Source organism: Haliotis asinina, chromosome 14, assembly GCF_037392515.1.
Source record: "Haliotis asinina isolate JCU_RB_2024 chromosome 14, JCU_Hal_asi_v2, whole genome shotgun sequence".
Lineage (NCBI taxonomy): Eukaryota > Metazoa > Mollusca > Gastropoda > Lepetellida > Haliotidae > Haliotis > Haliotis asinina.
Genome location: NC_090293.1, coordinates 46,506,599 through 46,627,220, shown reverse-complemented (window position 1 = coordinate 46,627,220; position 120,622 = coordinate 46,506,599). Strand labels below are relative to the sequence as shown.

At 40.7% G+C, this 120,622-nt stretch overlaps 5 protein-coding genes across 5 annotated transcripts in view; 4 read left to right on the top strand and 1 right to left on the bottom strand.

Moving 5' to 3' along the window:
- Nucleotides 1-6,732: 6,732 nt before the first annotated feature.
- LOC137261272 (phosphatidylinositol 4-phosphate 3-kinase C2 domain-containing subunit alpha-like) lies at nt 6,733-65,406 on the bottom strand. Its single transcript, XM_067798993.1, has 35 exons — nt 65,322-65,406; nt 48,459-49,754; nt 45,989-46,065; nt 43,610-43,758; nt 42,278-42,401; nt 41,740-41,851; nt 39,441-39,511; nt 38,956-39,025; nt 38,401-38,535; nt 36,589-36,665; nt 34,873-35,100; nt 33,997-34,122; nt 32,916-33,080; nt 32,212-32,317; nt 31,272-31,333; nt 30,509-30,589; nt 29,918-30,106; nt 29,167-29,260; nt 28,263-28,357; nt 27,750-27,927; nt 27,326-27,433; nt 24,669-24,761; nt 24,139-24,268; nt 23,299-23,435; nt 22,432-22,601; nt 21,578-21,734; nt 20,576-20,682; nt 20,329-20,454; nt 19,506-19,581; nt 18,997-19,133; nt 18,349-18,454; nt 16,301-16,388; nt 15,192-15,304; nt 14,464-14,586; nt 6,733-12,173 (listed from the first exon to the last, which is right to left on the bottom strand). Exons 2-35 carry the CDS (start codon nt 49,701-49,703, stop codon nt 11,982-11,984), a joined length of 5,247 nt encoding a protein of 1,748 aa, XP_067655094.1. The 5' UTR covers nt 49,704-49,754; nt 65,322-65,406; the 3' UTR covers nt 6,733-11,981.
- LOC137260837 (zinc finger protein 862-like) lies at nt 52,407-54,953 on the top strand. The gene is made up of 3 exons (XM_067798397.1): nt 52,407-52,504; nt 52,883-54,269; nt 54,419-54,953. Exons 1-3 carry the CDS (start codon nt 52,407-52,409, stop codon nt 54,806-54,808), a joined length of 1,875 nt encoding a protein of 624 aa, XP_067654498.1. The 3' UTR covers nt 54,809-54,953.
- An 11,059-nt stretch (nt 65,407-76,465) lies between the features above and the next one.
- LOC137260836 (tubulin alpha-1A chain-like) lies at nt 76,466-87,092 on the top strand. The gene is made up of 6 exons (XM_067798396.1): nt 76,466-76,610; nt 76,684-76,763; nt 78,699-78,921; nt 81,727-82,811; nt 84,822-84,878; nt 86,964-87,092. Exons 1-6 carry the CDS (start codon nt 76,466-76,468, stop codon nt 87,090-87,092), a joined length of 1,719 nt encoding a protein of 572 aa, XP_067654497.1.
- Nucleotides 87,093-88,796: 1,704 nt separating this feature from the next.
- Nucleotides 88,797-111,460, top strand: LOC137261293 (WD repeat-containing protein 76-like). Its single transcript, XM_067799016.1, has 15 exons — nt 88,797-88,933; nt 89,639-89,725; nt 90,834-91,022; nt 92,243-92,329; nt 93,056-93,114; nt 98,071-98,185; nt 98,767-98,912; nt 99,640-99,793; nt 101,315-101,473; nt 103,119-103,240; nt 105,972-106,073; nt 106,915-107,064; nt 107,817-107,870; nt 108,436-108,538; nt 109,993-111,460. The coding sequence occupies exons 1-15, from the start codon at nt 88,892-88,894 to the stop codon at nt 110,140-110,142; spliced, it is 1,719 nt and encodes a 572-aa protein (XP_067655117.1). The 5' UTR covers nt 88,797-88,891; the 3' UTR covers nt 110,143-111,460.
- Nucleotides 111,461-117,458: 5,998 nt separating this feature from the next.
- Nucleotides 117,459-120,622, top strand: part of LOC137260835 (cadherin EGF LAG seven-pass G-type receptor fmi-1-like) — a 10,776-nt gene continuing 7,612 nt past the window's right edge. The window contains exons 1-4 of the mRNA XM_067798395.1: nt 117,459-117,534; nt 118,284-118,739; nt 119,238-119,475; nt 120,291-120,481. Coding sequence (XP_067654496.1) covers nt 117,459-117,534; nt 118,284-118,739; nt 119,238-119,475; nt 120,291-120,481 — 961 coding nt within the window. The remainder of the gene's footprint in view (nt 117,535-118,283; nt 118,740-119,237; nt 119,476-120,290; nt 120,482-120,622) is intronic.

Here is a 120,622-nt window from a genome sequence, read left to right as displayed (position 1 = left end):
TAAGTGAGCTCTCTGAACAGAAAATCAAGATGTGGTCATGTAACACTATGCATAACAGTACAATACTTGCAACTCAGATTTACAGACTTGTAAATGACTTGTCATGGTCCCAGATAATTTCAGAAGTTGATTCATTCGCTTTAATTGCTGCAGCCTTCCGCTTCAAGTGCAGTACCTCCATTTTTAATTCATGTTCTTCTTTCATATATCGAAGTTTCATGTCATGCTCTTCCCTAGCAAGCTGAATTATAACATTTTCAGATTCGAGTTCCTGAGATTTATGAGGAGCCTGTACCTTTTTCTTCTTTAATGTGGGTTGGTCATTGGGAGTAACGCAGGTTATAGTTGGAATGCTGCTTGATGTTGATGGAGTTGGTGAGGTAGTATCGTCGTGATGAGAGATTGCCCCTGGTGAGGTAGAGTGGTATGGTGCATACGCATCAAAAGGTACCGATGTTGGCTCAAAGTGTGTTTCTGGAGGGGACTGGTCTGGTTCGTCACAGGAAGCCCTGAAAATTGTAATGCCAATGACAATTAATGCCTGACAAATTGTTCTGTGCCATTAACATTTGCTTGTATCATACAGTGAACTTTTACGCTGGCTGTGGGATATACATAATGTTGGAATTGTATACACCATGTGGCGTGAAGTTAAATGGGGTTGGTATTCAACTAGCAATGTCAGGTAACATGTTTAATGCTGGTCGATAACATGTTAAAGGTAGGGGGATGGGCATTTACTACACATAGGGAGATGACAGCATAAATTTGCTTAACGCCTGGCAACATTTTCAAGGTATTACATTGTATGGGGAAAAAAAACAAGATCCACTAACATGCTTAGTCGGCTCTGCGATGCGACATCCTCAGCATCGTCATCATAAGGGTTACTTAGTTGCTGAAATTCCCTCGGGATCATGCTCGTGATCCGGGTGGTGAGAGTGCTGACATCCTTCGGAGGGGAACCTCCACCAGTTTTCTTTAATTTTTTTTCATATTCCCGCATTTCTTTTTTAGCTGATAACTTCAGTCTTTTCCACAGAGCTTTTAGCTTGTCCGTGTTGTGCATTACTCCGTATCGAGCATGGTAGGTCAGTCTAATCCTACCCCATGCCTCTTGTTTTGATTTAACAGAGCCCGCATCACATCGTTTATCATCAATCACACGGATATTGTCCCCTATACAGTCTAAGAGGAAGGCCTTTTGTTCGATTGTCCAGTTATTCAGTCTACTTTGATCACCCATCTCACCTTCTGAAATCGATTTCACCTTCTGAATATGTAAACACCTGAACCGGAACGCGTGTGCGAATGAAAAGAGCATGCGTTGCCTGAAATTCCGAAATTATTTTCTGAACGAAACGAACAAGGCAATATCTTCAAATTCCAGACCTGGTCTAAACTTCCGTTTAGCAAGACCAGCTTTCTGTAATACAGTTTAACTTAGACCAAAGGTCCTGGTTTACGTAGACCTGGTCTCCCCTTAAACCTGGTTCAAATTAGACTTCCTTAATAAATATCGCCCTAAGAGGTTTGCTTTAAGTTAAGTTCTGTCGGTATAGATCGCAAGAGTCGATTTAGTACAACTTTGCATTAATTCCTTCGAACATTTTAATTCGATGTTGTAATCTAAGTGTATATTTTCTGTGGACTAAATTATGCGGTAACTTACTATCTATCAACCCTTAGGGAAGTCTTTTAGAGATAGAAGCATTATTCTTCCCACAGACGTTACTCCGGTCGTATCTTCCTATTTGTTCTAATACGGCCCTTTCATTGTGCGAGTGTTCAAGACTCGCGATTGGAGGTATTCAGATTTAGTTGTGCAATCAGAGACGTTATTTTAAGAGCGATCATTCGCAAGATCTCGGTATTTCCGAATGCATCGGGAAAACTTGCCAGTACCAATTTTTGTTTCTACAAACACATCCTGGCGATTGATCCCTGTACCCTCCATTGCCAGTTTCTGATTTTCAGTTAAACATGAAATACCGAATCTTTCCTTCGCATGTTGATGAACCAACTCCATGGGGGCCGGCATATTGGAGCTAAGACTATTTAACGCGTGTTTTGATTGGAGAGTAACAAGGGAGATAATTCCTGTTGCGATTTTTTACCGCAAGGGGATTTCTCGATGATCGGGAAATATGGCCGTATTAGAACGAAGGTTACGTGGGAAGATATGACAGGAGTAACCTCTGTGAGAAGAGAATGGCGGATCATGCGTACGTCGAAAACATTGAACAATCTGTAGCTTATTTTTTAAGAGAACGTTTCGACATTGCTGATGATTTCTCGACACTGAGATGTCAGGTGGCAACCTTGTCTCCGCTATTCGATATTTTACAATCAGCTGACGAGGTTGCACAATAACAGACCCAACCAGTCGTGACATGGTCACGCAGACGTTAGTATTCACTTGATCAGGTCAAACTTCAACAAACTATCCACAAATGTTGAAATATGTAAACAACAGTAACAAATAGAGCAGTGGCAAATCTATCGTTACTATCAAAGATTTATTATTATATATGTAGTAATATGCCAGATCTTTTCTTGCTGTAATGAAACCTAGGTTCAAGGGATGAATTTCTAAATGATGCAGTCCTAATAGGCCAACTGTCTATCGAACTACATGTTTTAGGTACAGACAATATGGCGTGACTACTCACGGTAGGGAATGTTTTAGGCTGTTACTCGGCACCCTAAGAGTTACACAACTGTAAATAACGTGTCGCTGTAACCCACTTCGGAGTAATTGACCATTCAGTGGCCTACATATGATAATATCTAGAAGAGCATGCATACTCGTAAGATCGGGCAAAACTTACAAATAGCTGCTGAAAATAGGCGGCATTAAGGTAGCTCAGGTATGAAATGCATCTGTTGCCTACATGCAGAAGGGGGTATCTCAAAGATATTTTTTTATGAAGTGTGGAGAATATGCCTCATCTATTTATTAACACCTAACTTGTCTTTCTTTCATAACGTTTACGTTGACTTGTGTAACAGTATGAGACTTATCGAAAAGCAGCGTATTAAGACACATAGCCGAACGATGTGTATCTCATAGTGACGACGAAACTCCACGGTAGCTGCATCTTTAAATGTTTCAGCAGGAAAGATGTTTTTTATTAACACCAGTCATAGTTTATAATGAAGCGAAGTATAATTTTATAATAGGCTTTTGAAAAGTGTCCTTTGCAGTATAATTTCATCGCACACTCTTTTGCATAAAGTCATTGCCTGTCCAAAATAAGCCCATTGGACTTTTAAAAAAAGCACTAATCTTTCCACAGTAAAATATTTTTTTGACGTTTCCCATCCCTCCTTCCACTGAGACTGTAGCTGGGCAGCACGTAGCTTAGTATGTATTTATTTCACACTTTCACATAAACACGAAACAAAACCCCATTTCATCTATTTACAATACTTTAGTCACCTTATTCACTCTTAACAATTTTCAGTTAACTTGGCTATGAATGACCCGCTGCCATCTTCCATCAGTTGCATCTATCATAAAATAACTGCGGTAGATGTAGCCTAGAATACAAAGCATTCGCTCGTCACTCTGAAGATCTAGGTAGGGTTCCTCTTATGGACGCAGTGTGTGAAACCATTGTTTGTTTCATGATATTGCTGTAATGTAGCCAAAACCAAAACTCACGTACGATTATACGTGTACAGAACGTGGAAAGAGTCTGCCCGTAAGCCCCACCCCTCCTTTTCTACATAGAATATTTCCACCTCCTGCCTTGTAATATTCCAACACTGAAATATGTTCATTGATTGTATTTTTTATACCCATTCTAGTTTATTGAATGTACTTTTAGGGTGAGGTATGCATGTCAGTTTGTACTTTTTGGCTTTTGATTGGGGTGGGGGTACGGGCGGAACTCTTAACGCTTTGATCATTATTCGAGACTGGAAGCAATGCTTCTATCACACAACACCATTAATATTCAAATACGTCCCATGTAAGAGCTCCTCCCGTTCCCACATCCCAAATAACATTTAGAAATTGATATATACTCGAATTATTAACAAAACGTAACACGAAATTACTAGAGGTTTCACAAACATACGAGGGGAAGTCAATATGTTCATAGAACTCGATATAAAACAGAACACAATGGTTGTGATATTGGTTTTATTTTTCAATATAGTCTCCCTGAACCTCGATGCATTTTGCCCATTTGTCTTTGAGACTGTCTATGCCCTTGAAATAGAAGTCTTCAGATTGGTCCCTCAGCCACGCCTCTGTTGTTGCCTTGAGGTCATCATCATTGGCAAATCTTGTTCCACGCAAGTGAGATTTCAAATTGCGAAACAGATAGTAGTTGCTGGGGGCCAGATCTGGACTGTATGGGGGATGGTTTAGTTGTTCGAAGCCACATTGTTGAAGAGAAGCTTGTGCAACACGGCTCTTGTGGACTGGTGCATTGTCGTGGAGAAGCATGACTCCAGCTGTCAACTTCCCACGCCTCTTCTCTTTGATGGCCGCTCTCAATCTTTTCAACAAGTCAGCATAGTAAGCCCCTGTGATCGTAGTTTTAGGTGGTTTATAGTCTATGAGAATCACACCCTTTGAATCCCAGAAAACGGTTGCCATGATCTTGCCAGCAGAAGGTTGTGTTTTGAACTTCTTGGGTGCAGGAGAATGCTTGTGCTTCCACTGCATGGATTCTTGTTTGGTTTCGGGATCCCAGTGATGAATCCAGGTTTCATCCCCAGTAACCAGACGAGCATGAAAGTTATCAGGATCAGCGTTGTAGATGTCCAACAGCTCACGACTGGATTCAACTCTCTGGTGACGATCATGTGCATTTAGGTTACGAGGGACCCATCTTGCGGATACCTTGGACATGTGCAGGTGTTCATGGATCTCTGTGCAAACACTTCCATGTGAAATGCCACACTCTGAAGCTATCTCGTCCACCTTTATTCTCCGATCGGACATAATTAAGCGTTGGATCCGGGCAATTGTATCTTCTGTAATGGCTTCAGAAGGTCTTCCTGACCGTGGGTCATCTTCCAAGGAGCTGCGACCTCGCTTAAACTCAGCTGACCATTTTGCCACAGTGGAATATTGAGGGGCTTCCTCGCCATACACATTGATCATGCGTTTGTGGATTTCGGTTGCATTCACACCTTCTTTAGTGAGAAACTTGATAACTGCACGAAACTCAGTTTTGGAGGTTTCCATGATTTGTGCAGGGTAATCGTCTTTTAAAGGCTCTAACTCTCAAGTAAATGCTCGAGGAAGGTTGGGTATCGGTATACAGAGTCACAGATGAATCAACTCAATAATGACACCAATGACAACATCACCAAGGATATATCAGCACCCACTTCTATGAACTTATTGACTTCCCCTCGTAGCTAAAAACCTTCCAAATTATATAGGGTTGAACCACTTAGTGTTACCGCTGTTGATCTGCGGAAGAAAGGATATGAGGACGGGAGGAACTCTTTACAATATACTATTTCATCAATGATGGCATTACGAAATGTTCCATGTACCAGCTCTATAACTAAAACGGGAAAAAAACACGCCAGATGCTAACCACATGTGCTAAATATAAACACGACTTGAATAGGACTTTTTATTTGCCCTTTGTCCAACCAGTGACAATACCTGTAAACGCTTTGTTACATAATGGTGGGCCACCAATGATGCTTGTTTGTTGCGTTGACACTGCACTCCGCAATATTCCAGCCATTTGTAAATAATCAAGTCTGCACTAGACAACCCAGTGATCAACAACATGAGCATTGATCGATGCAAATGTGATACGATTTGAGCCAAACTCGGCCCGCCTGACCACCCGATCCGGCTAGTCGCCTCTTACTAAGAAGCACGGGATGTGAAGATGCGGGTTAGAATTGGTCTTCATCAAACCAGGTTTGCAAGGGGCGACTAACGTGCTGACTTACTTGACACTGTCATCGTATCCGAATTGTGGAGATCGATTGATCACTGGGTTGTCTAGTCCGGACTTCATTACACACCCTTGTATATTTGCAAGGTGCAACTAACCGTCACGCCTCTTACAAGCATGGGTTGCTGAAGACAAATTGCATACCAGAATCCAGCAATTACTCCTTTGCATGCAAAATGTCACAACATAAGGGCATCCTCTTCTTGGCAATCTAACGTGACTCCATAGTTCGATCAACTGCTTTTTTCGGAAGTAGAAACCGGTCGTATGGACAACACGGGGCGCGGTGGGCGAGGTGGCTAAAGATCCAGACTAGTGATCAGCGAGTTTGAGGTGTCGGGATCTCGCCCATCTGTGACCGGCCGTAAAATCCCGGAGTAAACTTTGTGTTCAGACTGTTTCCGTACTGTCACTGGCGTACTGTTCACAACCCTGTGCACTCTAAAGAACCCACCAATCCGTAGGTATATGACCAGATGGATGCCACATGAATACGTGCAAACATCTTGTTGCGGGTGCAGCAACGTGCAGTTAACTTTGACATAGTACCGTGACTTATGTGTCCCAATAGACACAGCTGTGAATTGGGTACCGCTTTAGGAGAACCACAATAAACTTTCTACGCCTAGTGGCATCAAGAGTTGTATACTTGAGATTATATTAATAATACAGTGTGACGTTAAGACTGGCATTCTATGATGGAGGGAAACAAATACCAAGCCCTTAAGGAAGCACTGGTTGCATGGATACATACAGGATATATCTATCCTATATTAACACACACAGCACATACACGGCAATAGTTTATTTATAAATATATCTGTACATATAATATGTTACATTTTGTACAGGGCTTATATAGGGTCCCAGCTGTTCAGAGATCTGACAAAACTTGCTGGCACACTCAGTGTCGGTTTTTCAGACAACCTTAGTCCTCATTATAGTACATGAGAAAAAATAGACATTTCGTTACACTCTGACACAATTGGGCTTCAGACTTTCTCAAAACAACGTATTTTGCGTCACGGAATATAAATTACCTAAAATTATCAAAGTGAACACGATTGATACTTTTGAGCCTGCTGATAAAGCTTGGTAAAACTTTGTAGGGTACAAAGCGAAACTTGCTCCCAAAAAGGATGCCAATACTCAGCAGATTGAACCAAAGTATTTTGTCACAAGCATCTTCAAAACCCAGCATGTGAAGCAATTGAACATTTTAATTTCCCTGTGTATTTTAGGTAAATAGTTGGGAAATCCAAAACAGCTTTATCTTCATTCTTCAAAACCACATCTCTTGTCACAGATGATAGAAACTTGTTGAGTTTCACATGACAAAGGGGACCACTGAAATTATTTCTCCACTTCTTCAATGCCACGAGATGTAAAAACCAAAATGTACGGCCAAGCATTGTCATCCTTGCCAATTCACACAAAGTGCAACAGCACACACTATTAGAATACAGTAAGACAATCGTAAGTTACAAGTTTATGACACTTTCATCTTGAAGGCTGAGCCTGTTACATAACATATCGTCCCCTTTTTCTCTGACTCCACATCTTCACAAGATTGACACTGGCATGTTTTGAACACAAATAACCGACATCAACTATGACGCATCTGTTTACATCTCATCATATGAGTAAATGCTGGCATACGATACTTGTCTAACAATACCTACAAGAAGACGCTCAGAAAGCATTTCCGTCAGTCGTATTATCAAGTCGTTGTGTGTTAAAGAAAAATTGATTTACACTGTATGAAACGGCAAGTGATTAAAAACCATGGCTTATTGGTGAGAACAGGACTTGGTTTTCCTTCATCATTACATCTTCTAAAAATACCTCAAACAATTAGCTAAAGGTTCCAGCATTAGTGAACACCTTTTTAGTGATTACATATCTGATAGAATGCAGCCCACAGTTTCCACAATAAATATATCTACAGTCAATCTTGTTCAGCCATTTTACAATGTAAATCTCATCATAGTTTTGTTGAATGAACTCTGCACCATGTTATCATGATTATTCGGTCATGAGAGATCTCAGGAAGTCTTTTGATAATGTAAGTTTAAGGTATCTTTGAACATATTTCATTCGCAAAAAATATATTTTTTTCAAAATGAAGGCATGAGACTTGGTACAAAAGTCCATATGAAGTTTATGGGCGACACAAATCTTACAAAATAAATACTACAGTCTGTTTATATAAATGTGAAGGCTCCTATCCATTTCATAAAAGAACTGGACTGTTACATGTCAAATATTGTAATTCTCCATAGCCCTTTACAAGGCCTGTAAATTTCTAATTGTGACGGCAGAACAATAGCTACTGTGTTTTATCAACTTCCAAAGTATACATTCACACTAAAATGTCTGCAGTGATACAAGGTGCAAACTATAAGTCATCTTCATGGGTCCTATTTCAACAGCTGTTAATCTACTTCTTCACATGTGATTTAAACACACTTTACAGGAGTCGTCAGCTGAATAATATGTAAGGAGGAAGAAATTTATGGTGAGTGAGTGACTTGGACTTAATGCCACTTTTCACAGTGTTCCAGTTATGCCAGTCAGCTTGATGTGGAGTGAGTGAGTTTAGTTTTCCCGTAGCACTCAGCAATATTCCAGCTATATGGCAGTGGTCTGTGAATAATCAAGTCTGGACCAGACAAACCAGTGATCAACAGCATGAACACTGATCTATGCAACTGGGTTACCATGACATTTGTCAGCCAAGCCGAGCCTGGTTAGTCCACAAGCATGGGTTACTGAAGATCAATTCTAACAAAGATCTTCAAAGGTCTGAAAACATCTTAAGTGAATCAGGTCACTGATGTCACTTTGGTGAAACCCACTGCATGTGTTAGCTGCTAACAAACCTAGAATCAGAAAACTGTGATTCCTAACCATGGTTATAGTGTCCTGGTAAGCTCAAGGGACATAATTCTCCACATCAAATTGCACCATCTAGAAACTGACAAATCCATGCTCAGAAATTTAGAAACATGTTCCTATTAATGCAAACAGCAACTTGTTTTTCTCCATGGAGCCACATAGCTCTCTTCTAAAAAAGGATATTACAACACTATAAAACAGCTATTAATGGTTATTCATAAAGTTGGATAAAAAAAATACCTAAAAGTGAACTAGCATAGATAAGGCTTAGTTTAAATACATACATATAGATATGAACAATAACTGCCTGTTGCTGTACACAATGCTGAATCTCTGATAAGATGCTGGAAAAAATAAAAGCATAAAATGAATTTTATACATGTCTATGTGTGTAAGATAAAAAGTTAAACTCCCATCATTAACAAAGCTGAGACAAGCTCCACACAGCAACATGTGGCACTGAAGCTGAGTACAACATACCTTCAACAACAAATATTGAAAAATCACTACCTACACAACAACTATCAAGTCTATTATATAACAAACTATTTAAAAAGCAATTTACATTTGTTGTATAATGTAAGTGCAGCTTGTACATGTAACACTGGATCTTACTATACACTGGTGACATTTATACTGTACACTTCTCTGTACAAATCTACTATGTATCACCGCATATAATGTGATTTTTCATACCTGAAATAAGAGGGCTCAGGGCTATAGACCAGCTGGACCTATCACAAATCAGTAGGGTGATTGTCAGTCACCAAGGTAACCTTAACGCAATTTTAACGAATGGGAGTTAAGATTAACCTTAGTAAAGGTTGCTTCATGTAAGGACCCTGGTGTATATAGATTAGCATTGATTTTGAAGGTTTGTAGATAAGGGTCGTCTTAGGTCGCATTATATGCAGTGATATACAGTATCTGGTCCATGGTATTTAAACATACCCCATGGTAGTTGATTGGTCCATTTCACTGGGATACAAGGTAGAGATAACCATTCTTGGCAATTTCAGACTTTGATTATAGGGGTGTGTTTATCAATAATATCATCTGTTGGTCTTACCCCTAAAGCTACCTGTTAAGTTAGGACAACAAGCAAGCTTTATTCATTTTCAAACATTTACTCTGATGGCAAGATATTCATACTAATCTACTAAAAAACGAAGCTTTTAGGAAATCATTCTCACAATTTTTACCTTCTTATTCTTCTGCACTATTTCTACCTAGAGATTCCCTCTTCCCTGCATTTCTACTGGGAATTATGCATTTTGTGATCTCATTACATAGATATTTTACTCCTTTATCTTAAGACTGCAGAGGAATAAAATACAGTTAAATCCTAGTCCAGAGTCTTGGATACACGAAATACAGAGAAATCCTATTTCTGGCCATAAAAGGAATGCAACACTGTTAAATCCTTGTGAGTCCTAGATGAAGCTCAGTGGAATCCTACTTCTGATCTTCAGGTGAACAAAGCATAGTGGAATCCTACTTCTGATCTTCAGGTGAACAAAGTATAGTGGAATCCTACTTCTGATCTTCAGGTGAACAAAGTATAGTGGAATCCTACTTCTGATCTTCAGGTGAACAAAGTATAGTGGAATCCTACTTCTGATCTTCAGGTGAACAAAGCATAGTGGAATCCTACTTCTGATCTTCAGGTGAACAAAGTATAGTGGAATCCTACTTCTGATCCTTGGAGGAATAAAGAACAGTTAAATCCTACTTTTGATTCTTAGTTGAACCAAGTACACTTAAATCCTATATCTGACCAGAAAAGTGTATTCCAAGATAACAGTTAAGCCTAAGATGAACAAAGTACACATGAATCCTTGTCCTGACTTTTTCTTCAAATGAGTCATTATGATTCAGATATGTCTAAGTGTAATGAAGCACAGCAGCTGCAACTATGTGGAAAACACCACTGCCATTGCCATTGTACTCAGGCCAAGCAGTTACCATAGTTACCATTCCAGTCTTTGGTGAATGAGGATACTGGGATTATGGTATCACCATTTTGAAATATCACAGGAAATTAGTGTGAGCGAGTGAATGAAGTCTTCATCGGATATTTTTCAGTCTTTCACAGCAGTTTTGATTTTCAGTCTATTTATAGCTTAACAATGCACTCAGAATCCCAGCTATATCGTCATGGTCTGTAAATAATTGCCTCTGGCCCATACAAACCAGTGATCAACAGCATGAGCATCAATCTGCAGTAAACATTGCTGGATAGGAGTTGAAGATTCATCAAGTGATAGTGTGCAGTGTTCCAATGTGAGCACCCGATAATTGATACAAAATAATACGTATACAAACTATGTGTACATGAGTGTGTACATGAGTGTGTACACGAGAATACATATCTGATAAACATGGTCCTGTTGGGTATCTAGTATTACGTCTAGTCCGCTGAATCTTATTGCAAATCTACCTGACAAAAGGCAGGGTTGTTATGTTCTACACCAAAATGAGAAATTCAACTGCATCAACAAGGCACCTTGTAAATATGACAAACCACCGATGCCAGTGTTGGCATAAATGTGATCTATTAATATTCCTTCATATTACACATGATCTGTGCATTCATCACACCATGTAATTCCAACAGGATCCATTATGTGATCCACTGTATGATCCACAGAGCCAACAAGTTATTCAGGTAACCTTGATATGATCCTTAAACAGGTTACGTGACTTTCAGATGCAAAATATCCAACATATGACGCATACATTGGAAAGATGATTGATGATCCTATACATCTAAAAACAGCCCCTCTACCTAGCATGTCAAAACAAAATATCAGCAAGGTAAAAGTCAGGTCAAAACAAAATAACAAAGTTTTCTCCTGAACACTAGTAGTATCTTCTACAGGCTCTCCAGGGTGACAAGCCAAAATGTCTGCCATTCTTCTTCTGTGCCATGAGGCTATCTTGTGGCCTTCTGTTTATGTCAGGAGGCTGAGTGTCTGTGCCATGAGACTGACTGAGTGAAGATCCTGTTTAAGGCTAACTGTCTATGCCATGAGGCAATGTCTTGAGGCTACCTGTCTCTGCCACGAGGCTATTAATCTATGCCATGAGGTTATCAGTCTATGCCACGAAGCTACCTGTCTCTGCCACGAGGCTATCTGTCTATGCCATGAGGCTATCTGTAAGCTGGATGCTACCGAGCTGATGCCACCGACAGATCTCCTTGGAGAGGTCGAGATCTCGGAGCTTGAGGTACACAGAGCCCATGAGGTTGTTCTGCCCCAGCGCCTGGTCCCACACTGACACCTGGAGGACTCGCTGCTGAATTTTCTCTAGTGGCATCTTGTACTCAATCTGGAAACAGATGGTGAATGCAAGAAATGTTGAATGTTGGAATGTTGGAAGAAGTGAATATTGGAAACAGTATAACTACACAACAGTGAATATTAGAAACAGTAGAATGGGAACAGTCAATGACTGAAACAGACTATTGAACAATCAATGACTGAAACAGATTATTGGACAGTCAATGATTAGAGATTATTGAACAGTCACTAACTGAAACAAATTATTGAACAGTCATGATTGAAAATGAGATTACTGAACAGTCAATGACTGAGACCGAGACTGTTAAAAACAGTCAGTGACTGAAACACAGATTATTAAACAGAGATTGTTAGGAAAAGTCAGTGATTGAAACAGAGATTATTAAACAGAAATTGTTAGGAAAAGTCAGTGATTGAAACAGAGATTATTGAATAGAAATTGTTAGGAACAGTCAGTGAGTAAAACAGAGATTATTGAACAGAGATTGTTAGGAACAGTCAGTGATTGAAACAGAGATTACAGGAACAGTGATTGTTAGAACAGTCAGTGAATGAAACAGAGATTATTGAACAGAGTTTGTTAGGAACAGTCAGTGATTGAAACACAGATAATTGAACAGAGATTGTTAGGAAAAGTCAGTGATTAAAACAGAGATTATTGAACAGTGATCGCTAGGAACAGTCAGTGATTGAAACAGAGATTATTGAACAGTGATTGTTAGGAACAGTCAGTGAATGAAACAGATTATTGAACAGTGATTGTTAGGAAAAGTCAGTGATTGAAACAGAGATTATTAAACAGAGATTGTTAGGAAAAGTCAGTGATTGAAACAGAGATTATTGAACAGAAATTGTTAGGAACAGTCAGTGATTAAAACAGAGATTATTGAACAGTGATTGTTAGGAACGGTCAGTGATTGAAACACAGATAATTGAACAGAGATTGTTAGGAACAGTCAGTGATTGAAACTGAGATTATTAAAGAGAAATTGTTAGGAAAAGTCAGTGATTGAAACAGAGATTATTGAATAGAAATTGTTAGGAACAGTCAGTGATTAAAACAGAGATTATTGAACAGTGATTGTTAGGAACAGTCAGTGATTGAAACAGAGATTACAGGAACAGTGATTGTTAGAACAGTCAGTGAATGAAACAGAGATTATTGAACAGAGATTGTTAGGAACAGTCAGTGATTGAAACAGGTTATTGAACAGAGGTTGTTCGGAACAGTCAGTGATTAAAACAGAGATTACTGAAAAGTGATTGTTAGGAACAGACAGTGAATGAAACAGAGATTATTGAACAGTGATCACTAGGAACAGTCAGTGATTGAAACAGAGATTATTGAACAGTGATTGTTAGGAACAGTCAGTGAATGAAACAGAGATTATTGAACAGAGAGTGTTAGGAACAGTCAGTGAATGAAACAGATTATTGAACAGAGATTGTTAGGAAAAGTCAGTGATTGAAACAGAGATTATTAAACAGAGATTGTTAGCAAAAGTCAGTGATTGAAACAGAGATTTTTGAACAGAAATTGTTAGGAACAGTCAGTGATTAAAACAGAGATTATTAAACAGTGATTGTTAGGAACGGTCAGTGATTGAAACACAGATAATTGAACAGAGATTGTTAGGAACAGTCAGTGATTGAAACAGGTTATTGAACAGAGGTTGTTAGGAACAGTCAGTGATTGAAACAGAGATTACAGGAACAGTGATTGTTAGAACAGTCAGTGAATGAAACAGAGATTATTGAACAGAGATTGTTAGGAACAGTCAGCGATTGAAACAGGTCATTGAACAGAGGTTGTTAGGAACAGTCAGTGATTGAAACACAGATAATTGAACAGAGATTGTTAGGAACAGTCAGTGATTAAAACAGAGATTACTGAAAAGTGATCGTTAGGAACAGTCAGTGAATGAAACAGAGATTATTGAACAGTGATCGTTAGGAACAGTCAGTGATTGAAACAGAGATTATTGAACAGTGATTGTTAGGAACAGTCAGTGAATGAAACAGAGATTATTGAACAGAGAGTGTTAGGAACAGTCAGTGAATGAAACAGAGATTATTGAACAGAAATTGTTAGGAACAGTCAGTTAATGAAACAGAGATAATTGAACAGTGATTGTTAAGAACAGTCAGTGATTGAAACAGAATGGTTAAACAGAGATTGTTAGGAACAGACAGTCTTTGAAACAGAGATTATTGAACAGATATCAATAGGAACAGCCAGTGATTCAAACAGAGATTGTTGGTAACAATGAAAGAGAAGATTGTTGATTAAAGTTGGTGGACGTAACAGTAACACTGACCACTTCGTTATATGTAGGATGTGCACTGTTCTTCATCACTTTAGTCTTCTGCTTGGTCTGCTTCTCAGGGTCAGGCAGGAGATACGTCTTCACATACGGGCTGGGGAAGTCAGGCCCGGGGGACTAGGGGAAATAGAGCATGTTCTGGTTAAATATAATCCACTAATCCACCCGATGAGGAATCTTATGGGCTATCTGAACATGACCAATTAACCCCTGGTTGGAAGGAGCCACAAAATGTATGAAGTGGGTGCTCACTGAGTATTGACCTTGATGGCATGAATCATCCTCACAATTTGGTTCTCAAGATTAGTATTATTACTGCATCATTATGTGGTCCATTTAGCTTCACAGCGTCTCTGAGAGGCATTTAGAAGTTGGAGCAGTTGGAAAGATAGCACAATATAATATACATGAACAGCTTCTTTATCACACTGAGATAGATGTTCCACTGTACATTCACTTGCTTCATGATAGTGTTAGAAACTACACTGAAATGTTGCTCTCACTGCAGTAATAAAGTTCTTCAAACAGATATTGAATCCAAACCTGACTATTTACAAGGTTCCTCTTTAAATACTTAGAAGTTGGGTAGATAAAGAATGAGGACTACTTTTATGTATATATTTCTTCACTGTGTACAGTTCGACAGAGTTTCTAATGTCTCTGTCAAGCAAGTGATGACATTCTTTATTTACAGATAAGACTATGGCTAATGTTCCACTCACCAGATCCTTGGCATGCATGATGAGCACCTGTAGAGAGTCCTTCTTGTACTGTAGAGATAGCTGCACCTCCCCACACACACCTGTAGCATTGCTCGTCGTCTGCATCACCGGCCCTGGAACAGATGGCATCATCACGATAGTAAAAGATAGCTTCCTCTCACAAAGGTCATGTTACAACAGAGGCACTATGAATGATGGATGGAGAACTACCTCCACCGTTATTGATTGAAATAGTAAATATCAGTTTTGTCTTGGCGTGTTCAGTAATTGCATTAATTTTTTAGTAATTTTAGTAAAACTTGTAGCATTTTATCAGCATTATCAGACTTAGCACTCTCCTACTGAAACAAGCAGTTTCTATTTGCTGGCTACTTTAGAAAGTGTTAATAAGCATTACTCCTTGTGAGTGTGGATCTGTTCACTTGCTGTTTCCTGGCTTTGAGTCATTGCAGAAAGTTCTATCTAATTTCAGTAATTACAAAATCGATTCATATCAAGGTAGGACAGGATGTAACAAGTCAGTACATGGTTCAAAACCTACAACACCTATCCCTAAATAGCTTCCCTGCCTGGTGCTTGGCTTTAGTGGTACAAGAAGGACCGGTCAGTTCTGAGTCAGTTTAATGTCTGAGTTGGGTATTCATATTTAACAGTGGCATCATATCTCAGTGAGCTAGTACTATAAAACCAGTGTAAGTCTGGGCTAGTACAAGCAGCCACACATACACAAGCATGCATGTCAGAATATCAGCGACATGTTCTTTAGTACAATGTTAAGCCCACCTTCACCTCACCTAAATATCTTCAGGCAAATTTACCCCCCAAATGTCACCACACATATATTTGTGCTCCACCAGTGCTTGAAATACCTGCATGCTCAGACAACCTTGGCTGGGTTATTTTTAACACTGACTGCCAGATTCTAAAATTCACACGCCAAACAATCGGGTTAAATTTAGACATACTATCGCACATAAAAATATTTTCTTGGCAAGTAAGTTTTGGTCCGGGCTGGCAGGTTATACATCTAACTATCCCTGTCATCTGGTGGAAGGTTTTGGGAGTTTCATACTCTGGCTGCATGAACCCCTAGCTGAGATCCCACCTACCTCTAATCCCAGGGCTGATGTTGTTGGCACTGCTGTTCTCCTGCTCGTCTCTCAACAAGGTGTGGAAGAATGTGTAGACGAGATCACACTGAAACACACACAGTGATAAACTTGGCTTTACAGAATACTTCAGATATAGCAAGACTTATCTTTCCTCACACATAAATGTTGCTGTCTGATTGGCTGAGCACTCTTCTATTATTTTCAATGTACCCCATGTACACCCGAGGTGCATTCCAATACACCCTGCTGCCAATAGTAACTCATTCAGTACTTTGTGGTAATTACTTTGTCGTTTCGAATAGCATTAAATGATGATGCATGGAAATGACTTATGTTTTGCAAATGGAAGGGAGATAACTCTAAATCTGTTTTTCTTGTGTTGTCTGCAAAATCTAGCAATAGCTATGAAAACATTTGACTCTCTTTCCAATAAATAAAGTTTGACAAAACGTTCAAATGTAGTCCCTGTGAGTACCAAGAGGGGGAATTACACTGCTGCTACTTTACTAAGTCAATACCTGTGGGAAAAACAAGCAAGATGCATTATTAGAATCATTTGATTCACACGGGTTGGCTGAAGTGTGCGATCCGATACCCATGCTTCTAATAGTTCAAAATTAACATTGAGGTGCTCAGTAAGATAAATAAGTTGTTCAGTGGTCCCTCCGGGACCATTGGGTTGAGTTACCCCCGATGTTTGTCTATTTTCCCCTTGGGCTCAGGGAACATAAACAAACATCAAACATGAACAAACATCAAGGGTACCTCAACCCATGCCCCCTTCGTGACCAGTGAACAACTTATAATGTCCAAAATATACCCAAATACAAACATATCTACACAAGTGACAAATTATCAAATTATCAGCTTTATCAGCTATATTTGGGATTACACTTTCTCAGTAAAGTATAGATTCATATACACTTGTTGGGTAGAGTCCCATGTGGGATTTGAACCCTTGCCCTCGAAGTCCGGCACCTAGTCACCAGCAAAGTCAGCAGTCCAACCCACTCAGCCGCTGCTGCTTCTGAAAAACTGGAAGCCTGAACTCTGGTGATGCTGACCACAGACTTTGTGTACTCCTCTGAAAAGTGAGTCTAAGTAAACTTAGTCTCAATACTTACCTGAAGTGACCTCCTAGGTTTTGTTAGACTCAGTAGTGTAGCGTAACGAAAAGTACTGAGACGAAAGTTTTACTTAGACTGCTGAAAAGTCTAAACTGGCATGGCTCCTACAGTCAAAAGCAGGCTGGCGATTAGGTGTCTGACTTGTCTGCAAGTGTATGTTTGAATCCCAGATGAGACTCAACCCAACAAGAGTACTTGAATCTGTACATATCAGGCATATATCAGTTTAGAGACCGAGGAATGTTTTACAGGTCATTCCTACACATATTACATGCTACTCCAGAGAAGTACCATAATACTATAATACTTATCAATACTTCATAAACCTCTCACGAAGTGACCCAGGGTGTTGTGAACATATATAGCACTCCCTGTTTTCCGATCTGCCATTACTATTTTGTGAATGGTACCACATCCTTTACAACTGTACCAAAGCAAGGAATGAAACCCAACTCTTGAGTAACATCAAAACATGTGAGTTGACATGACCTGTGTAATAAAAGAAACTTTTGGTATCTTCATTTATACATAAGTGAAGTTGGACTAATGGCAGTTTCAAGAGTATTTCAGAACACAGTGAGTAAGTGTAGTTTTATGCTGCAATGATCCTGCAATATCACTGCAGGTCATACCAGAAATGTGCTTTGGACATTTTATCCATGTAGGGAATTGAACCCAAGTCTTTTCTGTGATGAGCAAACACCTTAACCAAGACGCTACTCCCACCTCCTATTTCAATATATAGGGTGTGTCAGTTTGATTTTGGAGGAGCTGTATGGTGTTGTCATACCAGGATTCGAACCCAGGATTACAGGCTGCTGGCAATGATGGAATAAGGGTATAAGAAAGTCAGTGTGCTTTCTTATTTCATTGTTTAGTTGGAGATGCTAAATTCAACAGCTTACAGGGAGTCCTTACCTCAGAAATTTCGGGTGCTTTTTGCCACAAAGCCTCCAGAAATTGACGTATCTCGACACCACGACTTTCTGCTACTGTTCTGATATTGCTACGTCCCAGAACCATCCTAAACAACAAGGAATATAGAAGATAATTGCATGTTGAAATATAAACAAAATAACACAACATATTTCTATATGCTGGCCAGTCGATACTTTAAGGTACAGCAAGTCTTGAAAATCCAGGTCTGAACTAGTCTGCAACAGCCTATGCTTGTCAAAAGAGGTGACTTGACAGGATCAAGTGTCGGAGGTTTGCAGACTTAGTTCAGGCATGTCCTTGCATCTCAAGTATATCTATCAATGCTCATGACATCAATCACTAGATTGTTTCATCAAGATTTGATTAGGTAATCACCACCATCATATACCTGTAATATTGTGAGTTAAAACAAATTACAAATTAATTGTCCGATGAAACAGTTTTATCAACAAACAACTGAATTGACATTTTGACATTATTTACGTTTCTTACCAAAGCAACAACTGACATTTATCATGGTAAGTCATTGCGAAACCCTCCCTCAGGGAATAAACACTTAATACATCTCCTGCAACGACAAACATGTTCGTTGATGACTCAAGCGTAAGCCGTGACTGCAGACTTTACCTTGTGGAGAAGTTTGGCCACGTGACCAGTGAGAAGATGGACGCAAGCTTATCGCGGAACTCAACAAACTCCTGGAACAGCCGGTAGATGTGTGTGTGGACACGCTCGTCCTGACGCTCAACAAGCAGCTTGTAGATCTGGCCAGAAAACAGTTGTAATTGCAGTAAATATCAAATACTTGTAAAAACTAAAGAAGAGGCCATGTCCTTTGAATATCTGCAAATACTTGTAAATAATTATACAAGTACATTAATACTAAATATACTGAACAGCAAAAGAAATGCAAATTTTGAAAAAAAATGAAATCTCATAAAAGTAAGTGTTCATGTTTATGTCTTCTATCTAAAAACCTGACAAAAAAAATCAAGCTGCGTTTCTCTTGCTGTTCAAAATATTTATGAATACTAGTCAATGTTAGGAAATAGTTGTAAATATTCAGATATCTGTAAATATCTGTGAGCTTTAAGACCTCCTGACCCAAAACTTTCACCAAGCATGCTTTCACTTACATAATGCTTTTCTGGAGTGTATCTTTTGTCGAAGGACACCAGCTCAACACGCAATATCTTCCCATCAGTCTGCATGCTGAGCAGAACAAAGAAATCAGTGTACACACACAGGACACACACAGGACACACACAGGACATACATATGATGTGGTTTTATGGTCTGATTAAGACCTTGGGTCCTAAAGGACAGATTCAGATGTGGCTGGTCTGGCAGCCTGAGACAACTATAATATACTGGGATGGGTAACTTGGGTTTGGTGGGTCCTGAGTAAAACACCTGTAACCACTGGATTAACCAGGTCTGCGGTTTATAATGTGATATTGTGCTTAAGTAACCCACTGATCCATAACACAAATGTCAGAAGCAAATGGGATGTTGCTGAGTGCGGGGTTAAGCAAAAATCAAACCTACAAACCAAAGCATTACTTGGAAACTTGGATTTGCCAAGTCAACAAGAGGTGTTAGCATTTATATACCTCAATCATGAAATAACAGCAAATGAAGCAAACAGGATCCCCAGCAAAAAACTGTTTACTTTCTTCTCCGGTAAGAGAGACTTTCTACAATTGTGTTTCTGACGTGATGTGAATGTAAACAAAACAACGTTACTAAGAGGTGGACAGAAATCTGAGTGATTTGATTGTTTGCAAGCTTCTTACTTCTTGTAGGAATTCAGAAAAGTCCTAAGTGTAATAACTTGAATGCTACTAGTTGATATAACATTGGTATGATGAAAGTGTTCTTACATTGCTACAATGTTGCATGCTACAAGTTGTTACTACAAGTCGTAACTACACCTGCATCAGTTCTTTTATTATATACCTGTATGTTTTGGGCACAAAGGACAGCAGCGCCCCCTCCTGGTGAGATGAGAACTTGAGCTGAGCAAGGTTGTGGATGAAGAAGTTAAACTGTGTGAACACCGACTTGAGGCTCTCTTCTATCATCCTACAATGAACATCAGAAATACGTGATGATGCGGAGATTCTGGTCATCACCATATTTCAGTCAGTATTTGAGTTAATAATCAGACTGAACAGAGAGAGGACACAATCAATGTCAAGGTTACCTTGTAAACAATGCAGCGGCCTGAGCGTCAGATTGTCCAGGAAGCAACGTCTGTCTCACATACGCCGCCGCCCTTTCAGACACACCTGGTATACCTGACCGTGCCATCTGGGAACAATAAACTACCCATTAAGAAACAGACTAAAAACAGCAATCAATTGGTAACTGCAGTATGACATGTGCCCAATGAAGCAATGTCATTCAAAGAGGCATTAGGTCAAAGTCGCAATAATTCAGCAATATCACAGTGTCATGTTAATAATCAAGCCTAAGCAAGTGTTTGATGGTAAGATCTCATCATATCAAAAACAGTTCGAAGGATGCATTATGGCAAGGATGGACCAGATATTAAAAGGATTAATGATTCTGAAAACAGGACAAGCCTTTGATCAGTGATCCATGTAAATCCAAGCAGTGACAGCATGCAGTGCCTGACTAGTTCCTCTGTCCTCTTCAGGACATTCGATTCTATTCAGTAACAACACAACCACAACAGAGATCTAGGAAGCATTTTGTCATTTCAAGTAAACCCACTTCAGATTATGAGTATCACATTAACTGAGGCATGATGGCTTGAAACAACAATCTCTTCCTAGGGGGTTCCAGCTATTGAAATGATTTATTTTGAATATATATTTTTGCACCTTTATTTAACAACTTAGATTTCAACCAAATAGAAACAGACAAGGAGCACAAACATTCCTATGACTACAATGTAACTATGACTGGGTGTATTAAACATCCACAATATTACAGTCCAGCCCTTACTGTTTCCATTCAGAACACCCCATCCATGAGATACAGAAATCAAAAGGACATTTTGTCCGCTCTACCAAAAACTGTGATACTGACTTGCCTGAAAGTTCACAGATGTGACTCCTATTGAGAGACAGTCAAAAGTGCATTGAGGTAAATCAAGAAATAAATCAAGAAAAAAACTGTTTTTTTAAGGATGACTAAAACTGAATTGTCCTTGATATCTTGACACAATGTTTGCACTGACCATGACAAAGAGACTGTGGAACAGATCTGCATGTTTCCGGAGAATGTTGAACGCCTTGCAACACAAGTCGACAAATCTCTGGAAGCGATCACGTCTCCGCCCACCGTCATTAATCACAAACGCCATGTCTGACGTCAACACAAATGGAACTCGATCTCTACAAGTAACATATCTGAATAAATAACTGATCATAATCATGAAAAGAGTCAAGATAATTCTTAACATACAAAATCATCCTTGACTATGAAATTATGAAATTACACAATTCTGTTCATGCTTCATTCCTTTACCAGGAGTGAATACAAAGTGCTGGTATTGCACAATGTATATTTCTTAAATATGACACTTATGATATGGTCCCATACTCTCTTTTTATCACAGTTATGTCTGAGACAAGTTTATCCTCAGGTAATATGCCTCTAGATCTGTTCATCAGTCGATGGATGTCTGGTAGGAGTTTGTAGTGTAATGCAGATCAGATGGCATGTTTCCAAGGGAGCTGAGAATAAAGTTCAAGGTCACCCTGATCTAATGACTGACAGGGCTAATAATGTATGTTTTGAGTCTGCAGTAGGGACTGGATATAGGTCATCTTGGCAGGATATGAAACTCCCTAAAATCCAGCCAGACCACAGGGCTGGTTAGAAGTAAACGTACATTTGGTTAGATTCAAATGTACCTGCCCACAAAGTATCTTCATACACATGTTAAATTTTAACCTGACCGTCAGGCAGGTGAATTTTAGAACCTGACAGTCGGTGTTCAAAATAACTTGTCCCGGGCAGCGGGTAGGTAGGTATTTCGAATGTTGATTACGGACATGCATGTTATCATAAATAATCTTCATTTCTCACCTCTTAAAGCTACCAAACATCTGCGAGTCTCCTAGAAACTTGCTGAAGTCTATATGGAACATGTGCCCTGACTGCTTCAGCATGATGTTGTCGTTGTGGCGGTCACCAATGCCAAGGACATACGTCGCCACACAGTAACCCGCACAGGAACATGTGAAGTTGTCCACAGCCTACACAAGAAATAGACATCATGCATCTCCAACAAAAATATGCTGTATACCACAGTCTGTGGGAACTTATTGGTTTGACTAGGAGAGATAAGTCTCTCTGTCAACAATTATTCAATCAAACATTGTATCACTATGGATCCATGAAGATTCGGGTTAGAACTGGACTTCAGTAACCCATGCTTATCACAAGAGGCGACTAACGGGATTGGGTGGTCAGACTCACTGACTTGGCTGACACTTGTCATCATATCTCAATTGTGTTGATCGATGCTCATGCTGTTGATCACTGAATTGTCTGATCCAGCTCCCATTGTTTACAGACAGCTGCCATATGTCTGGAGGGCTGCTTTCTTAAAACAAGCATGGAATACTGAAGACCAATTCTAACCCTGATCTTCACAGTTAAGGACATGAAAACTTGGCAACAGATATTACAGGAACTGTAAAAACTGATCCAACTATTCATTTCATGACTTGACAGAAAACCATTACAAAAACTGAATATACAAAATTTTGGGATGTCACTATGGTATACTGAACTGGAGGCAAAATACAGCGGTTCTACCATACCAAGGTATGCTGTTTCACCCTCAGTGTTTACAGTCTCTCAGTCAGGTCAAGTATTTCAGTTCTCTGGCCCAATTTCCCTGTATCTGCTGACAAAGAGTGTTCATTAGGTTTTTGGTCTGTCCTCTACCTTCTGATACTCCAGCTCTGTGGGGTTGTGTTTCTGAAGCCATTCTTTGATTGGTCGCTCTTTGAAAGACCCAGTCACACCGTAAGACACCTGGATCTTGCGTAGCGTCTCAGCCTCCGTCACCAGCTCAACAATCCCTGCACAACACAAACATATCTCCCTCACAAACCTTTCATCTCTATCATATCTAAATCCACATCACTCTGTCAGAAAGCCTCCATTTCCAAACAGAGAAGCCGCCAAAGTTCAGTGAAAAAATATCTCATTAATGACGCTTCTATAATAGAGAAAAGTTACTTCTTTGTGTGGCATTTTTAGTGAGTGAGTGAGTGAGTTTAGTTTTACGTCGCACTTAGCAATATTCCAGCTATATGGCGACGGTCTGTAAATAATCGAGTCTGGACCAGACAATCCAGTGATCAACAACATGAGCATCGATCTGCGCAATTGGGAACCGATGACATGTGTCAACCAAGTCAGCTAGTCTGACCACCCGATCCCGTTAGTCGGCTCTTACGACAAGCATAGTCACCTTTTATGGCAAGCATGGGTTGCTGAAGGCCTATTCTACCCCGGGACCTTCACGGGTCGGCATTTTTAGAAGTTGGAGAGTCAGATAAGAACAAATCTTATGGATGAACAATTTCTTCATTCAAGGGATGCAATGTTTTGATCCAAATTGTTGCATTGCTCTCATCATATTTATTTGGAGATACTTCTTTCTGGACATAATCTCGATCAGTTACAAATGTGTAACTCTCAAATCACTTCGCTGAATAGTACAGTAAGTACAGTGCCGGTTAACGATGTTTAGAAGTATGTTCTACATTTGTGATGTACCTTTCTTTGGCCCTGTCGCCAGACAGGAGAATGTGATCATCCTAAGGTCAAGGCCATCCTTGAGCCAGAGTCTGTCCATGATTTGGATCATCTGCAGAGTCAACATGTCTTGGCGAAGGTCATCTCCCACCTGTGGAGGATCCAATCAATATTTTACAGGTGAAGATGCAGTTTTCTTAGCACAGGCCCCAGATACCATGTCACAGTTTAATATGGACACAGAAGACTGATGTAATGAACTTGTGGCAGGGTTATGTTGGAAAAAGTGATGGAGGTGTCTGCCATTATCATTTTGGTGAAACCCACCAGCATCAGCAAGGGCTCAAACTCAACCAGTAGATCCTGTTCCTGCCATGTCACATCACGGCAGACCTTGGTGCCCTGGGGCCAACTCCACGAAGTGATCTCAGATGTGAGATGATCATAACACATACTTCAAACAGATTCCAGGCATTCATATTGCTAAGACTGCTTTGAGAAAATGCATTAGACACTTTGAGGTAATAGAATCTTTGGGAAGAAGGCGCTACCTTGAACATGACGTAGATGGGGTCTGATTTGGTGTTGGAGTTCTTGAACACCAGTTTGAGCGGGAATGCATTGGAGGTGAAGTAGGAGCAAGACTGGAACACAAGTTGAACACATAGTGAGTAAGTGAGTGAGTGAGTAAGTGAGTAGTGAGTGAGTGAGTGAGTGAGTGAATGAGTGAGTGAGTGAGTGAGTTTAGTTTCACACCACACTCAGCAATATTCCAGCTATATGGCAACGTCTATAAATAATCGACTCGAGAGTAGACAATCCAGTGACCAACAACATGAGCATCGATCTGCGCAATTGGGAACTGATGACATGTGTCAATCAAGTCAGTGAGCCTGACCACCCGATCCCGTTTGTCGCTTCTTACAAGCATAGTCGCCTTTTATGGCAAGCATGGGTTGCTGAAGGCCTATTCTACCCCGGGACCTGGGACCTTCACGGGTCTCCTGGCCAGAAGAAAGACCTTTGTCTGAACCAGTACATACCTGTAATGACCATGGTTTTGAACACACAGAGAAGATTAAACAATGATAGTGCATACTAAATGACTTTCCATGTAATACTGTTTTCATTAAACGAGTAAATGATTTGATAGTAAATCTTTCACAAGTTTAATAAAAATGGCATTTCACAGAAGCAAGTTTAGTATTCTGTTTATAACTCTGCAACACAATCTGATAGAAACTGCAGCAAAATGGTCTTCAGTGTAATGACTTTCAGCTTTTCGTGAGTCAAGCAATGTCTAGTGCCAATGCGACAAAGCCATGAGCATTGTGATGTCATAACTGTGAAGCGTTATGACGTCATATGTCTGGCAGTATTACACTAGTGTAATATTGACATAAAGAAATTACACTGCAGTATCTTCCACGGGAGAGAAATATGTAGAGAATACTAAACAATGTCCATGTAATACCATATGTCAAAAACTTGTGAATGGTACTGGTAGCTCAGTTGCTTTCACACGTTAGATTCCAGTGTCATACAGTCATCCCTTACTATAACGCGGGTCCTGGGGTCCACGGATGACCCCCCCGCGTTATTAGACATCCGCGTTATAGTACCTATTACATAATGTAGAAGAAAACTGCTATTTCGCATATTGTGCCTAGTCAAAATTATATTGTATTGTTGAAGATGAAAATAAACAAACTTTAAAAATAAAAACATATATATGTACGAGAAACTTGCAATAAAAAATCACTAAACATGATAATTTAATTGTTGTTCCCGTAATGCTACCTGTTATTCAACTAAGTCGGAAATAGTGATCAGCTGTGTACAGAAGTTTTGGTCCAATGTACCGTTGATTCAGTTAAAAACGATTCGATATTATTTTATCAAATAATTTCTATTCCATTGTCAGAATTAAGCAGTTATTGTAACAGATATATTATATATAGCTATATCGGATTAGTATATAATGCATATTTTCTGAAAACATATTTAGCATAACTACTTAACACAGGCCGTTACCTGTTTAGTCACATTTATGTAGGAAACAGTTTGATAAGTTACCGCTGACTTTCCGCAGTACTTGTAACTTTGCTTGTGAAAAACAAAATGTTCGCCATTTAATTGTTAAAACTGATTTCACTGAGTCAATAACGTGGGTCTTGGAGTCCATGGATTATGAGGCTGTAATCTGTTTGTGATTGCTAAGAATAAAATGAAATTGGTGCTATCGTGGTTGGCGCGAAAAATGGACCTTCACAAATGTGGTACCGGATGTTGTACGCATATGAAATGAGGTAATGAGGTGTGTTTCTGTCAACAGTTTTAATGAATAAAAATCAGATTGAATTTAATGAAAAACATGTGTTTTCTGACACCATTCGTTCTCGGATGAGTGTTGACCCGCGCTGTAGCACGGTGTGTTGCTTCACAGCAAACATTGGAAGTACTCAACCGGTGGTGTGACTTGTCATTTATAATTTAGATCTACTACAATATTTCGCTGTTAGTACAGTTTTTATTGAGAAAACCCTGCATGTTTTAAGCAATGGATACGTACGATAAACACTGTCAGTTGCCATCCGCATTGAATTTCACTAGTTTACGGTATTTTCATGACCGTAACAGTGGATTTGTTGATGAGCTACTTTCAATTTCGTGGAAGGGTGATTGTAGTTCAACTTTTTTATGGGAGCCACGGATTACTCCACGGTTTAACCGAATCTGCTGTGTCGCGAAGCGTGTTATTGCGAGTGTTGACTGTACCATATTTATAAAACTTGTTTAGCATTTTATTTACTGCTCACTCAACATTACCTAAATACTATATTGCAAAGTACTTCTTTCCTAAGCATTCAATGAGTGTGGTGACACGCAGCTTTCCAAGAGTTAAGCAAGGTCTAACACGATTGTGACAGCGGTCATAACTGTAAACCACCTTGATGACAGTGATATATATCTTCAACAGTTGAGTAATAAATCCTTTTTTATCTAGATCTATACATTGAAAATTGTAGTTCTCTTACACTGAACTGGTAGTGTATGAAAGTAAAACGTGACCCTATCTTTTATATCAAAGAATTGATATACATGTTTAAAAAATCAGCAGCAAAAGATCTTTCAGAAGATTGGCTTAGACGGTCCGAAGATTAACACCCATTCTATGATCAGCTTGTGAACTTCTATCTCCACTTACCTTTATGTCAATGCCACACACTTCTAGACTAGGGTTGTAAGGCAAGAGTAGTCTCCCTTTATCTTCAAACAGGTCATAGACTGCCTGCAGTTCACGTTTCAGTGTTGTCTGGAAATACATACATGTCTCATTTAAACTATAATTCTTGTCAGAGGTTGTCAATCTTACAGGTTTAATGGTCAGACATTTGTTAACAGACATAGTGAGTTTATTTCATTCCAATCCATCCAAGAGACATGTTTAACTTAAACGTGGAAGTCATATCACCCTGGATTCTGACATACAGTGCAGGCTTAAATTATCTATTTCATTATATGAGCAATAAAGATTCAGACCTTGCAGACAAGGTCAAGGTCACCCACATCGATTGGTATCTGCATAATTCCCCAATGAAGGCTGTCACCAAACTGGAAGTCGAACTCACATCTTTGTCCTTGGCTGTCTGCACCTTCTCAGCTGTTGCTGACAGAGTCCGGACAAGATCTTCCTGCTTCTTGAACTCCCTGTAGAGGGCATCACCAGCCACACTGGCCAGAGCAACGAACATCAGCTCATATCGGCGCTTGAACATTGGATCGAGAGCAGCGGCACCTTTCAGCAGCCTTCAGAGTGGAGGAAGACATGGAGAGACAATTATCTATTGCATCTAATCACAGTGTGCTGTGACAACAAAGAACGATGCTCATGCTGTTGATCACTGGATCCTGTTGTCAAGTGACAACAGTAAGTGATTTCTAATTTTAACTCAAGCCATGTTGGTTCAAAAACAATATTCAAACAGATGCATATAAATGTTTCTCAATAAAATTAAGGAAACAACAGGGTAGAACAATCAATTCAGTTTATGGTGTGACCAGAAAAAAATAGATATGGTAATGTTCTGTTCCATATTTCACAACAACACTGATCAGCTAGGATCGTATAATCATCCACTCACCAGAAGAATTGATGGGCAAATCGAATACTCTTGCATGACTGTTCTAGGAGCAATCGAGCAAGTGATGAATTGTGGTAGCTTTCAAACTTCAGAGCCTGAAAGCCAAACCCAAACAGGAGATCACACAACAGGAAAGTAGAGAATGAAGCTCATGAATATTCATCCCAGGAACATCTGTTACCGTGGTTACACAAGCATATGCCATGTGACATGTAGGTGTTAAAGTAACGACCAAAGAATGTCAGTTACCACACACTAGGCATGCATGTACGTGATTATTTGAGAACCTCCATCTGCACATCTAAGGAGCATATCAAGATTCCCCTGATTATTTAAACTTGTTTAGCATTCTGTGATTATTTGTTCATTTATTGTTTTATGCCACACTCAGCAATATTCCAGCAGTATTATAGAAAGCTGCAAATGTCAGCTACACGACAAAAGGTTGCAACTGTCCGGACTAGACAATCCAGTGATCATTATAGTGAGTAACGATCCATGCCACTGGGGTTTGAGGACACTTCAATGAAGTCACTAACCCTAGCACCAGCTCTCCCCGCTCCTCACCCTTCTGTCCTACTTTCTGCCACTACACCAAACCATTTCAGTGGGAAAATCTGGATGAGAATAGGTCTTCAGCAACCCATGCTTGTCACAAGAGGCAACCAATGGAATCAGACAGTCAGACTCACTGACTTGGCTGATACATGTTATTGTAACCCAATTGCATAGATCAAAGTTCATGCTGTTGATCACTGGATTGTCTGGTTCAGACTTTATTATTTACAGACCGCTGCCACAGAGCTGGGATATTGCTAAGTGTCGCATTAAACAACAACCATCCAGCAGTGTTACTTGAGACCAAGTCAAACCCTGATCTCCATGTATGTAGAATAGTCTGTACCTGAATGAGTTGTGGAAGGAAGTCAATCAGATTGTCAGTTGGAATCCTGCTTAGACTGTCAACAGAAAACTCTCTCACTCGGAGATCAGGGAACCTGTAAAAGAACAAAGTTGATCAATGCTGTGGACAAACTCAGATATCTGGGATCACAATTAATACTCTGAACTCTTTAGAATTTTCACCATAAATATACCTCAAACAACTGAGATAAGTGAGTCGTTTACTGTTAATGCTGTTTGGAATGGTCTAAAGGTCGATGTGGGAGGATGCACATTGTAGTTGTTAGCAACTGTGTGGACATTTGAAACACATGAATTGTGCAGTGCTAGAAACAAAGAATCATATGACAAAAAACAAACACAAGGAAAGAAGTTCCTTGCATGTTAAAGGAATGTGACAGAGACCACAGGATGAAGGTAAATATATTTTTACCTCTTTCAAAATCAACAAGCATGGGCCTAGTGCAGACAAACCAAGCAAAGTCCTATGAGATTAAAACCCACAATCATCAAATCCTTGCATGTGTAAGGGAGGCAACTATGCTAAACAAATTATAATACTTCACATATGAATGAAGATGAATCCTGAAACTGGTATATATTGAAACTTAACTGGTTTGTATGAGATATACTACTCAAAGGTAGTTAAGGATCAGAAGATTCCACCCTGACAGATCAACTAAAATAACATGAAAGAATCAGACTATCCTGAACTTGTTTTGTGTAGTATACATTGGGACACTTGTACTCACTGTGGCAGCAGCAACTCAAACGACTGCATGGCCTGCACTGGGGGCCATGATTGGAGGAGGGCGTACGTGTCGGCCAGACACGCCCAGTCCCAGCTGTGGGCTGCCTGCAGGATCCGGGGCAGCAGCTCAGGACGTTCGTGTAGGTAGGTGCGGTATGTCCATAGAATCTCCATCTCTTCTGCAGCGTATCTGCAACATGGCAAGAAGATGATTAACACAAATATCTACATGTTGCCAATATTCTTTGTCATAATGTCAATCTTAAAGGTCTTACTTACAAGGCCATCTTAGCACTAAGATGGTGCCTTACTCCCACAGTTATAGGCTTATGAAAGTCTTAGCCTAGTGATTGTAGTGCTGAGGTGATCACAGCTCCTGCTGCTAAGATTGCATTGTTGAACAAGGTGCTGGTAAACAAATGCCCTTGTTAACAAACATGTTAACAAACTTGGTAGCAAACTTGTTAACAAACATGTTAACAAACAGTCATCAAGGTCAACAACCCTTGGTACACTTTCTTCCATCCCTAAATAGGAAAGAGAGTTCATATTAGGGGTGGGGCAACAGAAGGGTTATAAGAAAACAGCTCACGTAGATGACGAGTCCTTGTCCAGCACATCCTCTATGCTTTTCTTGATGTCTGGGATCAGCATGTTGTACGACTTCCGGGGACTGCAATAATTAACACCACATTGGATGTGACAGTTACAGGTTGGTACAAGATTTTATTCAAAGTTGACAAAATGATTGCGTGAGTGGGTGAATTGGGTTTGAACAGTATTCCTGTTTTATCACAGCTTCACGTTGTAAGAGTGAGTGAGTGAGTGAGTGATTTCAGTATTATGCTGTTTTTAGTAATATTCCTGCTATTCCACAGCAGGGACACCAGAAATGGGCTTCACACATTGTACCCATGTGGGAAATCGAACCCAGGTCATCGGTATCATGAGCAATTGCTTTAACTACTGGACCATCCCACTTCTCATGTAGTGAGACAGGTAAAGTGTTGCATCAGTGTTTAAACAACGATGACAATGATTATGATGATGATGGCAATGATGATGAAGATGATGACGACGATGACGATGCTGACGATCATAGGAACATAATCAGGCTAAACCAGGCATTGATCACAACAAAGGTTCCTTGCCTGCCCTTTGAATGGGTTAGCATGGACTGACACATCAAGTGTTTGAAACGAGCACTTTGTCAACCCTTATAAATAACACCAAATTGTTGAACAGGTTTTCACGACCTCAAATATTTCGTCCATACAGATCAACCCTCATAATCCTGTAAAACACTAATATTCTCAACAAGTGACAGCTGATATCCAATATCCCTTTCTTCCTACCTTGTTGGTTTCTTGATAGTTTCGGGGAAAAACAGGTTCTTCTCAAAATCAGGCAAATTTACCTTAAAAAGAAACGTACATTGACAAACGCTGACTTGAGCAAGTGGATTCAGTGAGAATCACATGTGTAAGGACATGTCATCACAGACTGATGTGACCCGACTGTAACTTCAGTAACAGATTCTATAAGTTATCACATAGTGTCAAGGGATTTTATACATAGTGTCACGGGGTCTTATCAGTCCCGAGCAAGGTTGTAATCCCCGATTCCCCTCCAGCTCACCCTTACGAGGGACTGATAAAACCATGTATTTCCCTAGACATGATGTGATAACGCATATATCTAGCTGAATGTTTTTACTAAATCAAAACAAAACAACTGACTTTTATACTCTCTCGCACGGATCGTGATGGATGTACATGGTATTTTATCAGAGTCACGTGGATCAATCAAAACTCGACTTTCCAACATGAGGCTAGATAAAGGTGTTTCAGGTGGTTCAAGTCAGAATATCAGAGCTAGCATTAGAAATGTTAGAATTTCATGTCACATGGGCATATTTTTAGCCAACCTGTGACAAAACCAACTGAAAATTGGATGTCTTGGGGATACTCATGAATTTGTCTGTGATTCAGTACAACAAAGAGTGATGTTTTATGCCGCTTTTAGCAACCAGCACGGGACACCAGAATGGGAATCACTCATTGTACTGATGTGGGGAATTGACCCTGGGTTTTTGGCATGACGAATGAACACATTAACCACTAGGCTACCCCAACACCTTCACAAACTGTACAAATCAAACTTTCTTTTAAACTCAAGTCAACACCATTAATTATGAGAACTAACTCCAGTATGTGTATTTGTGAAGTAAGATATGATCAGTGGTTATTGGGGAAATCTTTGCAATTTTTAACAAATAGACAACACTCAACAAACCTGTAGCAGCACGGAGTCGGGCAGCAGTGTTTTACAAGACGGCATAATCGGATCAGCCTTGACACCCATCATGAGTGGGACCAACTGGCTTCCCTGATTCAGATGGCTGTGAAGAAATGACATTGAATTTTCACCAGGTTAAAAAAACACAGACAAACAGTTGACAGAGTGAGTGATTTTGAGTGTTAATTGATATAACCTGTAGCATCAATCATGTTATTATTTACATGGTGTTGTAGATCATAATAATCCACAGAGAAAACCTGTGACTCATTTAAAAGCTCCTGTACTATGTTGTCAAGTAATCGTATCCAAATTGTGTAGAACAATGCTCATGCTTTTGATCACTGGATCGTCGGCCAGACTTTTTATTTACAGACTGCCACAATATGGCTGGAATATTTCTGAGTGCAGCAGTAAATAACAAACCAACAAACCAAACACATCTGATTACCAGCATCACCTCCTGGGGATGCTTTCTATCCTGGGATTCAATGTCAAAAACTGAAATCAACTAGTGACTCCCCTCATTAGGACCCACAAAGGAAGTTAGGTCCTTGACTTTTACTACATTTAATACCCTGTCAAACTCAAAAGCATGCATAATATAGTGTAACAGATCAGGTGGGTTAATAAAAAAGTATTTGGGATTTTAATCCCCACAAATTCCCCAGATCTAGGATTGAGGAGTAAGAGTGACTGACCCATCTTGGCTATACAGCTGGATGGTGGCTCCTCCCAGGACGATGGTCACCTTGTGTGTGGTGTCTGCTGACCCGCCGGACTGGGGACTCTTCAACCCACACAGTGTCAAGCAGAGCCGAGACTCCCGCGGCAAGATGCACAATGATACGTTCTTGAAGTCTATCCTGCAACAGTTAATACAAAAGTGTTAGACAGGCAGGCAGAGGATTGGGACTAAATGAGTTTCATTTGTTGAATTGAGTTGAAAAGATTTCCACTTTGGAAGGGTGAAAATGTAGGAAAACTTAGAGACACCTGGGGCTTCTTTCACAAAGCAATCTTTACCAAGGTTAACCTTAACTCACATTCTTTAACACTGCACTAAGGTATCTTAGACTTAGGTAACCTTTGTGCAGTGTTAAAGAATGGGAGTTAAGGTTAACCTTGGTAAAGATTGCTTTGTGAAAGGAGCACCTGGTTCATAGGGACATCTGACTTAACCATGAAACAGGGCATGATCGGGGTGTCAGCTTCCACAAAAGACAGACACTGTATCTTCTTTATCAGGTGACTGAGTTTTAGATTTACACTGCTTTCTGCAATATTTCAGCAATATTTCAGCAATATCACAGCAGGGGACACCAGAAATGGTTTCCACATATTGTATCCATGTGGGGAATTGAACCTGGGTCTTTGACATGACGAGCAAGCACTTTAATCACTAGGCCACTCTACCGCCCAAGGCGGGATATAAAGCCTTAGTCTGGTGGTGAAAATGTACACTGATCACATCAAAGACTCCATACATGATGCCCCTCCGCAGGACCCTAGCAGAACATTTACAACTTTGTGCCATGATGGATATCAAAACACATCAGGACTTCAAATCCCCAGTCAAGAGATCCTGTCACTCCTAAGGGAGAGAAGCATGTTACACCACGGGAACCTGCTCTAGCTGTGTTAGAGATAAGTCTATTACAACTCATCCCCAAAATCCTCTCACAGATATTCCAATCCACAATGAACAGATCCTGTGACAGCTAAGGGACATAACTCTACACAGTGACCAAACTATATAGTACTAAGGCGGCAGTATCTTACCATTCATCCCAGACAATTCTCTCACAGAGCCCCAAGGTGACTGCAGGTTTCATGTTGGTGGACACATCCTCAGCCAGCTTCTTCGTCCCATGGTACAAACTGCACACAACTTTGTATCCTTCATAGCTGAAACCAAACAAATACTGTTTTATGCCATTGTCAGGAGTGGGGGTAGCAATCAAGTGCACCCTAGCTACCATTTATAAAATATGTCAGTGAATTTTCACCCAGAAGAATCCATTCTTGAAAATGCTAATTTGTTGTAAAATTATGTTATAGATGATATTGTCACATTAGCTACTGACATACCACACCCATCCTAAACAGAAACCTCATTTACCCTGCCCAACAAGACATCCCCATGTCCAAACCCACCCCTGTCCATTCAAGTACCCTAGTCACCCACTGTATCCCTGCCCAACCAGAAACCTCAAGTTACCCAAACCACACATGCATTAAGAAATACCCAGGTCACCCAAGCCAACCCTGCCCAACAAGACATCCCCATGTCACAACCCACACCTGCCCAACAAAATACCCCAGTCACCCATCCCACCTCTTTCAAACCACATACCCCAGTCACCCAGCCCACTCCTGCCAAACTTGATACCCCAGTCACCCGACCCACTCCTGCCAGACCAGATACCAGTCACCCGACCCACTCCTGCAAGACCAGATACCCCAGTCACCCAACCCACTCCTGCCAGACCAGATACCACAGTCACCCGACCCACTCCTGCCAGACCAGACACCACAGTCACCCAACCCACTCCTGCCAGACCAGATATCACAATATCACAGTCACCAACCCACTCCTGCCAGACCAGATACCTTGTCATGCCTCCACCACACCACCTGCAACAAGACTGTACTCACTGGTTAAGCCAGGCCTGTGGCATTCTATGAGAGGTGGCAACATGTACTATGAAAGTGTCTCTGATCAAGGTGATGTCCTGCATGTCCTTCTGGGGATCGAGTGGCGGCCCCAGGGTGAAGTCTGTGTGGAAGGTGTGGCAGTACATACGCACCAGCTGCTTGACCGAGATGACCATCTGGTCCATGGCCTCTTGCAGCTCCTCCACGTAGGAGCACCGAATCGCCACGCTGGAATAACAAACACACAGTCACCAACCTGGAGCTGGGAGGGGAGACGAGGGAGGGAGAAAACACTGAAGCAGAGATTTCAGTGTTTGAGTATGTCCTTATTTTTACAGGTTTGGTTTGGTGTGAGGGTACATCTTTTAACCTTGCACAGATACTTGTTTCTTTTGTTTCTATTGCAACCTCATAGGACATTTTACTATTTTGTTTTAACATCTTGTTCCAAATATGAGCTTTCACTTCTTCCGAATATGAGTATGAGGTTTTACTTTCACACAGTAAGTACACATGAGGTTTTACTTTCATACAGTAAGTACACATGAGGTTTTACTTTCACACAGTAAGTACACATGAGGTTTTACTTTCACACAGTAAGTACACATGAGGTTTTACTTTCACACAGTAAGTACACATGAGGTTTTACTTTCACACAGTAAGTACACATGAGGTTTTACTTCTACACAGTAAGTACACATGAGGTTTTACTTTCATACAGTAAGTACACATGAGGTTTTACTTTCACACAGTAAGTACACATGAGGTTTTACTTTCACACAGTAAGTACACATGAGGTTTTACTTTCACACAGTAAGTACACATGAGGTTTTACTTTCATACAGTAAGTACACATGAGGTTTTACTTTCACACAGTAAGTACACATGAGGTTTTACTTTCACACAGTAAGTACACATGAGGTTTTACTTTCACACAGTAAGTACACATGAGGTTTTACTTTCACACAGTAAGTACACATGAGGTTTTACTTTCACACAGTAAGTACACATGAGGTTTTACTTTCACACAGTAAGTACACATGAGGTTTTACTTTCACACAGTAAGTACACATGAGGTTTTACTTTCACACAGTAAGTACACATGAGGTTTTACTTCTACACAGTAAGTACACATGAGGTTTTACTTTCATACAGTAAGTACACATGAGGTTTTACTTTCACACAGTAAGTACACATGAGGTTTTACTTTCACACAGTAAGTACACATGAGGTTTTACTTTCACACAGTAAGTACACATGAGGTTTTACTTTCACACAGTAAGTACACATGAGGTTTTACTTTCACACAGTAAGTACACATGAGGTTTTACTTTCACACAGTAAGTACACATGAGGTTTTACTTTCATACAGTAAGTACACATGAGGTTTTACTTTCACACAGTAAGTACACATGAGGTTTTACTTTCACACAGTAAGTACACATGAGGTTTTACTTTCACACAGTAAGTACACATGAGGTTTTACTTTCACACAGTAAGTACACATGAGGTTTTACTTTCACACAGTAAGTACACATGAGGTTCTACTTTATCTTGGTTTCTGTAGGATAGTGGACCCTGTGCAATATGAATAGTAAACATTCTTAATGTACAAAAGTATTTCATTATCATAATACATTTGAAACAACAACAGGTGATAGCAAAGCTTTTCTATGAGCTTACGCCTAACTAATATATTTCGAACAAATCACCTACTTTATAGCGTCCATGGTGTCTCTGTCGGCCTGTGTTCCTGAGCCGGCCATCAGAGAGCTTGCTCTGTTGCTGGGGTTCTGACAAGATAATAGTTCTCACTGTTACCTTGGTGACTGTGATGTAAGAGGGTCAATAACAGGAGGAATCCGTGTGTGTGAGTCAATGTGTGAGTGAGTGAGTGAGTGAGTGAACAAGCATGTGAGTGTGTGATAACATGTAAAAAATAGTCTCATAGAAATGAGAGTAAGTGAGCTCTCTTGATCGGGTCCTGACAACATGAAGAAAATAGCCTTACTCTTACCACTGTGACTGAGTGATATCAGAGGGTCCATAACAGGACAAATTTGAGTTAGTAAGTGAATGTGTGAATGTGTGAGTGAGAGAGTCAGTGAGTGAGTGAGTCAGCAACGGCAGTAATATTTCACCACACTGTACAAAACCATGGTCACTACAGGTATGTACTGGTTCAGACAAAGGTCTTTCTTCTGGCCAGGAGACACGTGAAGGTCCCGTGGTAGAATAGGCCTTCGGCAACCCATGCTTGGAGTAAGAGGCGACAAACGGGATCGGGTGGTCAGGCTCGCTGACTTGGTTGACACATGTCATCAGTTCCCAATTGCTCAGATCGATGCTCATGTTGTTGATCACTGGATTGTCTGGTCAAGACTCAATTATTTACAGACACTGCCATATAGCCGGAATATAGCTGAGTGCGGCGTAAAACTAAACTCACTCACTCTGGCCAGGAAAATTGTTTTAGTAATTGTCGTAAGTAGTAATGTGGTTGTACAATCGAGAGGCATGAGTAAGACGCCCTAGGTGCCCTAGACAATGCAGAGAATATGACATTGTTTGCTTGAGATGGGGTGTAACCTTCAATATAACTTCAGTCTGCGAGGTATTCATTTAATGTCTCTGGGCCAGTCTTCAATTTTAGGTCCCCGAAACCCATTTTGTGTAAAGGTTTCTCAACCAGGGAGTGTCATATATATTGCAATATGCTGATTGAAAATTGTTATTTTGACTTGCATTCAGAAAACTTTGAAACACTCAGAAATATTCAGATATTTCCTTTGTGCAATATATTATATACATGTTTAGTTTGTCGTGATTAAAAGGTGTTCTTAAAGCTCAATCAAGCATAGTGATTTTAAAGGTTTATAAATCAAGCATTAACTCAGTTGTAAGTAGTTTATTGTTTAATAATACTTCTTGCAATATATTGCAATATATATCACAAGATATGCGTTTGCATTGCAATATGTATCGCAGTGTGAAAAATCTCTGCAAGACCCACCACTGTTACTGGTGCATGATCTAGGCATGCATTACTAACAATTCTGAACACAGTCTGAAGTTAGTGAGTATGGGTTTTAACTGCTTTCAGCAATATTCAAGCAATATCAAATTTAGGGCTGCTTCAAGATTACTTAAGGGCGGTAGGGTAGTCTAGTAGTTGAAGCCGTGGTTTGTCACGCCAAAAACCTCGGTGTAATTTCCCACATGGGTGCAGTGTGTCAAGCCCATTTATTATGTGAGTAAATAAAAAACACACAACTGTTCAGGTCTGATGTTATTGATGACAGATATTACACTGACAACCATTAATAAGAAAACGTTCATAATGTACAGCTGGGGGTGTGATTATGATTTTGAAGTGGGGGAAATCGTCACTGATTTTGTACATGATGTGCAGGGGTGTACGTAAATGTTAGGAGGTATCTTTTACATTGTTCATGCTTCTAAAATAAAAAACATCATTACCCCCAAGCCATAAATGATGAAGGGTCCCAATAATGTTGGTATCCTCACCTTCAAGTCCGAGAGAATCCTCTCCAGTCTTTCAAGGGCCTTGCTGATGTCCGTGGTCTCAATCTTGGCCAGGTTTGTGCAGATTGCCTTCACTGACTGGTGGATCTGCTTCGGTTGGACTAGTTCAATTTCACCCTGAAACAGGGAAACATTACTTTCATATTTTTCAGACTGCCACAGTCAATGTTTCATGCCATGATAGACCACACATGGTACAATGAGTAAATCAAGAGATTCTTATTTTCTGACAGGTGTATCACGTTGAAAATAAAACTATTTTTTTGGCAAGTGAAGGGACATAAGTCTTGAAAACTTGGTAGATCACAGTATTATGAGCAAATCAAGAGATCCTTCACTTTCATTGAGTGGTATATCACATGCAAAACACCACCGAAACTATGAGTAACTTTTCACAGCATTTATATATTTTTTCAGAATACAGATGTTACACACCTTGGACAGGGATGGGGTAAGAAATTTTATAACAATCTCTCTGTACATTTGACATCAATCCAACACATTTGTTTGTTAGTTATTATGGCAAATGACCTTTACCTTCAACACAAGGTCGCTCATACGTTCCATCTCCTGGTAGAAAGTGTCCAGTAGAATCTCCAAGGAATCCCTGTAACCATGGCAACTTGATAAATTCTAGTACATTAGTAAACAAGCTACTACTTTGAGAATGAATTTAGTTATTTAATTCAATTAAATATTGATCTTTGCAAATGAAAAACATGTACCTCTTGAAAACTTTAAAAAACTGATCACACCTCAACTGATCATGCATATGTAAATCTTTCCTTTTTTGGGAGAAACAAACATATCTTGTGTTTTTAAAAACTGATAAAAAAATAGTTACTGCAGAGAAAAGTATGAAAGTTGCAATACTGGTTGCTGATTATTCACAAGCAAATTTCATAGATGATTCTTTGGAACATAACTATCCCACAGTAAAAAGCGCTGATTTGAGGAGAAACATGGCCGAATCTGACAAATGGGAACCTGTGTTTCACTGATCACCAGGTGTCAGGTGTTACCTGGACACTGCCTCTTTGTCGGTCTTGATGTACTCTTTGGGGAAGTAGAGCATCTGTGAGTCATCGTCCACCTACAGATAACAGGCAGTTTACAACACAATGTAGACAAACTATTCTCACAATTCCAGAACTATACACCCCTCGTGCCTTCTTCTGAGGTCAAGAGTGATCTCAGTGACATCATTAATTTACACTAACGTAACAACAAGAATGATTATTACACAGAAGACAAGGATCTTGGATGGTTGGTTGTTGTTTAATGCTGCCCTCAGTGATATTCCATCAATATGGTGGCAGTCTGTAAAGAATCGACTGTGGACCAGAATATCTAGAAGTCAACAGCATGAGCATCAAATTGTGTCAACCAGGTCAATGAGCCTGACCATCTGATCCTGTTGGTCACCTGTTAGGACAACAGGGGATACTGAAGACCAGTTTTAACCCGAATGTTCATGGGTATGATTATGGATGGGATCAATCTGGAACTGGACAAGCAGATCCTGGCATGGCAAGGGAAATGACTCTGCATAACAACACTTGAGTGTTCATCATATCCTGTTTTCCCTAAAACTAACTGTAATTATGTATTTTTATGTGTATCCAAACTATGTGTAAAAAAGCTTGATCAGCAGTGGGAGAGAGTGTGCAGATTGTGTGTCTGTGCAGTGAATGAGTGAAGGAGATCTGGCATCGTATTCGGGTACACATTCAAACTGATGTCTTTAAGCAAACCTTTCCATCGCAACAAAGGAAGCTCAAGACAAGTTTTTCTTCAGCAGTTCGGCATCAGTTTGAATCACTTCATTTATGAAATTTACAATTAAGGCCATTTTCAGTTTTCAGAAATTTTCAGTTTGTGAAAATAATAATCAGTATCCTCAGAGTAAAAGTACAGCAAACCAGCTTCAGTGTTAGGAAGAATACATGGTAAGCAATGACATCACAATTATCTGTTGTGATGTCTTGACTCAATGCTGCAATGGACGGGGTAGCCTAGTGGTTTGCAGTTGCCAGTCATGGCAAGAAGACAGGTTTGATTCCAAACATGGGCATAGTGGAGGCCCATTTGTAGTTTCCTTTGCAGTGATAATGAAATATCACTGAATGCATTGTGAAACTTTATTCACCCACTCCTCTGAGAACCATTATGTTTTCTGACTGGAAGATCTGAGATAGAATAGGTCTCCAGTAACCCATGCTTGCCATAAAGGGCGACTATGCTTGTTGTAAGAGCTGACTAATAGGATTAGGTGGTCAGGTTCAATGACTTGGTTAAACCATTTCATTGGTTCATCGATGCTCACGCTACTGATCACTGGATTGTCTGGTCCAGACTTGATTATTTACAGACCGCCAACATAGAGCTGGAATATTTCTGTGTGTGACATAAAATGCACGCACGCACGCACGCACGCACGCACGCACGCACGCACGCACGCACGCACGCACGCACGCACGCACGCACGCACGCACGCACGCACGCACGCACGCACGCACGCACGCACGCACGCACGCACGCACGCACGCACGCACGCACGCACGCACGCACTCAGTTTTCCTGGCAATTTTCCCCTCAAACTAATCCATCATTATCCAAAAGTATCACATGTTCATTCAGTTATGGGCACATTTGCCACCATAAAATCATTTCATTCTGAGAAGACGTCAATACCTCCATTGCTCCTATCCCCAACATAACACAGAAATTCTCTGGTTTGTGAGAGTCATTTGATTGGCTGACTATTTTTAGCATCAAACAAATCAATTTAAGGTCAAGAGAAGCTGTGTCAGTGAATGAGTTCATGGCATTTATCACAACAAAATGAAAGACATTTGTTTGAGGTGAATAACAGGCATTAAATTCCCCACATTGGGAACTATCATCAAGCTGTGATTACACGATGCCATTTAGAAAGTGGTCAAATGCAACATATGTCATATTTGGGATTTCACTTTCTTAGTAAAGTACGAATTCTAGTACTTTTTTCGGTTGAGTCCCATCCGGGATTCGAACCCGCACCCTCAGAGTCAGGCACCTAATCGCCAGCACACAAAGCCAGCCGCCTAGCCCGCTCAGGAAGTCGCGGTGGCTGAGCGGGCTAGGCGGCTGGCTTTGTGTGCTGGCGATTAGGTGCCTGACTCTGAGGGTGCGGGTTCGAATCCCGGATGGGACTCAACCGAAAAAAGTACTAGAATTTGTACTTTACTAAGAAAGTGAAATCCCAAATATGACATATGTTGTATCATCAAGCTCCTCTGAAGATGGGAAGATTTTAAACAAGGCTCTTGTTCAACTCACCGTCCTCAAGAAAGGGTGAAGGACATCTTGCTTGTGCAGCATCTGGAAGCGAATGTCCTCATCAAGCTTCATGCAGTGATGTACATAGTCCAGGGAGGACAAGGAGAGGTGGCTGGAGGACAACAACACATACATACATAATACAGGGGCTACCATGTTTATGTTTGCGCATGCTTAAACTGATTGTTTTGTGAGTGTGTTTGCCATGCTTCTTATCCAATTCCTTGGATATTTTATTTTATAAAATATTGACCATTTTTATGAATACAGATGTTCCCTTTGAAAATAAAAATCAAAATGAATTTCTGAAGCCATGAGAACATGTTTCATGAGTAAATAATTCAATAAATGGCTGCCAGTGGTGCTGCTTTGGTAAGCTAAGTGTTATTGTCCTTGATCCCAAAATGCCTAAAATAGGAGAGAAGCAAAAGTATTTTTTACTAAAAAATATTGATCAACACTGTAACTTAAGTATACAGTTTCATATAAAGAGTTTTAAAAGACATCAGGTAATATTGAGGAATTTCTTCAATCTCACCTCTGTAAATACTCTGCCCTGTCGTACACCTTGAGCACAAAGTCGGATGAAGTGAGCTGCTGTCCGTGACTCGGAGACTCACTATACACCACCTGGCTGATCACGTGTTCCACCAGGGTGTGTGCTGAAACCACATGAAGTCACTCACAACTAGAGGAGGGAATTGGAAACTAAATCTATTAACAATTATCGGAGGACTTGTGGTAAACGATTATTGATTATAATAAAATATATGTATTTTTAAGGTAATCACCAATTTTAAGGGATTTTCCCGCACATTTTTTCTAATTAATGTTGTTAATAACTAGAGTTGTGATGATTAATCCATACGCAAGTTATCGCGATTCAAGAGCTGCACGATACGATACATCGATACGATTGTCATGTATCGATTCAACACGATACTTACATACTTAGCAGTCTACGAAAATACCGTCTCCCCTTCTATCTAGATTTTCGTGGAAAATATTACCATGGACATGCTCCGACTGAGATAATTTTCACAAATTTATTTTGTTATCTGTGCAAAAAAGCCAGTTATGCCAATGTTGATCCCTGCTGTTCCTCCATTTTTGGGGGAAAACACTACTTTACTGACACATGCTAAACATTTTTAATAAAATGTCTTTCATGATGACCTGTTTCATTTTTCTTGGGAGAAGAATACCTTCCCTGAAATGATAACATAACAGCACATTATTTCCAGTACTTTTATTTTCCTATATACAAGGACAAAATATCGTGATACATATCGTATCATATGTATCGGACTACCAGTATCGTGATACGCATCGTATCGTGGCATGGGTGTATCGTCACAACTCTATTTATAACTAATGCTGTGAGGCAATGAGATACACTCATACATGAAAGACACTGGAATTGCAATTAGACTAGAAAAGTGGTGAAAATTTTACAATATGGATAGGCTCATGCTCTTGAGCAAGTTTGTTATTCATTCAAGTGTGTTATACTACAAAAACAAAATTCTGACTAATAGTAAGAATGAATTTTACAATCGATAATCGTTTTAAACCCTTCCTTCGACTGATTTTCAATTATTTTCAATCACTGAAAGACCACAACTCAACCCAAATCAAAGACAGTGTTCACCCGATTCTCATCAATACGTTCACTTGTGAAGATCAGGCTTGCTGTAAGAGGTTACTCACGGAATTGGGTGGTCAGGCTTGCTAACTTGGTTGACACGTCATTGTATCCTAATTATGTAGATCAATGCTTATGGTGATTATCACTGGCTTGTCTGGTCCAGATTCTATTATTTATAAATTGCTGCCATAGAGCTGGAAAATGAGGATAGAAAGTACTTACTATCACAGGTAAAGCTGACTGGTTCTTGAGATGGCTTGAAATGGATGATAACCTTGACTGATGTTGGCTTATGTTTCTTGTCAGAGACAGGAGAAATGATTAGTCCAGGATTCGTCTTTTCATCTGTAGACTTGTAGTGACTCTTCAGTCTGAAGTCAACAAACTTACATAAAATTCTTGAAGTTGAAGTTGCCATTAGGTTAACTTACACTTATTTCACTCTCGACCATCTGATAACTCCACACCCTGCTAGATTTACAATGTCAATAAACATTGTGTGTTTTCAGATTTACATGTCACAATAACGTGTTGTTTATCTGAAATCAGTTACATCTATAAATTTAAAAGCAAAACAAATCTCTAAGAAAGTTTCTACATGAAAAAACACTGATGCATATTTCAAAAAAGTTTTGGATTTTACAAATATCCTGAATGTGTGTTTTTTTGCATAAATGCATTGCTTTTTCGTAGGTGATGAATGAAAATACTCTTTCCATTTTCAAATGTACATGTGAACTGTAAGTATTTTGAACACCTGAATTTAGTCAATTTAGAATCAATAAGAAGAGTATGGGTTTTCACTCAAGAAATCAGAATACATTGGAATCATTTTCTTTCAGAAATCAGAATACATCTTTAATCCCATAATCAGAAACTAATCTCTAAACATATAATCAGAGCCAGCAGCTGTACTCTAAACATATAATCACAGCCAGCAGCTGTACTCTAAACACATATTCAGAGCAAGCAGCTGTTCTCTAAACACATATTCAGAGCAAGCAGCTGTTCTCTAAACACATAATCAGAGCCAGCAGCTGTACTGTAAACACATATTCAGAGCAAGCAGCTGTTCTCTAAACACATAATCAGAGCCAGCAGCTGTACTCTAAACACATAATCAGAGCCAGCAGCTGTTCTCTAAACACATAATCAGAGCCAGCAGCTGTTCCCTAAACACATAATCAGAGCCAGCAGCTGTTCTCTAAACACATAATCAGAGCAAGCAGCTGTTCCCTAAACACATAATCAGAGACAGCAGCTGTTCTCTAAACACATAATCAGAGCAAGCAGCTGTCCTCTAACACACATATTCAGATCATACAGCTGTACCCTAAACACTTAATCAGAGCATGCAGCTGTTCTCTAAACACATAATCAGAGCCAGCAGCTGTACTCTACACACATAATCAGAGCAAGGAGCCGTACTCTAAACACATAATCAGAGCAAGCAGCTGTACTCTAAACACATAATCAGAGCCTGCAGCTGTACTCTAAACACATAATCAGAGCAATCAGCTGTCCTCTAAACACATATTCAGAGCCAGCAGTTGTTCTCTAAACCCATATTTAGAACCAGCAGCTGTTCTCTAAATACAATGTGTGCTGTTTGCTGAGCTCTGTTATATTATCAGAGGTCATCATATTTAGAACCAGCAGCTGTTCTCTAAACACATATTCAGAGCAAGCAGCTGTTCTCTAAACACATATTCAGAGCAAGCAGCTGTTCTCTAAACACATAATCAGAGCCAGCAGCTGTACTGTAAACACATATTCAGAGCAAGCAGCTGTTCTCTAAACACATAATCAGAGCCAGCAGCTGTACTCTAAACACATAATCAGAGCCAGCAGCTGTTCTCTAAACACATAATCAGAGCCAGCAGCTGTTCCCTAAACACATAATCAGAGCCAGCAGCTGTTCTCTAAACACATAATCAGAGCAAGCAGCTGTTCCCTAAACACATAATCAGAGACAGCAGCTGTTCTCTAAACACATAATCAGAGCAAGCAGCTGTCCTCTAACACACATATTCAGATCATACAGCTGTACCCTAAACACTTAATCAGAGCATGCAGCTGTTCTCTAAACACATAATCAGAGCCAGCAGCTGTACTCTACACACATAATCAGAGCAAGGAGCCGTACTCTAAACACATAATCAGAGCAAGCAGCTGTACTCTAAACACATAATCAGAGCCTGCAGCTGTACTCTAAACACATAATCAGAGCAATCAGCTGTCCTCTAAACACATATTCAGAGCCAGCAGTTGTTCTCTAAACCCATATTTAGAACCAGCAGCTGTTCTCTAAATACAATGTGTGCTGTTTGCTGAGCTCTGTTATATTATCAGAGGTCATCATATTTAGAACCAGCAGCTGTTCTCTAAATACAATGTGTGCTGTTTGCTGAGCTCTGTTATATAATCAGAGCTAGTAACTGTTCTCTAAACTTATAATGCTTACATCCCATACTGCCCATAGACCCAATTTCACTACAATCCATTTGATTACAAACTGATGTTTTCATGTGTAGGCAGAATGAAAGACACCATAATCATGATAACATGAGCTTTTAACTGAGCTATCTGTTCATGACTTACTCTGCGACCATCTGACAGAAAGCATTTGATTCTTCATCAATGAACAACCGTGTCCGTAGTTTCTCCGGCATACTGGCCTGGAAGCAGAAGGATTTACAAACTGTCAAAAACATTGGAAATGTTCTGTCAATGCAAGGTGGTTTGTACTGATCCTTACTCATACAAGTCATGTTTCCCCTTGGATCCAACAAGGGCAGGAATTAAAAATTATAGGTCTGTCACTTAACTTCAACATAAACTAAACACCAAAAATAAATACATTATTGTACATTATTATACTTTGTACAGAAATCATTTGAAGAACACAATGAAAGAGTTTAGTCTCATATTCTTCTGTTCTTCCTTGACATTAATTTTGTAATTTTATTAGAAAGACAGGGCGCCTTAAAAAAGGGCTGGGAACATAATCAAAATACCAAGGGGAAGGAGTAATTGATAGGTCACTGAGTCACCATATTTCAACTTGGACACCCAAATCAGAAAACATATACTGACTCTAATTAAAGGGCAGAGGAAATCTATGGTCTGGGATCCAGATAGAAAATCAAGACTTTTTCTGCCCTGGAATCTCCAGGATGTATAGGACAAATGGGATCTAAGCTGAACTAGAGAGAAACTTACAGTACTGACAACCTATTCTGCCCTGGAATCTCCAGGATGTATAGGACAAATGGGATCTAAGCTGAACTAGAGAGAAACTTACAGTACTGACAACCTATTCTGCCCTGGAATCTCCAGGAAGTATAGGACAAATGGGATCTAAGCTGAACTAGAGAGAAACTTACAGTACTGACAACATATTCTGCCCTGGAATCTCCAGGAAGTATAGGACAAATGGGATCTAAGCTGAACTAGAGAGAAACTTACAGTACTGACAACCTATTCTGCCCTGGAATCTCCAGGATGTATGGGACAAATGGGATCTAAGCTGAACTAGAGAGAAACTTACAGTACTGACAACCTATTCTGCCCTGGAATCTCCAGGATGTATGGGACAAATGGAATCTAAGCTGAACTAGAGAGAAACTTACAGTACTGACAACCTATTCTGCCCTGGAATCTCCAGGATGTATGGGACAAATGGGATCTAAGCTGAACTAGAGAGAAACTTACAGTACTGACAACCTATTCTGCCCTGGAATCTCCAGGATGTATGGGACAAATGGGATCTAAGCTGAACTAGAGAGAAACTTACAGTACTGACAACCTATTCTGCCCTGGAATCTCCAGGATGTATGGGACAAATGGAATCTAAGCTGAACTAGAGAGAAACTTACAGTACTGACAACCTATTCTGCCCTGGAATCTCCAGGATGTATGGGACAAATGGGATCTAAGCTGAACTAGAGAGAAACTTACAGTACTGACAACCTATTCTGCCCTGGAATCTCCAGGATGTATGGGACAAATGGGATCTAAGCTGAACTAGAGAGAAACTTACAGTACTGACAACCTATTCTGCCCTGGAATCTCCAGGATGTATAGGACAAATGGGATCTAAGCTGAACTAGAGAGAAACTTACAGTACTGACAACCTATTCTGCCCTGGAATCACAGTTAAAGTAAACCCATTTATGCCATTTATCGTCCCACTGTTGGGACGGGTACTTCAAAAATGCATTTCTTCCTACTGCTGATGATAGAAACTTGCAGCACAGACATGAATGAAGCTGAGTAAATTGTTTAGCGGTTGCACCATTCACATTATTTGTACAATTTAACTTCTTTAAGCATGGCCGCTTCCAGCAGCGTCGAAGTGTGACGTTTGATGATTTTTTATGGATTTCTATTTTAACTACGTAAGTTCATTAGAATGTGTTTATCACTTTTGTTGTTGACATAGAACAAACAAATCGGACAATATGCAGATAGGTGGCCTTAAATTAGGTAATATATTAGGCTTAAGTGGTGGGAGATCAACCTGTTAAATCTTTTAATCTAAAAGCTTTCATGGAATACAGTTTAACTGGCATTTACATGCAACTATGTGTATTAAAATATTGAAACCTGAATGTTTTGTGGGCATTCTTGATCCCATAAATGTTTTCTGATGAACTAAACATAAGTTCTATTCCATTAAAGCTTTAAAATAAAAGACCCAGTTTTAAGATTTAAGATGATGACCTCCCACCATCGAAGCCTAATATATTAATAAATTTAAGTAGACACATCTGCATATGGTCCCAATTTTGGGATGCACTTTGCAGTCTAAAAAAGTAAGGACAATTTTATTTTCTGGAAAAATGACACTTCATTCCTTTCACTGCATGTCAAAAGAAACCAGTTCACAAAATTTGATGAAAATCTAAGACCCTATGCATAAATGTGTTAAAGTGAATCTATTCTGATCCTACATCCCAAGACCACATTTGAATCCTGACTAGAATCTCTTTATAGGAATGCAACAGGCAACATTTTAAGCTTCTACTGACAAAGAAACTCCACTGAATGTCATTAAATGTATGAATACCTTGGTGTTGGTTTTCCATGATGGTGGTCTTGGCGGTGGTTTAGCAGTGGACGATTCTCTTGAAAGACTTGTCCCCTCCGACCTGTACATCACACTCTCACCAACAGGCACTGGCACATCCAAGTCCTGTACATGTATTTGAGGTTGGTCTGCCGAAGCCCATTCATTTAACTGGTTAATACACTTCTCAGTGTCAGGAGTTTGAGGTTCAGCCTGAGCTTTTGTTAAGCTTGGGAAGGCATCTCCAAATGAAAATGTAAAGGCAGTTTCATTGGGCACAACAGACACTGATTCCTTCCTTGCTCGATGATACAGAGGATCAAAATAGTCCAAGGACAGGTACTCATACTCAACAACAGGTTCTCCATGAAAGTTCATTAAATCACCTGAGCTGGAACCACTTTGGGCTGGTGATGGTTGCAGAAATTGTTCCTGTTCAAACTGTGCCCATCCGCCATCATTAACACCAACTTCCTTCCAAGCAGAATCAAACACATCGCCACAGCTTGCTGGTCGAGGTAAGGAGTTGACCCTTGTTGACCCTCCCCAAGCTCCTTGACCGCTTGGAGGAGCAAAGGGATTCCCTGGACATCCTACACCTGGCACTGGTGGAACGACATCCAAGACAAATCCTATAGGTGGCGCTGGAGCCTGGTAGGAAGGAACACTATTGGTGTTATTCTGTTCATAGCCTTTGTTAAACAAGTTCTGATTCCATCCATACGATGAGGTTGGGTTAGGGTTTGGAATCTGTGGGTACATTGTTGTCTGCTGTCCGTACACATTGGGTCTGATTTCATTGAAAGCACCACTGATATCTGGGTAGGCACTCCTGGATGTGCTGGAAGGAAGATCTTCCAGAGAAGAACTTCTCCGTTCTTTCCCAAATGTCTGTCTGCCGGGATCACTGAAATCTAAGCCATCCAGGTCAGCTAGAAATCCAGAAGTTGCATTGGACGATGGAGTGTAGTTTTCTAAAGGGGATGCATAATTTTCTACAGGTGACAGGGATATAAGGGATTTGTTGGGTAGGTGAGTATGGGCATCAGAATTTGTGCCTCTCAGAGGGACTCTGACTGACTGAGTTTCATGTAAGCTAGCATGACGGGGAGGGATGGGGGGCGCTTCATTGCCTGTTCTAAACTGTAGGCTTGCCGCTCGGTCCAGTTCTCGTCGTGGGGGTATTGGAGGAGGACCTTCCAGAATGGGGAATCCATTGCCCCGGGAACCTGACGGCAGTGCCATTGATCACAGAGAACCTCAACCTCTATTACTCTCATGTATGTTGAACCATTTCTGAAAAAGAAAAATTAACAGAAATTAGGTCAGTTTTTATCTTATTACATATTCTGTGAAATAGATACTGATATATTTCTCACCATAACTCACACAAATTCAAAGAATAATCAGAAATGTATGCATCGTTGCATGCTATTCAAAACATTAAGGATAATCGGAAAAGACTTCATGAAGATTAATCAAACTCAGCAGAGTGATGCCCTGGAAACCAATAATTACAACGGATGGATAGCCTCATGGACTGATGAGGTGTTAACAATATCCCCCTAGCATGTATTGCGGGGAATATGGTCAACACCATGTTTGTCCATACGTCTGTCCATCCATAATGATTTTTTCTTCCAAAGCACAACTCAAAAACTGTTAAACAAATACTTTGACATCTTTTCACCATATTGCCAGCGCTACACTACTATAATGATAAGTGACTACAATACTGTCCAAACATATAGTGTTTGCTAATCCTGTCTGGTAAAATAACCTTCAAATTCATGTCTAAACACTCTTCTTACAAAATTCATGAATATCCATGAATTCATGAAATGCATTCCTGCAGCATCACGGTTTGCTTCAGCACATATGCCATTAAATTGTACCATGTCAACAGCAGTAGTGTTGACTTTCATATCGAAACATTATATTGTTACAGAGTTCACAGCAGGCAAGTTACCACAGTAACCAACGTCATCACTTTCAACTGCATTGAGCAACAATAATATTTCTGAACAAGGGAGAGAGGATGGTCTTACTCCGCTAACATTAAACTAACACTAGATTTGGTTTGGTTAGTTTGTTCGTTAACACCTCACTCGGCAATATTCCAACTATACTCATGGAAACAAATAAGGAAACACATGAACGCACAAGTGTTCCTTTATTCTTTTCAAGATCTCTTCACAAGCTATGTATTGCACTGTCAGTGAAATTCTGGAAATAAATATGGGATCAGTTGTACTTTCACATGTTCCTTTATTTGTTCCCATGAGTATATATGGCAACAGTCTGTAAATAATCAAATCTAGACAAGACAATCCAGTGACTTACATATCATAAGCATGGATCTACACAACTGGGATACAATGACATCTGTCAGCCAAGTCAGTAGAGCTTCCATGAGCATCGATCTACACAACTGGGATACAATGACATCTGTCAGCCAAGTCAGTAGAGCTTCCATGAGCATCGATCTACACAACTGGGATACAATGACATCTGTCAGCCAAGTCAGTAGAGCTTCCATGATTTGGTTTGATCCACCAATAATCAAATCTGACACCTTAATTTCGATTTTCGAAAACCATTATCAATATTTCCATTTAAATTACTCCCATGCAGCTACAATGTAGTTTTGACTTCAACACGAGCATTTTCGACATATGGCAAAATGTGAACACTTGACGCCGAGCTAATTATCCAGTGAGAACTGTTGTTAGTAGATATCGCCACGCTGATGATGGATTTCATACGCTGAGAGTGAAATGAAATGATGTTTTTACACATACAAAGAATCGGATAAAAAATTATCGAAACGGGGTCCAATACTGAAAATCAAATTGAACTGAGGTCTGGGTAATTTGTTGTAGCCCTACAAGCCAGCTAGCCTGACCATCCAATTCTGCTGGTTGCCTCTTATGACAAGCATGAGTTGCTGATTAACCAATTCTAACCCAGATGCTCACATGTCTACCATGTCTACCAGAGGCCCAGAGAGGCTGTGTATTTGGGTAAAATATGCATAGAAAATTTCTAATTACACATTGAAAAATAATTCTTGGGTATGACGTAGATTGTTATCAAGTTGTACTCTAAATAAAGGACTAGTGTTGTACTGTCAGTATAGGACTAGTGTTGTACTGTCAGTATAGGACTAGAGTTGTACTGTCAATATAGGACTAGTGTTGTACTGTCAGTATAGGACGAGTGTTGTACTGTCAGTATAGGACGAGTGTTGTACTGTCAGTATAGGACTAGAGTTGTACTGTCAGTATAGGACTAGTGTTGTACTGTCAGTATAGGACTAGAGTTGTACTGTCAGTATAGGATGAGTGTTGTACTGTCAGTATAGGATGAGTGTTGTACTGTTAGTATAGGACTAGTGTTGTACTGTCAGTATAGGATGAGTGTTGTACTGTCAGTATAGGATGGGTGTTGTACTGTCAGTATAGGACTAGAGTTGTACTGTCAGTATAGGACTAGTGTTGTACTGTCAGTATAGGACTAGTGTTGTACTGTCAGTATAGGACTAGTGTTGTACTGTCAGTATAGGACTAGTGTTGTACTGTCAGTATAGGATGAGTGTTGTACTGTCAGTATAGGACTAGTGTTGTACTGTCAGTATAGGACTATTGTTGTACTGTCAGTATAGGACTAGTGTTGTACTGTAGTGTTTCCCCTAGGCATATTTGGCAGGGCGCAGCGCCCTGCCCTTTTTATTCAGCGCCCTGCCCTTTTCATTCAGCGCCCTGCCCTTTTCATTCAGCGCCCTGCCCTTTCGAAGCACCGCATTATCTGCCCTTTGCAAAATTATTGTTTTCCGGATTTTAACGAAGGCAGGAGTTACCTCCCTTCCCGGATGTTTTTGTTGTGCAATAAAACTACCTATTTAAGTCATGGCGATTTCGGCTTTGCTCATTTTCATTCTGAAACACCATGCCAACCAAAGAAAGAACAAAGAGGAAAAGAGAAGAAGCGGTGAAGGCTGAGGCAAGGAAGTGTCGTCGGCTCTTGGATTTCTTCGTGCCAAACAGGTACGACTCGACAGTGACTTCCGCCATTTTGAACCGATAGCGGCAAAATTAGAAAACATATAATACACGTTCACGTGATCTCTTTATAGCTAATTAAACATGCCCATTCTTTGTTTATGATTTTTAACAATCTTAGATGTAAATAATGTACGTTTATGATTTATTTTGGTATTTTAGTGAGAAGAAAAAAATGTGATTGAAACAAAGGGAAGCCATAATGGACATGATCACTTTAGATTGTTTCCGATCTTTTTTCATTATCTTTTCACAGCTTATTTCAAGTATTTAAATTATACCGGGGATTATTATCCTTTCTAATATTATGATTGCGAATAGGTTGTAGTATTTATTTTCACTTTTATTTCTCCTTGTGTTCAGACGACCTCACTCTCAAATGCATCAGGAAGCAGTCAAACTTGAAAAAGATGATGTTATGTCCATTCATAACATATTTCATAGTTATTCAGAGCAGGAAACTTCATCACTGGTAGATGCACAGAAAGTTTTGTTTTTCTTGATCAAGCACAATTTGCCACATACAACATTGTTTGGACCTCTCATAGAGTTGTGTGCTGAACTTGGTGCTCCTAATATAGCCAAACTGAGCCATGGAAAGAATGCCACATACACTGGACATAGTACAGTCCAGGAATTTCTTGAATGTCAGGCTGAGGTAGTGGAAGAGCAAGTCCTGCAGAAGATGAGAGAGAGCAATTCATTTGGCTTGATGCTTGATGAATATACAGATGTTTCAACCAGAAAACACATTGCATTGGTGGGCCGTTATCTGGAAAATGGAGAGTCAAAACTTGCTTTTCTCAAGGATGCTGAAATTCCTAATGGGACTGCAGACACTATTGTGAAGAATGTCAAGGACTATTTGCGTGAGACTGACCTGGACCAGAATAAAATGACCTGTTTTGCAAGTGATGGTCCAGCTGTTATGACAGGCAAAAGGAATGGTGTAGTTGCACAACTGAAGAGAGACAATCCAGCTTTGATTGATGTCCACTGTGTGAATCATAGACTGCAACTGGCTGTTAGTTCAGCTTTCAAATCAGTGACTGAAATCGAGTCTGTGGATGAAATGCTAATGGGACTATTTAAATACTATCATTACAGTACTGTAAGATCCAAGAGCCTTGAACAGATGCAGACACTCATCAGAGAAATGGAAAACACTGCAGATGACACATGTAATGTGACTATCAAAAAGGCTGTGCACACACGTTGGCTGAGTCATGAAAAGGCTGTTCATGCTGTCAGGAGAAGCTATCCTGCTATCCTTGCTGACCTAGAGAATGCAGTTGGTATGGGGAATGACAAGCGGGCTGGTGACAAACAGAGTGTGACTGCTGAAGGTCTTTACAAGCAGATGATGTCCTACCAGAACTTTTATTTCATCTTGCTTCTGTGTGACGTTTGTTCACTCCTATCAGGATTGACAAAGATGTTTGAGAGGAGAGATCTCGACCTTAGTATTGTTGAGCCTCAGATGAGAAGTAGCTTGGCATCTTTGAAAAAGATGAAGGAGAAACCTGGTCCATACCTGAGCCGTGTAGATCAACTTGGAGAGCAGTATAAACTGGAGAAAGTTGGCAGCAGGAGAACAGATGTCTCAAGGTCAAAGACTCTGTTCTTGGATAAACTGATGGAGAATCTGGAGCAAAGACTGAAGGTCACCCCTATCCTGACAAGTTTATCTGCACTTGATCTGAGGAAGGCTGGAGATTCATCATTCCTAACATTCCATGGTGATGCTGAGGTACTGGAAATTAATTCTATCAAACTGATTTTGTAAAATATAACAATTTTGTACTTGAAAATGTAAATGTAAGAGATGGAAACAAGAATTATTCAAAACAGGACTTTTGTCACATTTTCACATATTCATATTATTTTCAAATTTTGCAGATTACAGAACTGGCAGAGCACTTTGGTCTGGATGTTGAGAAGACACAGCTTGAGTGGAGCCAGGTCAAGGAATTATTTGCTGAAGAAGTTGACACCTCTTCACCATCCACCATCCTGAAGACTCTGACCAGCCTTAAGCCCCAACTAGGAGACCTCTACCCAAACATTGTGAAGCTCCTGAGCATTCATGCTACTGTGATCCTTTCAACATCGGAGGTTGAGAGAGTCTTCTCTCACGTGAAACTCATTGTGACAGAACATAGGAACAGGCTGAAAATTGATAACTGCTCCAAGCTACTTATGGTCAGCATGAATGCTAAATCTTCTGCTGACATTGACTTGAGGAAGTGTGTGGCCAAATTCCTGGCAAGAAAAAAGAGGAGACTATGAAGAGTGAACTTGCATCAGAGCATGCCAAACGACCTAAATGATGTCAACCACAAAAATAAATTGCTGTACCCTTAACTGTTGTGCCTTTTCAGTTTGCTGAATGCCCTTTTGAATTTTCAAGTGCCCTTTTGTCTATGAGACTACCCTGCCCTTTCGTAATCCTGGGGGAAACACTATACTGTCAGTATAGGACTAGAGTTGTACTGTCAATATAGGACTAGTGTTGTACTGTCAGTATAGGACGAGTGTTGTACTGTCAGTATAGGACGAGTGTTGTACTGTCAGTATAGGACTAGAGTTGTACTGTCAGTATAGGACTAGTGTTGTACTGTCAGTATAGGACTAGAGTTGTACTGTCAGTATAGGATGAGTGTTGTACTGTCAGTATAGGATGAGTGTTGTACTGTTAGTATAGGACTAGTGTTGTACTGTCAGTATAGGATGAGTGTTGTACTGTCAGTATAGGATGGGTGTTGTACTGTCAGTATAGGACTAGAGTTGTACTGTCAGTATAGGACTAGTGTTGTACTGTCAGTATAGGACTAGTGTTGTACTGTCAGTATAGGACTATTGTTGTACTGTCAGTATAGGACTAGAGTTGTACTGTCAGTATAGGACTAGTGTTGTACTGTCAGTATAGGACTAGTGTTGTACTGTCAGTATATGGCAGCTGATTTTTTATGAATAATTTCCATTATATTTAAGTGGGTTTTCATTAGGTGTGATGTAAGGCAGTACACACCTGTTTAGTAAATTTACTCACTGACATATAGTTTGGTGAGAAAACACATATTTGAAAATATTGGGTAAGGGTAAATGCAATACCCACTTAACATTCATAATACCCATAAGATACAGTGAGTACACTACTCACATGGGCTGTATCTTATCTGGAGCTCTGGCCTCCTCTTTAGGAGAATTAACGGACAAAATATCGTCAAAAGAACCTATAAGGTGGCAGGAGGCAGAGAGAGAATAATCACTTTTATCAGATTTTGTCCTCTGATTCTTCAAATACTGATCATATCAAACTACAATAATGAAATTTAAAATGTGCTATGGAGAAAACAGTTTCATTTTGAACAAACAATGACAACTATTTCCGCATATATAAGAATAAGAGTGCATATTTAACAAGGAAGTCAGATTTCAGATGGGCGAAGAATGCACTTATCACGTAGTACTTGCATATTAAGCCATCCATTTCAGAAACTGAAACTCATTGGTGCAAGTGATACATATTCATGCTTGTAAGTGTCTTAAAATAGTTATGCAATGATGGAACTATCCAATATAATAATAATAATATTTACAACAGTAAACTGTATCATACCATAACATCCATGAGTGAAAGAATTTAGTTTTACGCCACACTCAGCAATATTCCAGGTATATGGCAATAATAATCGAGTCTGGACCAGACAATCCATTGGTCAACAACATGAGCATCGATCTCCACATTAGGAAACCGATGACATGTGTCAACCAAGTCAGTGAGGATGACCACCCGATCCTGTTAGTCGCCTCTTACGACGAGCGTAACAACTATCAAACAGAGGGGCTTGTCACGCAAAAACTAGCATCAAAGTTAACACAGTCACCCCCACAGGGTGGCAGCAAGAGGTGTTCCGATTAATTGCAAATGAAAAAATCGAAGCAATTGATCACTGATCACATTTTCTCATAGTCTAACACAAATGATTTGGGAGTTATTGTCATAGTCTTTGAAACACTCAGGACCTGAAAACTAATTTTTTGTTGTTTTTTCGCAGTCTAAGTAAACTTAGTCTCAGTACTTTTCGTTACACTCCACTACTGAGTCTAACAAAACCTAGTAGGAAGTTGCGTCAGGTAACCTTTGAGACTGACCAATCAGAACACAGCTTTACAAATCGCAAAAGTGGACATTCACACATACCTTTTGAACTTTTGCATCAAAAAGGTTTGTACTCGAACGATTCTGAATGCTATTTTCCATATAATCGCTACAGGGTAATGCACTTGCAGCATGCTACAATACTGTCAACAATGAGTAAAATGTCGCTGAAAACAGCACTTTTGTCAATATTCATGGATGCCAGCTTGTGGAAATACTAGCTTGTGGTAACCATGTCATCAGAAGGCCTTAAGTACATACACTACAGGTCAAATACCTGATCAGTGTCTGTGGCTAGCAACTTTCTTGCCAAACCCTAAGCAGTAGTCGTTGTCTGATTGGTTAAATCCATTTGACCTTCTCGCGTTAGATTGGACAGTCATAGGTTGCTCAAAGGTTACCTGATGCGACCTCCTACTACTTTTGTTAGACTCAGTAGCGGAGTGTAATGAAAAGTACTGAGACCATGGTTACTTAGACTGCTTTTTTCCATGATTGGTCTTTGGTAATAAAGCAATCATCAATTGTGAGATTTCAACAAAATCCAAACACTATTCTTAGCAATATATAAAAACATATCGTGCTAAGACTACATAAGTTCATATTATATATAATATGCATATAGTCCTAAGACTCCGATACTATATGCACTGCGCATATAGTGCCAAGGTCCAAAGATACCAATAGTTGTAAGACCCTGGGGTACATGTGTAGTGCTATTTATCTGCCATTTAATTAGGCATTTATACAGTGCTAGCAGTGTTAAGCAGGTATTACTAGAAATTAACAGCATCAAAAGCCTTCTTGTGACAAAATTTTAACCCAACCAGTCCACTGTCATTATTATCTTTAATTAGAAATCACAATACACCCTCTGTCAACCAAGATGTACAGTTATCAAAGTCGAAATGTGAAGATTGTCCGAGTGTGTTTGTGACAAGAAGTACCTAGTCTATACTTAGTCAAGCTTAACCTTTGGTTGATAAGAGTCATATGATAGTTCAACAGTGGAAGTGTACTGCATTTACTGGTATTTTTAAAGTCAGCCTGTCCTGACAGCAGGTCAGTTTAAAACCAAACAAGAGTGAGTGAATGAATGAACTCAGTTTTATGCACTTTTAACAATATTGCAGCAATATCACAGAAGTGGACACCAGAAATGGGCTTCACACATTGTGCCCATATGGGGAACAGAACCTGGGTCTTTGGTGTGACGAGGGAATGCTTTAATCACCAGACTTAACAAAACAAGATCACCAAACTGAGAAATTTGTTCTGAATTTAAAATGAATGATGTGTATGCATGTTAAGACATAATTTCCGTGTGTTTCACTGTTTGACATATAATGTCAGACATACATGAGGCAAACGTCTGTGAAAGTAAAGCTGAAAAAATGATGTGAAGGCAAAATTCTTCACTTTTTCAGGACATTGATACTTCACATTTTAACAGCATGACTAACACAAAAATGTTCAGTTGTCTGGCAAACGGACACAGTCTCACCAGTTAAGATAGTTTCGTCAAGTGCAGTGTCATAAAACGAGATAAAATTCTTGAGGTGCTCAGGTACGTGGTTCAGGGGCAGCAAATAAATTCACTGAACTTTGTGACATCATCTTATCACAGTTAAGAACATGCAATTTTAGTTATATTTCATTAATTAACTGTGACAGCTCACCTCTATGCATACGTGTATCTGGAATATTCAATAAACAGAGGGACACATGGCTATCCTAACAGCAACAGTAATCTTGAAATATTCATGACTGCATTAATCCACACCACGCCACCTGTGGATGTGCAAGTGTGGTAACTGGATATGTTTGTTGTGAGGCAACACAGCCAGGGTTGTAACTGCAGTGGACCCGTGAAGGCCCCGGGGTAGAATAGCCCTTCAGCAGCCCATGCTTGCCATAAAAGATGACTATGCTTGTTGTAAGAGGCAACTAACGGGATCGGGTGGTCAGGCTCGCTGACTTGGATGACACATGTCATCGGTTCCCAGTTGTGCAGATCGATGCTCATGTTGTTGATCACTGGATTGTCTGGTCCAGACTTGATAATTTACAGACTGCCAACACATGGCTGGAATATTGCTGAGTGCGGCGTGAAACTAAACTCACTCACTGTAACTGTAGTGGTTAAACGTGTGCATCGCATCTTATGAGTAAGTGGGTGAGTAAGTGGGTGAGTAGGTGGGTGGGTGAGTGAAAGAATTAATGATTGGGAAGATGGGTGGGAGGATGGGTTGCTGAGTCAGTGAGTGAGCAAGTGAGTTTTGTTTTACATGGCTTTTTGCAATATTCCAACAATATCACGGTGAGGGACACCAGAAATGGGCTTTACACACTGTACCCATGTGGGAACTCGAACCCAGGTCTTTGACGTGATAAGCAAATATGCTATCACCCGTGAGTGAGTGATTGAATGAGTGATTGAGTGATCGAGTGAGGGAGAGAGAGAGCTAACTTTGAGCGAGTGAGTGAGATTTTGTTTCTTCACAATCAAGAAAATGTTGATAGAATGATGTTTAAAAGTGAAACAAAAGAATCAAATAGTAAATAGAGCAAGACACCTGAGAGCAAATGTCCATGTGAATGCATGGGTTCTACACACCATTCCCATGTAGGGAATCCAACGCGAATCACATTGAAACTAGCAAACGACTTAACCACTAGGCAACATCAGCATCTACCCATAGGTCAAAGCATTCATAGTACTATAACATTTAAAACCTATTTTAAATCATACTTACGATAGGTTGTAACACTATGAATGCTTAGGGAATGAGCACCCTGAACTGTCATCAGTCAACATAATTTATTATTTAAACTATACTTGTTCAACCTGTTACCAAAATGAATGGCAACAAATTGATTTATGTAGTAATGTTCATCTAACCTGAAATGACGCTAATATGCTTCAGTACCTTCATAATATTGAATACTACTTGCAGAACAACATATCCAAGTAATCAGACACATTCAGACCTCAAATGGATTCTCGGTGTTTCTGCACAAAATTCTGAGCTGGTTTTGTTTGGCAAGGTGACTGAATAATGATGATATTGTATCTATATTGCTTATTTCTCCCAAAGAATTAATGAGAACCTCAGCTGATGCTTTGCTCAAGAAAATAACATGGCATCAGCATATGTCTTGCTATGCGTTAAACTAAATATTTTTTTAACGCTGTCAGTGTAATCTGTCCCTTCCAATAACCCTGGAAGAAAAGACATGCTACCCAAACATTGATAGAGATGATCTGATGTGTCATTCTCTTCAATATATCCTTGTACTAAGGGTTTCCAGAGGCTCAAGAACATGCTGTTTTCTTAAATATCACATGAACAATTTGGTCACTGACAAATAAAAAGACAATTGTATCTCGACCCCAAAACAACTGTATCTCAAACCTAAACATTATCATCCAAGTATATACAAGTCTGTGTTACAAAACTACTGCAAGAAAACATCAAATATGACACCAATATTGATGAATCTCCATTGTCTCCCAGTACAAGCATTAGTCTAGTTCAGAGTTCTATCTCTGACATACAGCTGTTACCATGGAGATATGACAGTGCAGTGATTATTACCCATGTGCACCTCCTGTGAGAGACAACTTTATCTTAAACCCAAACAATCATCCACAACTTTATTATGTTTGTGTTATGAAGCATGTAGTGACAGCAAACACCGATGTTCAAATAAGTGTAAAAAATACAATCTGACAATACACTTCACATATTTATTGAAAATAGATCTTGTGTATCATGGAAAGAGACAGATGCCCCTGTTGAACGTTGAGAGGATAAGATGCCCAGAAAGACCACTGAATTATGTCGTGAAGATCCGGGTTAGAATTGATCTTCAGTAACCTATGCTTGTCATAATAGGTGATCGGGATCGGGTGGTCTGGATTGCCGACTTGGTTGACACGTCATTGGTTCCCAATTATGCCAATCTTTGCTCATGCTGTGTGTCATTGGATTGTCTGGTTCAGCCTCCATTATTTACAGACTGCTGCCATATAGCAGGAATATTACTGAGTGTGGTGTAAAGCTAAGCTCACTCACTGACTTGTATGCTGTCCTCGTGATGATCTAGAGTATGTGACACCAACAACAGTCAACAGCTGCCAGACCACCCAACTTGAACAATGAACAAAACCGTCACTATTAAATACTGTTCTAGCAATCTGTGTCAAGTGCCGATCCTAGATATGGTAACATGTTGAGTCGTGATATTTCACATCACCAGTAGAACTGACACTGGTATTCCTTGTCTGTCTCACAGTCCCTGAACAACATTATTTTCCATATGGCCTAGTCTGTCTCACTGTCCCCTGAACCACAGGATTTCCATACTACCTAGTCTGTTTCACAGTCTCTGAACCACATTATTTTCTATACTGCCTAGTCTGTCTCACAGTCCCTGAACCACAGTATTTTCTATACTGCCTAGTCTGTCTCACAGTCCTTAAACCACATTATTCTCCATACTACCTAGTCTGTTTCACAGTCTCTGAACCACATTATTTTCCATACTACCTAGTCTGTCTTACAATCCCCTGAACCACACTATTTTCCATACTACCTAGTCTGTTTCACAGTCTCTGAACCACATTATTTTCCATACTGCCTAGTCTGTCTCAGTCCCTGAACCACAGTATTTTCTATACTGCCTAGTCTGTCTCACACTCCTTGAACCACATTATTTTCCATATGGCCTAGTCTGTCTCACAGTCCCTGAATCACATTATTTTCCATACTGCCTGGCTCTCCCTGCATAAAAAGTCCTAAAGAAAGCAAGGTTAGATTGCTTCCAACTCACTAGGGCTCCTTTTCAAATTAAATGCGTTCATTTGTTACTATCAAAATCATACACATAGAATACAGTGGAAGCTCTCAAAACTGGCAGTACTTCAATCCGCCATGCTCTCAACATCAGCACTAAAAGTTGGTCCCAGCAGAAGCTATTTAATCTCTAATTTGGTACCAGTCGATTTGGTACAATAAAGACCATCCAACTGATTGTTTGTACAGTAATTAACACTTGGTAAACTGTCATCTGGTATCCCTTCCCCCCACCGGATCTCCTGTTGATTGGCTGATCAACGTGTATTAACAACCTTGTGAATTGCCATCATCATTAAGCAAATTGGTGACTGACATGTGTCCTTTGTATTTTAAATTAATAGTCATGTTAAAACTTGTCAGAGACTCACAATGTCAAGATGGCTAGATCAGCTGAGCAGGCAATTGCAAGATTGGAATTAACTCTTGAACAGAACATTCAGTTGATAAAAGATGTTGATGCAATTCCTTGGACTACTCAAAAAGATCTTAAATACCAAACTGGCAGGCACACTGTTTTGGACATTTTGAAAAAGCATGAAGTGTATGAAACTAAATGTCAACTCAGAAAGAAAACATCCAAAGGTGTGGCAGCAGAAGCTTTTGTTTCCTGCGACATGGATGTAGGCATGTACCTAAGCAGAATGCAGATAGTAAATACGATAGTAAATACGAGGCAGAGCTTGCAGCCAGGACAACGCCTACAACTGAAGAAGCTATCCAAACATCTGACTAAGAACATGTCGATCCCTGACCTCAGCGGTCCCACTGAGTTGTGCTTCATATGCTGATAGACATCAGATAATTTGCTTCGAGAAGCGAAGTAGAGTTACTCCCACACCATGGAGACTGTTGATAAGAAAGTCGTTCTTGAGATAAGATCAAAGAAACGGCAAGCTAAACTTACTGATTATTTCACCTCATGAATTATAACATTAATCAGATGAATTATAACATAAATCAGGGTAACTCTAACAAGGGGAATGGTCACTCCTCGAAAAGCCTGTTGGCGTACGCCACAGGTCGCCTCATGACCTGTGTAGCCAATATGGCGGAAGCTTAGTTTTTAAGATTGAGCCTGGTTTAATTTCAGTAGCTGAATACATTCACTGAGTGTTGTGATAACTGAAAACCTACATGTAGAAGATAAGTTACGTATTCTGTCACTACATTTTAAGTCGAGCAATTGTTATTAGTGTCAGTATTGGTACAGTAGACGTGTAGTAAAGTTTCAAGTCAGCACTTTCTAGCTCACTGGCTTCAATTCATGGTACACAGTGAAGAAAGACTAAATTCTATTACTAAAAACTTCTTTCACATATTTGTTTAATTTTCAGAATGGAAATATACCTTTAGTTGAATCATGTTTGCAAGCAATGGTGATACTTATAGTTTTATAACTTTTAAAAAATTGTTTGGATCTATTTGAGGTATGTGAAAAGTATGACACATTGCCAGTCTGAGCTGCCATTGAAATACAACAGTGCAATGTTGGAGTATTTCTAATTCTTGTGCCCAAAACGTCTTTCACATACACCTTTAATTTTTATGAGGAAAATATACCATCAGGTGAAAGGTGTTCACAAGTAATAGTGATAGTTTCATAATTTATAAAAAGATGTTAGGGTGTATTTGAGGTGTATGAAAAGTATGACATATTGCCAATCTGATCTGCAATTGAAATACAACAGTGCAATGTTTGAGTGTTTCTATTTCTTGTGCCAAAAACTTCTTTCACATACACCTTTAATTTTTATGAGGGGAAATATACCATCAAATGAGAGGTGTTTGCAAGAAATAGTGACAGGTTTATACTTTCAGAATAACTGTTAGGGTGCATTTGATGTGTGTGAGAAATATGACACATCGCAAATCTGATCTGATCCACCATTGACACTTGTGATGCTTGAGTGCAGTAGTTCTGAAACATCGTTCTTTCTTGTTGATCTTAGTATCTGACAAAAAGTGGTAAGGTGTTTACAAAGCTTTGTGAGAGTTAGTACTTCCTGATTTTCAAGGGGGTCTGACAGTGTCAGTTAACATTCTGGCAATGTCCATGCCATTCCCAACATGTAACAGTGTAATAAGATATCTAAATTAATTACTGTGTAAAAAACGTACCAAAGTAGATTCTGTTCTGTTCTATCAGGAATAATCTACAACCTGTTAGAGTCTCCCTGGTTCCAGAGATAGTTTTGCATTCTTTAACATGTTTGGGGAGGGATGGCCCTGGTGTATCATTCATTCTTTCATTCATTCCATATGTATTTCTGTCTTTTGCTCTTTTTGTTTATTTCTTCCATCCATCCACATATAATTCTTGCTCTTAATTCTTGCCATAATTCTTTTGTTTCTTGTAAATTTCCGACTGATACAATAAACTGGCTGAAGTTCTGTTAAACACAACTGAAGTTGTGCTGGGAACGAACCAAGTCACTGAGTGCGTTGGAGCATGACGAGGCGCATGTTAATTAGTACAAATGGTAAAGAATGCAAGCGAGTGACCTATCCCTGTTGTAGATTATCCCTGGTTGAAGAAAATAATTGGAAACCATTTCCATCTAATGGGAAAGGGAAATCCTATCCCTGTTTCTCCAGATTATGCACTTTCTGCCTTTCATAACCACGGACATACTATTATCATGATCACTATCTATATTCTGAACAAATAATCATGCTCTCTGCGTTATAATTTATAAATAGATATAGATTATTTCACAAGCCAAACTAGAGCCATTTGACATGTTAGTTCATTGTATGAAAACCAATATTATGATTCATGGCTTTCTCTCAAAATAGCACTCACATCTACTCTTGAAAATGAATCAGCTGTTGACTTCTTACCCAAGCAGATTCAAGTGGCGTAAATAAGTGAGCAAGGACCTAACAACACAGTGACGGAAGTTATGACATCTTCACGGGTTTGAATAATGTTTCACCTGTGTTTTCATACAACATGCAAAAGATTGAAAAACACAAAAAGGTTCTAAAATGATAAAACATGACATGCATATGAATTACAGAGGTTTGCAAGAACCTTTAGTTAAAATGAGACTGACACATTCAATTCAAAATGTACCTAGTTTACAAAATGGTTACTAAGTTGCTAATTGGGCTTATTTATTTACAGATCAATATAATGAAGAATGGATCTAACAAGTTTTCTTAGTTTTCAGAGGTAACCATAAAGGAAATAAAATAGATGTAAGAGCTGTACAAAGAATTGGATCTTGTTGTATATTTTGAGGAATGGTTTGTCAAACGCGCTTCAGCACATAATTCCTGCAGGTAAATACAACTATATGTTAATGAGTACCCTGCAATTTATACAGTTAAAATGATTACCCATAACATGTTGTTTGAGAACATTTACTCAGTATGCTTTGTGTTTTTCACATCTGCATTATTAACAACACATGAAAACACAACATGACAACTGTCATGTGCAGCTGTAGACTGAAGGCCCAGAAAAAGAAACTTTTCTTAGGAGGGGTTGAGTTTCCATATCCTCTAACGATAAATATGACAGTAAAATGGTTGAATCTTACAAAATTACCTAAACAATGACAACCTGACAACTCTCACGTGAACACGGATAACATCTGACCATCGAAGATCATTGACAACGCTCAGCAGATTAATGTCATTTTGCAAGCTTACCGATGTCCCGTCAGTATCTCAAGAAAAATAATCTTGATAAAGGTCAGCTGGTTATATAAATGTTGAAATACTACCTGGTGGTCTTCTGTCTGATACTAAACAATGAATGGGAACCTACTTGAGTGAAATCCAGCCTGCCAACGACCCATTTGCATTGTTTTTGTTTTGTTGGTCAACTTTCATTGACAGGGGCAGCCATTTCCACTTAAGTGAATAGCAGTGGATAATCTATTTTATTTCTTGATTCTCACAGGCAAATGATATTAAGACAATTCTGTTAATTCAAAGTTAATTCAAAATATTTGTGTTTCATAAAACACAGTTTCATAATACGGGCATAGAATGTAGCAGGGGAGAAATTACAAATGCAATATGGTGTAGTTTATCTAGTAGTATTCTTGTAAAGGAAGGTAACTCTAGAATACTTCCTGAATGGTGGGCGTTTCCACACGTAGCGAACCTCTTCTGTATGGACATGATAAATGTTGGTTCGAGTCCGACACTGTGATATGTCAAACTAACGAGGATAAACAAACAATAGTTTCTGGTTTTGGCAAAGAAAAATTACAGTTTCTATGCAAAAAGCTTAAAACTCACTCATTTCTCAGTGAACTCACCAATTGCCATTAGCTATACATTGCAACTTTGCAATTTACTGCCATTTATGTGTTTGCAGTGCTAGATAACCACCACAACCAAACATTTTTTAGGTAAGTATTTCTTTTCCTTGGCGTGTTCCATTTCTATCAGACCATGTGGGGCTAGAGACGTGCAGATGTGCGACGTGTTCACTTTCTATCATACCATTGTAAGGTCTGTACACGTGCAGGTGTGCGTGTGACATGTTCTCTTTCCATAACACCATGTAGGTCTTTGTACGTACAGGTGTGTGACATGTTCTATAACACCATGTAGGTCTTTTGACGTGCAGGTGTTTGACATGTTCCCTTTCTATAACACCATGTAGGTCTTTGGACGTCCAGGTGTGTGACATGTTCCCTTTCTATAACACAATGTAGGTCTTTGGACGTCCAGGTGTGTGACATGTTCTATAACACCATGTAGGTCTTTGGACGTGCAGGTGTGTGAAGTGCTGCCTTTCTAACAGACCTACTGGAGCTTGACACGACAGTCGCTGAACAGGGGTCATTCTTAGAATTAATATCCGAAACGTGGCATTACAAAATAGGTCACGTCCGGTAGGGACTAATGATAAAGAGTAAGTGAACGGGTATGGTCTTACGCCACCAACATTCGTGTCTTCAGCATGGCGAGCGAACCCTTTAACTGCAAGGCTACCTCACCTCCCGTCATAACCCGCCCGCCCCCCGACATTATCTTCACACCACCGCCTATACAACCGGAACATGGCTGTGTGTGGCGTTAAACAAGAACCAAACCCTTCATAGTGTTTTTGTCTTTAATTATGAGCATGTTTACATCTATACCTGGTCTGTCTCACACTCCCTTAACCACATTATTTCCCCTACTGCCAAGCCTTCTCTGCAGCGCTAAAGCCTTAAATGAAGCAAGTCTAGATCCTCAGGTTCAGGTCTCCTTGGGGATCCTTTTCAATTAAAATGGGTTTGTTTGTTACTGTCAAAATAATATATACTGAGAGACTAAGCCTTAGTCTTCGTGTATACTGTCAGTCAGCTCGATATTCCGACTGCTTGTGGGACGACCACGAGCAGGATGTGCCGCTCGAAGGAGTGAGTGAGTTTGGTTGTACACCGCTTTTAGCCATTTTGGAGCAATATCACTGCGGGCTTCACACATTGTAGCCATGTAAGGAATCGAACCCGGATCTTCGGCATGACGGGCGAACGTTTAAACGACTAGGCAACCCCACTGCCCCGCCGGTCTGAGGAAACGCTCTGTGGTTGAGCTGGAACTCCGCTCACTTTACTATTAAGCCAGAGAATCCGCTCTGTCTTTGTGGATTTGTTAATCGTTTAGTGCAGAACCAACCAACTGAAGAAATTAGTACTCATTTCCTCGTCTTAGTTCGGAATTTGTTCCCCTGTCGACATGTACGCCTTGACAGCGTATCCAAAGTAATGTATGACATTCATTAAAAAGAAAATTAGAAAAGAAGAGAGTGACAAATCACTGTGTCACTGAACCGTACAGCACGCCCCTGCCGTTATTTTATACAGTCACGTCACCCATATTGTCAGATACCTGAGGATATTTTGCTTAAAAAGTTTAGATATTCGCAGAAGCGAAATAACAAAGGAAAGAAATATAGTTACCCCTGAATTGCGTTCTGTTGTCATTGAAAACGCGAAAGCAGGATCCTTTCCACGAAAGCAGCTCACAAAGGCATAACAATAGCCTATGAGAACTGGGAAGCTTTCAGCCACTTAAGACTGGCGAAGGATTGATGAGAGCGTACTGGGTACAGCCCATGTCTTACCAGCGTTTGGATATATCAAGAAACAGCACACTAATGACCAGGATATTTACTTTGTTTGGATATGATATATCCAGAAGATATATCTGTTGATATTAGATAAACAATGTATGGTTTTCAAAAAAGGATGACATGTTACAGAAAGGCTGCAAATGTATCTATATCATGGGCCGATGGCCTACATTCACATGAATAAAGAAAGATATAGAATGAGTAATGAAAAATATCATTGATTCTTTTGTGTTAGACTAACGACTAACATTTTGTTAGTTTTGGCAAATGCATAATTTGGATAAAGCACTTCATTAAACTGAAAGGTTGCCCCTGTGAGGCACGAAAATCAGAACCTGAGTGAAATCTAGACCTGCCTCGTATATGACTTATGCATAACAGCATTGTTTCTTTTTGTTTGTGTACTGTTTTACGCCACACTCACGTCCTGCTATGTGACGGCGGTTTGTAAATAATCGAGTCCGGACCAGACAATCCAGTGACCGACATCATGACCATATTTGTGCAACTGTAATTCGCTGTCATGTTTCAACGAAGTCAGCAAGTGTAATCCTTCAATCTCGTTAGCCATCTTTTACGACAAGCATGGGTTGCTTAAGGCCAATTCTAATCCAGCCTAGTTCTCTAGGTCTGCTACGCCTGCGCTTGGCAGGCGCAACTGACCCAGGAAACCAGGCTGATTCTAACCCGGACCTTCAAGGGTTTATGCATTATAGTCATGGCTGAGTGACACGGAAAATACATGGTTCCTGAATTGTGTGTATATTATATCCGGATGGATCACACACTATGTTACACATTACATTAGTTACGTGTTAGTGTGAAAAAATCCATTCGTGATCAACTCGTGTTATTTCGGGATAAGCCGAATAGCCTTTCTTGTAGCATTCGTAACTACTCGTGTCATTCCGTTCCGGAAAGAGGCGAGTAGTTACGAATGAAGTCCTTAGATCTAGACATAGAGATTAACACACCATCGGAAAGGGGTGGGTGGGTGGCTGTGCAGGGGCGTGCAACCCCCTGATTGTCCTGAAATTTTGTTAGATAACTATTGAAACATGGGTGAAAATTAAGTGTCGGAGCTTGTTGGCCAATCCATTCATGTCTGTACAGTTTAATGGATAAAAATATCATTATGTCATACATCACCACTTAAACTCGTCCCATTTTCAAAGGATCCTACAACGGAAAGGTGAGCAACTCTACACCGCAAGTTACAACGCTTGGGATAAGCATGTGCTAACTGGGACTGTATGTCCAGATAAACCACTGATTGACATCATGAGCACCTATCGATGCAACTGGGACACGATGACATGTGCCAACCAAATCAGTGAACCTGACCGACCGATCCCGTTAGTCGCCTCTTACGACAAGCATGGCTCTTCACTGAAGATCATTCCTAACCCGGATCTTCACGGGTCACTAAACCAAATATGACATGCCGCACTTACTGCTATAGATAAAGATAACGAGATACCTGTTTTTGCTGCGGCTTCCCCAGTAATAGTGTTGTCCTCGGAGTGTAATAATTTATGCATATACATGTATTCCGGTATGTAATATAAGTGACTTTTAAATAATATCGGGGAAAAACTCACATACTTCCCTGTGACGATGAAACCGGAAACAGCCAGATCATAGATGCTCGTAGGTGACATTGTAATTGTCTGTTTCTCGAGAGGACATAAGTTTATAGAAATTACATTTATTACGCCTGTTGTGCTGCCCACTGATGAATATTAACGCTTTCTGCATGTGCACGTAAGACCATTGTGCACTTAAGGGCACCACATACGTCTGCTCTAAAGTGAAAAAATCCCAAACTCAAACAAGCAGTCTTAGTTTAAATGCTTTAAACAAATGGGACATTTGCCCGATTACCTCTCATTCTCTGTCTGTCCGTTTGTCTGTCTGTCTCTCTGCCTGTCTGTCTGTCTCTTTGCCATTTAATGAAACTGTGGCAAAGTGGTGCGCACTTACTATAAGTAGCTAACTTCTTCCGATTCGCGAACATATACATCCGGTGTTATAAAGTTCCTTGTTATGTGTAACGGTATAGCAATATAAAAATAGGGGCTTTGGGATTGCTAAGTTGTTTAAAGCGTTCGCTCGTCCCGCCGAAGACTCGGGGTCCGATTCCCCATATATCGGCTTAAAATATCAAAAACTCTCTTAAACCAAGTACAAGTTTCAGTGGGTGAATTACTGGTTTCCAGGACTATTTCAGTCATCTCAAGGAGTGTTTTATGTGGGAGGAAAGCCCGAAATGAAGAAGGCCTTTCAGAACCAGTGAGATTTGACGCCGCATTTAGCAAGATTCCAGCAATACCAAGGCGGGGAACACCAGACATGGGCTTCACACATTGTACTTATGTGGGGAATCGAACCCGGGTCATGGCGTGACGAGCCAACGCTTTAACCACGCCTCCATCGACCCACAGAACAAGACTAAACAGTCTATAGCTACAACGGCTGTGTCGAACTTGTTAAACTTACATTCGTCTGGAAAGTAATAACTGGTCCCCGTGTATTCTTTATCGAAATATATAAGGTTGTTCCTTCAACCTCGACACATCGATGTCTGACAGCTGGTCATTTCGTTACATTCAGTTGTGTATGTGAGTTTTATTACTATTTTAGTTTTTATTACATCTCCTTATCCGTTCTGAACCAGTGAAATGTTTGAATCAATTACTGCTTGACAAGTAATAGATGAGCCACGACCTGACGAATGACCCCAATTTGCATATATGGGAACGCCCTCCAGAATATTCCATTTGAAACCAGAGGGAAATAGGTTGTCGTCTAAATATTGAAAGTTCAATTTTCTCGAGCGGGGTAGCGGGTGATAGTGTTTATTGCACGTGCCTAATCTCCAATCTTCCTGTAGCAACGAAGTGTATATTCGTCTAGAATAATTGCTATGTCTGCTTGTCACAAACGTGTTCACTGCGCTGGCTAATCTAATACTTGTCAAGCAGTAGAGACCCTACAGGAATTATTTAAGACGTTTATTTAATACATGCACTTGTATTTTGTTTTTCACATAATGACTCTCGCTGGTCTATCTGAGCATTTCTGACGATCTTGCGAGCTTGACGTGGTGATTGTACAACAGTTATGTGAAAATGTAAATAGAAATCGCTACGTGTTTCAAAACAATAATAAAATACTCAAAAAGTAACGCACAGGTAGTATTTTTCCATGTAACTTTTTGAATTTGAATCATTGGTGTCTATGTAATCAGTATATATATGGTGAACGCTGTCTGAAAACATTTCCGAGTTTGAATCCATTGTTACTGAGGACAACTAGCCCAAAACGCACCAAAATCTATTTTCCTCAATAAATGCAATAAATTGAGAATGGGAAGAAATCCATGTGCTTCCTTTAGCACGCACATTCCATGTATCATTTCCAATAGAAGTCGGGGGTTTCAATGCTCTTGCGACAGCTGGCAATCTTCAATTTGGTGTTAAAGTCATGCCTAGACTTACTGAGGCTCAGTGCAGCAATGCGATTGGTCACCTGGAGGCCGTGGAATCTCAGTCTGTGATTGCAAAGCAACAGAATGTGTCAAAGAGTACCATAACAAGACTTTGGCATCGTTGCCAGCAGCAAGGGTCAACACGTGATCGTCCTAGGTCAGGTCGACTCCGTGTGACCACGCCCGCTCAGGACAGGTTTATTCGGCTTTTATTTGCGGACCAGGCTGACCACAGCATCCTCCACAAGATCGGTAGTGCCAGCACCCAGAACAATTTCTGATCAGACCGTGAGGAATCGCTTACGCGAGGCTGGTATTCGTTCCAGAAGACCTTTGCGAGGACCTGTCCTTACCCGTCAACATCGGCATGAACGCAGACAGTGGTGTCGCTAACATCTCCCATGGCCATTGCAAAGGCGGAGAACTGTTATCTTCAGTGATGCGACACCCTGACGGAAGAGCACGTGTATATCGACCTCGAAACGAACACAACGCTGTAAATTGTGTACAGGAAGTGGACAGATTTGGTGGTGAAAGTGTCATGGTTTGGGCTGGCATTTCATATAGTGGTAAGACAGATCCCATTCAGGTCAAGGGCAGTTTGACAGCTCGACGTTACCGTGATGAAATCATGACGCCTCATGTCCCTCCTTTCATGAACCGCCAGAACGTCAATTTTCGCCATGATAACGGTCGGCCGCATGCAGCAAGAATAATCAGGGATTTCCTTGCCTAGAACAACGTTCAGGTTCTTGAATGGCCCTCACGATCACCGGATCTTCACCCTATTGAACATTTGTGGGACGAATTAGACTGTCGTGTGCGACAGCGTGACCATCAGTCACCTGCTCTGTTTGTGGCCTTGAGGGAAGATTACCAACTCATTCCCAGACACATCATCCGGAATCTGGTCCAGTCTGGGACGCCATCCTCGATATCTCCAGGGTATACGTTCCGATAAACTCCACTATACTCTGGATGCATCTACGGCCCTTCAGATGAATTTACTACCTCCACTGGCTGGCGTTTTACCTAATCAGGTGTCTACGCTGGGAAGTTGAGCGAACCAGTCACAACTCACTTTCGCTTTTTAATTATCTAACCGATTAAACGTGGTAGTACAGATGATGCGGAGGTTCTCTGAAAGAGGTAGATGGAGTTTGCGCGTGTATTTTTTACGTTTCGGACCTGTCAATTTGTCTGCATGATTTCCCCCCAAATGTGAGTAGCTGCTTCGAACAAACCTTCGTAGTAGCTATCTTTGTTGATAGTGGCAAGCTCGGTTGTAACGGCAGTTTAGCTGATTGGCTACAGAGAGCATGCGGAGCCACCCAAGGGAGGTAATATAATTATCTGGTCGAGCCGTAGATGCATCCAGGGTATAGTGGAGGCGTATCGGAGGATATAGTGGATTCATGACTGCCCTGTATTGCTGAACCTTAAGTGTATAACAATTTTCGGCTATGCGTTTCTTTTTATGAGTAGTACATGACATGTGTATGTAAGTAATCAACTTTTATCTTTTACATTCGGCACATATTTCACACAATATTTTAGTCTTTCTTTTGGTCATTCTTGTATTTTTTAAGCGAATTCATTTAAAATTCCACTTGGAGTATGTTCTGCTTAAAAAACATTTCTTTTTGAGTTTCTGCTTTGGGATTTTATGTAGCTGTTTTTTAGAAGATTATTTGTATATTCAACGAAATACACCCCCACTAAACCTTTTCAGAAATATAATTGGAAATGTGCGGTGAACACCTGGCAATAACGACCTTAAATATATTTTTCTCCTTCTTTTAGTAGTACCAAGTAGGTTTTAATCTTTAAAATGGACCTTTAAAACAAACAAATACCAAAAACAGCAATATAATGTATGAATAGGTGATATTAGTACAACTGGAATCATTCCTCACCATTCGCCCTTTTCCGATCGCTATTCGGCTTGTTCCGGAATAGCACGAGTTGGTCAAAATGCTTTGGAATCAAACGAGAATAGAGTTATCATTCCTGTGTGAAGGAGTTCTGATATTCCTACGCCAATGTGAAATCTTAGGTCACGGAAAGAGACGAGTAGTTACGAATGTTTCAGAGGGGCAGGATTTTCTGCTTGTTCCGGAATAACACGAGATAGTCACGAATGCAAAATTGCTGACTGTGGGAAGCGTGCGTACAATCACCACACCAAGCTCGCGAGGTCGTCAGATAACGCTCAGTGAGAGTCGTTAAGTAAATATACACACGTGCGTACGTGCGTGTACTTGAATCTCTCACCGTGAGTCGCATGATCTATTTCAAAAACTTCATATTTGACGGCACAATTCTGTTAGCTACGTTCTTTGTACTTGCAATATGACGATATTTTTCATGCTTTTTAAACAATAACATAATGCCATTAAAGCTTTAAGCAGTCGGGATTATTTTTATCAAAACACCGCATTCATGGCTGGTCATATTTTGGCACATAACAAGATTGAGTGGAGGATGAGTTACGGAAAGGGGCAAGTGGTGACCAATATGGCAGGGAAAGGTCGACCAGTATATCTTCAATCTTCTTCTCTGATGGAATAAACTTAAATATATACCTAAATATTTTACCTGTGAGTGAAATGAACCTTGATGGTAGGCAATAGTCAGTGCAGAAACTGTCACTGTAACCCTGAAAACTGTCAGATTTGAGATATTGGCCTCATGTCATAGTGTCCATGTGTTTAGAAAGTCCTTTCACATGCTCTTTCTTGACATTGTTTAATAACGAGCAGTTCAGAAAGGCTGGCATGCCCATACGTCTGGGCGGAATCCCGAAGTAGAAATATTGAGGTTAGACTAAACAATTCCGCATAGATATACCTCGTTCAAGACTTTGTTTGTTTGTTGTTCAATTAAAAGGGACACTGATCCAGAGCAATTTAGGGAAACCGATTGTGACTTTTGTTGTTTTCCACCGACAGTACCCGAATGCGGCGCCTCCGCAACAGCAGTTGGTCGTATATATATACTGATATTGATCAACGAAGATTAAATCTGTGTTATCTGTTACTATTTCCATCTTCATTATTATCATGACAGTTGAAACCTTTTTGGGATTTGACTTCATCTGCTAATATTAAATTAAAGTTAGAGCATAAATATCAGACCATCACCGTGTTCGAAGGATGTATGCATCAATATCCACATAAAGGAACGATGTGTCATTCATCTACAGCTGACAAAGAAACCTGTTACATGCCACGTGCTTTTTAATTATCTAATATGCAATATGCCAAAAAATAATGTGTAAATCGTCAAAACTAGTGATGAACAGGCGCGTTTTAATGGATAGACAACTTTTCTATTTCAGTCGATGCGATTTATTGCAAACGTGACATCGATTGCAATAAAGATGTTGTCTGTCCATAAAAAATCGTTCTTGTTTATCATACCAGCTTGTAAATGCCACTCAAGAAGTCAGAAACAGTTCTGTCGGAAATAGACAAATAACAACTGTTTTAGGCTGTCACTCCGTGTCCCTGCAATTCACACAATTAAAAATAACATATGTCGAAATAACCAGCATTAGCCTAACTGGCATTCAGTGGGATGCGTAATAGAGTGTCCAGAAATGCACGTTTACTTGTAAAGTCGTGCAAAACAATAGATCAGAATGTCTCAAAATTTATAGGTGGCATGAAGATCGACAGGACTGGATATTATTTGTAAATTATGGCATGTATAGTTCCCCAGTAAACTTCCCCTAAAGTGTTGTATTATCCATGGATAATATAAGTATCATGAATAATAGAAGTAGAATCTCACACGAGTGCTTTTGATACCAAATATATCACAACGAATTGATAAAATTATAATATCTGTGGCTTGCCGATGATATTTTTACTTTTATCAACCAGTGTTGTATTGCACGTAAAAGATTGAGGGGCTGACGCAGTTAGGAGGAGAAGAGCGAAACTTCATTGTTGCATAAGAAATACATGTAAGCATTTGCTGTGTGCTACAGGTAAATATTGTATATACCTATTTACCTAAGTAATTTTTAAGATTTTTCTAGCATGGATAAAAAGTGCTATTGTTTAGTTTAAGGGTGGTTGGTTCGTTGTTTAACTCCGCAATATGTCAGCTTTATCGCGACGGTCTGTAAATAATGCAAACAGTCCAGTGATCAACAGCATGAACACCGATCTACGCATCTGGAAAGCGATGACACGTGTGATCCGAGTTATCGAGCCTGAGCACCTGATCCCGTTATTCGCCTTTTAGAACAAGCATGGGATAGTGAGGATCGATTATAACTTTGATCTTCACGGTTTGATTTAATTTACGGATTCAAATACATCAAATGTGCGCTTTTGACATCATAGGTCAACAGACATCACATTGTTACGTGACATGATCAATATCGAGGTGAAAATCACAGAAATAGAATCTAACTGGATCAGTCAGCATATCGTCCACTCATTAGATAAATCTGAACAAGCATGCACTGCTTGGATACTTTTTTTTACAACCAGGTAAGAACTACCGGGGATATCTTCAAATGACGGCATCTGATAGGCATCCACCGTTCTTATCGCACAACTGTTTAGGTTGAAGGAATTCAGCCAAGGTGGGCAGTTACCGAGCCCCTGTGTCCGTCGCAGTCGAGGGAGCAGGGGCTGGCCAAATGGCAGATTGTTGGAGCGAAACATTAATCGCTCTGGATCAATGCCCCTTTAATGCATTACCCGTCAGTATTCCAGCTACATGGCTGCTGTCTGTGAACAAGATACCAGACCAGACAATCCAGTGATGAACAGCATAAGCATTGATTTAGGCAATTGGGATACGAAGACTTGTGTCAACCAAGTCAATAAGCCTTACCATCAGACTCCCCTTAGTCGCTTCTTATGCATTGGGTGCTGAAAACCAGTTCTAATCCGGACTAACCCGGATCTTCCCGGGTTCGTCACAGAAGTGACTTAGTTGGGTTTAACAACCCGTTAGCATAAAGGTGTCGTTCGATCAACGCTTCTTCTCCCAAGTTCCGTTTGATGTGACAGTGCTGCAGATGACCCTTAGCAGCCATGTTAAAGGAGTTCAAGCACGGCTCATCCTCCCTGCCTCTGTCGTCTTAGTGATAACAGTAAATAGTCTTAGTTCTGACATTCGACATTGTCTACTCTGAAGACCTGACCAACTTACAGGAAGTGAAGCATCGGGCAGTATTAGCTGATTCAGCTGATGTAAACATTGCCGCGTTGGTGTACCATCTCAGCAAATAAGTTGCCACCATGACATCCTAGGGAAAACCCAACTGTATACGCCTCCACCATGACAACTAAGGGAAAGCCCAACTCTATACGTTGTCACCATGACAACCAAGGGAAAGCCTTCTCTGTACGCTGCCTCTGATGGAAAGCAGAACTTCAACAGCAACATAATTCTGGCCCAGAGACGAAGACAGCTTCAAGGCAACAGCTGCAACATCTCCCAGCCAACCATCGCCACAGATTCCTGTTCGTCCAATGAACATGCCGATATACCTACCTAGTTCTGCACATTAAACAGTACACACGCGTTCATCTACAGTATCCACACCGACACCGACACCGACCACCACTGCCACTGCCACGTTACACGTCACCTCCAACAGAAACGTCATGACTGTGGTATGTATTGCTCAAATCGTTAGCATGCACTTTATTCAACACCATCTGTCCTTATTGCAATAACTTAGGACGCTATTATAGCATTTGTCTTAGTGTGTACTGGGTCGACTGGCTAAGCCTAGTGGATAAACTGTTCGCTTTTCTCGCCGAAGATCCGGTTTCGATTCCCCACATGGGCACAAAGTGTGAAGCCCATTTCTGGTGTCCCTCGCCGTTGTATAGCTGGACTATTGCTAAAAGCGGCGTGAAACTAAATTCACTCAAACAAGTTCTTCTTTATGCAAGAACAACTATAATAATTTGAGATCATATAGCAGTTAATAGTCATTACCTGAGTCCATCTAAACTCATTAAAGAAGAAACGCACGGGCTAAAAATGAGGAAATGTAAACGTGGAGTGGGGGTGAGTGAGTTTAGTTTTACGCTGCACTCAACAATATTCCAGCTATATGGCGGCGGTCTGTAATTAATCGAGTCTGGACCAGACAATCCATTGACCACAACACCATGAACATGATCTGCACGATTGGAAACCGATGATATGACTCAACCACCCAATCCCGTTAGTGGCCTCTTATAACAAGCACAGTCACCTTTTATGGCAAGCATGGGCTGCTGAAGACCCTATTCTAGCCCGGACCTTCACGGGTCACACATAGATAGGGAATTCGACACACGGAGGCACATATGGGTTGTTGTCATTGTCAGCATTAAATCATTTCACTCACTGTGTGAATACAAGGAAGCGGCCTGGTTATTACCTGATAAAAAACCCATAAAAACACCCCTTGCAACCGTCACTGCTCGACACCATGCTCGGGGAATTTTGCGTCATTCCAGTCTGCGTTGGTAAGGTCTGCAAGTGTCCGTGGACGGTGGTGACGCACATGGATGCGTTGATCAAGCTTGTCCCATAGATGCTCGATCGGGTTCATATCGGGCGATTTGGAAGGCCAGGGAAGGGCTGTGACGTATGCATTGGCGAGAGAGACAATTGTTACACCAGCTGTGTGGGGTTGTCTTGAAACAGCTTTCTCTGGCGGTTAAAAGTGGGAGGAGGTGAGGTCGCAGGGTTGCCTTGAACCACCACCAGCTCTTATCTACCCGTGTAGAGCAGGGCTTCCCACACCATGGGTCTTTCATCACCAAATCCTCCCACCTGTAGAACACATTTTGGCGCAAAACGTTCATGCAAACGTCTATAGACGAGTTGTCCCCAATCCGTCGTTGCAGGAGGAAACACGATTCATCGCTGAACCAGTTCCCCGGGTTCCATGTGTCATGGACACGTCGTTGTCGGTCATTGGACACGTCGTTGTCGGTGTGGTCGTATCAGGACAGGTCCATCTTTTGCCAGATATGCTAGAATCCCCTCTTTCTGATGGTTTGGTTAGAGATTCTTCGAAGACCAAGCACCTGTCCCGCAGTGTCCATTGATGGTAACCGTTAACCTAGGTGAAATACCCGGATGAATCGGCCAGAGGAGGAGTGCTCACTCTTGGCCTACTATTTGGACGATCTTGTATGATCTTATATCGATGCCATAATCGAGATATAGTGCTGTGGTCGACGTTAAATTGTCTTGCAACGGCAGAGACTTACCAACTTCCAAACTTCCAATGGCGATATTTTATGTCGTAAATTTAGGAACGAAATCATGAATTCGGTTTGACCTTTTATGGTCGATGTCTCTACAAACGCTTCAGACACACCGCATGAGCATTACTTAGAACACATTTTCTGCGTGCACTTTTCATGTATCATTTTCATCTTTTATGACAACTGTTTACAAACACATTTTGGAAAACGTTTGCGCACGACATGATTAACAGGATTCAAACATAAGAATTGTCTTAATGACGGTTGCTGTCAAACTATATCGAACTTAAGTTCCGAAAGGCCTGTATGTTTCCTTTTTTGTAATATGTGTTACAGAAGGAATGCATCTCTATCCACGTTGGTCAGGCCGGAGTACAGATCGGAAATGCATGTTGGGAATTATACTGTTTGGAACATGGCATCCAGCCTGATGGTCAGATGTCCTCGGCCAAGAGCAGCGCTGGCGGAGACGACTCCTTCAAATCATTCTTCAGCGAGAACAAAAATGGGAAACACTTCCCCAGGGCGGTCTTCGTCGACTTGGACCCCACCATTGTTGGTAAATTAACGATTATTATTCTTGATTGAACATCCAAAACAACAAGTACAACAACAATAGCAACAACTGTAACAACATGAGGTCCAAACTGAGTGAGTGGGTATGATTTTACTCCGCTTTTAGCAATATCCCAGCAATGTCACTGCGGTGGACACCCACCACCGCCACCACCACCATGTGCTGCCTACAGGCACAAGAGGTCATCTCAAAGATCTTCTGTGGTGTTTCATCTGTAGTTTATTCGTCTCATCTATTGATTAACATCCTACTTGTCTTTCAGCTGCAAGCTTTATGTTAAGATATGTAAAGGAGTGTGAAATCAGGTTACCATGTAAAAGCATCGTATTATATGTCTCAAAATATGTGTAGCAGTGTTTTTATTTATTGTACCAATTTCAAATCAAGCCATTCAGAAAAGTAACATGATGCATACACATCATTGTATGTTAAGTGCTCATTTGTCCTATGTTGTCATAGTCTTGCCGTTGAATGCCACCTCCATACATCTTCACCTTTTTCTCCTGCTTCCTGGAATCTTGACAACAAGGATTTCCCTTAACTTCCTCTCTGTTCTTGGCTAGGCAACTGAATTAAATGTATTTTTCATAAAATTAGTGTAAGTTTCCAGCATGGCTGAAGCCATGTGGTTACCTTTGTCCAAAGTGCAATATCTTTAACTTACTATTTTAACTGATAACATGTCTCAGTACTAAATATATTGTTAACTGTGATATCTGAAACTATTAAATATTTAAAATTGTTTACTTGATTAAATATTTTAGACTCCACTAGTTCCCTTTCTCAGACTTAGCTCAACAACAGCTTCATTCTCCAGGAAATAAAACATACCATCTCATCACCATTGTTTCCTGTCGTCTTGAGCAGCAGCCCAGAGCCGAACTAAAGAAACACGGTTATATATGCATGGAAGTCACGTTTGTTTTGGTGGAGGAAGTCTCTTCCTGTGGAGTCGGGCGTTGTCATCTTGCAGAACTGCACCTGGGCCAATATTGTTCAACGCCGGAAGGACAAGGGGACCCAAAATCTCATAACGAAATCTGATACCGTTCACGTTACCTTGCACATGGTAAAGAGGAGTTCGGCTGTTCAGAATGAAACCTCCCCACACCATTACCGGGCCACCTCCAAATCGGTCGCGCTCTCGCACGGTGACGTCATGGTGGCGTTCCCTTGGCCGCCTGATGACCCTTATTCTTCCGTCATTGTACTGCAGGCAGAATCGTACGTGACTCATCGGTGAAGAGCACACGAGACCATTGTTGCTGGATTCCACCTCAAATGGGTTATAGCCCAGGCAAGTCGAGCGGCTCTGTGACATTGAAGGAGTTGGGGTCGCACGGCAGGACGTCTTGAGGTAAGCAGTTCGGAGACGGTTCCGTATGGTCGATATGCTCACGATAGTGTGTGTCGTCTGTCGCAGCTGCAGTCTCTGGCTGATAGAGTGCTGAAGCGGTTACGAAGGGCATGGAGCACAAGGTAACGGTCTTCAACGTTTATCGTCACTCTAGGCCTTCCGGAACGAGGTCGGTCTTGAACCCTGCTAATTGCGCTGAACCGTTTTTGAAACCTGTTATGAAGGACGGGGACACTTGCAGACGGGCCATCATGGAGGCAAGCAATGGCTCTGCATCGGTCGTGGGTACTCAGTGGTCGTCGTGGATGCGTCGTTGGTTTGAAGTGATGTCAGCGGATAGGAAACCGTCTGTTTATAAAGGCTTTTCGGCACATGCAGGAGAACGTGTTTGCCGTGATTGTGCAGCCACGTAATGCACGGAAGATGTATCTTGTTCTCGGACAGTTTGTGGTCATATTGCATGGCGCCAAAACGCAGCAAATAAATATAAACATGTGTAAAGATCGCAAACGTGTTTCTTCATCGTTGAATTTTCAGTGTATATACCTATTTCAAGGAACTGTAGTTAATTGTGTATCCTACTAAAAACATTTAGGGTGTTTCCATAATTTTTGTGGGTAGTATATCTCTAGCACCCAAACATCGTCTGCGACACCCGTGCCAGTTTTGCTTTTGAAACGACCATTGCACTCTGTTCTTTTTTCGTGACATTGAGACCCCGTGGTAACTACACGCTTAATAGTTTCAGCATGAAAGTTATTATTTTTACGTCATCTATAATTTATTATAAAGCTATGTCTCATTTCAAAATGAGCGTTTGAAAAGGCGTCATTGTAATACGATATCATCGCACACAAATTTATTTTCTATTTTAGTTTTTTAAAATAGTTTTATTATTATTATTATTTTCGAAACAAACAACTTTCATTATATACATAATATCAAAACAACATATATACACTGTTAACACAATGCACAATACGACATATATACACCGTACATGCACAACACCATATATCACATATACACTTCGTATACGTATAACATAATGCATCATATAAACCCTGTACATTAATTGCACTATACATCACATATACCTTTGCAATCGCACACTAACTTGCATAAAGTCATAGTCCAACTAAGTCGCTTTCGAAAAAAAATCGCATTGCTCATTTCTGCACTAATCACTCCCCATTAAAGTCCTTTTTTCACGTTTCACGATTCCTGAAATTGGTACACTGGAACTGTAGATAGGCCGAACTTTTGTTAACAGATATTTCACACTTTCGCATATCAAATGCATAAACTGTAGTCATAAACGTGAAAAAAAAACTATTTCCCCTTTATTCCAACAGTACTAAAGATTCACTTTATGGAACGGAGCTCAAGGTTGTTGTATTATGTTTAATGTACATGATTGTTTCTACCAGATGAGATCCGTATCGGCACCTTCAGTCAGTTGTTCCACCCCGAGCAGCTGATCACCGGTAAAGATGACGCCGCAAGCATCTACGCCCGTGGCCACTACACCATTGGCAAAGAAATCGTCGACCCCGTCCTAGATCAAATCAGGAAACTGGCTGACGAGTGCACTGGACTTCAAGGTTTCATGGTGTTCCACAGCCTCGGTGGCGGCACTGGTTCTGGTTTCACCTCACTGTTGATGGAGCGCCTCAGCGTCGACTACGGCAAGAAGTCCAAACTAGAATTCTCGGTTTATCCCGGCCCTCAGTTGTCTACTGCTGTTGTGGAGCCTTACAACTCTGTCCTGACCACCCACGCCAGCCTGAAAGACTTTGACTGCACCTTTATGGTCGACAACGAGGCCATCTACGACATCTGTCGACGTAACCTTGGCATTGAGAGACCAACGTACACCAACCTCAACCGCATGATTGGTCAGATTGCAAGCTCCATTACTGCCCCTCTCAGGTTTGATGGCGCCCGGAATATAGATATATATAAGATCCAGACCAAACTGGTGCCCTTCCCACGTCTCCACTATATAATGGCCACCTATGCCCCAGTCATCATCTTCAACGAGAAGGAATACTATGACCAGCCGTCGGTTTCAGAGATTACTAATGCCGCTTTCGAGCCGGTGAACCAGATGGTTAAGTGTGACCCTCGCCAAGGCAAGTACATGGCCTGCTGCATGCTGTATCGTGGAGACGTCGTTCCAGAGGACGTCAACGCTGCTATCGACAACATCAAGACTAAAAGAACCATCAAGTTCGTTGACTGGTACCCCACTAGTTTCAAAGTCGGTATCATCGACCAACCGCCCACTGTTGTCCCCGGCGGTGACCAGGCCAAGGTCCAGAGAGCTGTCTGTATGCTGAGCAACAACACGGCCATCGTCGATGCCTTCGCTCGCCTTGACCACAAGTTTGACCTGATGTACGCCAAGCGTGCCTTCATCCACTGGTACGTGCGTGAGGATATGGAGGAGGGAGAGTTCTCCGAAGCCCGTGAGGATTTGGCTGCCCTGGAGAAGGACTACGAGGAGGTTGGAGTCGGCTCTGCTGAAGGCGAATGGAATGAAGAAAGAGAGTGCTGAACACTGTCTATGGGAGACAGGATGCCTACGAAATGACACATGTACAACATGACACAAGTACTCCAAGACAGATACACGCTGAGACACATATGCCATGACACAAACGACATGACACATACATGCCATGGCACACATGACACTTATACATAACATACACGACATGACACATATACGAAATGATAGACACACATGCCAAGACAAATCCGCACCATGACTGTAATTTACCAAAACTCATTTATGTACGCCACCACACACATATATACACCACGACACATACACGCCAAGACGAAAACACACCATGACAGATATGTGCCAAAACACATATATGTACACCACTACACGTATATGCCATGACACATGCACGCCATGACAAATACATGCCATCACACACATATGCCAAGACAAATACATGCGACAACTTTGCTTTAATAACTGGAGGCCGCGGCTCTCCTAAGTGTCTGTTATTTGATTAAACATCTTGATAACATAGAAGTTGATTGTGTTCCGTTTCTCTTTACAATGAACGTGGGGGTGGAGGTTTATAGGATTAAATGAGCGATTTGGGTTTTATTGCAGCTTTCATTCCAGACAAATAATAGCGGTGACCACCAGACATATCATTCACATATTGTATCCACCTGGGAAACAAACCCTTGATTTAGGTTTGACGAGTGAGCACTTTAAGCAGTAGGTTTCCTCATCGCCTCAGAAACCGCAGAGAACAAGTCGTCCATAACATATGTACTTTTCTAAATGGTCACTAAAGATGACATCAGCTGACCCTTCCAACTAAAATCTAACGTTCTGAGGTGTAAATAGCGATTATCACCACCTAAGGCGATCCTATATTTCACACTGTAAAGACATTTACGGTGCCAGGTTCACTTTTCGGAATGGAACTCAGGGCTGTTGTATTATGTCTAATGCACCTGATTGTTTCTATCAGATGAGATCCGTATCGGCACCTTCAGTCAGTTGTTCCACTCCGAGCAGCTGATCACCGGTAAAGATGATGCCGCAAGCATCTACGCCCGTGGCCACTACACCATTGGCAAAGAAATCGTCGACCCCGTCCTAGATCAAATCAGGAAACTGGCTAACGAGTGCACTGGACTTCAAGGTTTCATGGTGTTCCACAGCCTCGGTGGCGGCACTGGTTCTGGTTTCACCTCACTGTTGATGGAGCGCCTCAGCGTCGACTACGACAAGAAGTCCAAGCTAGAATTCTCGGTTTATCCCGGCCCTCAGTTGTCTACTGCTGTTGTGGAGCCCTACAACTCTGTCCTGACCACCCACGCCAGCCTGAAAGATTTTGACTGCACCTTTATGGTCGACAACGAGGCCATTTACGACATCTGTCGACGTAACCTTGGCATTGAGCGACCAACGTACACCAACCTCAACCGCATGATTGGTCAGATTGCAAGCTCCATTACTGCTTCTCTCAGGTTCGATGGCGCCTTGAACGTGGATTTAAATGACTTCCAGACCAAACTGGTGCCATTCCCACGTATCCACTTCCCTCTTGCTACCTATGCCCCAGTCTTCTCCACCGAGAAAGAATACCATGACCAGCCGTCGGTTTCAGAGATTACTAATGCCGCTTTCGAGCCGGTGAACCAGATGGTTAAGTGTGACCCTCGCCAAGGCAAGTACATGGCCTGCTGCATGCTGTATCGTGGAGACGTCGTTCCAGAGGACGTCAACGCTGCTATCGACAACATCAAGACTAAAAGAACCATCAAGTTCGTTGACTGGTACCCCACTAGTTTCAAAGTCGGTATCATCGACCAACCACCGACTGTTGTCCCCGGCGGTGACCTGGCCAAGGTCCAGAGAGCTGTCTGTATGCTGAGCAACAACACGGCCATCGTCGATGCCTTCGCTCGCCTTGACCACAAGTTTGACCTGATGTACGCCAAGCGTGCCTTCATCCACTGGTACGTGCGTGAGGATATGGAGGAGGGAGAGTTCTCCGAGGCCCGTGGGGATTTGGCTGCCCTGGAGAAGGACTACGAGGAGGTTGGAGTCGACTCTGTTGAAGGCGAACGGGGTGGAGGAAGGGAGTGCTGAACATTGTCTTTGGGAGACAGGATTCCTGAGAAATGACACATATACGCCATAACACAAATACAGCAAGACAGATACACGCCAAGACATATGTGCCATGACATATACGACATGACACACATACTAAAAGACAAATACATTCCAAGACACATAGATGCCATGACAAATGTTTGCAAAACACACTAATGTACGCCATGGCACATATATACACCACGACACATACAAGCCAAGACTAAAACACGCCATGACAGATATGTGCCAAAATACATAAAAGGTAGGGCATGACACACATATGCCATGAGACATATTTACACCAAGACACATACACGACATGACAGATATTTGCCAAAGCACATATAAGTATGCAACGACACGTATATACCATGACACACATATATATACACCATGACACATACACGCTAAGGCACATACACGCCACGACACATACATGCCATCACACACATATGCCAAGACCCATATACACCACAACAAATACATGCGAGAACTTTGCTTTAATAACTCAAGTCCGCTCTCCTAAGTGTCTGTTATTTGATTAAATAATTTGGTAACACAGAAACTGCTTGTGTTTTGTTTCTCATTATAGCAAACGTAGGGGTGGAGGTTTATAAGATCAAGTGAGTGGTTTTGGTTTGTATTGCCGCTTTCATTCCAGACAAATAATAGCGGTGACCACCAGACATATCATTCACATATTGTATCCACCTGGGAAACAAACCCTTGATTTAGGTTTGACGAGTGAGCACTTTAAGCAGTAGGTTTCCTCATCGCCTCAGAAACCGCAGAAAACAAATCGTCAATAACATATGTACTTTTCTAAATGGTCACTGAAGATGACATCAGCTGACCCTTCCAACTAAAATCTAACGTTCTGAGGTGTAAATAGCGATTATCACCACCTAAGGCGATCCTATATTTCACGCTGTAAAGACATTTACAGTGCTAGGTTCACTTTTCGGAATGGAACTCAGGGCTGTTGTATTATGTCTAATGCACCTGATTGTTTCTATCAGATGAGATCCGTATCGGCACCTTCAGTCAGTTGTTCCACTCCGAGCAGCTGATCACCGGTAAAGATGATGCCGCAAGCATCTACGCCCGTGGCCACTACACCATTGGCAAAGAAATCGTCGACCCCGTCCTAGATCAAATCAGGAAACTGGCTGACGAGTGCACTGGACTTCAAGGTTTCATGGTGTTCCACAGCCTCGGTGGCGGCACTGGTTCTGGTTTCACCTCACTGTTGATGGAGCGCCTCAGCGTCGACTACGGCAAGAAGTCCAAACTAGAATTCTCGGTTTATCCCGGCCCTCAGTTGTCTACTGCTGTTGTGGAGCCCTACAACTCTGTCCTGACCACCCACGCCACTGCACCTTTATGGTCGACAACGAGGCCATCTACGACATCTGTCGACGTAACCTTGGCATTGAGCGACCAACGTACACCAACCTCAACCGCATGATTGGTCAGATTGCAAGCTCCATTACTGCCCCTCTCAGGTTTGATGGCGCCCGGAATATAGATATATATAAGATCCAGACCAAACTGGTGCCCTTCCCACGTCTCCACTATATAATGGCCACCTATGCCCCAGTCATCATCTTCAACGAGAAGGAATACTATGACCAGCCGTCGGTTTCAGAGATTACTAATGCCGCTTTCGAGCCGGTGAACCAGATGGTTAAGTGTGACCCTCGCCAAGGCAAGTACATGGCCTGCTGCATGCTGTATCGTGGAGACGTCGTTCCAGAGGACGTCAACGCTGCTATCGACAACATCAAGACTAAAAGAACCATCAAGTTCGTTGACTGGTACCCCACTAGTTTCAAAGTCGGTATCATCGACCAACCACCGACTGTTGTCCCCGGCGGTGACCTGGCCAAGGTCCAGAGAGCTGTCTGTATGTTGAGCAACAACACGGCCATCGTCGATGCCTTCGCTCGCCTTGACCACAAGTTTGACCTGATGTACGCCAAGCGTGCCTTCATCCACTGGTACGTGCGTGAGGATATGGAGGAGGGAGAGTTCTCCGAAGCCCGTGAGGATTTGGCTGCCCTGGAGAAGGACTACGAGGAGGTTGGAGTCGACACTGTTGAAGGCGAATGGGATGAAAACATCTTAAAGGAAGTGCTGAACACTGAGACCTGAACTTTGACTATACGGGAGTACGGATTCCTGAGAAATGACACATATACGCCATGACACGAATACACCAGCACATATATACGCCATACCACACATAAACCATGACAAGTACATGCCAAGATACATACACATGGAAGTTCTTTGCCGTGTTCGTAACTCTCCTAAGTTAGGACTGTTTTTTGATTAAACATACTAATATAAAATTAAAGCTGGTTGTGTTCTACTTCTCTTTAAAGTGATTGATTTGGGTACTATGCCGCTTACAGTAAAGCCAAATAATGGCGGGGATCACCAGACATGGCATTCACACATTCACCCACTTAGGAAGCAACACAGTGCTGAGGCGCGACGGCACACTTTGAACGCGTCTCGCTGACCAGTCTAAATACATGGTTGTCGTAACACAGAGAGCAGTTATAAGCTTCAGAACTCAGCAATATTTATGCTATATGGTATGTAAATAATCGAGTCTGGATAAGACAATCCAGTGATCAAAAATATGCGCATTAAACTACACAGTTAGGATACAAATATGACATGTCTCAACCAGGTCGAGTCTGAAGTCTCGATCCCGTTAATCGCTTCTTACGACAAGCATGAAAATCAACTCTATTCCGGATCCTTACGGGTAGTATTTGGAGGATTGTTTCCTTTGCCACACATCAGAATTATGGTACATTGAAATAGGGATGTAATGTGTAGGGTCATGTATGCCCTAAAAAACCCAAACAAACAAACAGAAACAAAAAAACCCCAAACACTTACCCCACCCCCACCCAGCGCGCGCACGCACGCACGCACACACACACGCGCGCGCGCGGTTTTCAAAGATGTGATTGAATGACACGCAGCGTGTCAAATTCATGTCGAGGGAAAGCTTAAGTTGTTATTTAAAGCGACTTCTTAAACCGATGGCCGGTACCCAACCCCTCCATAATTTGAATTAAATACTGTCACAAATGTAAATGAAACTGTGACAATACTCATAAATAATGAGTGGACAGTTCTTATATATTTACAAAATTCTTTCCCTTCATTGTTTTGAATGGTTCGTAAACTCTGAGGTGTAACTATCGAGATCAGCATTATTTTCACATTACCCTTACCCAGATCTGAAACTCCCGATCTGGATTTTTAAGCGAAGTAGATCTATTAGCAAACGTGGAACAGTACAAAACTGTGAGGGGCGGTGGGGTAGCCTGGTGGTAAAACGTTGGCTCGTCACGTCGAAGATCTAGGTTCTATTCCCCACGATGTTTGAGGCCCATTTCTGGTGCCCCCGACCGAGATATTGTTGGAATATTGCTAAACGTGAGGTAAAACTATACTCACTCGCTGTAATTCTGTGAGTTGAGATTTTGTCAGTAAACCGACAAATAATATTTTTGACGTACGCTCAAGTATTGTACGGCACTTCAGTTTCTGCTTTCTAGGATAAGTCTAGACGGGATTATGTCCCCTGAAAGAAATTTCGTTTCATTAAATTCGTATTGGAATTTTCCTTTTTTCCTGCTCACATGAAACTGAAAGGCATGTGAACATAAAATCAAACAATGTCCCAAATGAATTCCATTCCATTTGCAAAGGACATCAACCAAAATATTCCTCACGCTAAACTGTACAAGAACTGGTTTTAGAAGTAGATTGCGCAGAAACCTTGCGTTCTTTTCCTATTTACAGACGGGCTACTCAAATGTTTTCAAATCCATAGTTGGGGCTCAGATGACAACATTACATAAACTTTTCGCGGGAGTTATCATATCAGCTATTAGCATCGTCCGTGTTGCTCACTTATTAGCAAAATGCCTGTCTCCACCAGAAGACGCTCAACTCGCACGTGTACAGTAAGTACAGAGGATGAAAAATAACTACAGTAAAAGCTAGAGCATGTGAAATCATGAGTAGAGAGACGGTGAACTCTTCCCTAAATCAATATCTTGTCAGTAAAAAAACTAACAGTTTTCGTTCTCAGAAGAAAGAGCAAAGGGTACGATGATAGCCTGTGTCAGCTTTAGATTCCATTGAACATTTTCGGCATTGTCAGTATATTATTTTCATTAAATAATTAATTATGCTCTACGAGTCACAATACCTCCACAGAGCAGTACTCTTGGTATATGTATAGTTTTCATGGTAACAAACAAACCCACAAAAATTGTAAAAATGGAGCAGGGATATCACACGTACATCCCTGAACCTAAACCGAGGAAATGTAGACTTTCTTTTTTAGGGGCTTTGGCATTTGGGAAAATAACGTGTTTCAGGGACTGACTCACAGTGTGAGCAAGACTAAGCATATAATTTCATTAATATGATCATTTATTCGGTTCATTGATGTGACATTTTGAAAAAAATCAAATGCATGCATACTTAACAGAATTTATTGTTAATTTTGTGATATTTTCAGGTGGAGCATGTTAAGAATTTTCGTAATCTATCAACTAATCCACAATTTCATTTTTATTTAACAGATACCAATCTGATCTTGTTTTAAAAATCATTTTTAGAACTGACAGGAATATTATCATGATTATGTTTTGGTACTCCAGAAAGTCGATGCAAAGGAGAATTTGGAAGTGTTGAAAATGAAACCACCAGTAGCACGGGGATCGAAATCCAGCAAGCTTCTCAAAGAGGTAAACAATCATGTTCCAAAGCATTCCAGGAATGTGTGTTGTAGAATTTCATCGATCATGGAAGGGAAAGACATCCACCGGTATCCTCCCTTAAGTTTCATTCTAGTCAAATTATATCACCAGCATATATATTCCTCATATGACAAAGATGAGTTTTAACATGTTTCTGTAATTATATCTGAAGTTGACCCGTGAAGGTCCTGGGGTAGAATAGGCCTTCAGCACCCATGCTTGCCATAAAAGGCGACTCTGCTTGTCATTAGAGGCAACTAATGGGATCGGGTAGTCAGGCTCGCTGACTTGGTTGACACAAGTCATCGGTTCCCAATTGCTTTGATCGATGCTCATGTTGTTGATCACTGGATTGTCTAGTCCAGACTTGATTATTTACTGCTGCCATATAGCTGGAATATTGCCGAGTGCGGTGTAAAACTAAACTCACTCACTCACTGACTGTATCTGAACTTACTGATAGACATATCCAACTTCTAAAAATGTCGCTCTAAGATACATTCCTATCTTTAAAATGGAGGAGTTGTTATGTTATGTGTACTTAGCCCTATTTTGAGAAACTTGATAATTCATCTTTCTCATCTGAACCCAAATGGACTGCAAATGACGCGGATTGTTGCAATATTATAGTGGCCTGAAACAGTTGTGAGATGTGAGTACTGAAGCTCTTCTTAAGTAATATGATCATGATGAATGCTTGGATTTAACAAGATTCTTCCTTTGAAATGTGAAATATTCCAGCCAAGTTTTTATTCTTTTATGATGTAGTTTTTTTTTTAAAAAAATTTTAAAATTTGAGAGCTGGACTTGACTGCAGTATTTGTCTGTTCAATTTATTTATTTACAGATCATCAGTTGGAATATTGTTGCAGTCGTGTTAAATACAGCATAAAGTAACTGTCACAATATTATGTGTACTTGTGCGTTTCATGGTGAATGCAGAATCTTGTAATTTGCGCTATTCCCTTCAGTGTATGTGTTAGGATACACTGGATCTGAGTTTCTTTCCTTAGCTGTTTTGGGAGTAAAATGTTTATGACAAGTTCATAGTCTCTTATTTTGTAGAATGTTTATAGAAACATTTGTATTTGCTTAGCTGGAGCCTGACTTGAGGAAAGATGAAGTCGATCAAAAGACAACGTCTGTCCGAGGTAGGAAGAGAAACGTGGCAACCGACATGTCACCTTCCAGGCAGCCGTCGCCTCAGAAGGTGCCGTCACCTCTGAAAACAATCAAACAGATGCCAGTCAAGTCTGAATCTACGGAGTCAGACTCAGATGCTGAAGTGAGTATACAGAAATCACAGTCATGGAAATGTGCCAAGCTGCAGGATTCTCATAGGTTCTGAGGATTTAAGGGACATCCTTCAACTTGTATTGTTGTTTCAGTGACTGTGTCATTGTGATGTGGTACAATGAGACTTTGCTCATAATATCAACCACTGGCCCAAGATTTGATGCCAGGTTGCTGTTAGATTAATCTATATTGCAAGCCTATCTGTGTCCTTAAAGTACACAGGTTGTGGGTTAGCCTGCTGGTTAAAGCGTCTGCTTGTCAAGCCGAAGGTCTGTATTTGATTCCATACATGGTTCACTCAGTTGAAGTAAAGAGTATGTTCTGACGGGTGGTCTTGGTTATAAGTAACTGTAAACGATGTGGATGTGTTTTCCGCCTAGTCTATGAGAAATGCTGACAGTCATCTTAATCTCATAGTCTAGATCCCTGCATACAGGACATAAGGAGTGAGTGAGCGAGTTTAGTTTTACGCGGCACTCAGCAATATTCCAGCTACATGTCGGTGATCTGTAAATAATCGAGTCTGGACCAGACAATCCAGTGACCAACAACATGAGCATTGATCTGCGCAATTGGGAACCTATGACGTGTCAACCAAGTCAGCGAGCCTGACCACCTGATCCCGTTAATTGCCTCCCGTGACAAGCATAGTCGCCTTTTAAGGCAAGCATGGGTTGCTGAAGGCCTATTCTACCCCGGGACCTTCATGGGTCCAAGACATAACTAGCAGAACAGGAAATTCAACTGGATATTATCATTTCTTGTGATTTCGTTCTTTCCATGGTCACATTTTGTTTGATCAATTCATGCTCTGAATATGTATCTCTCAGTCTGAAGTGCAAAATCTGGAGGTGGAAATGCATTATGCCTTTGTGTACAATATACTCAAGAAAAGGTGGGTACAGACATATTTTCAGACCCATGGAGATTCATCACAGAGGTGGCCAACGGGATCAGTGGGTCAGGCTCGCTGACTTGGTTGACATGTCATCTTATCCCAATTGAGTAGATTGATATTTATGCTGTTGATCACTGGATTGTCAGATCCAGACTTGATTATTTACAGACTGCCAGCACATACATAATGCTGAGTGCAACCAAATCATGAATTGTTTCCACTTTTTCTAAATTTCTTTGCAAGTAGAATCCAGGTTTTCTGACTGGAAAATCCATTAGCTGAGAATAGTATCCCTCTGACTATCATTTCAGGTTGATGATGCAGAGGCATATGAGAAGATGCGACAGGAAAACATCAGAGCTAATGCAGCATTCTTAACACAGCTTGGAATACAGGAGGTGGGTTGTGTTGAATACAGGTGGTGACTCATGTTGAATATAGGAGGTGGGTTATGTTGAATACAGGAGGTGGGTTATGACAAATACAAGAGGTGGGTTATGTTGAATACAGGAGATGGGTTGTGTTGAATACAGGAGATGGGTTGTGTTGAATACAGGAGATGGGTTATGTTGAATACAGAAGGTGGGTTATGTTGAATACTGTAGGTGGGTTATGTTGAATACTGTAGGTGGGTTATGTTGAATACAGATGGAATGTAGGAGATGGGTTATGTTGAATATAGAAGGTGGGTTATGATGAATACAGGAGATGGGTTGTGTTGAATACAGGAGGTGGGTCGTGTTGAATACAGGAGGTGGGTTTTGATAAATACAGGAGGTGGGTTATGATAAATACAGGAGGCGGGTTGTGTTGAATACAGGAGGTGGGTTACAATGAATACAGATGGATTTAGTTGAATACTGTAGGTGGGTTATTATGAATAAATATTATGAGTGGTCATTTCTTGTTTGTTTTTTTATCTCTTGATTTGAATAAATTGTTAATGTGTAAATGCTTAATTGTTCGAATAAATATCTTTATATATATTGTAAATATAAATCTTTTGAATCATGTACAGTTAGCTTACTTTCCTCTCCGCTATCTACTGCAGTAGAAATCTACCTGTATTAGGATCAACATGAATATTATTTAAAAGATTGTCTTGAATGTTTTGTCTTTGTCAGGCCAAACACCAGTTGCATGAACTGGTCGTCAAACCAAAGAAAGGTTTAGCAGTGAAGAGGTGAGATCTGACATTACTTTGTGTTATCATGTACAATAGCTGAAATGGAAGGAATTACCATCAAAACGTCCGCACATTCAGAAGTGAGCGAGCCTCAGTAACTTGATAATGCATGCAGAATGCTTGATGACCGTCCATTATCAACCCCATTGTTAGGTGATGTCATTAGTACTAAGTAGCTCAGTTTTGATGTTCAGTCACCTAAGGCTCATTTGAACTTGGGTTTATTATTGACGATATTTCTCACTCACATTTGTCACATGCTGCTATGCACATGTCTCCTTATCATGTTTAATTCCTTGTCTCCCTCTTCTATTTGAAACTTAATGGAACTCTTGAAATCCCATGAAGTTCCCTTTCTTCAAAAGAGGACATATAATCACACTCACCCACAGGTAGCCTCCCTTTCCTCTATGTTACAGTGCCAATATTGGTCATATCTCCGTCTTCGCCCTTCGAAGGATAAGTGGACAACTTGGGGTTCTTTTATGACACCTTTTCTCTTGTTCTTTTGGAGTATTGTGTAAATTTTGCTGTTTATGGTTTTCAGGCTATGTATTAAATTGTATGATGTAAAATTTTGTGAAAATTTTTAGTTTATGTATTTTATATGTGTTTTCAACTTGAAATCATGATTCAGACTTTGTTCAGATTTTGATGAAAATTTGTTTGAGTTGTAGCATCTGATCCACTCTGATTATGTCCACTTGCACTACAGTTTGTTCTTCCAACATCTGCTGCGATCTTTGTCAACATTTATCGACTGAAGAATTTAATTTAATCAATATTTGTTTGCCATTCTGAGACACGCAAGGGACAAGGTAAGACAGTGTCCATCAGTCATGTCTGGTAAGGCTAAGGATTGCGCTAAGAACTGTGTAGTGATTCCTACTGCTGGTGTTTGTTATTCCAGAGATATGCTGGACGTGACTCAGGAGCGTAACTCTGATTTGATGACAGACATTTGCACCGGCGAAGAAGAGATGTACGTTAAAGGATTCATCCATTTCACAGGCTAAGCGATCTTAATAGTCTTCATCACAGAAGAGGAAGATATCATCATCCTCTAAATCAAGGGCTTGTTCCTTCATGTAAGATATTGTGCCTCTGTGCGAAGTGGAGATATTTGATGAATCAACCATACTTCTTCCGGAGGTACCTCTCACCAACAGATCGCAATCTGCCTCGAAGGCAAGGACATCATCTTCAACATCTATGCAGCATTAATCATCGGATGATCTACTTTTGACGCTGACGTCTTCTATGAAGAATGGCAACTCTGCCAATATAGCACACCTACATCGTAGGTCAGAAGAGGCATCTCTGTTCTCAGAGGAACACTCCATGGAGGTCTATACATTCAGTACAGGATTTGATCCTGGACTCTTCAAGGAACAATTCGCGCAAAGCATGATGTCCTTAAGGGATTGACTCATCAGGGAAGAGAGGACTGCCATTTAAGACACCTTCATCAACTGTCATCGCTCATGAAGGCACACCTTACTCTCAAACCTATATGAATATCGAAAAGGACATGCGTTAACGTTTACATTCTCACAGATCATCTCCATCTACAGCCTCTGTGTCATGCTGTCTGGATACTTCAAGGAATGTTGGGTAAGCAGTTCTCAAAGGTTCTGTTGCATCACAGTAAAAAGAATTCCTCATGCAGAAGATCTCCTTGTCATCGTCATCTTTACCCTCAGATTCGGAAGCATGTACACATGCAGGTACCCTTCATCTCAGGAGGAATTCTCAACGAGGGATCAGTCTTTGTCGCAGATATAGGAGGTCTTGCTAAAAGTACGCAGGGATTCTATGTTTGAAGTTTTGTGCTGAATGGAAGGTGCACGAAGGGATATATGTTTAGAAGATGCTCATAAGGTATTACGTTCTGAGGATACACCCCTGCGAAGGGAATAAGGCAGGGATACTCTTCGTCACAACTCCTTAGACAGATTCTCGGATGAAGAAGCAGAGATTATTTTCTCCAATGCGGAAGTAAGTTAGTGAATACCTAAGGGACTGGATTTAGATTCTCCGTCAAAGGAATCAAACAAAGCTTTCACTTACAGGATGTACCTCCTGTCGATCCTATCTCCAAAGCACCGGACAGCCCAGACAGCGGAGCCCCAACAAAACTAAGAAGTACTGAAGCCAACATCCTTCAAAGCAAAACGGTTTCCTTCAGACCACATGGAACCTTTCACGAAGACTCCAGAGATTGATGAAGACATATAAACTTATCAACGATGCATGGCTAAATCTTGTATATATATCTTGTGGATGACAAGAAGTTAGCTCAACTAGATACCACCACTCGTCATACCTTTTATGGTCCTTCTAGATCTAGAGCTATTAATGAAGCATTGATAGCTAGATTCAAGAATTCAAGTACTGAAGAGGACAGCATGATTGTGTCAGCCCTCCTGAAACAGAAGTGGGTCAACAATTTATATTTGCAGCTTGCATCTACATCAGCAGGATTAAGTCTGTTGAGAAGACTAAGGTTTTTATTATCATGCTTCTGGAGTGACTGATTCACCAAACCACAGTTGGTGGAGAAATTGAGGAAGTTGCGAGGTCAGTCTCACAGGAGTCCAGCAAAATTGGGATGATTAAGTCTGTTGATACTTTGGCTACTGCTGTTTGCCAGACGTCGCATTGTTACCCCAATTGTCAACCAAAAAATTATTCCAGCAGTAGAGGAGGTTGTGGCTCCTTTCGTCATTCAACACGGAACAGGACTACCTCTGGTATAGGCCGTGCCTTAGGAGTGGCAGACAGGTCACTGAAGATAAGGTACGAACGAAATGAATGGAGTGTTCCACCCCCAGTCATTTCCATACAACCTTCAACCATGGATGGAAGAATACAGAGGTACTGGGAAAATAGGGGCATACTACAGGACAACTTCGTATCTCAGATACTTCAGGCAGGATACAAGATATAACGAAAGGCCATTCCACCACTTACCAGCACACCACTGGCGCTCACCTATGTGGCTGATCAGACACAGAAATTAGAAGAAGCTATTATTCAATATTCAATATTCAAGCCAGAATGTCGCAAGCGCTACTTTACTCTAGTCTCCGAGATTGGCAATGTCTCCCAGGACTGCTAACCTCAGCCCAGGACATGACACACAGGGGAGGTTACAATTACGGCTGCTTAGCTGCTGCTGACTGACTGATGGGAACCCGATACAGTTACTGGAGAATCTCAAACCATACCTCCTATGGTGGACTCAGGAATTGAACGTCTGCGCAGTCATTATTTATCACTGCAACACTCATTTTTATGTGGACACGTCCCTTCAAGGATGGGGTGCTCATTTCCACAACCAAGTGGCAGCAGGGAAAAGGTGCAGTCAAGATTGCCAGTTGCACATCATTCAGTTGGAAATGTTTCAGCTTTATCACTCTGATGACTGAGCAAAAACAAAGAGGTGGAAATTTACGTGTCTATTTATTCTGTTGTCTTCAGAGACCTCTACAAAAATCTTTGGAATAATGGTTTCAGTCTGGATGAGAACTGTTATTTTACCAGCATATAAAGCAGCAGGACTTGAACTACCATGAGCCTCCAATCCACATGAATTCTGGCATCTATGCTCGGTTTACATTGAAATTGTTCAGTTACAGCAATCATGGAGGGCTGAATTAGAAATCAGATATGGTGTTGGCAAACCACAATGTCGGAGACGTCATGGAGGACGTCCGAGGCATTCACCTAGTCAGCCAATTTGTTGTAGCACAACAGTTAATGGTTCCTCAAAGGTGCTATAAATAGCTCACCCTGATCCGCGACTTGTTGATCCTGAACAAGGTTGTTGGTTGAGAGTCCATGCGCATGAGTCTTATGACTAGCATAAGTGATCATAAACCCTGTATGTATTTGGATAATTTGTCATATATGGGTTGTAATGTGGCAGATGAACACATCTAGCACTGAGTAACGATGTACATACTTCCCATATGGGGGGATATTCAGGACATTTGCAGGAAGATTGTATCCAAGAAGTGGCATGACCCACCAGCATATCCGTTGGATACTGTGAGCAATTAAGCATGAGTCAGGAAAAGGGAAAAAAATATGTAATTTTCGGAATAAAATTGATATTTTATACTTATCCTGACTCATGAGATCAACCCTTCCAATATCCCCTTCAAGGCACTTGGATTTGTGTTTTGGAGAGAGTGGCAAATATGGCCGGTCATGAGACCAATACTGGCACCAAAACATAGAGGAAAGGGAGGCTACCTTTGAGTGAGTGATTATACATCCTATTTTGAAGAAAGGGAACTTCATGGGATTTCAAGTGTTCCACTAACTTTTGAATAGAAGAGGGGGACAAGCAATTAAGCATGAGTCAGGAAAAGTATAAAATATTAATTTTATTCAGAAAATTACAGTTGCCAGTGCCAACCATGACAAAAGTAAATAGTTACATAAAATGCGTCATACAGCAATGAAAACATCAACTGGAACTCTAACGTTGTTGAAGATGGAAAAAATGGAGGCTGATAGTATCTGCAAAGGTCAAGGTTAAATATTGTCACTATCAATATTGACATCGCCTGTTTTGTTCTATGACCTTTCCATGTTTGTAAACAGTATGTCAGTGACCTCCGTTTGTTAGAAGTATACCCTTCAAAACTGCTGCTGTTGTTCAACCTACATTTTAGTTAGATGTCATGAAAACTATATATAGTTTGTTTTTTGGGACAAATAGGATCTGCTTGTACAGTCATTGTCACATGCTGTCAGATGCTTTAGCTCCCAGTAGCCCAATTTGTTTTAGAACTTTTTATTTGCAAGTACACAGACCCTTTTCACAAACGTTTCATATGTCTAAGACTTTGCAACTTTCCTTGTGGCATTCCTGCCTGATATGCTGTAGCATTGACTTGCGACAGTCATAGCGCTACAAGAGGCCCTGATTGTTTGTTTCAGGGTGCCTAAACCACGTGAAGTTTTACCTCGGAGACGAAGTTTACGTATACAGAACGTGGCCCCACCGAAACCGATTTATGTGCCAGAGGAACTCACAGTTCAAGTTGATGAACATGTAAGCTTCATTGTGTTCATGTAGCAGGGTTCAGTTTACGAAGGTTTAACTGCAGTTTAATATACCTGGTAGTTTCGTTGTTCATATTGACTCAGAACCATTGTTATTTGAACCAAACAGTGGGCAGGTTCTTAGTTCTAGTGCTTTTTATTAGACTGAATTCTTTTTTCAGAAGTCCTCCTTGGGGGACATACCATTATTTTAATGTCCATTTATAATCCTTTGACAGTTGTAACTATATTTTGTTATGGGGGATAGGGGTGACATATGGGCGAAGGTCCCACCCTCCAAAAAGACATAAGGGCAAGGAGAGTACTTCTTCAGTTGTGCACACGAGGGGTAAGCTGGCCAAGACTGTGGAAAAAAACCCTTCTTCCTCTACCCTATCTACATCTGCACAATCCTCTTTTACATCTGAACCAATAACGTTAAGAGATTTGTTGTCTATCTTGCAGCAGCAGATTACCTCATTTCGGTCACTTATCACCATGTCAGCAAGTCACATATATTTTTTTACTAATTTAATAGTTCTCGGGTATCAAAGATCCAGGTTCTTCATTTGCCCTTTTTCCCATTTTCAGCCCCGCCCCCCTCCTGGCCCACTGGCGATGTTGGATAGTCTGATTGAACACCTTGACGAAGATGCTCACAGAGACTTTTCCTCATCTGTACTGACATCTTGCAGCAAGACCACGCCCATTAAACCCATCTGTGCAGACCTGCAAGGGTGTGTTGGATACAGAATATATATTCATTCACCTATCAGCAGGGATGGTATGGTAGCCTAGAAGCTAAAGTGTTGACTTGCAGGGGTTAAAAAGTCCCATTGCCTGACGCTGGGGACAAGTCAGGTTTCATTTCAGGCAATCAAATTATGGTAGTTTGCTTGTCTGTGGGCTACTAGATAATTTCCGCTTGTGGTTTCAAACTGAAAATAAGCTTTGATTTCATTTCATGTCTGCTCAAAATGTAGCTATTAAATTTCGTGGTGATAATAAAGTAGAGTTATCTTTCTTTCTTTACTATTTATCACTTTTCGATATTTTCGTTTCTTTTTGAAGTATTGAATCTGGACTAGTACATGGAAAAACATGTATAAATGATGTTGCATAAATGCAGTGCTATCGAATGTGGCTTAAACTCCATTTCACCCCTCTCTATAATAACAATAGTATTTTAAAGATCTGATCCCTTGATTAAACAGAAAACGTCAAGCACCCAGAGCCTATTTATCCTCGATGAAGTGTAGTGTGATGGGTGCAGCACATTTTCTGTCTCATCAGCAACTTGCGGAATCAATTTCTATTGTCATGCACTGCACGTGTACTAGCCCACAAGGTCAAGTTGATGTTTGAATCCTGCTATGTGAAATATCATTCAGTCATACCTCTTGAAGTGTTTGCAGATGTCCCAGCTGTAATATTTAGCTAATGTACTGTTATTTTTCTTCTAAGGTTCATGAAAGATTTCTCCAAGATTTGTCTGACTGAGGATCACGTAGCGAAGGTCGTGAAGGACCGAATCTTCTCAATTAAGATCCACCCGACCAAGGATAAGGTGCTGGTTGCCGCTGGTGACAAGTGGGGAAGAGTGGGCTTCTGGGATGTGGTGAGTGTGGCAAGGGTGTTTCATCCAGCTTTTTCATAGCTTTGGGAGCTGTGGCAAAATAATCCATGGGAACCAAAACGGACTCAGAGCAAAAGTAGTCTCAAATGTTCTGATTTTGGATTTAGCAGAGAAAAGTTCAAACTTGTCCAGCATGTTGGGTAATTTGTTGTCGCACATTGGCTGGTCAAGATGTTGTTTTTTAGCAATATTTTCATTCTTGACCTTGACCTTTGTGTTTTTCCTCAATGCTAGTTTTTTTCCACCATTCAGTTCCTTGCATAATAAACATCACCTGTGGAACCACTGGACCAGTGAAGCTGAAACTTCTCATGCTTCAATGAAGACACCCTGACTAATATTTTTCAAGAGCAGACATAGCAACAATGCAAAAGCTCCTTATGGCCAATTTTGTTCAAAAAGTGCTCAAATTTGGTATATTTGTAGTTACTTGCCACATGTTTTGGTAGTAGGTTCACCTTTTTCTTTAGTCTCCATTTCATATTCAGTTTTGACCTTAAATTGATCCTGCTTATAGCATTTTGTTCCAATGAAAATTTGGATCTGAAAACCTCTTAGGACTGACTAACCGGAGAAGTTTCACTTTGGCATGTATGCTTTTTCTCAACATAAGCTAACTCTTGAATTGTTTTGATGTTAGTCTTTTACTTTCTGTTATATCTTTGTTCGTTTGAACTAATGAGCTCAAGTTTTTCATTAATTCACCATAAGTTCATCCCTAAATGCCGAAGTTACTTCAATTTATTATTAACATTTGTATGGCACCTATATCCAGTTCAACTGCTCAAAAGTGCTTTGTTTTCCCCGATCATTGGATGTCCTTCATGATGGCTCGTTGTATTTCAATCTCAACTCCCTGGGGAGTATACAGCTCTTGCAGCAGACAAGGCACACTGAGTTTATATGGCTTTCCCACCCATACGAGGTGCTCAGTCACAGCTGGGTGGACTGGGACAGTACTTTGTTCATGTTTACTGCATGATGCTGTACCCACAACTAGGTGTTCGAACATATTTATGTGGCCACCATCTGGTCATCAACCAACGGATTTGTGGGTTCTTTTAAGTGCACAGGGTTGTGTACTGCACACTAGGGGTTGTGACAATACTGAAAGAATCTGCACACAAAGTTGACACAAAGGTTTTTACACCCGGTCATTGGTGGGCTCAATCCCAGCATTTCCAAGCTGGCTGGATCACTAGACCGGTGCTTTAGTTAGCTCTCAACCGTGTGATAGAATGCTATTAATTGGTGAACTGGCAGGATGGAACAGTATGTTACAATCCTCGGACTTCGAGCTAGCTACATTGGACAGCTCTCCCACCACCTTCATCAAATGATTTGCAGAGCATTGTTGATCTATTTTATATTTTTGCATCACTGAACCATTGTCAAGAATATTCTTTATATCCCACGGATTCTCTTCTGTTTACGACATTACTGAAAGAGTCAGACAACAACAACCAGTTTAACCAAAACATCCATAACCCTGCTTCTTTCCAGATGAGTTCCGACGAGCATGATGGTGTAGTGGCATACTGCCCCCACTCCCGCCCTGTCAACTGCCTCCACCTCCCTCCCTGGGCACCCCTCAAGATTTACTCCTGCAGCTACGATGGCAGCCTCAGATGTGGGGACTTTGAGAAGGGTGTCTTTGACGAGGTACATTGTCATACTGATGTCTTGTGTGGTTTGAAACTTTGATGTTAATGTTAAAGGTGGTCATTAAACCATACGTAAAGGCTGGAGGACATGGTGTATCACATGACTGTTATATGTCCTGCACATGACAGTGTAACTACTGTGAAAACTACCGTACTGATTATTGTAATAATTTATTTACTAATTCAAGTAAACATTGAATTATCTTGTGTTGTGTCACACATACCAGGACCAGTCATATAGCTAATTCTATGTGAGGCCTTCAGTTCAGCATGTATGGAATGCCATTGTCATGGTGTTCATTATTAAGGACAGTGTGCAATATAACCTCTGGCCCACTATCCCGTGGCTACTGAGTATCCAGTAAGGCCAGGAAATCTTTTCAAGTGGTTATTTTGTGAATGTATCACTCTCTACGACTTGTTGAGGTATAATACACTATTAAGCGTGCAAGAGTATGGCCTGATTAAAAGGTTTATCATATTAGTAGATTAATGATGCAACACATGTCTACATTCAGGATTAGGATTTAGGATTAGTTCAATATATTATGGACTAGTGACTTTACGGCATAGTTAGCCTGACTGGCTGACAGCATTTGGAAACTATTTGGCACACTGTATAGGTGTCACTGTATAGGTGTCACTGTTGTAGGTGTCACTGTATAGGTGTCACTGTATAGGTGTCACTGTTGTAGGTGTCACTGTATAGGTGTCACTGTTTAGGTGTCACTGTATAGGTGTCACTGTTGTAGGTGTCACTGTATAGGTGTCACTGTTGTAGGTGTCACTGTATAGGTGTCACTGTTGTAGGTGTCACTGTATAGGTATCACTGTTGTAGGTGTCACTGTATAGGTGTCACTGTATAGGTGTCACTGTTGTAGGTGTCACTGTATAGGTATCACTGTTGTAGGTGTCACTGTATAGGTGTCACTGTTGTAGGTGACACTATAGGTGTCACTGTTGTAGGTGTCACTGTATAGGTATCACTGTTGTAGGTGTCACTGTATAGGTATCACTGTTGTAGGTGACACTGTATAGGTGTCACTGTATAGGTGTCACTGTTGTAGGTGTCACTGTATAGGTATCACTGTTGTAGGTGTCACTGTGTAGGTGTCACTGTTGTAGGTGACACTGTATAGGTGTCACTGTATAGGTGTCACTGTAGTAGGTGTCACTGTATAGGTGTCACTGTTGTAGGTGTCACTGTATAGGTGTCACTGTAGTAGGTGTCACTGTTGTAGGTGTCACTGTTTAGGTGTCACTGTATAGGTATCACTGTTGTACGTGACACTGTATAGGTGTCACTGTTGTAGGTGTCACTATATGTGTCATGGTGTAGGTGTCACTGTATAGGTGTCACTGTTGTAGGTGTCACTGTATAGGTGTCACTGTTGTAGGTGTCACTGTATAGGTGTCACTGTATAGGTGTCACTATTGTAGGTGTCACTGTATAGGTGTCACTATTGTAGGTGTCACTGTATAGGTGTCACTATTGTAGGTGTCACTGTATAGGTGTCACTGTGTAGGTGTCACTGTATAGGTGTCACTGTTGTAGGTGTCACTGTATAGGTGTCACTGTTGTAGGTGTCACTGTATAGGTGTCACTGTTGTAGGTGTCACTGTATAGGTGTCACTGTTGTAGGTGTACTCTCGTCCAGATGATGAAGACACGCTTCTCCGCAACTTTGACTTCACCTCGGAGCATGTGATGTTAGTGTCCCAAACTGACGGCTGTGTTGCTGTAGTGGATGTACGGACACCCCAGTGAGTAGTCTGGTCGTAGGAATTCTAGATACATTTCTGCAGTCGATTGGTCACAAGAAGCAATATAGTGATTATGGCATCCTAGCATGGTCAGCTGGCTCACTACATGCTGTCATGCCCAATATTTATTGTTGCTCGTGTTATCAATCACTAGATTGACTGGTCCTGATTATTTACAGGCTTTTATCATACAACTGGCACTAAACAAGTAAACGCTGTTCATGTTTACCAGTAGGAATGAGTAGGAAACAAGTAAACACCGTTCTTGTATACCAAAAGGAATGAGTAGGAGACGAGTAAACACTGTACATTTATACCAATAGGAATGAGTAGGAGACGAGTAAACGCTGTTCACGTATACCAATAGGAATGAGTAGGAGACAAGTAAACGCTGTTCTTGTATACCAAAAGGAATGAGTAGGAGACGAGTAAACGCTGTACATTTATACCAATAGGAATGAGTAGGAGACAGGTAAACGCTGTTCACGTATACCAATAGGAATGAGTAGGAGACAAGTAAACGCTGTTCTTGTATACCAAAAGGAATGAGTAGGAGACGAGTAAACGCTGTACATTTATACCAATAGGAATGAGTAGGAGACAAGTAAACGCTGTTCATGTATAATGAGTAGGAGACAGGTAAACGCTGTTCATGTATACCAATAGGAATGAGTAGGAAACAAGTAAACACTGTTCTTGTATACCAAAAGGAATGAGTAGGAGACGAGTAAACACTGTACATTTATACCAATAGGAATGAGTAGGAGACAGGTAAACGCTGTTCACGTATACCAATAGGAATGAGTAGGAGACAAGTAAACGCTGTTCTTGTATACCAAAAGGAATGAGTAGGAGACGAGTAAACACTACATTTATACCAATAGGAATGAGTAGGAGACAGGTAGACGCTGTTTACGTATACCAATAGGAATGAGTAGGAGACAAGTAAACGCTGTTCTTGTATACCAAAAGGAATGAGTAGGAGACGAGTAAACACTGTACATTTATACCAATAGGAATGAGTAGGAGACGAGTAAACGCTGTTCACGTATACCAATAGGAATGAGTAGGAGACAAGTAAACGCTGTTCTTGTATACCAAAAGGAATGAGTAGGAGACGAGTAAACGCTGTACATTTATACCAATAGGAATGAGTAGGAGACAAGTAAACGCTGTTCATGTATACCAGTAGGAATGAGTAGGAGACAAGTAAACGCTGTTCTTGTATACCAAAAGGAATGAGTAGGAGACGAGTAAACGCTGTACATTTATACCAAAAGGAATGAGTAGGAGACAGGTAAACGCTGTTCATGTATAATGAGTAGGAGACAGGTAAACGCTGTTCACGTATACCAAAAGGAATGAGTAGGAAACAAGTAAACACTGTTCTTGTATACCAAAAGGAATGAGTAGGAGACGAGTAAACGCTGTACATTTATACCAATAGGAATGAGTAGGAGACAATTAAACGCTGTTCATGTATAATGAGTAGGAGACAATTAAACGCTGTTCATGTATAATGAGTAGGAGACAAGTAAACGCTGTTCATGTATAATGAGTAGGAGACGAGTAAACGCTGTTCTTGTATACCAATAGGAATGAGTAGGAAACAAGTAAACACTGTTCTTGTATACCAAAAGGAATGAGTAGGAGACGAGTAAACACTGTACATTTATACCAAAAGGAATGAGTAGGAGACGAGTAAACACTGTACATTTATACCAATAGGAATGAGTAGGAGACAGGTAAACGCTGTTCATGTATAATGAGTAGGAGACAAGTAAACGCTGTTCATGTATAATGAGTAGGAGACAAGTAAACGCTGTTCATGTATAATGAGTAGGAGACAAGTAAACGCTGTTCATGTATAATGAGTAGGAGACAAGTTAACGCTGTTCATGTATAATGAGTAGGAGACAAGTAAACGCTGTTCATGTATAATGAGTAGGAGACAAGTAAACGCTGTTCATGTATAATGAGTAGGAGACAGGTAAACGCTGTTCACGTATACCAATAGGAATGAGTAGGAAACAAGTAAACACTGTTCTTGTATACCAAAAGGAATGAGTAGGAGACGAGTAAACGCTGTACATTTATACCAATAGGAATGGGTAGGAGACAATTAAACGCTGTTCATGTATAATGAGTAGGAGACAAGTAAACGCTGTTCATGTATAATGAGTAGGAGACAAGTAAACGCTGTTCATGTATAATGAGTAGGAGAGAAGTAAACGCTGTTCATGTATAATGAGTAGGAGACAAGTTAACGCTGTTCATGTATAATGAGTAGGAGACAAGTAAACGCTGTTCATGTATAATGAGTAGGAGACAAGTAAACGCTGTTCATGTATAATGAGTAGGAGACAGGTAAACGCTGTTCATGTATAATGAGTAGGAGACAAGTAAACGCTGTTCATGTATAATGAGTAGGAGACAAGTAAACGCTGTTCTTGTATACCAATAGGAATGAGTAGGAGATTCCACTTTGCAAACATCCCACTAGCAGTGCATGTGAGAAAAAGTAACATATATCCATACAGATGAAACATTTCTAAAGGAATAGAGTAAATTGTCACATTTAAATTCTCTTCATCATCTGTTGCCTCCTTGACTTCATCATTTGCATTTTATCAATCTTGTAAATCCAATATACCCCTACTCTTTTTTATTCATATAGAATACTTGTCTCTACTGTAATTAAGTGATTCTGGAATTGTCTGTCTGTGTGCAGGACAGTGGAGGAACACCTCTACCCATGCCATCAGAAGTACCTGCGGACTGTGAGCATTCATCCTGTTCAGAAGCATTACTTCGTCACGGCATCTGTCGACACGTAAGTCAAGCTGGTCTTGTCCTCATATTGCTGTCATTTTCAGCATGTTTGCAATATGCATAAAAGTGTGCTCTTCTTTAATACTATTCTAGATCCAACTCATTCTTGTACTCTCATTCACTGTCAGCACTTAGTCTGATGTGTTGTAAAATGGTATTCACCCTTACTCACTCATCCGCCCACTCCATTCTTTCCTCCCTCCCTCTCTCAATCATCCGAGGGGCAGTGGGGTAGTGTTCGGTCATCATGTGGAAGATCTGGGTTCAATTCCTGGCATTGGGTACAATGTGTGAAGCCCATTGCTAGAAAAGCTATAAAAACTCACTCACTCACTCACTCTCACTCACTCACTCACTCACTCACTCACTCACTCACTCACTCACTCACTCACTCACTCACTCACTCACTCACTCACTCACTCAGGCATGTAACTACATTGTCTCGATCCCAGAGTCATACCTGTGAAGGTCCCAGGGTAGAATAGGCCTTCAGCTTGCCATAAAAGGAGACAATGCTTGTCATAAGAGGCGAGTAACGGGATCAGGTGGTCAGGCTCGCTGACTTGGTTGACACGTCATTGGTTTCCAGTTGCGTAGATCGAAGCTCATGTTGTTGATCACTGGATTGTCTGGTCCAGACTCGATTATTTACAGACCGCCGCCATATAGCTGGAATATTGCTGAGCGCGGCATAAAACTGAACTCACTCTCACTCACTCACTCACTCACTCACTTATACAGACTGCCATCATATAGCTGGAATATTGCTGAGGGTGGCGTAAAACTAAACTCCCTCTCTTTAACCACGGTAATCTATAAACATTTGGCCTGTGGCACTTCAGGACAGTACGTCTGTGGGACTTGCGGAAGATGTCGAAGAAGAGCAACTCTGCTGTTGCTGAGAGAAGACATGGGAAGTCTGTCGACAGCGCTTACTTCTCTCCAATCACAGGAAAATACATTCTGTCAGCATCAGCAGATAACACTCTCAAGTAGGTGGAGTCTGTATTGATGCAAGATACCCGATAGTGTTAATAATTGCAGAGAAATTATTTCTCCATAACACTTCAAATTAATAACATGATGAAATACTAAGTGTTGTTTAGTCACATGTCTGCCTTGAACTGTATTCATATTGTCGTTCTGATCTGCCCTATTATGATCTATACTTGTGAAGATCTCATAGGCGAATCTAGACGGGGTTGTGCACCCCTTCACCCCTTTTGTCCCTGAAATTTATTAAGTGACCTGTGAAAACGTGTGAAAATGAAGTGTGCACCCCCCATTCTCACAAAGCTGTATCCAGTCTAACCTGGATCCAGGTTGGAATCCTCGAGTTTACCAACAAAATCAGGTGTTCAAACTCACTGACGTGGTCGACACATGTCATCATATGCCGATTACTGAGGTTGATGGTCATGTTGTTGATCACTGGATTGTCTGGTCATGACATGATCATATAGAGACAACATGTCATGGCATCCCAAATGGGGAGAGAAATGCTTATGCTGTTGATCACTTGATTTTCTGGTTTGCGTTTTTCAATACCTTCACAGTCTACTAAACTCAGACAATCAAACAAAATCTTGTGATGTTACAAAACTGTTTAAGAAATTGTTGATATGACTCCTTGTTGTTTAGATATCTGTATAGGTCATATTTTGATGGTATAGGATGAACATATGAACATTAAAACAGAGCTTGGATGAGGTTGAAGTTCTGAAGCTGGTGTTACTGTTTTCAGCATATTTGATAGCTCTGAGATGACAAGTGACCTGCCAATAAAGAAATCTATCAGGTAAGTCTAGTTAACTATGCTCTATTGTCTTTGTTAATTCCTATGTCTTTTTTAGCCCTTATGTACCCCATATATACGTGCACGCACGCACGCACGCACGCACACACACACACAGAGGACAAAATAAGTTAGGGATATTGGTATTTTTATGACTGATATTTTATGAGCTTGTCAATGAATAAATACATCATTATTCATAATTTCAAAATTTACAAATATCCCTAACTATTTTTGTCCAGTATATATCTTGCTGTAGTCATTCCCCACCTCAAACTTGAAAACAGTACAATTAACTATTCCGAAATGTCACTTTTGCACAATAAGGAACTTGATCGTTAACACTTTCCATTATTATAGTTCATGAAAGAACTAAAGACAAACAAACCAGTTTGATTAATTTGAGCTAAACGTCACAGTAGCTTTGCTAGTAGGGTTGAGGTCGCTATCAAATATCCTTCAGTCAGTTAGTCTGAAGCAAACTTTTAGGACAAATGAAGTAACCTACACCAGTTATGTGAACTGTTCTTGAAAAACAAAACTTTCTACGTCTGAAATGTTTTCACAGACATGACAACCATGTGGGAAGATGGCTGACAAAGTTCCGTGCTACCTGGCACCCGGCAAGGGAAGATCTGTTCATTGTTGGCAGTATGGCGAGACCCAGACAGGTACAAGTGGTGTTACTTTGTCCTTCTCTCAACTTGATTTACTGTGTGGTGATAAGGTCATATCATGAAACTGTTTTCACGTAAACTTCATGTCTAGGACCCTCGAGCAGCCTCTGACTGGTTGAGGATGCTTGTTCGATCTTGACTGAAAAGGCCCACCATAACTATAAATGTCTGGACTAAAGAGTATTATCTTACCTCACACATGGATGTTGTTTTCTGATTGGCTGAGCGCTATTCTATTATTTTCAATGTACCCCGCTTACAGGCGATGTATTATTTTCAATGTACACCACTGGGAATTACGAACTCTTCTGGTGCTTCGTGGTAGTACCTATTTGTCTCAAATACCATTGAATCACGTATGAAGCATGGAAATTACCAATCTTTGGCGACTGAAAATCGATGGAAGGAAGATAACTCTAAATCTGTTTATCTTGTGTCGTCTGCAAAATGGCGATTCGCCTCACATTCAAACAGTTCAAAATTAAAATTCAGGTGTTTGGTAAGATAAATACGTTGTTCACTGGTCCCTCGGGGTCCATGGGCTCATGCACCCTTGAGCTCGGGGGAATATAAACAAACCTCGAGGGTACATGAGCCCATGGCCCCCTCGTGACCAGCGAACAACTTATAAGGTAAATCACAAGTTTTTCTGAGTATGATATTTTTACGAAAATTGCAAATGACTTGAGCTCGTTAAAACATCATGACACATTTCGCTCTTCAAAAGCGTGGATAGGTGTCGTGAGCATGGACAGGTTTCATCAAACTTTGGTGTCTTGGCAGATGTCATGTTGTTTTTAGGAAAACATCACTGATTGCACACATGGAACCACTCTAGTGAGCTCAGGTCAAGACTAGTGGTAACCTTTTATATGTGATTGGATTTGCAATCTATTTTTGAAAATAAGGCTTGTCGTAGAAATATCATGATGCAAAACCGTTAGCCACGCGTTGAAATACCATGATAGAAGATAATGTGCTATACAGTAATGCTCAATTAACCACTGGTTCAAAATTATGAATAGCCTGTTTCGAAGTAGCTGTAATGCGGCTGCCTTGAATGACTAGCACTGTTACTATTTAGCTGTTTGTTTGTCAATACCAAATTATTTGCTGTCTTTATTACCTTGAATAGATCAAATTGATACCTGTGAAGATCAAGGTCAGTATTGTCTTCAACAGCCCATGTGTGTCTTAATGAGAGACTAACAGGATTGGGTAGCTTGCTGACTTGGTTGACACATGTCATTGAATCCCAATCGCTTTGATTGATGCTTATGCTTTTGATCACTGAATTGTCTGATCCAGATTCAGTTATTTACAGGCCACTAACATATAGATGGAACATTGCTGAGTGTGCCGTTAACCAACAAACAAACTATATTTATTTGAAAAAGTTTCTGAGTCCTGTGGCATAACACTACAATAGGTTGAATCTGTTTTTCCAGATTGAGCTATACAATGATGACGGTGCATTGGTGCAGGTTCTCACCAACCCGGACTGTCTGGGGTCTGTGTGTTCCCTTAACGACATCCACCCCTCAAGGAACATTGTTGCTGGCGGCAACTCGAGTGGACGTGTACATGTCTTCATGTGATGGCAGGCAGTCAAACATTTCCATGGTGGTAACCCACCATATTGCTGACAGGATGAGGATTTGGTGTCCAAGGTGTTCGCCCAAGTGTGAGCATAATCAGGAAGAACTGGTGGATTAAAACATAAAATAATCAAGAATAACTATGAAGAAACTGCTTTTTTTCTGCAAGAATACAGTTTTGTTAAATATTTAAGTCTTGAGTTGACCAAAGGAATATTTGGTAACTATTGCTGTGCTTAGTATGTGAATGTATTGCCATTTATGCTGAAGAATGTGAGCCATTACCAGCTGGGACCACTGGAGTCCCAACTGAAATATGTTGAGTTGAATGAATGAATATCGCTTTATGTCTCATCGGCAACTCTGGGACTATTTGGGGTAATAACAATGACATTTAACATGCGTTAAGTCCCATCCAGTGTTTTCATGAATTAGTATTACATTTACATATGTGTATAGCATAAAAAGCCAGAATAACTACATGATGTGCTGAACCTTTGTTTAATGGAGACTGCCCAGATAGATACGTAAACCACAGGTAGATGTAGTTGTTTTTATTGTACTGTCTGGTTATCTTCAAGATCTGTACCTGTGAAAGGTAGAATAGGCCTTCAGCAACCCATGCTTGCCATACAGGGCGACTATGGTTGTCGTAAGAGGCAACTAATGGAATTTGGTGGTCAGGCTTGCAGACTTGGTTGCCACATGTCATCGTTTCCCAGTTGCTCAGATTGATGCTCATGTTGTTGATCCCTGGATTGTCTGGTCAAGACTCTTATTTACAGACCGCCGCCATATAGCTGGAATATTGTGGAGTGTGGCGTAAAAGTAAACTCATTCACTCGTTCACTCTTCAAGATGTGACATGAAATGGCTACCAACAACATGCCTGTTTTTTCCTCAGATGTGCAGAATACTGTGGCAATGCACAGGTTTATTTGCATAATGGGTCCTCAAAATTCTGTACAACTTTAGCAATGTTAATGTGTTAGTTGTAGAATAATATGTGGAAATTCTGCAATGTGTTTGTATGTCAGGTCAGTTGGTTCAGACGTCAGTAAATCAACGAATGTTATTTTAGACCAGTGAAGTACAGACAGGACCACTAATTATTGTCCACTCACCTGTCCTGTGGTCAAGTGGGAAATTTTGAAAGGTTTGGTTTCTTTGTCTGTTACCATTAAAGAATTTCCACCTTTTTACAACTTGATGTAATTCAGAGGGCATTGGACTAAGTATTGTCTGATATTTCATGTATGTATCTTACATATGTCACATCAATATGTAAAGATATGAATAAAAAGTATATTGGATACAAGTTGGTTTAATACACTGTACTATATTTAATATGAACACACTTATGATTAGCTGACAGTTATGACAAACAGTTTTGGTGGTCAGGGCCCTTGCTATATCTTATGTCAGGATGCATATAGCATATATAAGGAACTAATAGCCGGTTGTCTCAGTCTAGTTGCCCGTGATAGTGATGGTTCTGATATAAGCTTACAATGGCAGTCATCAAGAAGACTTAGGCAAACAATGGAGACACTTTCTGACTCGCAGTGATGATTTAAACACTGTCTGGTTCATGCAGTGTTGTGTCTGGCTGGTAGGACCAGTGAAGATACAGTTAGAATTGATCTTCAATAACCCATCTTGTTGTAAGAGGCGTCTGGATCTGGTGGTCAAACTAACAGAATCTGGTGGTCAGGCTTACTGACTTGGTTGACAGGTCATTGCAACACCAATTATGTAGATCGATGCTCATGTTGATTACTGGATTAGTCTAGATTGAATTACCTGCAGTTTGCTGTCATGTACCTTGAATATCTTGAATAGAGGCTTAACAACAAACAAACCATTTGAGCAGGGTTAACTTTGGGTCTTTGGCACACAAGACATGTTGTGATGCCATTGTGCCATGGGTAGCTGATACCATCAACCGCTGGTTTACCTGGTCCAGATTCGAACTGTAGGGTCTAATGGTATGTACTCCATGTTACTGAAGGAGTTTCATTCACTTATCGTATGGAATGAATTGACAGTAGTTAAACTGACAACTGTTCAGTTCATCAAACCAACGTTTCAACCTGACAGAAGTCATTTCTCAATGTCACAGCCTATTGTCTCATACCAAAACAAACAGTGAAGCACAAAAGCAAGCATGCAAGCACACACGCACAAACAGATCTCACAGCTAAACTTAGCGACCTACATTTTTTCTAAGAGACACAACATTTATCATATTGGAATTGCTATGCTATGAAGATAGATACCTCAGCAAACTTTCAACACTAACGTTAGATGTGTCTCCCTTGTGCGCTCACACATATCATGTGAACACCCTCAGTTCATGTGTACTTCTTGATGACCTCTGTAGATCCCAGATCTGGGTACCGAGTAACCAGAAGCGCTGTGATATCACTTGGTCACTCCTGAAGTCAACCGAGGACTCAAAACCTTGGACTGGAGTCTTCCCATACCATAAGCTCTCAAAAAGCTACCAGGGCTACCTAATCTTGGAAATAGCAATGACTAGAGAAGTCAGTTAAGATAATATAATGACATGTCTCGGTGCTCTGTTACCGTCCATGTTGTTTTATGCCACACTGGCAATATTCCAGCCACATGGCGGCGGTGGGTCATTTTCGAGTCTGGACCCGACAATCCAGTGGTCAACAGCATGACCTAGAATACGGAGAGGTCGACATGGAAAATGACAATTAGAAAATTCCTTGAAACAGGCCCGCATACTGCCCGTACATATCCACACCAGTATGCCTACCTTTGTCTTTTATTAAATAAATGAAACTGTATAAAAATCAATGAAGTGCGTTTGTTAGTGAGCAATTTGATTCAGATTCAGAAAAAAACACCAATCTGATGATGAGTGAGTGAGCTGAATTTTACGTCGCTTGTAGAATTATCCCAGCAACAGCACGGCGGGTGACGCCAGAAATCGGCTTTGCACATTGTACCCATATGGGGAATCGAACCTGGGTCTTCGGCGTGACGAGCGGACGCTTTAACCACTATGCTACAACCACCGCCCTGATTTGGTGATAAGTCTAACCAGCTTGACTGTGCCAGGATCCACCGAACACTCTCAGCTGCATTGATTTCTTTGATTCTGTAAACGAGAAAATAAGAATGCTAATGAAAAGATAACAAACAACAATAATTGTAACACGAACCTAATAAAAATAATACCCACTGTTACTAAAGTTAATACACATGTAGTTTAACACTGAACGTTTTTTATTATGTTGATATCATTATAATAATTATTGCTTTTTATTGTTACAAACCAAACACCAGCGATACTTGACAACTAACCAACCAAATTTAAACGACTTTCCCCAACGTAGAGGTTTACACAGAAATTGGGGAAGATTGTTTACGAACACCGAGCACGATGATAGTGTAATTATGTTATTTGAGAGTTCGTGTGCCACTGTCTACTTTCCACAAAGAGTCATTGTCCGTTATCTGTGATATCATGTATACCCGGGTGGCAGGTACCCCTGTTGCTCCCATCAGTGAACCTTCTCTATCTCTCCTCATTTTAACGCGAGCAGACTTGCACGAGTCTCTTAGCTAATTAGTAGTTCATATGATATTTTCTTGAAAATATTAATATCCCTCAAACAGACTGGTGTAATCGACCTAAGAAACTGGACTACGATGTGACGACATGTGCCAAACAAGTCAGCGAGTCACCCGATCCCGTTTGTCGCCTCTTACGACATGCAAAGGTTACCGAATACCATTTCTAACCTTGAGTTAAGAGCAGATAAATGAAAATAAAATATATTTCATCTCGATATATTTCACTAAACTGCTCCCATACCAAGCAAACAGACATGTGAGACAGACAGACAGACAGACAGACAGACAGACAGACAGACACAAGGGCGTTATAATCAGAACTGTCTTCCTACAATACTGCCTAACCACTTTCTACGCACAACAAAACATTTCTATACTTTTACCAATTCATTGTTTATAAACTAGCCATGGGCAACGATATCTGCTGACAGATGGACAGATAGTAGCGCATAGTTAGCGAGTCGTGATCTCATTATCCGATCACTGACTGTATGGGATTTCCAAGATGGCCCGATATAAGGGGAGGTAACCACTTCCATTTTCGTCTTCTCATTTTGCTATTGTCCTTTCGTGATCCAAAGCGCATTGGTCTCACGCTCGATATTGTTCTCGACAGGTAAGTAGTTTTCTAAACACCTTGTAGTTTGTACCTATGATCTTTTCTTTCTTTTAAAAATTGGTCCCCTATGCGGTGTAAATACAGACAAAGATTTGGTAATTGTGAACTTTGTATTAGTTGTCAAGAAAACATCTCACTCATTTAAATCCCTCTACCTACTTATCTGGATATAGAATATTGTTGTCACAATATGTGTTTTTAATACCGATAGCGTCATAATACTTTTGTAGGTTTTGTTATCCTGTTGAACACCAAGGAAAATCATTTTCATGTTTCAACTCATTCAAACAAAAGGGTGATGATATGAATGAATTAATGAGGTGCGTTTAACATGAAAATTAGATATGGATTAAAACCCCATTAATAGCAATGTTGATTGCGGTCGCACGTTACACATACGACCCGGGTTCGATTTCTACATTGGTAGAAGACCTATGGTGTCCTCCCAAAATGATATTGCTTGAACATTGCTCCAGGCTTAAAGTCATATTCAACCATATGAAATACAACATTTTTAAGTATGGATTTATTTAATAAGTTTCTGTTCGATATACTGACGTAAATCGATTCTCGTTTGGTGTACGTTGACTAAGTGACAGACAATGTATGTTTCTTTTTACCGTCAGTATATGTTCCAATTTTAGAGGAATTATTACTGGAATGCTGTGACTTTAGCTAATATCTGTTGAAAATTTTAAAGTCACTGTATTGTTTCAAATGTAAAAAGCATGACATGTGTATACTTTGATGAGTTTATAATTTGTAAATGGAGATTGTTAACTTTAAGATCGTCGGTTATGAAATGCTTAGATACACCTACAAATGTGAAAACATACATTAAAGTTTAACAATCTTCATTTACTCGTCAAAGTATACACATGTCGTGTTCTTACAGTTGCTACAATACAATGGCTTTAAAACTTTCAACATATTAGTTAAAGTCACTGCATTCCAGTAATAATTCCTCTAAAATTGGAACATATACTGACGGTAAAAAGAAACTTCCAAATGATAATACTTCCATACGAAAATCAAAAGACAACTATGGTTATAAAATGTTTAATGTTAATGGTTTATAACTTAAACAGCGAACCAAAACCGTTTATGTTAAAGCTCGAAATGTTGTTGTAGGGTATTTCTAGTGCCTAATATTGTATATGTCCTAGAACGTCTACGCATGTAAATTTCGTCATGGTGGATTTTTCGCCATTTCTCTGAAAGACCTTGTTCCAACTGTTTCTGTTGGCTGGGGGTGTTGACACTTGTCTGTCCATGTTGTCCAAAGTGTCCAAGTGATTGATAAGGTTCATTTCCAGGGAATATGCCGACCATGATAGAACCGGAACATTGTGGTTGGCATTGATTTGTTGCAGAATGGCTCCCCGGATGCCTTAAATGATCACTAGGCGCGCTCTTGCCAAACGCGGATAAACATGGCATTTTTGTGTTCTTTTTGTACTTGTACTTTTTATTATTTCAAACGTTAGTCAATCATTTGTATTTGTAAAAAAAATGCACGTGCATTTTGTGTAAGGTCCGAAGTATATGTTATCTCGTAAGGCGAGTGAGTGAGTGAGTTTTGGTTTTACGCCGCTTTTAGCAATATTCCAGCAATATCACGGCGGGGGACACCGGAAAATGGGCCTCACACATTGTACCCATGTGGGGAATCGAACCTGGGTCTTCGGCGTGACGAGCGAACGTTTTAACAACTAGGCTACCCCATCGCCCCTCGTCGTAAGGCGAAGATCTGCATAGTGGAAACATTAGAAAACAAGTACCCCGAAAATTTCGATTCGAACAATTGATTTTTTAAAGGCTGGAACATTTTTTGCGCGTTAGTATAGCTTTTAAAAGTTAATAGGCTACTGATTGACTCTGACAATGATGTCGCTACTCTACTATCTATCACATTTTAAACGTACCTGTAATGATGGTAATATCTGTAGGATTTGGATAAGTCTTTACAAATTTTAGTATTTAGCAGTAGAGACACCGATATACTGACAACCTGACAATTACTACCCGGACTTAACAAATAGCAACTGGATTACGATGACATGTAACAACGTAGACAGTGAGCCTGCCCACCCGATCCAGTTATACGCCTCTTGCAGGAAGTAGCTACTGAAGAACAAACCTAACCCTAATCTTCACGGATTTTCGTTATTTCGCAGACACAGTATAATACTGGAATTATTGAATATTGAATATAATACTTGAATAACTGAGCAAGCACATAGTGGAATCCCTGAACGCAGTGTTGCGAATTCCAGTGCTATGAAGTATTAATTTGGTGTTTTTCAGACACAAAGTACCTAAATAATACTTGAATAATACTTGAATACTTGCAAAAAGTTGCAGGACACAAAGTACTTAAATAATACTTGAATAATACTTGAACAAGTTGCAGGAAATTGGATAAATATGTAATATTTCACCAGTCCATTATGAGTGGGTGTCGAGTAGTCTAGTGGTTAAAGCGTTCGTTCGTCACGCCGTCGCCCCGGGTTCGATTCCCGACATGGGTAAAACGTGTGAAGCCCATTTCTGGAGTGATATTGCTGGAATATTGCTAACTGCGGCGTAAATCTGAAGCTAACTCTCAGCCAGAGAAGATACTTTCAATCAACGAGCTGAACGGACTCTACAGATATAGCGTTTTCAGAAGCGGAGCACACTAGACCGTCTCCTTGCCTGGCTGAGTGGGTGCGGCGTCCGCCCGGACAGCAGAGGGTTTGTGGTTCGATTCCTGGTTGCAACCTGGTCGCAAGAGATGATACTTTTTGTTTCCCTGCCTGCAGCTCCGTATGATGGGGATAAGTCCATTACTGGCTGTCTTGTATTCAGAAAACTGTGTTTGAATTGTGTATCCGTGTTACAGTCGTACCTCATGCATTGCTCTCTCTCTCTCTCTCTCTCTCTCTCTCTCTCTCACACACACACACACACATGCGCACGCACACACACACACATACGTTTAATCCCAACTTGGCTGACAACCGCGACACGTGATGTGAAATGATTTGTTTACTTGTGTATATTTTAGCTGCTCCATGCCATAGAGGTGAAACCTTTTGCAATCATGTCAGTGGGCGTGGCCCTCCATCTGTTGACTACTATAGTGATTGTGGTAATAAAGGAAGGCTCCACTTTGCCAGGTAAGATCTAACATAAGACTGCCATTTGTAAGTTGGAAAACCGCTGAACACTATGGCGGTTCTGGTCTATCGAACTCTCAGGCGTGTCCTGTCTATGGAACACCATGGTGGCTGTGGTCTATCGAACTCTCAGGCGCGTCTTGTCTATGGAACACCATGGTGGCTCTGGTCTATCGAACTCTCAGGCGCGTCTTGTCTATGGAACACCATGGTGGCTCTGGTCTATCGAACTCTCAGGCGTGTCCTGTCTATGGAACACCATGGCACCCATTGTCTGTGGAACGCCTGACCATCGTTTATAACACCCTCATGAAAGGTGATGACTCTTGTTTATTGAACACCGTGATGATCCTTGTTTTTATCACCCTAATGAGTTGATCCTTGTGTACTGAACAGTAGATGGCCTTATCTATTTAAGACCATGATGACAGTGTCTTTTATTACATATTATTCTTTTCGTATATTTCATTATATTTATTACATATTACATCTTCAATACAGGTTCCGTTCAAGTAGAAGACAATGTCTGAAATAAGTTCTTTCAAACAAATCTCTTTATGATTTATTTATAAATACTTGCATCCCTCGTGGTGTGCCTATACCAGACGTAAACTATAGTTATGTTTCTAAATCTGGCCTCTGATATCTTCAACATCATTCAGCCAGCTAAACACGTGGATTTAACGACAGACACTTCAGTAATCAGTAAGGCACTCAACACACTCGCCGTTCCAAATCCTTTTCAACAGGGGTTTGGATTAACAAAGCCGTAGACCCATACGACACCGTCAAGCTGGTGGATTTGAAATGGATTCCCAAAGGAAGGAACCAACTGATCTTTGGAGTCCAGTCTTGCGCTGACGTTACTTTGACCCTATACGAAACAAGTGACCAATCGAATCAGTACGTCCTTATCTACTTGGGCTATTACCAAAACAACTACGCCCTGATCATACCGAGTTCTGACTGCCACGCCGACGGCAACTGCGACATCAAGAACTTCAGTGAAGGGATTTATTTAGACTGCAGCAACTTCATGTTTTTCTGGATCAGCTGGGACCTGACGGGTAAAGTCATCCTCGGCGTCGGCTATGAATCTGGTATTAATCCAATTATAGAAATCGCCAACGGACTGACGGTCGATCCTTATTTTGCTGACGTCCTGTTTGACGATCCAAATGGCGGGAATATGTACGTCTTTATTGGTGAGTAGTGAAATGTTTGTTTATTTGTTTGTTTATGCTTTAACACCTCACTCACTCTTTGCGAAATAGTTTCCAAATTTAGCCAGCAAGTCGGTCTAGCTGTGCCTGAAAGTTACTAGCCCACAAATTAATTTACTAGTCCGAAATAAATAAATAAAACAAATAATAAATAATAATAATAAATAAATATAGAAACTAGGTAAAATGTGACAAAAAGGTAAAATACCATCACAAACAAATGACCTCATCGGCGACAATGAAAATTTAGTGACTCGACTGGATTTTCACTTGCCACAGGTCCAACCACACGATCCCGTTAGTCGCCTCTTACCCTGTTAGTCGCCTCTTACGACAAGCATTAATATTGTTTACTGAAAAGTAATTGTAACCCCTATCCTCACGGATGCATCTTAACAGAAAGCATCACTAAACGTAACAGAATACCTTAGTAAATGTTTGTCATATTAATATCAATATATTTTCTTCGATAAACTTCAGATGACCCACCAGTTTTCATCAGTCCGCTCCCTGACGGGACCACAGTGTTGGAAGTGGAGGAGACAAACACAATAAACACGATCCTTCTTACGGCTGAGGTGTCTGATCCAGAAGCTGATCCCGTTGCCCTCTACGTCCTCGATGACCACAGCGACGTCTTTACCTTCGTCGAGACGACGCTGACAAACATAGCTCCTTTGGACTACGAAAAGAACTGTGAATATGCAGTAAAATTAACGTAGGTTGTCATGAATTTCAGGTTGAATAATTGTGTGTGAACTAATGAGTTAACGTCACACTGACTGAAGTTTCTTTTACGCCGCGGACTTCGTTAATACATTGTCGAATGTTTGGGCCAGGCAAACACTCATTAGTATAAGTTACGGCGAAAGTTACGCTGAGACCAGTCTCACTTTATGAATACAAGAGAGAACTGTTGAGTGTCTAGATAGCCTGGTGCGCGAACTGGTGCCTAGTCTGGTGTTTCGTCGAGTGTCTATCCTGGTGCCAAGCCTGGTGTCTAGTCCGGCGTCTAGCGTAGTGTCTATGTTGTTGCTATGCCTGGCGTCTCGTCTGGCTTCTGGTCTGGTGCATTCTGAGTCTAGTGTCTAGTCTGAAGCCTTGTAAGGTGGCGTCTAGTCAGATACCTAGTGGAGTGGTGTACACTCTAGCGTCTACTTTGTCGTCTACAGTATAGTTTGGAGTTTCGTCTGACGTCTAGTATAACGTCTAGTCCGGCGTCTTGTTAGGCGTCTAGTCTGTTGTCTTGTCTGTAGTGTCGTCCGGTATATCAATGGAAGCAACCACTGGTTCATGGTTGTAAGAGTAGTACAAAACAAAGTAGTGCCAGCCGAACGATCGCGACCGTTGGGTGACATTCTTTTGTTATGCTCTAAATTATGGGAACCTGTGAGTGATATGCTGTTACAAATCATTTAGAACCTTGAAACGACAATGTTCACAGTGGAAGGGAGAAATCCTAAGCAGTGATGCCATCCTCCCTGGCTCATGCCAACGATCCTTATATGCAGTAGTTTCTCTAATTAATTCCAGCTTATACGACAACGCTAACGTTGTCTACACAATGCTGACCATCAAAGTTCTCAACGTTATTGACGAGCCGCCAAACGTGGACGCCATGTCTGTGTCACTACCAGAAGAACTTCCTATCGACAGCTTCATCGACAGCGGCCTCACAGTTAGCGACAGAGACGAGGGTGACCAGTTGACGTACACTTTGACGGGTTAGTAAGCCTATAGTGATACTATTCTCAGTCCGGCCAGGGGGACACCACTGAACAAAAATGTGAGGAATCGAACCTGGGAATTCACCGAGACGAACGGCCACCTTAACCACCAGGCCACCCTGCCATACAGCTTCAGCT

Excerpts from the sequence above, each read along its gene's own strand:
- LOC137260836 (XM_067798396.1), top strand. The coding sequence starts at position 76,466 with ATGACAACCAAGGGAAAGCCTTCTCTGTACGCTGCCTCTGATGGAAAG. Across the intron at positions 76,611-76,683 it reads AACCATCGCCACAGATTCCT|TATCCACACCGACACCGACA; the intron begins GTTCGTCCAATG and ends GTTCATCTACAG. Across the intron at positions 78,922-81,726 it reads CTTGGACCCCACCATTGTTG|ATGAGATCCGTATCGGCACC; the intron begins GTAAATTAACGA and ends TGTTTCTACCAG.
- LOC137261293 (XM_067799016.1), top strand. The coding sequence starts at position 88,892 with ATGCCTGTCTCCACCAGAAGACGCTCAACTCGCACGTGTACA. Across the intron at positions 103,241-105,971 it reads GTGGATGTACGGACACCCCA|GACAGTGGAGGAACACCTCT; the intron begins GTGAGTAGTCTG and ends GTCTGTGTGCAG. Across the intron at positions 108,539-109,992 it reads GTATGGCGAGACCCAGACAG|ATTGAGCTATACAATGATGA; the intron begins GTACAAGTGGTG and ends CTGTTTTTCCAG.
- LOC137260837 (XM_067798397.1), top strand. The coding sequence starts at position 52,407 with ATGCCAACCAAAGAAAGAACAAAGAGGAAAAGAGAAGAAGCGGTGAAG. Across the intron at positions 52,505-52,882 it reads GATTTCTTCGTGCCAAACAG|ACGACCTCACTCTCAAATGC; the intron begins GTACGACTCGAC and ends CCTTGTGTTCAG. Across the intron at positions 54,270-54,418 it reads CATTCCATGGTGATGCTGAG|ATTACAGAACTGGCAGAGCA; the intron begins GTACTGGAAATT and ends CAAATTTTGCAG.
- LOC137261272 (XM_067798993.1), bottom strand. The coding sequence starts at position 49,703 with ATGGCACTGCCGTCAGGTTCCCGGGGCAATGGATTCCCCATTCTGGAA. Across the intron at positions 27,928-28,262 it reads TTTGCCCATCAATTCTTCTG|GCTGCTGAAAGGTGCCGCTG; the intron begins GTGAGTGGATGA and ends TCCACTCTGAAG. Across the intron at positions 16,389-18,348 it reads AAGCACCCGAAATTTCTGAG|TGTGATCTCGTCTACACATT; the intron begins GTAAGGACTCCC and ends TGTGTGTTTCAG.